This window comes from Lupinus angustifolius, chromosome LG03, assembly GCF_001865875.1.
Source record: "Lupinus angustifolius cultivar Tanjil chromosome LG03, LupAngTanjil_v1.0, whole genome shotgun sequence".
Taxonomy (NCBI): Eukaryota; Viridiplantae; Streptophyta; class Magnoliopsida; order Fabales; family Fabaceae; genus Lupinus; species Lupinus angustifolius.
Genome location: NC_032011.1, coordinates 29,349,312 through 29,477,505, shown reverse-complemented (window position 1 = coordinate 29,477,505; position 128,194 = coordinate 29,349,312). Strand labels below are relative to the sequence as shown.

Here is a 128,194-nt window from a genome sequence, read left to right as displayed (position 1 = left end):
TATATAAGTATGTCTGATTTAATTATATATATATATATAACTATTATACTAGTATCCTAGCCGATTTGATAACCAGTACAGTTTTAATAACACTGCTTTATTCCTCTTATTTATTCAATTCAAATATATTTATATATCGCTTTAGTTTAGTAGTGCAACTGGTGCTAAATCGTAAAAATCAACCATGCAATATCTGATAATGAAAATTATTGGGAGAAACAATCGCACATCACCAAACTATCGGCAGAAAAAAAAGCATTTATCTTCATTCTTCTCTATTTAGATTTCAGTTTTTCAATACTAAAATATGGCAAAAAAAAAGTATTCAACTTTAGTATTAGAGTCTTCATGGTGCTAATATTCAAACTAGTTCTTTAAAACCTTAAGAAAATTAAAGATACTATTTTTAGAAATAAAAGTGTAATAGGTACAAGGAACCTAAAATACGATCATCAATTTAATCAAAGTTTAGAATAAAAAAAAAACTTTAGGCTAATAATAGTGTAAGACTCCATTAAAAATTTAATTTTTGTCACTAACATTTATTAGGAGAGACTCCACATATCTTGAAAAATATTAATTCCTTAATCTAAGGTGATAAGATACCTTTATTTATATCAAAAAAATAAGAATAAGATAAGATAGAAGAAAATAAAAAACAGCACAAGAAGCTTTAATTATACTAATTACTTGATATGTGAATAAATAACTAACAATTGAATTTGGCAGACTTCGGCAACAAATTGTTAATATGTTAAAAAGTAATGTACAATGTGGAAGACTATAAAGATGATAAATACTTGATTTTTGGCTGGAAGATCTGCTACTTAGGAAGAGTCTAACTTGATTTTTATATCTTCTAAATAATATTCAAAGTCGCAATTACGTTTTTTTGTGATTAAAATGTAGGAAACTCTCTATTGTGCCCAAATTGGATAAAAGGGGACTTTAAACAAAGATTCTCAGTTTGAAAGTCAATTATGGATCGAAGAAGGTATTAGCATTCCGTCCACCCGTATTAAAACGGTACATTCGCTAATAACATGGACTCTTATACCCTCACACAGATTTATTTATTAAAAATTCAATTACTAAAAGTGATTGGTATTAAAAATTCAATTACTAATAGTTTATCTTGCTCATACGTATCCCTAAGAGCAATAGCGAAATCAAGACTATTTAGTTGTGGTTATAAAAGTCATTGGTGTTAATTTGTGTGATTTAATTCAATTAAAATTATAGCTCTCTTCGTACAAATATTTTTATAATTTTAAAATATGAATTAATAGCAAAGAGACAATACTAGTCGTAAACTGACTTTTCGCTTTTGGAGCAAAAAGAAAAAAACAACACGAGCCATAGACCAGACTATGAAACTCCATTTAATAACTTTTAAATTATTCTTATTGATAAAACAATAAGGATGCATTCATATTAAATTTAATTTCTATTAAAAGAATGTCAATGTAGGATAAAGTACATGATATTGCTAAGAAGATGAAGTTTATTAATTAATAGTCATCTTAATACAATTAAAACAAATGTCAATGTAATTTACGATAAGGTGTATGATATTGCTAAGAATATGAAGTTTATTAATTAAATAGTCATCTTAATAAAACAAATATAAATATAAGTAAATGGGAATTAAATACAAAAATAAGAAATAAAAAACTAAGTAAAAGGGGTATAACTATACGGTGTTACCCATCTTGATAAACAAAAAAGAAAGGGCATGTTTCTGTTTTGTGTGTATTGCTTTCTTTTTTCTCCTTTGCTTGCTTATGTGATGTGCGTGTATGCTCTTCTTGTAACTAGTGAAGGTTCGGGTAACTGGCCATCCATTTGCCATTACAGCCCATCGCTGAATATTCGGGACATATCGGGCTAATTCTGCTTGGTGGGACGACCTGTGAGATAGTCTGCTTCAACATGTCTTGTCGCGCCATTATATCTTGGATGATCTCCCACAACTTGCGATTATCGTCTCTAGCGGCGGCCATCTCTTGTCTCAACTCAACAATCTCGGCTGAAATTTGTGAGCTACGACTGCAACTCGAATATGCGTTAACCGAGTCTTCTGGTGAATTATTGAAGGTTGAGTTTTTTGATGTACAACCTTCACCAATGAAATTTGAATTTAAAATTGCTTCTAGTTTGTCGATATCCCACCATTCAAATGAATCATTACTCGGAGTACTTGTAGGGATAACTCCTATCTGGGTGTGCATATCTGTATATGAATGAGGACAATGATTAGAAAATAATTATGATTACGATATTCGTATTACTTCAACATCATTTTAATAACCATCTACGAAAGATCGAAAATAAAGTTCACCTTTATCATTTGTATCGTCGTTTTGACCCAACTGTTTCGTTGAAGAAGAAGGCAACTCATGTATATTCCGAACATCAGTAGAACATTGTTGTTGGTGTGACACAGAGCTACCATTTCTTTTAAGATGAAGTTTATATCTCTGTTACAATCAATCGAATAATAAACTATTAAGGATCCCAAAATAATTAAAAAGAGTATAGTTATATTAAAATAATAAAACATATAAATAAAGAATAAGAAAAGAAAATACACACCTGAAGATGACTAGCTATTTGATCATATGTGAGATTTTCATCATTCATCAACTTCAGAATTTTTTTAGGTAAAGCTTCTACAATGACAATAACACTATAATCACTTATATTTAACAAAGAAACACTTCATAGCATGACATAAAAAAAAATTGATGATTACAACATGATTTTTTGCACCATAATATTTATTATGATAAGGAAAAATAATCAAGAAAGTCTTGAATAATAAAAATGCTTTATAATAATATCTTGAACATTAGGGCATTGTTATATAATAAAAGAAAGAAAGAAAGAAACAAGAATGGACTAAGATGAAGAGTGAAGAAAGAAAATGTTACATACTCTCAATGCCTAATTGGTTTACAGCATCAATAAACTTATTGTGAAGTTCTAAAGACCATACAAGTCTACCATTCTTCCTCTTCTTATTCTCATGCATCATCTTTTTTTTTTGCCCGATAACGAAAGTTTCGTAAGGGAACTCGATAACGAAAGTTTCGTAAGGGAACTCGAACAAGAAACCTTTCTCTGAGGGAAAGGAAATAAATAATGGGTTATGGAGTTATATGTGTAGTTGTGAGTGTGGAATGAGAAATAGAAAGAATGTTGTTTAATTTATAAAAGAAGAACATGCTAGAAAAGATAAGGTGATTTAGTAGTGATATGTTCAACTTCATTAATTACTTAAAGATTAGTTTTTACTTAAACTAAATCTATTTATCTTATAGTTACTTGATTCTTGTAATATATAAGATAATCACCAATATATTTCATTCATTTTTTTTTTTCAAATCATTGTTACATGATCATAATAAGTTTCGGTAAAAAAAATTGTATCTTAAAGGTTGTATTTTTTAAAATTATGTATTATTAGTAATTTTATTTGGTATTACTATGAGTATCCTTCACCTTTTCAGGTACGAAAATAATTCTTTACGTTATTTATGATTGCCTTTCCCAACAAGTGTATCCTTCACCTTTTCGGGTACGAAAATAATTCTTTACGTTATTTATGATTGCCTTTCCCAACAAGTGTCGTTCCCAAGAATCGAACCCTCAACCTTGGAGATTCATTAAGACTTTATACCACTAGACCAACACCTTGTTAAATTGTGTATTAGTATGGAAGTAAATATTTCATCCCTATATTATAATTCACTTAAATATTGAAATCTAGTTTATTGAATTTTTGTTATATCTGTTATCATCTATTAGTTAGATGGCTATTATTTATTAAATATAATCTAATTTTTATCAATCAGTTATCCGTTAGTTATAATATTATCTTATTAGTTGTTATATTATGTTTAGTTATTTAATTGTAGCATAATCTTCTACTTTTGATGAGTATTTTCTATCATGTCATTGAATTTTGGGATATATTCACTGTACATTACTATTTCTTTTCACATTATCACTTTTTATACATCAATTAATAAAAAAATAAAAAAAAGATATTTTAATCAAAATACAATAAAATTCTACATTTTGAAATGGAGGGAATAGTTATTATTATGATAAAAATGAATTTGTCATCTCATATCAAAGAGAACAAAATCAAACAAATAAAATCAACAAAAATAAATAAATAGATTCAGTTTGGAGAAAATATAACTAAGTTAAATAATTGTGAGAAACAAAATTTTCTCTAAATATGAGCGTGTTGATTTTACTCTAGTACATTCATTCATCATCATCACATTTATAAATAGGTTGAGTTCAAGATTCAACACATTATTATTATATTATTATATAAGGTCTCTTCTTTATAATTAATACAAGTCCCAGTTATAAATGATTAATAGTAAGGAGCATCAGGATGAAAATAAGAAGAATAAATATCAAGTTGTTTGGTTAAATATGTTCTTCACTCTCTCTAAATCCCCAAATCCTTTTTTTTATATAAATCCACACTTTAATTTTTTCTTCCCTTTTTCTTTCTTTATTGTGTGTTTTTTTATTTAATTAATTTTTTATATTTTGATTTTTGTGTTTATTATTTATTTAAAAATATAATAAAAAGTTTTTTATAATATATATATGAATAAATGAAAAAAAAAATGATTTTTAAAAGTAATATAAGGTAACTCACTACCGACCTAGTGTTTTGTCATGTCACCTATTATAAGCCTAGTGCATTGCCACGTTACCTTATATTGTAATTTCTTTTCAAATATTTTTTTAAAGCACTATGAGGTAACCTACTATAAACATAGTGTCTTTTCAAATAAATTTTTAAAGCAATATGAGATAACTCATTACCCATTATACGCCTAGTGCTTTGTCGCGTTATTTTATGTTGTAATTTCTTTCTAAATAATTTTTTAAAGCATTATGAGGAAACTCACTATAGTACGTGTTTTGTCGCATTACCTTATGTTGTAATTTCTTATTAAATAATTTTTAAAAGCAATAAGAGGTAACTCACTATAGGCCCAGTGTCTTGTCACGTTATCTTATGTTGTAAATTCTTATCGAATAATTTTTCAAAGTAACATGAGTAACCCACTATAGGCATAGTACCTTGTCGCGTTACATTATGTTGTAATATCTTTGAAACTTTTCAATTAATTGTTAAAAGTAATAGGAGGTAACCCACTGTAGGCTTGGTGTCTTATCGCGTTATCTTATGTTATAATTTTTGTTCAAATAATTTTTATAAGCAATATAAGTTAGTCTACTATAGGTCTTGTGTCTTGTCGCGTTATCTTACTTTCCTAACTTTATAATAAAAAATAAATTATGTCCACCAATCAACTATTTTATGAAAGAATTACATAGTCTACTATAGGTCTTGTGTCTTTATGTAGGAGCATATATTTCTATGTGAGACACATAAAGTATAAAAAATGTTTTTTTTTCTCTTTTATTTAACCCTAAACCTAAGGGAAATAATGATATAAGTCAGTTTTTATATGTTAGTATAATGAAGGGTATGCCCTTAACTAATTAAAATATCTAACAAATATTGCTCCTATGAATCAAATCTTTAACTTTTTAGCATATGTGGGGATTCAATAAAACCTTACATCACTAGACCAATGTCTTATTGGTAAATATAAGTAAATTTGATATCACATCTTTATCTAAAACATTTAAGGGATTATGGTTCATGACTATGTCCACGGATATGTTTTTTTGACACATCAACTTCTATACAATGTGAAACTTCTTCGCTATACTAACAAAATACCAAACAATTTGATCATGATACGATAATATGTGTAATTGGCTCCAGGTTGATCCTGACATATCACGCCGTGTGCGGCTAAAAAAATATGAGTCTTAAATTTATTAAAAAAATTATAGACAATTTTTTATTGGTATTGAGAAAATTGTAACTACAAGTTCTCATATTTTATGTGGTCAAAGTTTTACTAACAAAAAATGATTTTTTTGGAGACTACTTAAAACTTAACATCAAAGGTAAGGTTGAACAAAATATTGATTTCTAAATTTCAAATTTTAATGAGCCTTAAATTTTTAACCATCTTACCTTTATTATCATGTGTACCGAATGAAATTAAAGTAGAATCATTATATTTAATAAAAATAAAACAGGAAAATAAAGATATTTATTAAATTTGTAAACATGCCCTTTAAACAGGAAAATAGTGATATATCGTCATAATATATAATTTTAGACATTATATATAATCAAATCTGAATTAATGCCATATATTTTAAAATAAAAAATATTTCAATATATATTTCAAATAAATAATATTAATATAATTATAATACTAAATTGTAGTAGTAAACGAACGATATTTCATATTCTTTAGTAAGGAATTAATTCTTCTTATGCATTGTGCAACTCCTCTTCTTAATAAGTGTCACTCTGATATATAATGTTAACCTTTATTCTTATACGATATTTAGAGATCTAACGGAGTCTTACATTATTTAACAAGGTACATAATATTATTCATCGACTCCTCTCAATAAGTGTCACTCAGAGAATCATAACCTTTCATGTTATATATGAAAAAGATATCAACCCAAGTCCAAAGGAGTAAGCAGAAGATATGGAACACTCTTCTAAAGATATGAAGGTTATGGAAAATGAAAATGGCATCACTTTCTCATCTTCTACACACAAAAAGGATGGCTTAAGAACCATGCCCTTCATCATAGGTACTCTCAAACTTTGTATATGTAACCTTCTTTCAAATCATATATATATATATATATATATATAATCATATTTTAATATTTTGTGACTTGTTTTGAGTTTAGTGAATGAGTGTTTGGAGAAGGTTGCAAGCTATGGAATTATGCCTAACATGATATTGAACTTGAAGAATGATTATAATATGTCTCTTGTGAATGCATCAAACCTTCTCTATACTTGGTCTGCCATGTCCAACATCTTGTCCATCTTTGGAGCCTTCCTTTCTGATGCTTACTTGGGTAGATTCCTTGTCATTTTGATTGGTTCCTTCTCTAGCCTTCTTGTAAGTTCTTCCTTCAACATATTAATAATGTTAAATTTTCTGATTTCGATTCGAGGATGGTGACTTTCGACTAATATGAAACACGATCGGCCAATCTTTATCTCAACTGACCAAATTCGGGTTTAGCTTTTTTGCACTTGGGTTGTGATTGGTCAATTGAGTTCAACGTTGGTCAATCATGTTTTAGACCTGTCGAAGGTCACCAAAGTCATCTATCTCCAAAGAGAATCCAAATCTGTTAAATTGCGATTATGATTGTCATTGTGTTGATTTTACGATAATAACTACCTGAAATGTAATGTTGCAGCTACTTTTCCCCGTCTGTTCTTAAAGACTAGGAAAAGAAGGGGAAAAGTAGTAAATTCAATTGAAGGTAAGTTTATTAACATAAAAGTGCTTATTGATAAAGGTTTCAGTTTTTCTTGTTCCTTTTTCTTTTTGATGCAAAGTAAATGCAATATCAAATATCCATAAATGACCCTTTTTACTCTTTTTCTAATCCTCACACTAGTTTTTCATTAATGATGAGCAAGAGTTATGGAACTTCCACAAATTTTTGGTTCATTACACATGAGCCATTGAACTTGTTGCATATAATTACTCTATATTCTCAAGTTTTTCGATATAGGTTAACTGCTCTACTTTCCATTGTTATTGCCTTAGCCGTCGCGGTTTAGTTTGCAACGACGATTTGGTTTCGTCTACTCTTCCAATCGTTGTAGAATTGTGCTCCATTGTTACCTTCCTAATGCTGCTCTAATGTTTCTTGTAACCAACAGGGTTTAACAATTTTGTGGTTAACTGCCATGACCCCGGAGCTAAGACCTTCCTGTGGAACAACGAACGAACTTTGCAACTCTGCTACGGCTGCCCAACTTGCAATTTTGTTCCTTTCCTTGGGACTAATTTCCATCGGAGCCGGGTGTGTTAGACCTTGTTCCATAGCCTTTGGAGCAGATCAACTGTCAATTAAAGAAAACTCCAACCATGAGAGGCTTTTGGATAGCTATTTCAATTGGTATTATACCTCAATAGGAGCTTCAACCCTTATTGCATTTGGTATAATTGTGTACATTCAAGAAAACCTTGGTTGGAAAATCGGGTTTGCAGTACCTGTGATTCTCATGCTCATATCGGCCTTCACTTTCATTATCGGTTCACCATTCTATGTCAAAGTGAAAGCAAGTAATAGCTTACTTACTAGTTTTGTACAAGTAGTTGTCGTTGCTATGAAAAACAGAAAAATTGATCTTTCAGAATGTAGCCCTGATCAGTATTATCGAGGTCACAATTCGGAGGTCCTAGTCTCTACAAATAACCTAAGGTACTTATAATCATGCATTGCAATTGCATGATTTAGATAGTTCGATATCCTACATTTGTTATTCGGATATTTCGAGTGTGAATTAACATACTGCTATTCCTTTATAGGTTTTTGAACAAAGCTTGCGTAATAAGAAATCCCGTGCGAGACTTAAAGTCGGATGGATCAGTTTCAAATCCGTGGAGCCTATGCACGATAGAAAAGGTAGAGTCACTGAAAGCTTTTCTTAGTGTCCTTCCGATGTGGTCCACGAGCATCTTCATGGGGTCCCAAGGCTCATTCTCATTGCTTCAAGCAAATACCATGGACCGGAGGTTATTCGGTAATTTCAAGATTCCAGCAGGATCATTCAGTTTTATTATGATTGTCACCTTATCAATAGTCATTCCACTATATGACCGTATAATTGTACCTCGGGTCGCAAAATACACCGGCCGACCTAGAGGAATCAGTTCCAGACTTCGAATGGGGATCGGATTATTATTTACAATTGCATCTAGAGTAATATCATCTACAGTCGAAACTATGAGACGAAGCGCAGCCATCGAACAAGGGTTTGAGAACCAGCCTAATGCTAAAATTAACATGTCAGCATTATGGCTGGTTCCACAATTTGTTATGTCTGGATTTGCCGAGGCTTTCAATCCGATAGCCAGATCGAGTTTTTCTACTCTTATTTCCCAAAGAGCATGTCTAGTTTCGCAATGGCGATGTTAACCCTCGGACTCGCTACTGCCGATATAATAGGGAGTGTTATCGTGAACACTGTGGACAAGGTTACTTGTATAGGAAGTAATGAGAGTTGGTTATCAACTAACATTAATAAGGGTCATCTGAATTACTATTATGCACTACTCACTCTCTTAGCTTCAATTAACTTCCTCTACTTTCTTGCTATTTGTTCGGCTTATGGATCGGATCGCGCCGAAAAAGTTGATGCTTCCGCAAGCAATGAAGATGATAAATTTGATTACATGGAGTTACCTTCTTCAAAAGATTAAGTATGCAATGGTTACAGTAAATACAGAACTTATAGTATTCCTAAGCTTTGTTGTAAGAACTAATAAGTTGTACTTAGATATGTGAAATTACACATATCTATAAGTAAATGTAATGATGCAAAAGAAATTACAGCATTTATTTCTAAACTATGGTGTAAGATCTCAACTTACTGAATTATTTAAAGGCTGAGATACCTCACATTTATAATATTTTTTAAACTAGATGCATGGAAAGTTAAAAAGACACTTATGAATGTATCATCATATAAAACAAAATGCTCCACCGGATTCTCAAGGTCGAGAGTTCATTTCTTGGGAACGACATTTGTTGGAAGGGGCAGCCACGAAACCCGAAAGGAATTAATTCCTTATTAAAAAGGTGAGAAGATACCCTTAGTAGTACTAAATGTGTATTAGTAGGGATATCTCTCTATACTAATGGAAATAGCATGATGTCACAAAAGGACTAATATGTCCAACACTTATAATTTTAAAGGGCTAGTTATTAGTTTTATTTTATTTTATGGACAATTTTTAAAAGTTTCTCACATATTTTAATTTTTATATACCATTTGGATATTACATGATTTGTTCTTTGTAAAATTTGGTGTGTACCATTTTGATCCTATAAAGTAAAAAATTTAAATTAGTTCTTTAATATTTAAATATAAATCAAAGTAATATCTATCAAAATTATAAGAAATACTAAAATAACTAATTTTACCCGGTTAATATTTTTATCAACTATTTTGAATTTTCAAGAACAAATTAATACATGCACAAATTTTAAGAGACCCATTTTACTCTAAATTTTAAGAGTGTAATTTGGTGTCATGAGATAAGATAAAGTCTAACCCGTAGTTGAATATTCATCTAATTGTATAAATCTTTACCGAGTTAATATATATACACCCTAGTCTAAGTGTTTTTTACACTGTCAACAAATCATTTATCATTTAATCATATGTTGATCATTATTGACTCTCAAACAAAAATAATACGAGTCAACGGTGAATAATGTAGTGATAGTGTAAGAAACTTTTGTCAAAATGGGTAGATATTAAATTCAAAGTTTATACCATAAGGAAATAAAGAAACATAACATTTCCAAAAAAGCATGCATTTCAGTTTAGACTTGAGTTTGGTTCTGACACGCAATGTAATGAGTTATCTCTGTGTCATGATGTGGAAGCTCCATTTGAAAGTGCATGCAACATAAACTTCACCAAAAGTCTCATCATAATTCCAAGGAATCTTTTCTTCTTCATTGTATCAGTATAGGTACTTAATATTCTTTATTTATATATCTAAATACCCTTTTCTTGTTTTTTATTTATTTATTTCTTGGTTCTTTGTTTTGTTCTTGTTAAAGATTTTCAAGGCTTTTGGAATATAAAAAAAAAGGAAGAAATTGTTGTTTATGTTATTTGGAATTGGTATTTTTTAGTTTTTTTTATTTTTAGTTTTGCATGCTGAGTTTGGTATCATCATTAATTGGTAGAAATGTATATTCTTTTTCTGATTTTGACATTCATGAAGTTGTTATGTAGAATCCACTGAATTTGGCTTAGTTAGTCTTTTTGGGCGCTCCTGTGCATGAGGCTCTAACCTGGTAGGTTTTTCGGAGGATAGATATGTGCAGCGTTATCCTTGTAAAGTTGTAAGCGAAGAGGCTGATTACAGGATTTGAACTTTGACTTCGGGTCACAAAGCAACCAAGCTTACTAGGTTCACCCTCTTTTAGAATTAAGACTAAAGATTGAAAATTTTGTGTAATTTTCTTGAACTCATATAAGAACATTTCTTTTTTTATTTCTTATAGGATCTGTGTTTTTTGGTGTAATAGCAGTGGTTCTATTCTATGGTCATTTCTAGTCAACTTACTTTAGTTGAAGAATTTTAGCACTAATTGGCTGCATTTTGGAAATAAAGACTAACGAAAGAGCGGTCCAGTGCACGCACGAGACTCTCATCTGGTGGAGTTTGGGAGGGTAAATGTACGCAGCCTTATCCTCATAAGCAAAGAAGCTGATTCCAGGATTTGAACTTATGATCTCCAGTTACAAGCCAACCAACATTACTCTTACGCCAAGGTTCACCCCTTTTAGAATTAAAGACTAAAGATCGAAAATTTGTGTAATTTTCTTGAACTCATATAAGAACATTACTATTACGCCGAGGTTTTGTTGAACTTACTTTAGTTGAAGATTTTTAGCAGCAATGGGTCAGAAATTTGTGTCCATATTTACTAAGAGCTTGCTATGGCTTATTGCCATTACAATGGCAGTAATTTTCGCCTTTCGGTATCTTGAGCTTCCATACAGTAATGTTTTACTCTCATTATTCTCTGCATGCAAGTTACCTACATCAGGAACTAGTACATTCCACGCAACAGGTCCATCACCGGACGCCGAAATTTTGAAAAATGTGACAATGTTCAATCAACCAAACTCTGTTGGTGAACATGTATTTGAGGAAGTTAGTAAAACTAGGATGTCGCGCGAAAATGTCACTTACCCAAGAAATGGTTTTGACTTGGAACCAGGAAGCGAATCGAACAAATCTATCGGATTTTATGAGTGCAATAATAGTTCCATAGTGGACAGTGTTAAGAGATCGGGTAATGTATCTGCAACAGAGCAGGTTGGAGATAGTAGTTATAACAATACTATGGGTTTGATTCTTTTGACAAACTGTTCTAGAGGAGAAAACTTTACATCGAAACATGAAGATCGATCGGGAAGACCATATGCTAATTCTCCTGAAAAGGCGCCAACATATATAGATTTTCAACCATATGCTAATTCTCCTGAAAAGGCGCCAACATGTATAACACCGCCTTTGAGTTCTATAACGAAAGTGAGCCGAAATATTACGAATGCAGTGCTGTCTCAGCTAGACAATGAAACTATTTCCATGAAGGAAGAGAGTTTCAGGCCACCTCAAAAGGATGGCAATACATCGGGCAAGAATTCTTCCATCAATAGAGTGCCTAAGGAGAATCAAGATTCTAACATACCAGTTCCAGAAGTGACATCGATATCGGAAATGAACAAGTTATTGCTTCAAAGCCATGCATCATATCGTTCTGTGGTATGTGACTGAAGTGTAAAATTTCAGCTTTATAATATTGGCTTAGGTTTATTTTATTTTCGATATTCTCTTATGTTGCTAATTTGTTTATAGAGGCCGAAGTGGTCTTCAGCTGTTGATCAAGAGCTACTACACGCCAGATCAGAGATTGAAAATGCGCCGATTGTAAAGAATGATCCGAACCTTTACGCTCACATTTATCAAAATGTTTCGATGTTCAAGAGGTATTATTTCAATGTTCCAATGTTTCTTCACTTTGTTCAAAGAGGAAATAGTACTAAGTTTTCTTCACATTGATGTGTCTGAACTTACATTTAACATTCTAACTTAGCTTTCACTGTAATTCTCAGAAGCTATGAATTAATGGAAGAGACTCTCAAAGTGTATATATACAGAGAAGGAGCTAAACCTATATTGCATTCACCGTTTCTCACGGGTATTTATGCTTCGGAGGGTTGGTTCATGAAGCTGATGGAGGCTAACAAAAGATTTGTTACTAATGACCCGAAGAAGGCCCACCTGTTTTACTTACCTTTCAGTTCTCGAAAGCTAGAGGAAGCGTTGTACGTCGAGGGTTCACATAGTCATAAGAACTTGATTCAGTATCTGCATGATTATGTAGACACGATATCCGCGAAACATCCTTTTTGGAACAGAACCGGTGGTGCTGATCATTTTCTTGTTGGTTGCCATGATTGGGTATGATTTTCCTACTTCGGTTAATGTCTTTTTCTGTGTCGATGTTTTGTATCACTAACTGCTTATCATATCACATTCTATTCAAATTCAATGGTATCTTCTTTGCGGTATATAATACAACAAAAACTTCGTATGCTTTCTTTTGCGTTTATTTCATCCATTTTAGCTTTTGATAGAGAGTCAGCTTTGCACAAACGTAAGGTTGTTGCTTAGTGACCATGAGGTTACGGGTTCAAATATTGGAAACAGCCTCTTCGCTTGTCGGGTAAGGCTGCGTACATCTACCCCAGATCCCACTAAGTGGAAGCCTCGTGCATTATGCCACCTATTTTTTAGCTTTTGATACAAGATACTTATGCAGGCACCCTCGGAAACAAAGTTGCACATGGATAAGTGCATAAGAGCCCTATGCAATGCTGATGTAAAGGAAGGATTTGTATTCGGGAAGGATGTATCTCTTCCCGAAACATATGTCCGCAATGCATTAAACCCGACGAGAGAACTCGGTGGAAATTCAGCATCCAAGAGAACAAATCTAGCTTTTTTTGCAGGAAGCATGCATGGTTACCTTAGGCCGATTCTGCTGCATCACTGGGAAAACAAAGATCCTGACATGAAAATCTTCGGTAAACTTCCAAAGTCTAAGGGAAACAGGAACTACATCCATTACATGAAGAGCAGCAAGTACTGCATTTGCGCGAAAGGGTACGAAGTTAACAGCCCGCGAGTGGTGGAGGCGATCTTCTACGAATGTGTTCCGGTTATTATATCGGACAACTTCGTGCCACCCTTTCTTGAAGTCTTGGATTGGGAATCCTTCGCCGTAATCATTATGGAGAAGGATATTCCAAACTTGAAGAGTATACTCCTTTCTATACCAGAAAAGAAGTATCTTAGATTGCAGATGAGGATAAAAAAGGTACAGCATCATTTCCTTTGGCATAATAACCCTATCAAGTATGATATATTTCATATGATTCTTCATTCGATTTGGTACAATAGAGTCTTCTCTGCAATAAGCATAGATACATAGCATAGAGATAGGAGTGATGTATATAAGCGCAACTGAAATTCCGGGTACATTTGTGAATTGAGAAGACGATTCACTATTTCTTAAAGCTCGATCTTCTGGTAGTTGTTAAGATGAGTGTTGTGTTAAGGGAATGTAAATTCTGTGTATTTGTATTGTAGTGTAAGTGTTTCAGGTTATATAGAATAAGGTTAGTGGCTATGATACTTTTGCTCTAGAATATGATGTAAGTGCAAAATTATATAGTGTAAATATATATTTCGCTTCCTTATGTTTTTTCGATCTTACCACTTTGGTCTTTCAAAAATTGGAAATATTCAAATGGACTCCGAAAAATTTAACTGTGGATTAAATTAGTTATTTTTAGCATGTTTTATAACACATGATATAGACTAATTTGACCTTAAGAATGACTAATCTCACCCATATTTGAAATTTTTCGGGAGTTTTTCAATTCTAAGGAATCAAACTGGTAAAGTTGAAAAAAGTCAATTATATATAGCATGTTTTTTCTACAACCACTGAGAAAGTTAATATGTAAAAAGAAACTTTCAAAACCTAGTTGATTTCATATATTATGAGATCTATGATATTATCTCGCTTTTTTAAATAATGGTCGTAGTTTTAGAAACTTTCAAAACCTTGATGTTTTAAATAAGATGTTACCGAAGTTTTAAATAGTGGTTAAGTCATGGTTTAGGAAACTTCCAAAATCTTATGTTACAATTTTGGTTAAAAACTCAGATTTAAAACCTTGAGTATAAGTGTAACTAATCAATCTTCAAAACTAAGAATAAAAAATAAGAGCTTTATACTTGTTTGACATTATTTTAGTACAATTTTGGGCTTAAAGGACATAATCTTGGATTGATTAAATTCTTGTACCCGTTATTTCAATTTGTGGGGTCCTTAATTGATTTTCTTGGTTAAATTTACATTTTGATCTATGAAAATAAGTAGCACTTTGTTTAAATAGAATTATAATTTACATTGTGGAGCCGTGCATAGAAAGTTATCATAAACCTGTAACTATAACTTAACAGCTCTGATGTACGAGACTTCTATATAATTGGATGAATAATGGTAAATATATATAGTCTTACCAATAGTACGGACAAAGTGGAAGCTTTGATGTGAAACACAATTTACATGATGGCTATTGAAATATATTTCCTCTATTACATGACATTTTAGTGCATGAGAAAAAAATGGTGAATTAAATGATCCATCACAACCTTCTATAACTACTTAACTAGTTTCATTGCTTCCCACATTTCACTCTAATTTAAATTATCCACATGATTAATCTAGGTATCATTTTTATAACGGGCAGTATGAGGTGTCTAACACCTTCGTCATCTATAACCGACTCCCAAACTTTAATTTTTACGTGAACAGACCAATCCTTATTTTAAACTGGTTTTTCATGCTTTCCCTCTAAAAAACATCGATAACGATTCCATTACATTTATTCTTGTGGCACCCATGAAAGTGGGATAGCGACAAAGCCTATACCCAAAAGACTTGAAATCCATATTCAACTACATACTTGAGGTTAACACTTTTTTTATTCCAATATCAACTCTAAACTAGTCCTACTTATTTGAGTTTGAACAAATACTAATCAAGAACCGCAACCAACCTTATAAATGTCAGTTACATAGATCAAACGACGTTATAATATGTTATTAATTATGGTCATTGACAAAATACTCGATCATAAATCTTTCCTAATTATTTCGCCTATAGTTTTCATTCATTTCATTCTTTCTATAGGAATTGTTCTATAACCTCCCTTTGATATATTTTTCTTAGTGAGGCTCCTTCCACTCTCTCCCCATGCCCAAATTATATAAGGTACAATTCTATTATATTCTGAATTACTCTAACATTTCTTCTAATACATTCATTTATAGTTTATGCTACATGAAGTTTATTTAATATTTTAGAGTAAATTATACCGATACTTATTGAGTTTTAGTGAAATTATACAAATCACTCCTTTTTTTTTTGTATATACATATATCACCCTTATATATACATATATTACACTAAGTATCTATGCATGATAAATAAATGTGATCTTTTAAAAAAAGGTGATGAGTGTGATTAAGTTAAATAAAATATAGTATATTGTCGATACAAGTCCAAATAGTATAAGAGTCAATATCTCTTCAATATTTTTGGTTCGTTATAAAATGCATCAATAATTTTAAGGAGATATTATTTCAACCACTTTTATACTATGTTATAACGAACCAAAAAATAATGAAGAGATATTGACTCGAATTGGACTTGTCTCCACATTACCCATATTTTGTTTAACTTATTTGCTCTATCACTTTTATTTATTTCAAAAATTACACTTATATTTTCTACAAAGGAAGTCAGTATAATATATGCATATAAATTTAGAGTTTTTATAGGTGTAGAAAATGGAAGAGCGTGATTTATATAATTTTACTAAAACTTCGGGAAAGATAAGTATTGTTCGTAGCAAAATACTAATCAACTTTTTAAGTTTTTACATTCATTTATCTATTATCATAACCTATAAAGTCTAAATACTTATCAGTTGACATATAGACTTTGTTAATGAAAAACATTGTGGAAAGTTTCAAAAGGGTATCTAAGTAGCATTATTATTACACAAACCAATTAATTTTTTTGGTTTCCCACAAGTACTCTTGTACTGGAGACAATCATGTCTGAGCCGGGAATATCCACAGGTACATGGAGCTAACTCTTCTAGCAGATATTTTTTCCATCCACAAGACTCGAACCCGATTCCTTGCTTAAAAGGAATCAAACATGTACCACTTGAACCAACGCCCATTGGTAAACCAATTAATTTAAACATGAATAATTATTATTACATAAAACAAAGTCCTCTTATATTTAGTATTGCTTGTCCCATTCAAACGCAAAACAAACTTAACTTTCTTGTTCTCCTTTTCTATCTCTCCAGTATATACTCAAAACCACACCCTTCTCATTATTCTTTCTCACACATTCATTTTTTCTTCACTACTCTCTTATCAAATAACAACCTTCAAATTTTATACAGCTTCTACTTATATACTACTAATTATTATTCTTAATCACTTCTTCAACATTATTATAATGGAACCACAAAATCACTTTTCTCAACAATTTTCTCCTGAAACCAACAAGGTCAATAGTAACATAGATCAATTCATGGTTGAGGACCTTCTTGACTTTCCCAACGACGATGAAAGTATCATTCTTGATGCTACCTTTGACTCTGTCCCTGAAAACTCTACTCATTCTTCAACTCTATCTTCCTTTTCTGGCTATGGCACCAATTCCATATCCAATAGTGGTTCTCACAATCTTGTTGATGCCCATTTATGTGGTGATCTTTGTGTTCCGGTATATATTTGTTACACCCTTCCATATATAGTTACTAAGTTCGTGCTATCGGTTTCGATAACATTGTAGTTGCACTGCCAAATCGTATCATACCACAATTGTGGTGTAATACAAAATCAGGATGATATGGTCACATTAGGGCAATGCAGCCTCATGCGGTTGTGCTATGGTTTAATGTGGCTATATATAGTTACTAAGTTTGTGGTTCTGGTTCTGATATACACATTGCAGTTACAATATTCTAGTTGCACTGATTGTTGTAATCGTATCACACCACAATTTTGATGTAACATAGAATCACGATAATATGGTCGCGTTAGGTCATAGTGCAGCCGAATCGGAATGCATTTGGGTTGCATCGGACTACATAAGGTTGTTCGAACCACATCAAATCCAATCAAATTTTTTTAGTTACAAAAAATTTCACATCGTAAAGGTTACAATCCCACATTGTTTGCTACAATCACTATGATCACAATAACCACAACCATATGTAGTTGATAGGCTAAATAGGGATTATAATAACAAATGGATATATTAGCGTTAATGGTTTTGTTGCTAAAATTTTAAATTAGGATGACGATGATATAGCGGAGATGGAATGGCTTTCCAATTTCGTGGAGGAATCCTTTTCATGTGAAGACCTGCAAAAGTTGGAGCTAATATCGGGCATGAAGGCACGAAAAGACGACCCGTCAAAGTCCCGCAAATTTCAGCTTGAACCCAACCGGAACAATCCATTGGAAGTATTTGTTCCGGTTAAGGCTCGTAGCAAGAGGTCCCGCATGCCGCCATGCAATTGGACCTCACGCTTACTCGTCTTCACATCAATGATATCATTATCTTCGAATCCTAACATCATCATCCAAACTCCTACCATGTCATCCATCCCAATTTCGATTATCGGGAAAAAGTCAACAAAAGTGGGGTTAAAGAGGAAAGATAGTGGTGATGATGTTAGTAGTGGAGATGGACGCAAGTGTCTGCATTGTGCAACAGATAAAACGCCACAATGGCGGACTGGGCCCATGGGCCCAAAAACTTTATGCAATGCATGTGGTGTGAGATACAAGTCAGGTCGTTTGGTGCCTGAATACAGGCCCGCATCGAGCCCGACATTTGTGCTCGCTAAGCACTCGAATTCGCACCGAAAGGTGTTGGAGCTAAGAAGACAAAAGGAGATGGTAAGGGAGGCCAACAACAACAATTCATGCAACATCATCTTCAATACATGATGTATGATGACAATTACTTGATCTACCAGACCCAATTTCATGCAAATGATTTAGTATATTGATGATAGTGTAGGATGCCAACGGCTCGAGTAATGTTTTTTGTAGCGGAGTAAGTTTTTTGAACATGAGAGTGTAGAGTTTCTTTTTCAATGAGTTTTTTCTTCTATTTTTGTAAGGGGTGAAATTTTGATGGGAAAAGTTCATAAAATCCCTTTAAACTTTATGTGTTTTGCAAGTAGATATCGTAAACTATTTTTTCTTTCTAATTACTCCTTAAACTTTAATTATTGGTGAAATTGGTCCCTACATACATACAATTGTAAATTACTAACAATGTAAGGTTCACTTCTATAAGGAAATGCAAACAACATGGATAAAAAAATGTCAAATGTTATAGAACCAACAATTATTCCAGCTTCCAAGTCCCAAACTTGAATATTCAACATAAAAATAAGTTGCAACACTTCACAATAAAAAGAAACCAAACTTGGTGTGACATTAATTGATAATGACTATGTTGTGGTAAAACATGTTTTCACAAATTAAAGATAGAAAAGTAGATGGAACAAAATACTATACCTTTAACTTCCTTTAGCATTATTACATAAGTGAAGACAATATGTCAACTTTTGTTTCTAGTGATAACTATCTACCTCTAATATGTTAATTCCAATTTTATTGTTAGTAATTTAAAATTTTATGTATATAGGAACTAATTTCACCATTAGTTAAAGTTTAATGAGTAATTATGAAGAAAAAATAGTTTACGGTATATATTTATAAAACATATAAAATTTAATGGGTTTTGTGAACTTTTCCATATTTTATTTATATCTTAGCTTTTTTTTTAGTTTGATGCAATGATAACTATAATTTCGTGAAGTCATAATTATTTAGCCACATTTAACCTACTTGAAAAGTTACTCAAAGTTTTCCATCTTTTTATTATTACAATTTACTCGTTTTATCCGAGTATACCTATATAAATACAAATAAGTGTATTTTATAGCTTTCAAGCCTTCTATTTCTATTCATTCCCCTCTAAAATCTAACTCCCGAAACTAACATTTATGAACTAACATCTCTACTTGTACTTGTTCATGTAAAATGTAAAAACATTGAGATGTTGGTGCATCAACTTTTTATCATTTGATATTAATGAGATAAGTAAGGATGTGAAGTATTGTTTTAGTAATGGAGGAATCTTCAAGCAAATAAATGCTACATTTATTGCTTTGTTCCCAAAAAAAACACTACAGATAGATATGCATATGAGTTCGAGTTCGCTTATCTCCAACTCGTGAACTTAGCCGATACAAAGCTATATGATAGTAATGATCTATTGCTTGTTGCAATTATATGTACAAATGAATTTCAAAAATACTAATTAGTATTTATTGTTATTTCCACATAGAAATAAGCTTCTCTCCTGTATTGACCTCTCCGGTACTAAAATATGTGGATGATATATTTTTATATTTTTATTTAATCAAGAAAATCGGTATTCTTAAATTTTTTTAGGTACCACATATCATAATTTAGATCCAGTATTGAATTCTCTAGTACCGAATTGTACCCCAACCCTTCCACAAAAGTATATGGAATGCATATGACATCTTTAATTTCAATATCTTAATTAATTATGTGGTACATTTTATAGGAACCTCCATTGTTAAACTAATAAACTTACTCAGAAAATAGTTGGCTAAAGAAAGAGAAAGAATTGAAAAAACATAACATGTTTCATGACATAACATGTTTGCTGACATAACAACCTAACCTGTAGTTTTGTTCATGCTCATACATTTGTTAATGGAGTTACAATAAATTAAAGAGACAAAGAAATAAAGAAAAATTAAAATCTAGATGAACCTATGAAATTCATTGTCAGATACACAGGTTAACTCTCAGACAGAAGAAAATTACATGTTGAGTATATGGAAGCTGCAGCTGCATTGACAGTTAACTCTTTCTCCGAGATATCTATCGTCGACGATGACACTCTGCATAACATTTAAATTTATGACTTGAAGCTTTCAAAATATATATAGCAATTAGGTTCTATAGATTTGCAGCAAATATTGTGAAGGTGTAAATGCAAACATAAGAACAAGTTTTAAAACTTGGAATATAAATGCAGATATAGTACACCAAACCAAATATATCATGGCCTAATTTATATAGTCATAGGTTGAAATCGTGGAAACAATCTCTTTGCTTACGAGGGTAATATTGCGTACATCTACCCTCATCATACCCCACTAAGTGGGAGCCTCGTGCGCTGCCGTTTCCATTAGTAACTTAGCAGAGTACTACCTATCCGCAACAAGAAATTTGTGCATCCGAAGCTGTGATTTATATGCCTTAAAGAGAACTATATCCATATGTGCAATGCAAAATATAACCAAACATAAACAAAATGTCTACTACAACATCCAGCTAAATGTACATGTTGTCTTCTCAAATAAGACTTTGTTGTTAAGATCCAAGTTCATAGAATGTAGTCTATACAAATTACAATGTCATGTCATTGACAAATTTACCTGGAGTTGTTTTCGGTTCCCGACTGTTGCAGACCATAAGCCATGCTCCAGTTTGCATGATTCAATCCCTGGTCACATAGGAGTTGCTTTTCTTTTACTTGATTCAACCAACATCCCTGAAATAATGAACCAGGAAAAGTTCAGATTTAGATGAAGAAAAAGGCACAAACTTCATTGACAATGTATCACAAATCAAAGGGAGAAGACAGAGTTGTGTGATATTGTTATCAATGGTGGATGGCAGCAACAACCACACCTTGACCAAAAATTCTGCGGAACCACTTGGTTCTAGCTGAAGCAATCTAATCAACGGAACCAACAAAGGCGTTGGTCTAGTTGTGTAAGGCCCTGCTAGATGACCAAAAGGTCAAGGGTTCGATTCCTGGGAGCGACACTTCTTGGGAGGGGCAGCCACACACACCGAAAGATATTAGCTTCTTACCCTTAGGGTGAAGGAATATGGAATACCCTTAGTAGTACCAAAAAATCTAATCAACAGAAAATAGGAGGAAAAGAGAAAGAAAGAAAAAAGTGAGATTTTGAGCTAAAAAAACAGAGCTAGTCATGCCGGAGTTGGGAGGTTTTCCTTCTCCACCATGTCCGACATTTAACAACATGGGTCATATCTAAAAAATCTAAGCTTCGCAGATACAGAACATATGGATTCTGCATTTCTCCACCTCCAATAAAGTATAACTACCATTCCTATGAAGGCAAATGATAGTTTTCAAAAGCATTGTTATTTTTATACTCTACTGGGACATACCCCTTTATATTTCGTCATATATTAGAGCATCATTTGACATAAGGAAGCACTTACTAGTTGTTTTTCCTCTTCTGAAAGGTCTTCATCCATGCGACTAAACAAAGCTGTCCATCTTGCCCGATGCAAATCAGTAGTTTTCTTCGGGGGGAGTCTATCAAAGATTTTCATAGCATGGGGATCATTTTCTTGGTTATTCTCATATTCCTTGGATATAAGGAAAGGCAACTCAGTAGTGATTACAGAACGAACTCTTCTCCTACTGCGACGCAAAGCTGCATGATATTAAAGAGTACAAAAACGAAATGAAAGCAGTTTCACTCTTGTTAAACCTGGTCAAATGAAATAAATATAGTATTACCCAAAAGTCGCCCTTTGATATCCTGATGTAGTAGCTCCAACCATTGAGAAGCTACGGTAGCAGCTGAAAAACATAAAATCATCCATATCAGCAAAAGGCTCAAGAAGCATATATCAACTAAGACAGTTTTTTTCTTAGTATCCTAGTCTATCTGATACGTATTTAACGAACTGAAACAGTGATACTTGAATTACTTCTTATCATACAAATCGATGATGATCTACACCAGCATAATGTAAAGAATTATAAATCAAAAAAGAAAAAGAAAAAGTAGCATAAGCATGATGTTTACTAGCCTTTCAAGGAAAGAGATGAAACAATCGCTGCAACAGAGCAGGTTGGAGATAGTAGTTATAACAATACTATGGGTTTGATTCTTTTGACAAACTGTTCTAGAGGAGAAAACTTTACATCGAAACATGAAGATCGATCGGGAAGACCATATGCTAATTCTCCTGAAAAGGCGCCAACATATATAGATTTTCAACCATATGCTAATTCTCCTGAAAAGGCGCCAACATGTATAACACCGCCTTTGAGTTCTATAACGAAAGTGAGCCGAAATATTACGAATGCAGTGCTGTCTCAGCTAGACAATGAAACTATTTCCATGAAGGAAGAGAGTTTCAGGCCACCTCAAAAGGATGGCAATACATCGGGCAAGAATTCTTCCATCAATAGAGTGCCTAAGGAGAATCAAGATTCTAACATACCAGTTCCAGAAGTGACATCGATATCGGAAATGAACAAGTTATTGCTTCAAAGCCATGCATCATATCGTTCTGTGGTATGTGACTGAAGTGTAAAATTTCAGCTTTATAATATTGGCTTAGGTTTATTTTATTTTCGATATTCTCTTATGTTGCTAATTTGTTTATAGAGGCCGAAGTGGTCTTCAGCTGTTGATCAAGAGCTACTACACGCCAGATCAGAGATTGAAAATGCGCCGATTGTAAAGAATGATCCGAACCTTTACGCTCACATTTATCAAAATGTTTCGATGTTCAAGAGGTATTATTTCAATGTTCCAATGTTTCTTCACTTTGTTCAAAGAGGAAATAGTACTAAGTTTTCTTCACATTGATGTGTCTGAACTTACATTTAACATTCTAACTTAGCTTTCACTGTAATTCTCAGAAGCTATGAATTAATGGAAGAGACTCTCAAAGTGTATATATACAGAGAAGGAGCTAAACCTATATTGCATTCACCGTTTCTCACGGGTATTTATGCTTCGGAGGGTTGGTTCATGAAGCTGATGGAGGCTAACAAAAGATTTGTTACTAATGACCCGAAGAAGGCCCACCTGTTTTACTTACCTTTCAGTTCTCGAAAGCTAGAGGAAGCGTTGTACGTCGAGGGTTCACATAGTCATAAGAACTTGATTCAGTATCTGCATGATTATGTAGACACGATATCCGCGAAACATCCTTTTTGGAACAGAACCGGTGGTGCTGATCATTTTCTTGTTGGTTGCCATGATTGGGTATGATTTTCCTACTTCGGTTAATGTCTTTTTCTGTGTCGATGTTTTGTATCACTAACTGCTTATCATATCACATTCTATTCAAATTCAATGGTATCTTCTTTGCGGTATATAATACAACAAAAACTTCGTATGCTTTCTTTTGCGTTTATTTCATCCATTTTAGCTTTTGATAGAGAGTCAGCTTTGCACAAACGTAAGGTTGTTGCTTAGTGACCATGAGGTTACGGGTTCAAATATTGGAAACAGCCTCTTCGCTTGTCGGGTAAGGCTGCGTACATCTACCCCAGATCCCACTAAGTGGAAGCCTCGTGCATTATGCCACCTATTTTTTAGCTTTTGATACAAGATACTTATGCAGGCACCCTCGGAAACAAAGTTGCACATGGATAAGTGCATAAGAGCCCTATGCAATGCTGATGTAAAGGAAGGATTTGTATTCGGGAAGGATGTATCTCTTCCCGAAACATATGTCCGCAATGCATTAAACCCGACGAGAGAACTCGGTGGAAATTCAGCATCCAAGAGAACAAATCTAGCTTTTTTTGCAGGAAGCATGCATGGTTACCTTAGGCCGATTCTGCTGCATCACTGGGAAAACAAAGATCCTGACATGAAAATCTTCGGTAAACTTCCAAAGTCTAAGGGAAACAGGAACTACATCCATTACATGAAGAGCAGCAAGTACTGCATTTGCGCGAAAGGGTACGAAGTTAACAGCCCGCGAGTGGTGGAGGCGATCTTCTACGAATGTGTTCCGGTTATTATATCGGACAACTTCGTGCCACCCTTTCTTGAAGTCTTGGATTGGGAATCCTTCGCCGTAATCATTATGGAGAAGGATATTCCAAACTTGAAGAGTATACTCCTTTCTATACCAGAAAAGAAGTATCTTAGATTGCAGATGAGGATAAAAAAGGTACAGCATCATTTCCTTTGGCATAATAACCCTATCAAGTATGATATATTTCATATGATTCTTCATTCGATTTGGTACAATAGAGTCTTCTCTGCAATAAGCATAGATACATAGCATAGAGATAGGAGTGATGTATATAAGCGCAACTGAAATTCCGGGTACATTTGTGAATTGAGAAGACGATTCACTATTTCTTAAAGCTCGATCTTCTGGTAGTTGTTAAGATGAGTGTTGTGTTAAGGGAATGTAAATTCTGTGTATTTGTATTGTAGTGTAAGTGTTTCAGGTTATATAGAATAAGGTTAGTGGCTATGATACTTTTGCTCTAGAATATGATGTAAGTGCAAAATTATATAGTGTAAATATATATTTCGCTTCCTTATGTTTTTTCGATCTTACCACTTTGGTCTTTCAAAAATTGGAAATATTCAAATGGACTCCGAAAAATTTAACTGTGGATTAAATTAGTTATTTTTAGCATGTTTTATAACACATGATATAGACTAATTTGACCTTAAGAATGACTAATCTCACCCATATTTGAAATTTTTCGGGAGTTTTTCAATTCTAAGGAATCAAACTGGTAAAGTTGAAAAAAGTCAATTATATATAGCATGTTTTTTCTACAACCACTGAGAAAGTTAATATGTAAAAAGAAACTTTCAAAACCTAGTTGATTTCATATATTATGAGATCTATGATATTATCTCGCTTTTTTAAATAATGGTCGTAGTTTTAGAAACTTTCAAAACCTTGATGTTTTAAATAAGATGTTACCGAAGTTTTAAATAGTGGTTAAGTCATGGTTTAGGAAACTTCCAAAATCTTATGTTACAATTTTGGTTAAAAACTCAGATTTAAAACCTTGAGTATAAGTGTAACTAATCAATCTTCAAAACTAAGAATAAAAAATAAGAGCTTTATACTTGTTTGACATTATTTTAGTACAATTTTGGGCTTAAAGGACATAATCTTGGATTGATTAAATTCTTGTACCCGTTATTTCAATTTGTGGGGTCCTTAATTGATTTTCTTGGTTAAATTTACATTTTGATCTATGAAAATAAGTAGCACTTTGTTTAAATAGAATTATAATTTACATTGTGGAGCCGTGCATAGAAAGTTATCATAAACCTGTAACTATAACTTAACAGCTCTGATGTACGAGACTTCTATATAATTGGATGAATAATGGTAAATATATATAGTCTTACCAATAGTACGGACAAAGTGGAAGCTTTGATGTGAAACACAATTTACATGATGGCTATTGAAATATATTTCCTCTATTACATGACATTTTAGTGCATGAGAAAAAAATGGTGAATTAAATGATCCATCACAACCTTCTATAACTACTTAACTAGTTTCATTGCTTCCCACATTTCACTCTAATTTAAATTATCCACATGATTAATCTAGGTATCATTTTTATAACGGGCAGTATGAGGTGTCTAACACCTTCGTCATCTATAACCGACTCCCAAACTTTAATTTTTACGTGAACAGACCAATCCTTATTTTAAACTGGTTTTTCATGCTTTCCCTCTAAAAAACATCGATAACGATTCCATTACATTTATTCTTGTGGCACCCATGAAAGTGGGATAGCGACAAAGCCTATACCCAAAAGACTTGAAATCCATATTCAACTACATACTTGAGGTTAACACTTTTTTTATTCCAATATCAACTCTAAACTAGTCCTACTTATTTGAGTTTGAACAAATACTAATCAAGAACCGCAACCAACCTTATAAATGTCAGTTACATAGATCAAACGACGTTATAATATGTTATTAATTATGGTCATTGACAAAATACTCGATCATAAATCTTTCCTAATTATTTCGCCTATAGTTTTCATTCATTTCATTCTTTCTATAGGAATTGTTCTATAACCTCCCTTTGATATATTTTTCTTAGTGAGGCTCCTTCCACTCTCTCCCCATGCCCAAATTATATAAGGTACAATTCTATTATATTCTGAATTACTCTAACATTTCTTCTAATACATTCATTTATAGTTTATGCTACATGAAGTTTATTTAATATTTTAGAGTAAATTATACCGATACTTATTGAGTTTTAGTGAAATTATACAAATCACTCCTTTTTTTTTTGTATATACATATATCACCCTTATATATACATATATTACACTAAGTATCTATGCATGATAAATAAATGTGATCTTTTAAAAAAAGGTGATGAGTGTGATTAAGTTAAATAAAATATAGTATATTGTCGATACAAGTCCAAATAGTATAAGAGTCAATATCTCTTCAATATTTTTGGTTCGTTATAAAATGCATCAATAATTTTAAGGAGATATTATTTCAACCACTTTTATACTATGTTATAACGAACCAAAAAATAATGAAGAGATATTGACTCGAATTGGACTTGTCTCCACATTACCCATATTTTGTTTAACTTATTTGCTCTATCACTTTTATTTATTTCAAAAATTACACTTATATTTTCTACAAAGGAAGTCAGTATAATATATGCATATAAATTTAGAGTTTTTATAGGTGTAGAAAATGGAAGAGCGTGATTTATATAATTTTACTAAAACTTCGGGAAAGATAAGTATTGTTCGTAGCAAAATACTAATCAACTTTTTAAGTTTTTACATTCATTTATCTATTATCATAACCTATAAAGTCTAAATACTTATCAGTTGACATATAGACTTTGTTAATGAAAAACATTGTGGAAAGTTTCAAAAGGGTATCTAAGTAGCATTATTATTACACAAACCAATTAATTTTTTTGGTTTCCCACAAGTACTCTTGTACTGGAGACAATCATGTCTGAGCCGGGAATATCCACAGGTACATGGAGCTAACTCTTCTAGCAGATATTTTTTCCATCCACAAGACTCGAACCCGATTCCTTGCTTAAAAGGAATCAAACATGTACCACTTGAACCAACGCCCATTGGTAAACCAATTAATTTAAACATGAATAATTATTATTACATAAAACAAAGTCCTCTTATATTTAGTATTGCTTGTCCCATTCAAACGCAAAACAAACTTAACTTTCTTGTTCTCCTTTTCTATCTCTCCAGTATATACTCAAAACCACACCCTTCTCATTATTCTTTCTCACACATTCATTTTTTCTTCACTACTCTCTTATCAAATAACAACCTTCAAATTTTATACAGCTTCTACTTATATACTACTAATTATTATTCTTAATCACTTCTTCAACATTATTATAATGGAACCACAAAATCACTTTTCTCAACAATTTTCTCCTGAAACCAACAAGGTCAATAGTAACATAGATCAATTCATGGTTGAGGACCTTCTTGACTTTCCCAACGACGATGAAAGTATCATTCTTGATGCTACCTTTGACTCTGTCCCTGAAAACTCTACTCATTCTTCAACTCTATCTTCCTTTTCTGGCTATGGCACCAATTCCATATCCAATAGTGGTTCTCACAATCTTGTTGATGCCCATTTATGTGGTGATCTTTGTGTTCCGGTATATATTTGTTACACCCTTCCATATATAGTTACTAAGTTCGTGCTATCGGTTTCGATAACATTGTAGTTGCACTGCCAAATCGTATCATACCACAATTGTGGTGTAATACAAAATCAGGATGATATGGTCACATTAGGGCAATGCAGCCTCATGCGGTTGTGCTATGGTTTAATGTGGCTATATATAGTTACTAAGTTTGTGGTTCTGGTTCTGATATACACATTGCAGTTACAATATTCTAGTTGCACTGATTGTTGTAATCGTATCACACCACAATTTTGATGTAACATAGAATCACGATAATATGGTCGCGTTAGGTCATAGTGCAGCCGAATCGGAATGCATTTGGGTTGCATCGGACTACATAAGGTTGTTCGAACCACATCAAATCCAATCAAATTTTTTTAGTTACAAAAAATTTCACATCGTAAAGGTTACAATCCCACATTGTTTGCTACAATCACTATGATCACAATAACCACAACCATATGTAGTTGATAGGCTAAATAGGGATTATAATAACAAATGGATATATTAGCGTTAATGGTTTTGTTGCTAAAATTTTAAATTAGGATGACGATGATATAGCGGAGATGGAATGGCTTTCCAATTTCGTGGAGGAATCCTTTTCATGTGAAGACCTGCAAAAGTTGGAGCTAATATCGGGCATGAAGGCACGAAAAGACGACCCGTCAAAGTCCCGCAAATTTCAGCTTGAACCCAACCGGAACAATCCATTGGAAGTATTTGTTCCGGTTAAGGCTCGTAGCAAGAGGTCCCGCATGCCGCCATGCAATTGGACCTCACGCTTACTCGTCTTCACATCAATGATATCATTATCTTCGAATCCTAACATCATCATCCAAACTCCTACCATGTCATCCATCCCAATTTCGATTATCGGGAAAAAGTCAACAAAAGTGGGGTTAAAGAGGAAAGATAGTGGTGATGATGTTAGTAGTGGAGATGGACGCAAGTGTCTGCATTGTGCAACAGATAAAACGCCACAATGGCGGACTGGGCCCATGGGCCCAAAAACTTTATGCAATGCATGTGGTGTGAGATACAAGTCAGGTCGTTTGGTGCCTGAATACAGGCCCGCATCGAGCCCGACATTTGTGCTCGCTAAGCACTCGAATTCGCACCGAAAGGTGTTGGAGCTAAGAAGACAAAAGGAGATGGTAAGGGAGGCCAACAACAACAATTCATGCAACATCATCTTCAATACATGATGTATGATGACAATTACTTGATCTACCAGACCCAATTTCATGCAAATGATTTAGTATATTGATGATAGTGTAGGATGCCAACGGCTCGAGTAATGTTTTTTGTAGCGGAGTAAGTTTTTTGAACATGAGAGTGTAGAGTTTCTTTTTCAATGAGTTTTTTCTTCTATTTTTGTAAGGGGTGAAATTTTGATGGGAAAAGTTCATAAAATCCCTTTAAACTTTATGTGTTTTGCAAGTAGATATCGTAAACTATTTTTTCTTTCTAATTACTCCTTAAACTTTAATTATTGGTGAAATTGGTCCCTACATACATACAATTGTAAATTACTAACAATGTAAGGTTCACTTCTATAAGGAAATGCAAACAACATGGATAAAAAAATGTCAAATGTTATAGAACCAACAATTATTCCAGCTTCCAAGTCCCAAACTTGAATATTCAACATAAAAATAAGTTGCAACACTTCACAATAAAAAGAAACCAAACTTGGTGTGACATTAATTGATAATGACTATGTTGTGGTAAAACATGTTTTCACAAATTAAAGATAGAAAAGTAGATGGAACAAAATACTATACCTTTAACTTCCTTTAGCATTATTACATAAGTGAAGACAATATGTCAACTTTTGTTTCTAGTGATAACTATCTACCTCTAATATGTTAATTCCAATTTTATTGTTAGTAATTTAAAATTTTATGTATATAGGAACTAATTTCACCATTAGTTAAAGTTTAATGAGTAATTATGAAGAAAAAATAGTTTACGGTATATATTTATAAAACATATAAAATTTAATGGGTTTTGTGAACTTTTCCATATTTTATTTATATCTTAGCTTTTTTTTTAGTTTGATGCAATGATAACTATAATTTCGTGAAGTCATAATTATTTAGCCACATTTAACCTACTTGAAAAGTTACTCAAAGTTTTCCATCTTTTTATTATTACAATTTACTCGTTTTATCCGAGTATACCTATATAAATACAAATAAGTGTATTTTATAGCTTTCAAGCCTTCTATTTCTATTCATTCCCCTCTAAAATCTAACTCCCGAAACTAACATTTATGAACTAACATCTCTACTTGTACTTGTTCATGTAAAATGTAAAAACATTGAGATGTTGGTGCATCAACTTTTTATCATTTGATATTAATGAGATAAGTAAGGATGTGAAGTATTGTTTTAGTAATGGAGGAATCTTCAAGCAAATAAATGCTACATTTATTGCTTTGTTCCCAAAAAAAACACTACAGATAGATATGCATATGAGTTCGAGTTCGCTTATCTCCAACTCGTGAACTTAGCCGATACAAAGCTATATGATAGTAATGATCTATTGCTTGTTGCAATTATATGTACAAATGAATTTCAAAAATACTAATTAGTATTTATTGTTATTTCCACATAGAAATAAGCTTCTCTCCTGTATTGACCTCTCCGGTACTAAAATATGTGGATGATATATTTTTATATTTTTATTTAATCAAGAAAATCGGTATTCTTAAATTTTTTTAGGTACCACATATCATAATTTAGATCCAGTATTGAATTCTCTAGTACCGAATTGTACCCCAACCCTTCCACAAAAGTATATGGAATGCATATGACATCTTTAATTTCAATATCTTAATTAATTATGTGGTACATTTTATAGGAACCTCCATTGTTAAACTAATAAACTTACTCAGAAAATAGTTGGCTAAAGAAAGAGAAAGAATTGAAAAAACATAACATGTTTCATGACATAACATGTTTGCTGACATAACAACCTAACCTGTAGTTTTGTTCATGCTCATACATTTGTTAATGGAGTTACAATAAATTAAAGAGACAAAGAAATAAAGAAAAATTAAAATCTAGATGAACCTATGAAATTCATTGTCAGATACACAGGTTAACTCTCAGACAGAAGAAAATTACATGTTGAGTATATGGAAGCTGCAGCTGCATTGACAGTTAACTCTTTCTCCGAGATATCTATCGTCGACGATGACACTCTGCATAACATTTAAATTTATGACTTGAAGCTTTCAAAATATATATAGCAATTAGGTTCTATAGATTTGCAGCAAATATTGTGAAGGTGTAAATGCAAACATAAGAACAAGTTTTAAAACTTGGAATATAAATGCAGATATAGTACACCAAACCAAATATATCATGGCCTAATTTATATAGTCATAGGTTGAAATCGTGGAAACAATCTCTTTGCTTACGAGGGTAATATTGCGTACATCTACCCTCATCATACCCCACTAAGTGGGAGCCTCGTGCGCTGCCGTTTCCATTAGTAACTTAGCAGAGTACTACCTATCCGCAACAAGAAATTTGTGCATCCGAAGCTGTGATTTATATGCCTTAAAGAGAACTATATCCATATGTGCAATGCAAAATATAACCAAACATAAACAAAATGTCTACTACAACATCCAGCTAAATGTACATGTTGTCTTCTCAAATAAGACTTTGTTGTTAAGATCCAAGTTCATAGAATGTAGTCTATACAAATTACAATGTCATGTCATTGACAAATTTACCTGGAGTTGTTTTCGGTTCCCGACTGTTGCAGACCATAAGCCATGCTCCAGTTTGCATGATTCAATCCCTGGTCACATAGGAGTTGCTTTTCTTTTACTTGATTCAACCAACATCCCTGAAATAATGAACCAGGAAAAGTTCAGATTTAGATGAAGAAAAAGGCACAAACTTCATTGACAATGTATCACAAATCAAAGGGAGAAGACAGAGTTGTGTGATATTGTTATCAATGGTGGATGGCAGCAACAACCACACCTTGACCAAAAATTCTGCGGAACCACTTGGTTCTAGCTGAAGCAATCTAATCAACGGAACCAACAAAGGCGTTGGTCTAGTTGTGTAAGGCCCTGCTAGATGACCAAAAGGTCAAGGGTTCGATTCCTGGGAGCGACACTTCTTGGGAGGGGCAGCCACACACACCGAAAGATATTAGCTTCTTACCCTTAGGGTGAAGGAATATGGAATACCCTTAGTAGTACCAAAAAATCTAATCAACAGAAAATAGGAGGAAAAGAGAAAGAAAGAAAAAAGTGAGATTTTGAGCTAAAAAAACAGAGCTAGTCATGCCGGAGTTGGGAGGTTTTCCTTCTCCACCATGTCCGACATTTAACAACATGGGTCATATCTAAAAAATCTAAGCTTCGCAGATACAGAACATATGGATTCTGCATTTCTCCACCTCCAATAAAGTATAACTACCATTCCTATGAAGGCAAATGATAGTTTTCAAAAGCATTGTTATTTTTATACTCTACTGGGACATACCCCTTTATATTTCGTCATATATTAGAGCATCATTTGACATAAGGAAGCACTTACTAGTTGTTTTTCCTCTTCTGAAAGGTCTTCATCCATGCGACTAAACAAAGCTGTCCATCTTGCCCGATGCAAATCAGTAGTTTTCTTCGGGGGGAGTCTATCAAAGATTTTCATAGCATGGGGATCATTTTCTTGGTTATTCTCATATTCCTTGGATATAAGGAAAGGCAACTCAGTAGTGATTACAGAACGAACTCTTCTCCTACTGCGACGCAAAGCTGCATGATATTAAAGAGTACAAAAACGAAATGAAAGCAGTTTCACTCTTGTTAAACCTGGTCAAATGAAATAAATATAGTATTACCCAAAAGTCGCCCTTTGATATCCTGATGTAGTAGCTCCAACCATTGAGAAGCTACGGTAGCAGCTGAAAAACATAAAATCATCCATATCAGCAAAAGGCTCAAGAAGCATATATCAACTAAGACAGTTTTTTTCTTAGTATCCTAGTCTATCTGATACGTATTTAACGAACTGAAACAGTGATACTTGAATTACTTCTTATCATACAAATCGATGATGATCTACACCAGCATAATGTAAAGAATTATAAATCAAAAAAGAAAAAGAAAAAGTAGCATAAGCATGATGTTTACTAGCCTTTCAAGGAAAGAGATGAAACAATCGTGAAGTTAGAGGGTTCCTCCTTTAACAAATTGGTAGAACTCATTGATGCATTTGTTGAAGATGACAATTTCGGTGCTGAAATGCCGTCTTCTGTGACATGGGTCGAGTGAGATGCACAACTTTCAAGACTAGCTTTCTCTATAGTGCATGTTTCTGTTTTACAATCACTAACTATACCATTCAAAATCCAAGAGGAATTGTTCATTGTCACCGGAAATTGTTCTGTGTCCCTTCTCCCTGAAGAACTATGAAGGTTCCCTTCTTCATGAGGAAAGGTAAGCAGACGTTTGCCTACATCAGTCGTATGTCCCGGGTCCCTTTGGCTAACTTCGGTGCATCCACTTATTCGATGTGATGATTGATTTCTCCCTGTGCTCCTACTTTCATTCTTTTCAGACTTTACAAGAGCCTCAATAATTGAATGAACCTGTTTTCTATTTCTTACATGATTTATAATACCAGGGTTCAAATCATTCAATAGTCCACTTGGAGCTGCAATCTTCGTAAACTTGTTTATTTGTTCTCGCTTTGCAAGTTCCAGATTTTTCTTGAGCATATTATTTGTACTTTTTCTCTCACACGGTTTTGGCATTGGAATGCCTCCATGAGAGGATGAAAGAAAACCATTTTGCTTCATCTCCTTCCATATTCTCATTGGATCCTTTTCTTCGGTAGGTCGTCCAGTACAGCTTGCACTCTCGGATACATCCTTTGACTTAAATTGACGATGTGCTTTTTGAGAATGCGCTGATTTCAGATTTACTGAGCTAATGGCATCATCTGCATTAAGATCTACATTAATTCCTTTTGATTTCACAAAGTTACTATGTTGCTCTCGTTTTCGCTTCTCGGTCAAGGATACTTTAGTCAGAGTCACACATCCACCACCTTTATCCAGGGATGAATATCTTGCACTGCAAGGTTCCTTATTAAGATCCAGAGGACTAGCGGCAAGATTAACCTCGGCTTTAAATGTCTTCCTCCCGGATTTAGCTTCTTTAGAAGCATCCATATCCACAGTTACCGCTAACTTGGTCATTTGTGACATCTGGTGAATAATGTGCTCTTGGTCATTGGTAAACTCTGAATAATTGGTATTAGATTCTGCAAATTATAATTGATGCTAAAATAAAAATCATAAGAACAAGACAAAAAGTACACATGGTTCAAACAAAAATGCTTACATTCACAGTAAAGTCTGATTCGGAAAAAAATTAATTTAGAAACTGAATACCTAAATTTATCAATTCCATGAAAAAAAGTGTGCCCCCAATTTAGTATCTGAGAAATGAAAAATCTCAACTTTTTCCTTAAAAATCTGAAATACTAGAAAATCTCAACTTTTTCCTTAAAATTCTCAAATAGTAATCAAATTGGTCTATGTGGGGACAAATATTTAAGAACACATTAATTTCAAACTCATAAGAAAAGTATACATGGTTCAAAAAAAAAATTGTTTACTTCACAATAAAATCTAACTAGGCATTCCTCAAAGCGACGCTCGGTGGGAGGAATATCACGCACCCCGAAAGGGAGTAGTAAGGGTGAGGGGATACCCTCGGTAGTACCAAAAAAATATAATTAGGCAATGTCACTCCCGAAAAATGTGTCGATTTAGTCTATGAAAAATAAAAATTATGAAAAATCTCAAATACTAATCAAAATAATTCTTTTCAACATAAACTTTAGAGAAAACATTAATTCCTAACATGAACTATTTTAACTGACATTTCATATTCTTAGGACCTCAAATTAGGGGCACATTTTTTTCCTTAGGAACAAACATGGGTATTTTATTTAACTCATGAATGTGATGAAATAAACAGAAACCCAATAATAATTACATAAAAGCTAAAATCTTTGCAAAACAAAATCAATAGTTTTTTCCAAATTGAAAAAGGGGTTAAGAAATTAAAGTACCAGAAGATTGAGTAATAGAATCAAGATCTCTCATTTTGACCCTTTTACGAGGGCTTTCATTCTTCTTTCCAAAATTGATGCTTCCCAACTTCTAAATTTGAGTAATGAAACATTTAATTATAAGTTTGAATAATAATTATAATAATCCAATAACCAAAAAAAGAAAATAGAAAAATGCAACCTTGGAATGGGATCGATGGGTCAACATAGATTGCTCCGAATTGCAATCCTCGTCGTTGTTCATATAATCTGGTAAGAAAGTGAGAGATCCAATTCAAGTGGTTAGGGTTTGTGGGAAATGAAGTGGGTGTGAGAGAGAGGATTAAATTTGAATTTTAAGCGGTTTTAAATTTGAAAAAGACAACGTTGTTAGTTGTCACGTGTTTCATTGTCAATTCATGTATTATTGTTTATGATTTATCAAAAATTAAAAAATTAAAAAATTAAATATTTGTCTGACTAATCAATAAAAATAATGATATATGGAGTAATATTATTGATTTGTATTATTTTTGTTTTGTTTAAGAGTGAAAGATGTTTAATAAATAATGATGCATGATTTACTGATAATGCAAAAACACTTAATGTGTCAGTATATACATATTAAATCATTTTCTGGAAATAGTAGATGTTCACCTCATCTTCATCTTCTTATGGATTTCGAATTTGAATCGCTTAATCACTTTTTCTTACAACGGCTTCTTTTTCCATCATTTTGAGCCATCTTTACTTCTTTGGAAATCATGTTTTCCTCATAAGAAAATAAAATGGTCTAATTTTCCATTTTGGTCCTTTTATGTTATAAATGAATTTTTCAACCTATATTTTTCTAATTTAATTCTTTTGTAATATCTATACTATTAAATTTAACTATACTATTAATAAAGACAAAACAAGTAATAACTACTATAATGACATAATTTTTATATTATAAACTTATTCTTTTGTAATTTCTCTTATTAATAATTATTATAAACTTCTATACATTACTTATATTGTTTTCATTTTTTATATTAATACATCATTAATCTTCTATACATTCTTTTATTTCTATCTTCTAAAATGGAGTCAGGCTCCTCTCCATTATTTGAAAGGTTAATCATAATTTTTACTATATTTTTAAAAGGTAAAAGTTTAATATTAGTGTAAATTAAAGGGATAAAAATGTCATAGTTTTTAGGTTTTCTATATATTCTCAGCTAACTCTGATATCTAGTAATGGATAAGATTTCGATTCAATGAGAATAGAGAGAAAATATTAGTTAAAAGCACATTCACAAAAATATTATTATTAAATATATTGATAGCCTCAAATCAAATACATTGTTAAGAATGTATTTGTTACAAATTATAAAAAGTAATTTTCGAAAATCATATTCACAAAAATATTATGACGGAGAATAATACTTCACAAAATGCCCTAAATAAAAAATATTACTATTTTCATTATAATAACTAGTGTGTACAGACATTTCGTGTGCCAGCGAATATTATGTGATACTACATATTCAATTTTTATATATTTCATTTTTTTGAATTAAAATGTATTTTTGTGTTCGGTGTACTTTATATTATTTTTTTTGTTTGTTTATGATAATGTTTAATTAAAGTAGGATATGTGGTTAATTAATATATTGGTGGTAGTTGCTTAGAATTATATAGTTTTTTTTGTAAAAATTAAATAATTTTAAGGGCAATATAGAAAATGAAAATTACACCATGAAGGAATTTATTTTAAGTTTTGGCTTTATATATAGTATAGATTGTTAATAAAATGAAGTACTTTTTTTAAATATGATTGATCTTTCATTTCATAGATAGATTATTATCATATCCATATTCTTATAGAAGACAAAGATATTTAGCAAAGTGATTATACTAGAGACTTATCACTGTGTTGTTTATTTTAAATGATCTAGAATGTAAAGTACCTACTATATAAAATAAGTTATTATCATTAATAATAATTCCTATCATCACTTTAACAAAACTAATTATATAATTTGGGTTCATCAAAAGTAAGGGCCATCAAATTGTTGGAAATTTAGTATAAATCTCTCTCTACGTGAACCTCTAATTACTCATCTTATAAAATTATAATTCAAGAAAATTTTAATTCCTACAAAATTGGGATTATAATTCCAAACTATAATTTGAAATTCATGCACCATATACTCACTTAGATTAATCTTATTAAGAGTATTAGATGAATAGATATAATGTACAACAAGATATTGATCTAATCATATAAGATTTCTTAGAAAAACCAAAAAGGTTAAGGATTCAATTCTTGAGAGTAATATTTTTTGGAAGAGCAACCATGCAATGAATACATCTTCTATCTCAACCTGTATATCATTTCATGTACCACTTGTTTCTCAAGTATATCATACAAAGTTAAATGTCAATATTCAACTATTTAGAGCAATATTTATTTATAGGGATAATCACTTATTGATTCAGATACTAGTCAAAAAAACATAGGAAACTATAATTGTGTACAAGTTTTTTTCTAATGAATCATGCATCAAGAAAACAAAAGAATTTATCCATACCTCATAACCATTAATGGAGAGAGCGATTTTGTTTTTAGTGTATTTTTAAGGGTAAAATATAATCTCAGTGTAAATTAAAGAATGTAAGTGTTATTGACCTCTAATTTTTCTATGCACTTCTACATAATTGTCATCTCGAGTAATGTGAGATATTCTAATTATACAAAATAAAATATATAAAAATGAATATTTAGTTGTATAATTTTTTGTCATTGTTATAATATTAAATTTAAGGTGATAGATGTGATTAATATGTCGGTCGTGGTTACATATAATTATATGGTTTTTTATAGAAATTAAAAAAGTGTTAAAGGCTAATAAAAAATTATAATATAAAGTACAATTAATAATGCAAAAATATATTCTACTTCTCAAAATGAAATATATAAAACTTGAATATTTGACACCATAAAGTAAAAATGTGGGCCGCAGACACTTAATACACTATACGTTAATAAGCTCTGAGCATTATTATAAATAAATAAAAATATAAAGTTCATAGAACACAAAATGGTACATATAAAAATTGAATATGTAGTATCATACAATGTGAATACATATTAAATATATATATATATATATATATATATATATTTATTTAGGGGCATATATATTGTAACAATAAAGAAAATATAACATATATGAATCAATAAATTTAACATTAATTAAACATTTACTAAGGATATTTTAAACTAACATTAAAAAAGAGTAACACTCACATACCACAGTGTTGTGAAATTGGGATAGACAAAAGGAAAAATCAATTCTATTTTAATCTTTATTCATTAGATAGGATTTTGAAGAAGTATAAGATGAAATCTTATTTCCACATCACCTCTTCTTCAATCTCAACAACTACTTCCATACCCAGCCACATACAAGTCATAGTCACAAAGCACTTACCCTACAACAAATAGTTAGAACTGAGGTGAATCACAAATGATGAAGAACAACATCTACATTTGCAACTCGATTATGAAAAATCATGTAAGACCAATTGAAGAATATTAACAATTTTACGATGTTCAGATTTTCCACAGTGATCCCAGAAGCGACAACAACATCGATTTTTCAGCAAGATCGTGCCTCAAAATCGATAGCAAAGTCATAAAAATGTAGATTGCAATTTTAACTACCATGCATGTATATATGGGCACATGCATATTATATCATTACTTTCTTTGTTTGGGTGAAAACTTTATATTTATTTTTTCTAACATAATACTTTAAAATTTAAAGGAGTCTGTTCAACTTGAGTTTCCATAACAAGAAGAGAGTAGCTTCCATTTCTTCACTCCTCCCCAAACCTAACCACTTTCTCATCTTGCTGCTAAAGAATATGACGAAGACTTTGTTATATTGGTTTATCTTTAGTTTCATGGATCTCATCTTAGATACTTTTCGAAATTGCTTTTAGTTCTTAAAATGTGGTATAGAATTAGGTTAAAAGTGTTTGGGTCAACTTTGTTATTACTTGAAACACTCACTTTTTAGTATACTTTTCAACGCATCAAAGAATAGCATATGAACTACGCATCAAAGAATAGCATATGAACTTCTCACGTTTTGCTTGTTGATAAGAACAATGGTGATGAATATTTCACATCAATTAAAGGAGCCATTGATTCCCTTCCAATAAATAATATTGTAAGAGTGATTATCAAGGTCCATGCAGGAGTTTACACGTGAATACTACTATATAGTAAATTAACAAGCTCTTTCACCTATTTTTTTCTAAATTTTGCATCATTTCACTCTTTTTCTCTCTTGTTTGGGGCATTTCTTCTCCACCCATTTGATAACTACTTATCAATCATAATTAAACTGTATGAAAAGAGTTAATTAAGGTAAACAATGTTTATAAACACTATTAATCGTCTCTATTATACATCTATTTTACTACTATCCATGGATTTTTCAATCTCATACAAGTGGCACCAGTAAGTTGTGAGATCTAATCACTCAAATCATGTCTTTGTATTAAATTTCCTAGTTTATTATAAAAATATATTTCACATATATGTTAATATTAAGAGTGTAACTTCGAGTAAAAAGTTTTTACCGCTAGAATCAATCATATATTACCTCAAGTTTTGAGATAACTATTATAAAAGTCAAAGATTTACAATGATTTTCTCATGATGATTAGTTTTCAAATGCATTCTATTTAAACCCTAATATTAATAACAATTAACAATGAAATCAACCAAGATAAAACTATAAATTGCTACAAATTGATTCAAACCCAATATTTTTATATGTGAATGGACATTTTCCTATAAAAAACGTGAATGCAGAACATTGCTCCTGCTCCTGAACCAGGAGCAGATGAAAAGCAAGGTGTGGCAGTTTTAATTTCAGGAGATGCAACAACATTCTTTGGTTGCAATTTCTTGGGAGCAAATGATATAATTTGTGATTATTCTAGCAGACACTACTACGAGGATTGTTTTTTTGAAGGTTATATTGATTTCATATTCGGAGATGGACGCTATCGTTTTGAGGTTATATTTTCTCTCAATATTTAATACATATATTTTTTTAGTAGCATGAGAGCATAGTAGTACATCATTCCTTGTCTTGTTCGAAGGTCATATTTTGATATGCCTATGAACTGATTTTGTTGCAATCTTCTATCCATATACATTAAGTCAACATCTTCTAATATTCTTTTTTTTTCTATATGTAAGAAAATTTGAGTTTGATATAAAAAATCTAATATATTTAATTAAATTGCGTAGTGATTAATACTAAGTTGGTTAAACTTAATTTAGGGGTGTCACATTCATTCCATAGCACACAATTCAGGGTCAATAACAACTTAAAGAATGTTTCATATGTTAGAGAACGAGAGGTTCTCTTTTGTGAAGTGTAAAATCGCAGGCCTTGGGGACATTTTTCTTTAGTCGTCTTTGCTTACATGTATATGGAGAATATCATCATATCCTAAGGCTAGGGTGATTGGGGTCATCCTAACTATCATTCATATGTTGTTCTTCCTTTCCACTCTTTCACTCTCTCATGCTTATGCAAAATTAACAAGAAGCATGTGCAGATTTATGCATGTATTTGTCAACCAAAAAGGCATGTGCACAATCAATTTCTATTGTATTTGTTGATTTGTCCAATCCAAATTGAACCAAATTTATGCGATTGGATATACATTAACAAAACAAATCGAACCAAATTTATGTGATTGGATATACATAACATGATGTTTTTTAGTATATATGTGTTGTTGATATGTTGGTAACTGTTGTTCTAATAATCATGTGTTGTATTGCTCATGTGTAGCTGTCGTGCAGCTCCTGTGCGGTTGTCGTGTAGCTCATGTGCAGCTATCGTGCAACTTCTGTGCGGTTGTCGTACAGCTCCAATGTGAATCCTCTTCTCCCCTTCAACTTTTTTGTCTCTTTCCACACAGAAAAAAATGTGTTTATTTCCTCTTTTTTCGACTACTCTCATTCTCTCAATGCAATATATTTAATTAAATTGTGTTGTGAATAATACTAAGTTGATTACACTTTTATTTTATGAGTGTCACATTCATTCCATAGTTAACAATTCAAGGTCAATAACAGCTCAAAGAATGGCTCATATGTTAGAAAACAAAGGATTCTCTTTTGTGAAGTGTAAGCTCATGGGACTAGAAAGGATATTCCTTGGGAGGCCTTGCGTACCTTTTTCTTTAGTTGTCCTTGCTTACACCAATATGGATAACATCATCATTCCCTAAGGCTGGGATGATTGGGGTCACCTTAACTATAATTCGTATGTTGATCTTCCTTTCCACTTTTTAACTTTCTCATGCTTAAGCACAATTAACAATATGCATGTGCATGTATTTGTCAACCAAAAAGGCAAGTGTATAATCTATTTCTATTGAATTTTTTGTATTTGTCAAACTAAATCAAACCGAAATTATACAATTGGATATACATTAACAATCCAAATCGAACCGAATTAATGCGACTGAATATACACAAAATGATGTTTTTTAGAATATATTTAATGTTGATATGTTGTTAATATTCTTGTGTCACTCAAGTGCAACTGTTATGCCACTCCTGTGCGACTGTCGTGCCACTATTGTGTGGCTGTCGTGCCACTATTGTGTGGCTGTCGTGCCACTCATGTGCGGCTGTCATGCCACTCCTATGCGGATGTTGTGGAGCTCATTTGCAAATGTCGTGCAACTTTTTTGCAGCTATCGTGCAACACATGTGCAATTGTCGTGCAACACCTATGCGGTTGTTGTGCACTTCCAATGTTAATCCTCTTCTCCCTTTAAATATTTTTATCTCTTTCCACAAAGAAAAATATTTGTCCTCTTTTTTCAGCTACTCTCATTCTCTCTATGCAATGTACTTTATTAAATTGTATTGTGAATAATAATAAATTGGTTATGCTTTTAATTTAGGGTGTCACATTTATTTCGTGCCACACAATTCAGGGTCAATAACAGCTCAAAGAAGGACTCATATGTCAGATAATAAGGGATTCTCTTTTATGAAGTGCAAGGTCAAAAGGTCGAAAATGATATTACTTGGGAGGCCTTGTGGAACTTTTTCTATAGTGGTCTTTGCTTATACTTGTATGGATAATATGATATTTTGTGAATCACCATACAGGAGTTTACATGTGAGTACTACTATGTAGTAATGTATGTTTGGCAAATAATATTTGAATGAGTTATAGATAGTGTTTTATGTATAGGGAGAAAGTTAATGTTCCTCTTTTTAAGTCCTTAATTACCATAGAAGGAGTTGGTGTCGATAACACCATTGTTCAATAGGGTAACACTATAGAAACACATGGGCCAAGCAGCCAAACACTAGGAACTAGTTATTCTGCAACCTTTACTATGAACTAACTGCTAAGAACATTATATTCAACGTAAGTTAACATGACCCTTCACGTGTTCTCTTCTAAATTGTGCATCATTTCACTCTTTTTTTCTCTTGTTTGGGGACATCTCTTTTCCACCCTTTTGATAACTACTTATCAATCGTAATTACATTGTGTAAAAAGATCTAAATAAGGTTAAAAAAAGTTTATAAACATTATTAATCACCTTTATTAAACTACTACTTTACTATTATCCACAAGTTTTTCAATCTCATACCAAATTTTTATGCCTATCAAACAAATTTTTATAAGTGGCACACAATAAGTTGTGAGATCCAATCACTCAAATCATGTCCTTATGCAAAATTTCCTAGTTAATTATAAAAATATATTTCACATATCATATATGTTAATATTAAGCGTTTAACTTCGAGTAGAAAGATTATAGAGCTGGAATCAATCATATAATACCTCAAGTTTTGAGTTAACTATTATAAAAGTCAGAGATTTACAATGATTTTCTCATGATGATTAGTTGTCTAATGCATTCTAATTAAAACCTAATACTAAATATAATTAAAAGTTAAATCAACCAACAAAAAACTATCAATTGCTACAACTTGATTCAAACTCAACATTTTTATACGTGAATGTACATTTTAATATAAAAAATGTGAATGTTGATCATTGCTCTTGCGCCTGCACCGGGAGTAGTTGGAAAGCAAGGTGTGGCAATTCTAATTTCAGTAGATGGATCCACATTCTTTGGTTGCAATTTCTTGGGAGGAAATGATATAATCTATGATTATTTTGCCAAACACAACTACAACATTGTTTTATTGAATGCTCTATTGATTTTATATTCTGAGATGGTCGCTCTCTTTTTGAGGTTATATTTTCTCTCAATAATTAATACATCTATTTTTTAGTAGCATGAGAGCATAATAGTACATTAGTCATTTTCTCGTTAGAATGTCATATGTAGATATGCCCATGAAATCTTCTATCCATATACATTAAGTCAACATTTTCTAATCTTTTTTTTTTATATATAAGAAAATTTGAGTTTGATATAAAAAATACAATGTATTTAATTATATTGTGTTGTGATTAATACTAAGTTGGTTAAACTTTTAATTTAGGGGTGACACATTAGTTTCATAGCACACAATTTAGGGTCGATAACAACTCAAAGAAGGTTTCATATGTCATAGAACAAGGGGTTCTCTTTCGTGAAGTGTAAGGTCACCAGGTCATGAAAGATATACCTTAGGAGGCCTTGTGGACCTTTTTCTTTAGTGGTCTTTGCTTACACCTATATGGATAAGGTCATCATTCTCTAAGGCTGAGATGATTGGTGTCACCCTAACTATCATTTGTATGTGTATCTTCCTTTCTACTCTTTCACTTTCTCATGCTTATGCACAATTAAAAATTGGCATGTATAGATCTGTGCTTGTATTTATCAACAACAAAAAAAAGGCAAGTGCATAAACTATACTATTGTATTTGTCAAATCCAAATCAAACTGAATTTATGTGACTGGATTTATACAAAATGATGTTTTTTTAGCATATATGTGTTACTGATATGCTAGAAAACATTTTGAACAATAATTTTATCGGCGCCAACTCCTTTTGTGTTGATAAATACTTGCACAAAAATTAAAAGCACAATCACAAAAATATTATTCTCAAATATATTGGCCACCTCATATCAAATGCATTGTATAGAGTGTATTTGTCTAATATGAGGAGAGATCCACTTACTCCTCATCCTAGCCATCAATTCTAGGGAAATTCAATGGTTTGAATTGGTGAGTAAATCTAAACCATTAGATTTCCCTAGAATTGATGGCTAGGATGGGGAGTGGGTTTAAAAAAACTTACTCTTGGAGTAATTGGGTCCTCGCTCATCTAATATTATGAAAAGTTATTTATGAAAAAAATATTCATAAAAATAGTATTATTTTACAAAATATTATATTTTGTGAATTACAATGGAAGAGTTTACATGTGAGTACTACTATATAGTCTTGTATGTTTGACAAATAATATTTAAATGAAAATGTGTGATTGTGTTTTATGTATAGAGAGAAAGTTAATGTTCCTATTTCGAATTCCTTCATTACCATGGAAGGAGTTGGTGTCAATAACACCATTGTTCAATGGAGTGACACTTCAGAAACACGTGGTCCAAGCGGCCAAACACTGGGAACTAGTTGTTCTGCAACCTTTAATGTTGGCTCACCCTATTTTATTGCCAAGAACATTGAATAACAAGCCTCATCACATATTCTTTTCTAAATTTTGCATCATTTTACTATTTTCCTCTCTTGTTTGGTAACATCTCTTCTCCATCCATTTGATAACTACTTATCAATCATAATTACATTATATAAAAAGAGTTAAATAAGGTAAAGAAAGTTTATATACACTATTAATCATCATAACTACAATTTGAAAGGTAGAAATCTTATGATCAACATCAACAATTGAACCTTTACCGCCAGGAACATACAAACGGTAATGAAAGGAGATCATATATTCCTTTTTTGTATCTCATTTATGTCTTAGAAAAATCAAAAAAATATAAAGTAATTTTTTATATTATTTGATAGAATTTAATTGACTTCGAACATAGAAACAAAAAAAATTGGAACATGGAATCCTTGTTCAACGATAGCACAACAATGCTCAACTACAACAATGAAGACCAATCAACAATTGTCAGCACTCGAGTGCTCATTCTTCAAAGTCATGTACAATTCTGCACTATTTTCATATTGAACAATTGTGCATATATGTTATCATAATAAAATATTCCCTCGAGTTCTTATTATAAGACGGCTAATAGATAGTTTTGGTGAACCTTTTTATAATACATACATATTTTTATGTAGTATTCATTTTGTCATTATTAAAGTTTTTTATTATCTCTACTATTTTTATTGTCATTCTAATTCTTTATACAACAAGGAAGCCTTAATCTCACTATGTTTATGTTACACTCATCAAATACAACATTCTTATTTTTTTGTTATTAATATTTGTACAATATGTGCTTGAATTATAACTTTTTACCATATATGAAACACGAAACACTCTAGCATTTCATTTAACCCGCTTGAATCTTATGGTATGATTGACATGGGATACATAAATATAGTGACTTGTGATATGATTTCAATATTTACCTCTACCATGGGTTTAATCACTTCTTGCTAAAGTTACTTTCCAAGCTTGTGGCTCATTCTTGGATATGTTCAGTAAGCAAATTCAAGACCGGTGTTAACATATAGAGGATCAATGTTGACTATTAGTATAGTCCTATGGCAATAAGGAAATCTTTACGAACCAACCTTATGTTGTCATGTTGGTCTTCTCCATCATACATATTTTTTATTGTTCGAATGTAGACAATTAAAACATTTTTCATCTCTTCTACAAAACCTCCATAGACATAGTATCATACTTTTGATTGTTCATTTGATATCTCTTCACTAATAATTATAGCAAATATATAGCCTCTATGGTCGATCTCCCTAGCATAAAAACATATTGACTTTCAGTGATACACATCTTGTTTGACCTCAACTCAATTATCATATGTCATAGCTTCATAGTATGGCTCATAAACTTAACTCCTAGTAAATTGCATATTTTTATGGCGTCCTTCTTCTTATAAATAGTGATTAGAATGTTCCCCCAATTCTATTTTTTTATACAATCCAAACATATAATCATAATTTCAAGTAAATTTTAACTCCTTCAAAATTGAAATTACACTTAGATTAATCTTATTCAGAGTAATAGATGTATTAATATAGACTCATAAAACTAAGTATCAAACAAGATCAATTATCCTAAATATCATATAAGGCCAAAGGTCGATATTCAATCAGTAAGAGTAACACTGGTTTATACGGATAATCTATTCGGATACTAGTGAAAAAATTTAGGAAATATAATTGCGTACAAGGATATTTCTAATGAGTAGAAATCACAACCTCATCTACAAATAACAGTACTTATATGATTTTTATACATCGGCTCAAGTCAAACTCATTTCCATTATTGGAGAGAATAGTTCTATTTTTAATGGTAAAAATGTAATCTCAGTATAAACTAAAGGATCCTTCGGTATTTCTATGTATTTCCATTATCTGTCCTCTTCCGTAATGGAGATGAGTCTGAATCCAAATGGCTTATGATGCTCTTTATTAAATCCAATAAGGTACTCTTACATTATAATTTTTGTAATTACCAATACAAAAGGAATGCTTTGAAATTTTGAGAGAAGAAACCCTTGTTAGCTTCAATTTCAGAGGCTCAACTTGCTCAGTTACATGGCTCATTCATATGATTAAAGTATCCCATATAAGATTCACTGTACATTTAATCTCAAATTCTATGAAGTAGATCCAAACAAAAAGTAATAATCAATTAAGTAGAAGAAATCTGGTGCTTTGAAAGTTGTGTTTGGCGACGACCCAAAGAGAATGCTGTTATTATCCATAACAAACAGACCTGGTTTAGAGAAGAGGAAAAGGTTCACAACATTAGTTTTGACCATAAAAAGTAAGGTATTGTTAAGAAAAACAATAAAAGAAAGTTTGAATTTAAAAGCTAAGTTCACTAATTCTAGGAGTATTAAATTCATCATTTTTCAAGAAAAAACGTGAAAAAGACTTGTGTGGAGACGTATCTATGTAAAGATAACCAATAAAATCTTGACAGCATGTTAAAAATTTAATTCTAATTAAAATTTAATCCTAAATGATAGTACCAAAATACATAAATACATTTGTCTCCAAATATGACATATTGGATACGTCTCCACATAAGTTTTTCTCTGCAAAACTTCATTTTTACTATCTTAATTGGTGCCTGAATTGGTTAACATTATCCTAAAATGTAAAACATAAGGGGAAATTTTGTATTTTTTTTGTTTTCCACATGTATCCTCGCACTGGAGGCAATCCTACCCGAGCCGGGAACATCCACAGATATGTGGGGCTAACTCTACCAGCAGGTAGTTTTTCCATCCACAAGACTCGAACCCGAGACCTTGCTTAAGGGGAATCAAGCATGTACCACTTGAACCAACACCCGAGACCTTGCTTAAGGGGAAATTTTGTTTGGATAAGAAGAGGGGGAAATTATAATAACTTCTCTTGAAATTTAACTTAATTACACATGATTGAAACCAACCATAGTGAGATTAAGTCAGTATAACTTCCCCAAATAAGAAAAAGGGAAAGTTTATTAGTCCTTGTTGTGAAGAACCATTCATATACTGAGGAAAACTGTAAAGTAGAATGGGTATAGATAACTATTTTAACATTGCTAATAACCCATAAGTATTATTTTTATGCTTTTCTAATATTTGAGAGAAAGGACAGAGATTTAAGTCACATACAGGAAGGGCATAAAGGGAAACAGTTGATGGCTTCCCATGGAGGGTTCCAAAAAGTATCTTGTACATTCCAGCTGCTGCAGCATCTCCAAGTCTTTGAACCAACACATCTATGCATACCTGCATCAACATGAAATCGGTTTAAAGTGTTGCCTCGACTAACTTCGGCAATCGAATAGTTAGTTCATTTTAGATTTTACTCTGGAATGTTGTAATGTTAGTGTAGTGAACCCAAGATTTTAGCTCGAAAATGAAAATGTGGAAACATGGCCTATAAGACAGTATCAACAATGATCATTTTATTCCAACATCAGAAAGAGAAAGAAAGGCTGGTCATACTTTGGCTTTGTACTTCTCATCCTCTGAAACAACCGTAAATAAAAGTTCTCTTCCGGGCCGGGTCACAACATATGTAACTACCTGCGAAGTGATAGAAAATGAACATAAATTCACATAAAAAAAAGTTCGACAATAGTTAATTTAATCACATTGTTCTTTTCTATAACACAGGAATAACATGCAGTAGTTATGAACATCTCTAAAAGATGAATGCAATGAGTGAAACATGTAAATTACGGAATTCTTATATCAAAGAACAAACATTCACAGGTCGCAGAAGGAAACCTTTCTCAGTGTCTCACAAATAGCAACAACCAGCCAATGTGGCCAAATAGCTAGAGCCACTAAATTTAACATGCCAACAAAAGGCGCTGAGCATATAGCTATAGTCACGCCAGAGATAGTAAGAATACGCCCCTGTACTAGATAAAGAAAAAGATATGCAAAGTGATATTAGTAATATGCATTAGTAATACTTAAATGATTACATCAAACAACAAAAACCATTGCATAAATCTATTTTATTACTATTATCACTAGAAAAAAGTCCCAAACTCAACTCTAAATACGGTATTTTTAATTTTTGACTCTTTCAAACGATAGAAATAGTTTTCTCTTGGATAAATGAATCTGGCAATCTAAAGCTCTCTCTAAGGTTAAAGTTTTTGTCAGGGCTGTTGTTCTTAACAGAATTAACACTAACTACTTGGACTTGCCACAGAAACGCAGATCTCTGACCGCTTTGTTTCCTAACATGTGTATTATGTCTGGCTTTGATTCTGAAACTGGGTCTCACCTTTTCTTCATTGCTGGTGGTGAGATATCTTTGGAACAAATTGTTGAAGAGAGTTGGGTCGTCCCTATGGACGTGCAGTCCATCACATTTTTCTCACTACTAGATTTAGAGGTTTTGGGTCTCATAATGATGCCGAAGATCGGTAGCGGTGTGCAGTTTTTGCTGTTCTTTGGTGTATATGGTTGTAAAGGAAATGTAAGATTTATGATGACTCTTTCTTGTCTTCAGATATTGCTTTGGATAGGGTCATTCTTTTGGCATTACTTTGGTGCTCCGCACATGGGATTTTTATGGGGTTTTTATGGTAGAGGGATTGCCATGCTTTGTTGCATAAAGCTACATCCTAGTTTAGTTTCTTTTTGTTCTTTTTGAACATGTCTTGTCCTCTTCTTTGTACTATTCTATTCTAGTCACGTATACTCTTCTGTTACAAAAATATGAAAGTCCAACATGAAGCAGAAATGAAACAGTCATTCTCAGAGCAACTTACCGTTAAGGACAGCTGTCCAACAAGGATAAAAATAGCAATAAAGCTATTTATCTGGGCAAACAATTTTCTCCTACCAAGAGAGCTAGTAACCGTAGTGGCAATCACACTCACTTTCTGCAAACAGAGAGAAACTTCAGCAGAAAGATGATGTACAAATGTACGTGGGTTCAACAAGTCATCTTAAAACATGTAGCAATAAGCAATAAAGACAACTTTGGAGAGTAAAAGGTAGGGACATCCGAATACATGAGGCTCCCACCTAGTGGTATCTTAGGAGGGTAGATATACACAGTCATACCCCACAAGCCGAGAATCTGTTTCTTGGATTTGAAAGGCAACAATCTTACGGTTGCACCAAGGCTGATCATACAAAAATGAACAACTATTACTGTTTAAGGAAGTGTTTGAAAAAAATTGTATGAATGGATTGCACATTTGTATCTTTATTTAAAATTTATGACTTGACTTCAACGAATAGATATAGCCCAACCATTAGCTAATTGACATATTTAAAGTTTCCTAATTGCTAATATTTGAAACCTACCCCAATCTTTAGCTTACTAAGCTTTAAGCTACTTACTAATCTTTAGCTTAACCAGATCAAACATTGGACAACTCAGTCAATCCTAGCCAAAGTCTAAAACAGAGCAGCCCAGGCACAATTTACCACAGCCCGTGCAGTTTAGGGCTAGGCAAATCCCTGGTCTGTTTAGATGCGAGCCTACATGGGTTGGTCCGCTTCTGCAGGATTTAGTCCCACAGGTTTGTCGACCAACCTGTGAACCCACATCAAAAATTAAGTTAAAGAGACAAGTGAAAAATAGAAGATTGTATCACTGACAGAAGATTACCTTACCTGAAAATAGAAGAAAGAAGAGACAACTGCACTTAGCCAGATGAACAATGATACATGCAACAAGTAAGTCGACGACAACGTAAGCCATAGTCCTTCTAATATGGGCCAAATCTTCCCTACAGAAGTAGATGACTTCGGAGAACCTCTTGGAGTATATTTAGCCTTCTCATCAGCCTCATTTTCATGGTTGGAATCAGACCCTCTAAATTCAAAATAAAAATATTATTATGATCTAATCCATCCTGTTTCCTAGCACTTGACATTTTCTGAAAAATGACTAGTCAGACTTAAAGAAGTAATTTCAATTGAAGATATCAATACTAAACATTTTTCTTTATGCGCATCTGTGTCGTTTAAGTGTGAACATCTATCTATCCATGCTTGTCGGGACTGGGCTCATTCTGCCATATTACGTAAACCACCACATTTTAGCATTTAAAATTACATAACTTGATAGGATCCTCCTATCTAGAAGGTTTATTCTAGAAATAGGTGTGATTCTGAGACAGGTATAGGTCTTTATTGTAGGAATAAGTATAGGTCTTTAGGGATAGATATGTTCGAAGCAGCAATATAGAACCAGTTATGTAGGACTTATTATGTATTTTTTGTTTTATATATATTGCGGCATGTTAGATAAACAGTTATTAGGTGCGTATTTGATGGTTTTTTGGGCAGAGATATTCTCTCTAGTTGTTCTTGGAACTCTGGACAGAAAGTCTATTGTTGTACATTGTGTAATTTATGTGTTCATCAATAAAACTATTAAATTTCATTCTGGTGTTCTATCATAACTAATTAACTATGTTGCACGGATACTGGTACGATAACCACACCCAGTATGGATACGGATATGAAATAGGTAGGTACCCTTATTCACCGACATTACCCAATTTTTTTTGTTTTAAAAAGGGTACATGCCTGGTATGTACCAACACATACCTGGTCAAATGGCAGAAAAGACGACGTACCCATGCTTCATATCTAATTAAAAGTTTTTGGCCTAGAATCTATCCAAAAAGAAGATCAAAACAGAGCATAAGCACCCTAGTAATATACAAAGTGCAGCAACACCACGACATTATTTGCGAGGAAGGATTAGTTCAATTTCAGAATCTTATTGTGAGCATGCTCCGTGAATAAACTATAAAATTTGTACCACGGAATATATTGTCAGTAGTTCAAGGAATTAGGAATGTCTAGTTCTAGAAGGTGTACACTTCTTAAAGGACGATGCTTATGACTTATCCCCCTTAATGAAAATGGGGTATATACCACAATAACCGTGTAACCTGAAATGTATCTCTACTTTCATTAATAAAACAGTGGAAAAGGAAATACAGAATGACCTAATTGGGGACAATTCTTCTTCCACATGAGATGTATCACGATTTATTCCTCTTGATGTTTGTGCCCCAAGTTCCATCAAGAAAGCAGCAAACAATAGCAAGACTGCACTTGACAAAATTTTACATTGAAGCAAAGCAAAACTAAGAGAGAGAGAGAATGGATAGAGTATATGCAAACTTACATGGACCGAGAAAAGCCATTCCTGTAGCGAACAGTGACCCAAAAAGTTGTCCAAGTGTGGCACCGGCACCAATAAACCCGAATAATCTTGAACCTGACTGAACGCAAGGCAAGTTAGATTGGCCCCTAAAAACCAATGTCCCGGACTAATACAAAAATGATGTATCTGTAAACAAACCTCACTATCCATCACGGCAATTATCCTTGCCCAAGTCGAAGAAATTGTAATTAGATTAAGCAAAGCAACCTTTGCAAAAGCAAAAACTAGTATCACAAGAATGTCTTTCGAAGCATGCTAACAGCAGAATGAAGTCAAATTATACAAGAGAACCTAAAAATGGTGAATAATAATTAATTATTATAAACCATACCCATAGAAACAATCCTATTCGGACAGAGATATAGAACCATCCATGGTTATCCCAACTCAACGAAGATGCAAGACTGACTTGGTCACCGGCTTTTCCTTCTTGCTTTGAAGAACAGAAGACCCAGTTAAACAAAATTAAGTACAAATAACACTGAACTGAACAAACAATCCAGATTGTAACAAAGAAGTCTCAGTTATTTTATTACTTACTGTCAATTTTGGTGTTGAATAACCAGATGATGAGGCATGCCACAAAATATAGAACAATATGAGTGATACACCAAAGAACCTGTGTATTGTAAACAAAGCCTGAAATTTCAAAAAGAAGCGTTTAGCCATCGAATATCAAACTGTTCAGAGATGCTAAAGCATCCTGTGTAGCATTGCATACATTAACATACTTAGAGAGAGAGTTGGCTCGCTTCGGCCAACCCTCTTTTATTTAAATCCTAGAAACAGTCTCAACACCATCACGAGGTGACATAACATAACATAATATATGCAACCTAGAGAGAGTTGGCACGTTTCGGCCAACCCTTTTTTATTTAAATCCTGGAAACAGTCTCAACACCATCACCACTATACTATGTGACATAACATAACATAACATAATATATGCAACTTAGAGAGAGTTGGCTCACTTCGGCCAACCCTCTTTTATTTAAATCATGAAAACAGTCTCAACACCATCACCACTATACTATGTGAGGTGACATAACATAATATATGCAACTTAGAGAGAGTTGACTTGCTTCGGCCAACCCTCTTTTATTTAAATCCCAGAAACAGTCTCAACACCGTCACCATTATGCAACATGAGGTGACATAACATAATATATACAACTCAGATAGAGTTGGCCCACTTCATTTAAATCCTGGAAACAGCTTCACTGCTATATTCTTTCGGGTGGGCCCATCTGGGTCCCCCACCCTGTATTATATTTAAATTTAAATCCTGGAAACAGTCTGGCTGCTTTTGTCGGGAAACAATAGAAAAAGATATTACCTTGTTTTTGGAGAGAGAATGAAGAGAGAAAAGGAGAGAAGAAAGAGGAGCAGCAATGAGAGTAAGAAACAAAGAAGCAAGGAATAAAGAAGGAAGATTGGATAAGCCTAAAGAGATAGCACCATCATCACGTAAAGGAAGAACAACGAAATAGGAACTCAATATGAAGAAGAATGTGAAGAATGAATGAATAACAATTGAGATCTCGTGAGGGTGCACTGTAATGAATAACGATATCACCGTATCAAATCGAAACCTCTCCATCGATTTCTCTTCACTTTTCAAATCTCAGGAAATACACAAACTCGCAATGTTTGCTTCCTACGCAAAATATATTCAATTATTTTTTCCCATCGTTTGGAAAATGGTATTAATATGTATCTAAGAGCTTTTATGATTGTATTAATTGATGAGTGATTCACTTATTCCAAAAACTTACTCTCTATTTTAGTTATCAATTATATCAACATTGGATTTCTCTATAATTAATTGTTAGGATTCGGAATAAGTTTAAAAAAGTTCCTCTTTTAATAAATTAATTTTTTCTTGTATTAATTTATTAATTTTAAAATTAATGTATAAATGATGGGTTGAAATGTAAAAGAAAATCAAGCATATTAATCTCTTTGAAAAATAATCTCATTTCTTACCTTTTTATTAAAAACCTTATTCATTACTACTAGTATTGACTAGGGGTGACCATAGATCTGGTTGGATCAAGTAAGGTTTGTCCATTACCTGACGTCAAATGTTGGTTGAGTCATTTTTTGAATTCGAATTTGATATTAAATTCGAAGCTAATTTGACCTTAAATATTGATTGTGTCCACATTTGAACCTGGACTAATTATTGACCCAATTAGATAAATATAATGCATATTTAAAGTCTTTTCAATATTAGTTATTATTATGGATATGTAATTTGACATATAAAAATGATATATATATGTATATTGTTAATAATGTATATATGATAAAAAATTAGAGAATCAATGATACCTTTGACCCAAAATATGTCATTATTCTGTATGGAATTGATAAAGACACATACAAATATGACGAGGGAGTAACTATGACACGGGTCGGTCATGTTTATCCCCTACTCAGTCTTAAATATTGATTGAGACTAAATTTTAAATCGGAACTTGGCCCTAAACTCGATGAGACCTGACTATGTTCGGCCACGATCATGATCAGACCAAATCGGGTGAGCGAATAGGATTGGTCCTGCTCACCTTACTAGTGTTAAGATTTATTTGTTTGGAGATAAATGATTTTTTTCTATTTTCTTTTGTTATTCAAATAATTAATTATTTAGGATTAGGTTTGTAGTTTTGTTTTTAATATTTTATTATTTGCCTCTATATAAATATATTTATCGTCACTGCAAAAAATGTATTTAAACCTTGTTTGTAAATCCAAAAACACAACTTTCTTCTCTCTCACTATTACTACCTCATATTTATGTCTATGTTTTTTGTTCAAGATTGAAACGCATTTTTGGACATTTATGTTACTACGTTAATGTTTACTAATAAATTTTACTCATCAAAAAACACAATTACTACTACATTTTTTATCCAAAATGTGTTTCCAAACATATACATTACTGAGTACAAAAATGAACCAATATATTAAAATGAAAATGTGTGATAAGAGAAGAGAGCGAATTTTGAAAGATAGTATGTGTTGTATATAATGAGGAAGTGATATGTGTAGGAAATGAGGGAAATTATATTATTTTGGATGTATGATTATCTCTTCCCAACAAATGTTGCTCTCAAGAATCGAACTTTAACCTTTTGATATTTCCGGAGATCTGGCAAGGAAGGTCTTACACCACTAAACCAACACCTTATTGGTATTAGAATTTATGTGTATTATAAAATATTCCTTCCACCCTAGTTGAAATTCCTAGAGATGGAATCAAATATAAAGATATGGAAATGTAGAATTACACCAATCTCTTAAAATTTATGAGTTGTTTACATTGTCATTCCTTCAAATACATAAGTATTTCACTCTAGGATAATGTAAGTGTTATTGTAGGCTTGCAATTGCAAACAAAAAGGATATCCATGTAATTTTTTCAAACCATAGGGAACTCTGTATAGTTTTTTTTCTTTCTAAAAACATTGGAAGAACAAGATCTATTTAAGAATTTAGTGAAACTTTACTGAACAAAAAAGATTGACTTAACCTAGTTTTCGGTAGCTCAAAATGCGTAATGGTAGATGGCATCTGCTACACCATCTTCATCATTGCTGGAACCAATTACATTAGCCACAGCTTTGGTCTTCTCTGATCCATTACTAAGTGCAATGCCTAGAGATGCCAGCTCAAGCATCTCAACATCATTTTCACCATCACCAATAGCCATTATCTGCATTTAAGCGATTTCGGGGAGAAATGTTAGTAATGGAAGTCAATGCAGCCACCCACATTGTGGTATATTATTGTAAATATAACATTTACACCTCAAATCATTGATTGTACTATATTTGCATGACTAATAAACATCACAGTTTGACAATCTAAATTTACTGTTTTATACCATTAACTCGAAGTTCAATACATATATGCTATCATGTGAGATGTAATCTCAAATGGGTATTCATGGTTTGGATTGCATGAAAAAGTAAAGCAATCCAAACCAAACAACTAAACAGTGTGATTTTCCAAAACTAAACCAGTTTGATTCTGCAAGACAGTTCCAAGACCGGTTCAGATCCAATATCCAAACATGTTTCCAGACCAGGATTCAAACCATTTTTCCAAACCAATTTTCATATCAGCTTCCAAAAACTTCAGAAACTGCTTCAAAAAACTAATAAAGCAATCATACCCGATTACTTATTTCTTAATAGAAAATGAGAAGGGGTGGTGAATGTGAGAATGGTCAAACCATAGTACGTGGCACCCAACACATCTTGTGATTCTCCTTCCCGTTTTGTTAATCACTCATAAGTCAGAGGAGAATAAATGAGGCACGGGCCTGTGAAAAAGAGTTCAAAGCATTGCGGAAGAAACAACCAAAGAAGCAGCGAAGCGATTGCAATTTGCAACACCTCTGTTTTGGCACGTCCAAAGAGCGACATCATCGCAGAGACCAAGGAAATTGTAGCACATGCTTCCAACCAGTCTGGTTTGGTAATTAGAGAGTGGATCACATTAAAAAATAAACCACAGTATGAAACTAATTTTATAAGGAAAAAAAAAACCAGTTCCAGTTACATAACTGATTCAAAACATGGTTTTTATGTGATCTGCTTTAATTGAAGTATTGATTTGGTTTATTTGGACTTTTGGAACACCGACATGGAAAATTTGGCCAGAATCTAATGGTGAACACTGAAAACAGTGAAATGAGATTAGCAAAAATGTATATTTTCATTCAAATATTCTCACCCCTTTCATATATGGGTGTGTATCAAATTTCGGGAGATACAAACAACAAAATAAATATCACAAGGGAAATTATATTTGTGGTACCTCCTTCGCAGAAACCCCCAAATGATCTAGCAGCAATTTTATTCCATTCCCTTTGCATGTTCCCAAGGGTACAATTTCCAGCATGTCTGGCACAGCTTGAACAACAGTGGCACGACCTTCTGTTGCCTGTGACCAGTGTGGCCGTAAAGTACTAGCCACCCTCTGCTCGGTATCTAAGAAAATCATTTTCTGTAAACCAAAATAACTGTTAGAAAATAAAACTAGAAATGACAAGCATACTAATAAGTTCAGTTAGTCTCTTTACTGCAGTTGTATTTGACAAACAGCATGATGTGATCTTTACTTTTAAACCACGAAGAAAAACAGAGAAAAAATTATATACTTGTAAGGTGACATGTTAAAATACAATGTCCAAATGAGGACTTTTGTTTTGTAACAATTTGGGGAATGGAAGTAGAATTGCCTATTTCTGGTTATACCCGAAATTGGCTTTCAGTTTTTGATCCTTTTTTGAAAGAACTACAAAAAAAAAATAAAAAAAGACGGCTCAGTGCATGAGGCTCCCACCTAGTTGGGTCCAGAGATGATAGATGTACCCAGCCTTACCCTCAAGCGGAGAAACTATTTCCAGGATTTGAACTTGTGATCTCTTGGTCACTAAGCAATAATCTCATTATTGCACTGGGGATTTAATTTAATATTTTTCCTAGAGTCCACACTCCCCTCGTAGCATGGAAGAATTTAATTGGTGTGCTGTGAATAGCGGCCTTAAATTAATTTCAAATTATGCTATCATATCATGATCAACCACACATACAGTAACGAGTAACTGAAATTAGGGAGCATGGATTTCTCCTACTCTAAACTTACCTGTATCTCAGCAGAAGCTAGAAGTTGTTCTACAGAAGGCATGATCTCAGCCTGCAAAGTATTTTTTCCTAAGACACAAAGTAAATTGAAAAATAGAATGCAATGAAGCTCATAAAATTTAGAAAATGAGGTACCTTTGGTTCGTGGTATACTGTATGCAGTGAATCGACAAGTGGGTCATGAAAAAGGGTTAAGCAGCGGCCTTCAGCAAATGCAACGAGCGGAACCTTATGCTCCAAAGAGTAAAGACATACCTGCATTTTAAAGAGTTTACCCCAAAGCAGTGAAATTCCATAATAAATAAATAACTAGATATTTAGATTTGAAAATTGAAACCTTCTATCTTTAAGTAATGCAGAAAAGTGGAATTGTCTAAGGTGCCCGTAAATGTGCTGGATCATAAAAACTCCTCTTATTTTGGTAAAGAAAACAAAACTTCAAAAAAATTATAGTGAGAGAAACATAAAATGGTCACTTAGGGGTTGGAGGGTTTGATTTAAGGATAAGACAACAGCAGTGCCACAATGTTACATAAGTAATTGGGGAACACAGTTACAGCCAGTAAAAAACCACAGGTCATACCACTGCAATGAAGCCCAAGAGGACAAAGGAGTGCAGGACAACATATTCAAATCCAAAAAGTATTTGTCGCTTTCCACCATAGGAAAAGTTATTTTATGAAATGAAGAAGAGAATTAAAGAGGTTACCTCTCTACAGACGTTTGGATCTAAGTTGCTCCTAAATATTTCTTGACCTTGTCTACCATAAACAAGCAATCCCTGAAATCATGTGTTTGGAATTTATGGCACGTGATAATAAAGCTCACAATTCAAGACTAGAGAGAACCTTAAAACAGAAACTATGAAAGAGCAAAATTATGTACAAAATTAAAGTCCAACAGTTCATGTTGGCTGTTCAATTAAACAATATGATGCTAAATTCATCAAATTATTGATTTGGATACAACCAATTACATTATGTAACCATTGTGATTCTATTCTGCTTGTCTGCTTGATAACATCTACAAAGGAATGACAACTTTTGGTGAATGAAGCTTGTGCTTCCATCAAAGGTGCAGTACAATATTATTAAAAATATGATCTGATGTACAATTGCACATATCAATATAAACTTTAATTATTAACATTTTTATTTTATTTCATTTTAGAAATAGTTCTAAATTCTCCTAATTCATCGTACCAGAAATGCTCCCATTTACTAGATGGAAAAAGGTTTAAATATTTTTAATTACTTTTTTCGGTACAATTGTTTTTTAATTACTACAATCAGATTAGTAAAAGAGTTTCATCCAAATCCTAGAAACAGAACTTAGCCTCTTGTAGACATTTAAATGAAAGTGGAATACAAAAATAAAATAAAAGCATGAAGAAGATGATCAGATTTGTGTTGTCAGATTTCTTCAAGATGCCCCTTCTCTTTCATTCCACTCTGAATCCTCGTTTCTCAATCCAAGGTGCCTCACTGGGAGCTCTATCTATAGGTGTCTTCTTGTTGATCTATCACAACTCCTTATGGTGGGTCCCTTTCCCTTTGATTTTATCTTCATATTTATACATCATGTCTAGGTGTCTTATGTACTATTTTATTTGGCCTTCGATTCTTTTTAGAATTCTAACTCCTTTGATTCTAGATAAGGTCTCCAAACCAACTAGAATCTTTTTATTTGATTCTTGACAAGGACTCCAAACACAATTAAAACATGCTTAAATTATTTGAATTAGATTATACTTGAAAATCCACATGGAAGATAAAAATATTAAAAATAAAGATAAAACTAACTCCAATAAAGAGTTTTGCTACATCCTCCCAAAAATTCTCCGAATAGGCTAATACTAAATAAAGCAAGTATTAAATGAAAAAGTAAATGCACCATTGTCTTACAAACACATTGCATGATCACCATAGCCAGGTTAGAAAGGAATTTAGGGCTCACGCTATTAATGTGACCTATGGTTTGCTGAATAGGTCTGCTTTGACTGCAATTGAGTTAAAAAAACCCAAGATTTGAGAGCACAAAAATGCATATTTCTTGGTTATGCATACAAATTTAAAGGTTTCAGATTATGGCGTATTGAAACTAAACCACCAAAGTTCATAATCAGCATAGTTAAATTCAATGAATCACCTGTGCTTCATCCGACGATGGTTTTAGTGAGATCCTAGCCCTAGAATCTTAGTCAATAGTTGATTCCCATTAATTTTATTTTTAGCTATCTTTCTCTCATTTAATTTTTGCTAGTATTTTCATAGGCAAAATAATTGAAATTGCTGAAGTTTGGTAATCACATGATCCTCTTGGGAATGGCACTCTACTCATCACTTATTACTTGTTGACAACCCCTGGAATTGTTGAATCACAAACAAACAAAAAAGACAAAGCATATTATTTGGTAGGGGAAAATCTTTACTGTTTAATATGCATTTATAGGTCAAATTGCCAGGAGAACCCATATATCAATTATTGCTTACACAGGTTAATCTGATGCTAACAGTGCTCTGGTGTTAAAAAGTTAGCATTTTTATGTTTTTTGTTATGTTTCTAGGGTCATCATTTTCATCAAATATCCCATTTAGTGTTTAATGTTAGTTACTTTGTCTTTCTTAAATTATATTGTAGGATATTTTCAATGAAAGGAAGGAAGCAAAACTACTTAAAGTAAATTTTGACAGAATATTGAATAGCGGGTGTGAAATATTAGCAAAATAGTTCCACAACAGACAAATGCATGAATATCTATGACAAGAGATTATAACACTCTATTATGCTTCCAGGCATACAGATGGACGTCCTTTATGAATCAAAGATCATCATCAACATTAAAAGGGAATAAATAATTGACCTGTAAGAAAACCCCAGGAGAAAACTCTGAAACAATGCCATCTTTTCCAGCTAAATCCACCATCTTAAAAATATCTATCACAGCTGGACGCGCCTATTTCCCAATGTTCAAAACCATTTATCAAAACATATTTCAAACCATACATAAGTCTGTATTTATAGAAAAAAATTACTATGGTATATAGCATTAACAGTAGCAAATGATTGATATGTATTGACTGATACAGAATACAATTGTCTAACATGATAGACAAGTAATGAATCTATTTGGTCGTACCTTTCCGGTAGCTATCACAATTTTTACACCTCTTGATGTGGCCTCTCTCAATGCGTTGGCAGTCGCAGGACTAATTTGACTTTTGCTGTTCAGCAATGTTCCTTTATATAGTATAATGCAGGAGTCTATTAAAACCGAGAAAAGGATGAAGGAATATTTGAAGAGTATGTTTTGTTGTGATCTTACCATCCATATCACAGAAGATATGACTGAACTTTGGTTTGTAAAATCTAAGACTGCCTTCTTTTTTCCTGTCTTTTGAAATTCATCTGTAAGTTATTTCCCAACATACTTTCATATATGCAAATAACAGTTACTTGAATTTGAGGAAAGCGTATAAAACAAAAATGTATAAGTTGAAGAATCTAATGCCTACTGGTAAAAAATACAATTACCATCAGAACCATCATGGTGAGAATTTGAATTTATTTCAGTATCATATGCACTCTTTATTAGCCCTTTTCCTTTCCAACCGAGACTCTTTAAAAGGAGTTCCTCCTCTTTCTCCATTTCCACTTCAGCCTCTTCACTTATTTCATGATCAAATCCCAAAAGATGTAACAAGCCATGAACCTGCGAAAAGATGAAATAATTACTATTTTCAAGTCTCAATCTTCATTTCCACAATGTTAGAAGATAAACTACCAATATGCCTGCCTCGTTATCATTTTGAACTACACACCCAGGCCTAGAAGGAAATTAAACAACGGTTCCTTTTCCACGGTAAGTATCTTATGCCTTAGCCAACAATTTCTTTTTGCTCAAATTTCAAACTGAAGTGGAAAGTCAAGCAAGTACTTGACTTTTGCACTTTCAGTATATCAATTCTTGCAATTTCATCCCCCTAACCCTCCCCTTTTTTGTTGTAACTACATGATGAACTTGGTGGATGACAGTATTAATTACTTATTTGCTCTTTTTTGTTATGACTAATGAACTCCTTTGAAGTTGGTGATTAAAGACATGATACTTGAATTTGGAGAGATTAATTAAAATTAAATATTAATTGAAGCAATTGAAGAAATAAACCAATATAAAAGCTAAGCAGTTGCCTCACTCAGCAGAAGACATATACTATTATGTAACATAATAAACTTCGGCCCAATACAGGAAATAATCAAAAAATATCATCAAACCAACCATGAGGATACGGATCTCATCAATAAGACTGAGCCCTCTTTCCTCTGCTTGCCTTGCTGCTGTCTCGACAGAAATTACAATGTCCCCCATCATAAGCTGCAAATAACAGAATTCATCAAGCACTTAGCTTCCTAGACAAGTTCTGATTTTTTATTGACTGGCTGCAAACCTATAACAACCTGCCCTAGTTATAATCAGCTAGACAATGCAATTCTTACAATAGGGAGCTTAAGCCCTGGTATATGTGATGACATTGAGAGAACATCAGTGGCATGATCCTCGTCTCTCCATTCCTTATTAAGTTTTCGAATAAAGTCATCATTGCATAGAAGCACTGATAACTCAATACTTTCAAATCCACCAACATCACTTATAGCAGCATCTCTTGTTTTATACTCCGAACCTTTCAAACCATCAAATGCCAGTTTCATTGCCATGGGAACATTTAGGCGAAGCATCTCTGCAATGTTCTGCATTTGGTGAAAAAAGAAGACCGAGATTAAGGGAAATTAACAATACTCATTCCAGGGAAACCTTTTTTTCACGAAACTTCAATCTAGTCAAAAAAATATAAGGGGGCTTTATCTTAACCACATCCCACATGCCTTTATAAATTAAACTAACCCTCCCTAGAGTTTATAGGTCACAATCCACAAGGCTCCCACCTACTGGGTCTTAGGAGGATAGATGTATGCATACCCATACTCGCAAGCGGAAAGGTTATTTCCAATGTTTGAACCCGTGACCTCTTGGTCACTAGGCAGCAACACCATGGCTGAGCCTCACCCTCTCCATAAAGTTTATAGGTAAAACTACTAAATTCATCATCAAGTTACTTTTTGTTTCAAAGTTGCTACTATAAAATTACATTGATCTCTCTCTCGTGAGGGGATGAGATGATTGTGGTTTCTAAAACAACATAGGTTTCGACTTTCGAGTCTAATTAAGTCAAAGCTCAAACGAGATCAATCAATGTAATTTTTCATGATAATATTGACAATAATAATAACAATAGTGCTACATTACCCTAAGAAGTAAAATTATCAATTGCATGACTAAGAAATATCATCAATCACATTAATCCATAATTTAAACCCGTAACACCATCGTCACTAAGAGGCAACCTTATCGTTACGCCGAAACTCACCCTCTCCATACAGTTTATAGATAAAACTACTAAATTCATCATTTCAAGTTATTTTCATGATAAATACAATGGAATAATGGAGTACCAAAACTTCAGGATCATCAGGCAAATCTTCTTCAATACAAATACCAACAGAGAGTTCCAACTCCTTCGGAGTGATTTTAGAACCTCGCGTTCTTCTCACTTTCCGATACTCTCTCTTCTGTTCCGAACTTGCTCTCACCAACGGTGTCCCCAAACGCTTCGTTTCGTTACGGCACAGAGCATCGTGAAATCCAAGCCATGGTGATTTTGAATGAAAAGAAACGAAAGGAAGGTTTGAGAGATGAACGGAAGCGAAATGAGAAGAGGAGGAAGAAGAAAATGAAGGAATGAAGGTGGCGCGTGTGAAAGTGAAAGCCGCACGCGCCGCCATGGTGGTGTTGGCGGAGTCAATGGGAGTGGAGCGGAGGAGATTAGAGAATCGGGGAAGCATGTAGGAACCAGTGACCTCAACCAATCCAACAACAACAGATAATACCTTCTCTTTTCTATTGGATAGGACTTCGGGTTTATAGTTGAGTTCGGAATCGAAAATTAATGAGCTTAATTAAGAGATGAGTCTTACTTGTCCTACCTTTGTATTTTCGACATTTTATATCTTTTGTATTATTAACGGTATATTTTTACCTTTTTTGGTAAAGACCTAATCACTTCTAGGTTTGTGGTTGTCTCTCCCAATTAAGTGTCCTTCAGAAATTGAACTCTTAACACTTGGTCATCTTGGAGATCAATGGGCCTTACACCTAGGGCTGGAAACGAGCCGAATCGAGTCAAATTAGAGTTCAGTTTGGTTCAGCTCGATAAGGATTGGTTCAACTCGAAACTCAACTCGAGTTCGATACAAGTTATTTTTTAGCTAGAGTTCGGTTCGGCTAAAGTTCGTGACCTATTCAGTTCAGTTTGAATGATTCATTTGAACAACTCAAATAATTAATTAAATTTTAAAAAGTAATGCAAAATATTTTATATATATATATATATAATAAGTATAATCTTGTTTATACATAGAGTAACAATAAATATAAAAAATTAATGTATTAGTCATAATAGACATACAAATTAGTTTATATATATCGAGTCAGGTCATCAAACTAATGAATCGAATTATATTCAACTCAAGTTCAGTTCATTTATTTAACGAGTTCAATTTTCAGTTCAAGTTCAGCTCATTTTGTTCATAAACCAAGTTTATCAAGCTAAATAATGAATTGAGTTTTGAACGAATACCGAGTTGGTTCGGTTCAATACGAGACCTACTTACACTACTAAATCAACATCTTGTTGATCATTTTATATTGTACTTTATAATATTTGTTATAGATTGACATATCTCTTTAGCATATCTAGTCACATTTAGTTGCAACAATATATTTACTCATACATTCTACTTCTACAACGTGTATATCATTTCATACATCATTTTATTGGGTTAAAAAGTTAGTTTCTTGACAACTAAGTCGGGTAAGCATTCGGGTATAGGGTCTACTTCATGTTCAAAAATTAGTAGGTAGAACTTATTAGAACTTATTAGTCTTGGATAAGGGACAAGTCTTATCCGACCAATACTCACTCCTAATTTTTACATATTTATTTTTCCCTAATTTTGGCCTTATAGGATATACAATTAGTTGTATGGAATATTATGTTTTAGTATTATCAATAGTATCTCTTTATATTTTTGAGTAAAAAACTAATTTTTTTCGGGATTCGTAGTTGTCTCTTCAACCCAACAAATATCGCTCTTAGAAATCAAACTCTCGACCTTAAGAATTTAGTGGAACTTATATCACTCGACCAACACATGAAGAAGATAATGGGTCTCAAAAGAAATAAAACACATGAAGAAGCTTTCTATTCGGTTATAGGCAAGTAATATTTTAAGAAGTTCCATAACATAAGCAAATGCTAGAATGGGTAATCACAAATCTTAAGAGTATTAATATTCTACTCTAATAATAATGTGATGCCTCGACCTTGATTAAAAAGATAAAATAAATTCTCATATCAAAACTTCACTAAAATATATGTGTAATAAATATAATAAAACAATCAATTATTTCAAGTAGTATATATATATTAATAAATATAATGAAAATAATTCTCCCTGGAAGAGCTACCACACCAAATTGTGGAACATGATTTTGGAACCGATTTGTCAGAGCACATCTTCTATCCTACAATGGATGTCATTCCACGTATCATGACTTTATGATTTATCAGAAAAATACTTAAAAATTAAATTTTAATTTAAATATATATTTCTCAACCAATCACAAGATCATAACACATGGTATGTCGAGAAGATGTGCTCCCCTTTATAACCGCAAAATAGTTTGGGGTAAAATAAAACTTCATTGCAATTTGGTCTCGGTTAACATCTTAAAATTTATTTACTCCTTCAAGTAATTACTAACCATCTTGATATAATAGCATAGTTAACTTAATAAAATGACAATTATACCATTCTATTTATATTTATAATAACATTTTTATTTGTAGAACTAAGAGTAAAAAACAGAACTTCCCTATCCAGTAACGGAGAGGATCCATACTCGATTTTCACCTATTTAAAAGTTTGCAGGATAGGGAAATAACCAAGTTACAATGTATTTGATAAGGACCATAAATGTAAATGTTCCTGCCTAAAGTTCAATACCCAAATGGGACCTAAATTACACAAAACACTTACTAAGCAAAAATTACATAAAAAATCTATTTTTTCTTTCTATTCATCATATTTTGCTGGTACCCACAGAACACAATAAAATTACATAAATCTCCTCTCTCCTTAATTCAAATACTCATGCATTTGTATCCTAATATTTCTATTTATTTTTGAAGCAGAAAAATGTCAAAAGAAGAAGAGAAAATAAAAATAAAAATGGCTTTATAATCATTATGTAGCATTTCACAATGCTTAAAAAAGACCCTTTGAAAGAAGCATATCATAGACTCTATCAACTTTGCTTGGGTCTACCTTGAAAAGTTTATGTGCATCAGATTTCTTTGTTACATTGCCCTTTGAAATTTCTAATGACATGATCTGAAGCATGTTGAGATAGTGTGATGGTAGAATTCTGATCTCATTACAAAGCTTTTTCTCCTGCACATTAATCAAATAAATATATCCAACACCTCTAAAGAAAAAATAGTGGAGTAAATAAACATTTCAGTCTCTCGTGTTTTTCAATCTTACCAGTTTGGTCCCTCAAAAATTGAAAAAACCCAAAATGGTCATCAAAAATTTCAAATGCAGGTCAAATTAGTCTCTATCGGATGTTGTAAAACATGCTAAAAAAGACTAATTTGACCCGTATTTGAAATTTTTTGGACCATTTTAGGGTTTTTCAATTTTTGAGGGACCAAACTGGTAAGGTCGAAAAACACGAGAGACTGAAATGTTTATTTACTCAAAATATTAACATATAAAGTGATGGAAAACAAGAGGGAGAATTCTCACAGATTCAGATAGTAATTCAGCTCCTGTAAAATCACTTATATCCCATTCTTCTAGGGAATTTGAGATAGCTTGTATAGCAGGTGAATCCTTGACACCGGAAAACGGACCGGTAGTCCCCTTCACAAGTCCCTGTGGGCTGCTATCAATGTCGCCTTTGAGAGAATTTGGTCTCCCTAAAATCTTGGTGGTTGTACCGATCTGACCACTTTCTTTACTGGCACTCTGTTCAGCTACCTTTGTTCTCTTATCTTCAACAAATTGATAGGCTTCGGCAGCAGTTCGACAACCAGCAGTACGAGCTTCCTACAAGATATTTCAAATGGAAATGGCGTCATATCAGAATAATTTAAGATATGTGGCAACGATTAGCATTCTAGACCGGCCCAATAGACCCAATGATTGTTTTACAATGTGACTGTGTTGCATTTACCGCAATTGCAAATAAATGCGGGGAAATACAGCTGCAATTACGGTCGCGATGCAGTTGCGGAAAGCGCCAAAACTGCGATATTGCAACTGCAAATGTGATTGCAGGCCGTAATTTAAAAGCATGCTAGACTAGTAAGGCTGGCCGGGTCATGTCAGACCTAACTACAAGCATTCGGAGCAGGGCCGAATAGGCTTCATACCAGAAAGGCGAACCGGGTCAAATTAATTACATGTGTGACACTATGACTCCAAACTTGATTAATGATTTTACAACCAAACCTCAAATTAACTAATTGTTTACCTATTTGATGCAATTTTTAAAAGATGTCTGATTAGAATAGAAAGTTTGAGTTGCGTAAAGTAAAAAGTAATGGCGTGGCGTGGGAGGGTCAATATAACACAAATCAAGAGTTGCATGGTTGGAGATGTATAGACAGAGTTCATGACTATCAGGTTACAGGTCATTTTTTCAACGACCGATAACTTTTTTTCTAAATGAACAGCTTAAATCGAAGGTTCATGGAAGCACCTTTCTTGGCAAGCAGCATCATAGACGGTACCCCACCCCGCTATCTTTTGTATACTAGAGAAACTAACTACAAGCGTGTAATAGAATGAAATACCTGTAAATCTTTTATTCTTTTGACAAGTCGGTGTTCTTCAATAATATTTTTTAGCAACTCCTTATGCTCTTCTTTTGAATGAAACCGCATGAAGACCTTGTAGTGCTGACATATTTCAAGCTCTTCAGCTGAAAGAGATTTCTCAAAAGGATCCGGAGAAAGAAAATTTCTTTCAAGTACAAAATCCTTTCTGCGCTTTCGCTCATTTAACCTGCCAAGAAGTTTATCATACTCATGTATCAGATATGGAGGAAAATGAATAACAGAACTAAAATTCAAATGTATGCCAAAAAAAAATATGTATACCGGATTTTAGAAATATAAGATAAGTCAAAGATGCTTGCTACAATGGCAGGACTCCTCACATTTTCTTTTACCATTTGAATGTTATAATTCTAAGAATATCTTTACAAAATGTTCAGGATAGTTTCAAGTTACAATAATGCAAAAGAAAAAATTCTTTTTCAAATAATAAATATACAACTAACATGGTAAGAAACTGAAGATTTATGCTTAGAAATTAACAAATCAAAATCAGTACAATGCACTCAGTCTTGTGTTACGAAAAGTATTTTTTTTATACAAATAAAATGATAATCTAGTAATCCAAAGGTAAGGATGAAGATACTAGTTAGGATGCTTAATCTTGAAGATCAATTGAAAATAGTTAATTTATTTTGGGAAGAATAAGGATTATTTTTTTTACGATAAAATATGGCACCAATACCTTTTTAAGTAGATACGGAGCACCTGCAGTTTCACTTCCCGTTCACTGTCAGTATCAGTATCCTTAAATTCCATTTCCGCCAATGTTTGCTCTGCATCGTTGTCATATTCTATATCAAATTCCTCTCTCTTAAAATTATATCCACTCAACTCTGTCATAGAAGGTCTATCTTCCGCGGATAATTTAGGTTTCTTCTCTCCGATGCTCCGATCCACTTGAGGTTCTAGTAAAAGAAATGCAATTCAACATATTAGAACATAGAATACACATTCTACAATTTTCTATTTGGGAAAGCGCATGACAACTCATATTGACTCTTTCAAATCATGAAACATTCAAGTATATATATAACATGAGCACTTGAATAATAAGTGTCGAGAGTTAAGTGTATTACATACATGTTTCACAAGCAAGAGTAAAAAAAATTATCGTGTACTACATTGTACTGCTGACCCAAGTATACGAAGATGCAGTTAGCAAGGAGAATCTAGCTCGCGGGCCAACCCAACCCAGTCCATTTACTTGTGAACCAATGCATGCCGAGATAACATGCTTACTCAACTCTAATTGCAAGATCTCACCGACACAGTGGAAGACATCGTTGAAGTCTTTGTCAAGGAGATCATGAAGCTGCATGGATTTTTTATGTTGGAATCATAGTAATTATCATTATTTATTATATAGACGTCATAGTGCATTTTATCATATCATGTTAAAATGATTGATGTTGTAATTATTACACTAAGCATAAATAAAGAAACCTTCACTGTGTAGTTGAGTTGAGACACATGGATTACATCATATATCTCGCTCCTTTCTCTCTTTCTCTCATTTATCTTAACAAAAAGCAACAATGTTGAATCGAAAGAAATGGCATCTCTAATCACAAAATTGAACTAACAATAACTTTCAGGCATGCTTCATAAAATATACCTTCCACCTTAACTCCGTCATTATTCTGGCTTATGTTGGAAGCCTTCTTAATTGTACTTGAGTAAGTTTTGCTGCATACTGAACCCATATCATGCGAATAAATTATACACAACATAATATGTCAGAACAAACTGATAAAGACGATTTTCTCAAGCTATATGATTGTACCTGAGCTTAATTTAGACATTGTTTGATTAGTGGTTTCTACCATCTTAGATTCTTCAGAGCTGAGATGTTACACCAAAGAATCAGCGAAGTTATAAATGCGCAATTTAAATAATCAGTGTAATTTGGTAAACTTTACTTTATTCCTTCAGAGAAGGGAGGTTCTTCTTTCAGAGTAAGCTCTGCAGACGGAGGAAATTCTGCAGGAATAAAATGAAATGATACTAATATCATTACAATAACTCTCAGAAACTTAATATTACAAAATGCAACTAGCAAATCAGGACCACAACAGAAAAATGCAACTAGTATCTGTATTTTGGTGTTATCAGAAAAAGAATTCGATCAAAATAAATTGACAAGACGTTTTTAAAATCCTCAGACACTAAAAATGAAGTATCACACTTATCTTCTCTTAAACAGCAAGAAAAAGTTTATTTCGGGGCATTTAAAATTATGTATGACTGTCGTATTAATGAGGTTGGAGGGCCTAACTCACCCCAAAAGCTAGTTCATATATGCCATTGCCCAAGTGGATTATTTTTTCATTTCGATTTAGGCACAACTCACTCGAATAGATACATCTTGTTTTGTTGAAGTACACACTTTCCAAAACCACTTTCCTCGAATAGACCTTATTCCAAACATCTAACTTTGTTACTCCAAAACCACTTTCCTCCTTTGTTTTCGGCAAATATTCAACTCACTTTCCTTTTCGGTTCAAGACATCCTAACTTTGTTCCAATTTTGGTGTTTGGGAATCTAGAAAATGCAAGACATATCCAACAAAAAAAAGACAACGGCTACACCTAAAAAGCCTCCTATAGCACAACAATTTCTCTCGCTGATTCCTAGAAGAATAAGTTGGCTACTGGAACAAGTTGAGCAAAAGAGTTACTTACAAAATAATGGATATTAATTTAAAAGATTACTAAAGAATGTTTATTTCATTAGTTGCAATGCTATGTAAGTTCATAGATGAAACACACTAGTGAAATCTTGAATGCAAAAGCTCCAAAAGTTGTTATTTAGATCATTGAAAACAAACCTTTCTTGACTTCACGTCCCTTCGCCGAGGCAAGGAGTTCCTCTCTGCTCTTTCCCATAACATGAGACATATCCTGGGTGTGAATATGAACAATTAAACCATGCATGCAAATAATAGTAGCATGTATACTATCACAGATTTCTCAAATAGTCTTACCGGGAGAGGAAAGCATGGTGAATTCATATATACAGCATTATAGTGGTCAATACATTGAGATTTGCTTTTTGTTCCAACATATTCGGCAACTTCATTCCAATTCCCAGATCCATACATTTCAATGCCCTAAAATGAAACAAGTTTGTCAAGATACACAAAATTTGATAACGAGCAGTAAAGTAGAAATTAGAAAAGCAAACATAAACGAAGATATGTTGTGGGGATCGGGAAAGAGGAAAGAAAACAGACGAGTTCGCCACACTCAAATCATATACCTCTAGAAGTAACATCTCTTCATCTGCATTCCAGTCTGGACATAGAAGTGGAAAAGATAGATTGTCCTGTACAAACAATATTTGTTTCGAAACATTAACTAATACACTTATTTATCTTAACCATGAGCATGGAAGCACTTATACCGGAAACTTAATTCACACTGAAATTGCGAAAAATTATTACTTCTCTTATTGCGATTACCATAAGTGAAGTAGTGCAGAAAAAAGAAAGAAATCCTAGTAGTGTACCAACTAAGTATAGCCCCAGATACCATATGTGCAAAATATTTATAGAAAATTAAAGCAAGTACTCATTATTCTACAAATCGTTAACGATCTGGTTTTCAAGCAACAAATATTGCCATTCAGGGAATACCAATATGGTTAGTACTTAGTACAATCCCTAAATTTAATGGTATTCCGTTGTTCATTCTTTTGTGGAAATAAATATTCATTAGAAAAAGGAGATAAAAGGAAGGATGATAGAAGCTTTATGTTGGGTACTACGTAACAAAAACTATAAATAACAAAGCATAACGGTTAGTAACTGGTAACGACTTGGTCATAGTTAGTTAGATGACCAGGGCAGACTATAAGTGAATCATAGGGAGAGTGGGGAAATTTTTCAATTGAATTGGAAAGACAAGGGGAAGAGGTAGAGTTCCAGGTTTCTCGAATACACGGAAAGCCATTGTAGCATTCTTTCTTCTATTTCAGTATCATTCAAATATTGTTCAAGAAAACGTTCTATCAATAGTAATACACTCTACTCTAATTCTGATCTAGTTCCATCAACTGGTATCAGAGCTCCCGATCTGGGAGTTGTGTGTACTGAGTCTTGAAGATGGTTCCAACATTTGAAGGAATGGAGAATACGGATGCTGGATGGGGTGAGATGAGGTACGGAAATGGTAGTCTGGTGACCTTTGGGGTTGCTGGAGAGTCTGGAGAGGCTGAACATTTTCTACAGCAGGTGAAATCGGGGGTAGGAAGGTGGTGGGGGATGTTCCATCAAGAAACAGAAAGAGCAGGGTCAGTAAAGGGATGAGAAACGGGCCAAACGAGTTGCTGACAAAATTTGGTGGTCCGAGAGTACGACATACTCTCACGTGCAGCAAATGTGGGGCGCATAAGGTCGCCATCAATGATGTACGACATACTCTCTGCGTCGGGTTTTAGGGTCTCCAGGGGTGATGGAGGCCTGTGATTGGCTGTGGCAGCTGGAAAGCACGGATATTTGGAGCACCATTGTTTAGAGCTTCAGCGGAACAAGTGGCTTTTTGATGCCACAAATAAATAATAAAGGGAATGATAGAATTGCATGAGTGGTTTGACACTAAGCATTGTGTATTTATTATGATATAACTGATTCCTACACTAGGCACAGTTAACATGTTTTACATGTGTTTATTCTAACGGTCATAAATCAAATAATCAATCGAGGAAACAAAATATCATATATGCTATCCGATAAGTACAAAATTGAACAATGCAAATTATGTTGCATACCATAACCCTATACGGATGACTGCTTTTGTGAGGTGTCACCTCGGCGCCAACAGAGAAGCATTCTACACAGAGATCAAAATCTTGACACACAACGCACTTAATGCGAATCTTCCCGGAAACATCTTTGTTGCAATAATTGCAGTGGTATAGAGATACTTTCACATCAGCTAGTATTCCTTGGCCTACAAACATATAGAGAATCGGGTTACATTACGGGGTTTTCTGAAAGTATATGAGATTGTTTTGATGAAAAACTAACCTGTAGATGAAATGTCTAAGATATCTACATTCCAACCAGCTCTTTTTCTCTTGGCTAAGTTAGCTCTAAAACCAGAAAACAAAGAAACAAGATGATAATAACAATAACATCAAAAACATAGAAGAAGAATGTGAATGCATCTATTAGCATGTTGCATGAACATAACATCAACAAGATGAGGCCTAAGCTATGAAACAAGTACACACCAAAAAAAGACACTCAATGCAACAGGCTCTCATCCAGTGGAGTCTATGAAACAAGTAAAAAATACGGCTCAGTACAAGAGGCTCCCACCTGATGAGGTCTGAGGTATAAGCTAAAGAAAGAAAACGGGCAACTCAGTACATGAGGCTCCCAACTATTGGAGTCTATGAAACAATTAAAAAATGACAGTTCAATACAAGTAACAAGGGCAGCTAGTACGAAAGGCTCCCATCTGGTGGAGTATATGAAACAAGTAAAAAAGGGTAGCATAGTAGGAGAGACCAGTGTTATTAATACTGTAACGGTCATCAAACGGTTAGGGTACTAGTATAATGGTATAGCAGTTCAACCGGTGGTTCACTGATTAAACCGCATACCAGTGAAATTAAATATATATATAATATATTAACATTAATGTTGTTGAAAAATCAATAAAAAAGCAACAAAAAAATTATTTTCATTAAAAATTTAATTTTAAATAAAAACCGGTCAATGTGACTAGTACGCTTTAATTGAAAATCGGCCGGTATGACCAGTCCGGTATGATTGCATGACCATTATAATTATTATACCACATACTAGTACCAGTATTGGGACCAGTTTACCACTTAAAGTATGAAACGGTTTTAACAACACTGCAAGAGACGGTCACCTATTGGGGTCTAGGGCATAAGCTGCTCAATACATGAGGCTCGCACCTAGTGGGGTAAGCTGTATAAGCTATAAAAACAATTAAAATATGTGACTCGGTACAAGAGGCTCCTACCAAGTGGGGTCCAGGGTAGTAGCTAGGTTACAGTCAGTCTTGTAACTAGCTAGGTGAGAGACTGTTCTCGGGAATTGAACCTGTAACCTCATGATGACTCGAGAATTCAGAAAAAAGAAGAAAGTAATGAGAAAGAAAGGACCTTAGGTTGGGATCATCGTCAGGAGGAGGAGGAGGAGGGCGAGACGTGGCTCGGCAACGACCCATATCACGCAATTCTCTTCACTCTCACTCTCACTTCTTCTTCTTCACTCTCCACCTTTGGAATCAATTTATTAATTCATTATTATTATTATTCTATAACCTACTTTATTCAAATTAATAATAAAATATCATGTGTTTGGTAATTATTATTTTGCAATATATTTCATATGTTTAAAAACAATTCTTTAATACTTAATTATTAATTAGATAAGAATATTATTACTTCCAAATATATTAGTTTTATATATTATCATTGCATTATTCATCATTCGTATTAATCATTATTGACTCTTCAAAAAACGTAATTCAAATTAATAATAAATAATATAGTGATTATATGTAAATTTTTATACTAAAAATCTATAGATGTTGTACTCTATTGTTAAGGTTTTATCTCAAAATCAATCGGTAATAAGAGGAGTAGTCTAGGTATTTAAATATTTCTCAAAATAATGAGGTAGGCGATGAGAGACTTAATTCTCAATATTTCTTATTATTATCATGGCACATTTTCTCAATCTCAACCTAAGTTTTTAAGTTGAATCTATTTAGCACATAATTTTGTATTTTAGCCTTTACTTTTACGTTTTTAAAATATTTAAAAAAAATAGTGTAATATTTATGATAAGTGTGTAAAGATTTATATACAATCATTATATAATTCTAATTAATTACTTTTTGAAGAGTGAAGAGTCGATTAAATATGAATAATGAATAATACAATAACATTGTATAAAATTCATACACAATCAATGTATATATTAACACTCATCATTTACATTAATTTCTTTCATATAAATTTCCAAAACTACCATAAATTATAATTTAATTACTTATAATTCTTCCTCTTCTACTCATAGGCATTTTTTTTTATTTCTTAGTCACTCACTCTTCTTTTTCTTCACCCTTGTATATCATCACACCTAATTTTCTTCATAATTTCATATTTCAATGAAACAAAACAAACTATAGAAATTATTGTATAAGGTGATATCTTCATATTTTTCGATTTCTTTATTTTATTCGCATTTTTTATGTTAAGTTATTCCAATTTTTCGTAGTATTGTTGCAAAATTATGTGTTTATAAAGTTTTACAATGTTGAAGTAATAGAATAATAAGCATGCTAACATGGATAGGATCATAGATACGTGTGCAAGTTGCAACTTTCTTTTATATGGGAGTTGTATACTATAAAATAGTGTTATAAAAATCGGTTCATGTCGGCCAGTTTAACCGGTGACTTGGTCCATATATCAATATAGTACAATAATTATACCAGTCATATAATCATATTGATCAAAACTGGTCAAAATTAGTCATATTGGTCGATTTTCAATTACACTGTACTGGTCATACTGAATGGTTTTTATTTAAAATTAATTTTAATGAAAATAGAAAACATTGGCTTTTTTTATTGATTTTTCAGCATTGATGTTAATATATTACATATGTATATTAAACTTTATCGATATACAGTTTAATTAGTTAATCATCGATTGAACCTCTATCATTATAACAGTACCATAACTGGTTTAATAACCGGTATGATATTAATATCTATACTATAAAAGGATTGTGTGACTTGACTTGTATAATTTCATTATGAAAATGGTATTATGAAAATGGACTCATTATAGAACCTAAATCCTCTCTGGCACTAGAAGGTCCAGTAGTGAGAAGATGATGGCATGTTACATTTAAAAAAATTCAACAATATAGGATAGTAAATTATTTTTAATTAAAAGTTTTTTTTTAAATCAGTAAATTAATTTGTGTCTCACATTCTAGTATCGGAGAGGATCTTAACCCCTCACTATATGAGTCCATAGTAAGAAATATTATCTTATATTTACAAAAGCTCATTTGATTCCTCGAATCTCTCTGACTTGTTTGGTAGAAAAAACTCTAATTGTTACATATTTTAAAAAAGAATGTAATTATCGAAAACAAAAAAGAATTTAGGGTGTGAAATTCCAATCCTTATTTAGTTTTGGAATTTTTATTGAAAGAAATTTATTGTTTTAAGATTAGTTTATGTTTTGCAACTTAATGACTTGTTTCTAGAATCTCTAGGTTGTTTGTTACATGACAACAACTTTAAATGTTGCACCAAGACATTGTATAAAAGAAATTATTTATCAAAAAAAAAATTAAGAATGTGAAATAATTTAGAAATATATAAAGATTAATATTTTATTAATAAACATTATATATGATAGAATATTACAACGTTGTTTGATCTATGTAGTCGATTCTACATATTCTTCCCTTCTTACTTTCATAGAACCTAAAACCAACGCTTATGTCACTTCATCTAGGAGGAGCAATTTTTTTCGAAAATGAACTTTTTTATTAGAAAAGAGCATAAGGGGTCCCACCCAATACAAAATAACACACAAAAACTACTTACAACCAGAATGGATACAAGCCATAGGGTCAGTGCACCAATTTGTAAAAGTAAAATATTCAGAGAAACAAAAGATGGAAACAAAATCCATGATCTAGTTTAGATCAAGTCCATAACTTCCACAAAACTCATATCTTTCAAATAATCGAGATTGACCGCGGTACAACATTCTTCATGGCTTTATCCTATTAGCATTACCAAAGGATTCATGCAAATCAAAGGATTCTAAAATAGAAGAAGTAACTTGGAGATGAATGTGCAACCTAAGAATAGAAGCTCTTTCACACATTTGAAGCAAAGTCACACGAGATAAATAAATGATCAAGAGATTCTACACAGCTCTTGCAATAGATACATATCAAAACATTCATCCTCAAAATGTTCCTCTTGAACAATTCGTCCTTTGCCGGTAACCTTCTCATGATAAGCTTCCAAGCAAAGCAACTAATATTTTAGGGCACACACATAAGAAGTTTTAACCATATAAGATCCTGATGTATCTAAGCCCCAAATCCATTTATCATTTTCTCCTGCTTGCAAGAATAATGTTGAATGAGAGCCTACGAGTTACTAATTAGAGACTCTCATCTACCAAATAAAGGTTTTATCTGCTCGATTTCGGAGGAGCAATTGATTGTATATTTCATTGCATATTAGGTAAAAGCAATTGTACTTTTATTTCATTATTTATTAATAATAATAGGCACTCCTTTTTTAATTGTGTCTATATTAATTATTAATTAAACAAATACCATATAGTTGATGGGGTTATAAGTTAAATACTATATAGATATGGAGGACATGACTTTATACAGAGGTGTTAGTGTATGAGTTTAAAAATATTACCCTTGAATATTTACTCAGATATTATTATTAACAAGGACAAAAATAATAAGTTTAGATTAATATTTGGTATGAATAAATATGATGAATTTATCTCTCCTCTCGTATGGATATAAGTATAAAGTCACAACATAAATGTATATTATGAGTAATAATATACTAAATTGTACTACTATAAGAATAAGAGTTAATATTTATGCCCAATTAGTATAAAAATTTATATATAATCATTATATAATCTATCATTTATTTGTATTATTCACATTTAAAAGTTGATACATCTTTTTTTTTGGAAGAATGATATATGGACTAGTTTGTAAGTGATTCTAATAATACTACAAAGTGGTTATGTACTTTGAATGTTTGATCTACCTCATCTTCCTAAAATAAAAATATGTATTTTAGTTCATACTATAAAATAATTTATCTTTTCCGGCTAATAAAAGTATGATATATGTACGATTTATTTAGTTTTAGAAATATTTATTATAAAAAATGGTTAAATATAATATATATCATGATTTTGGTTTTAAGAGATAATTTATCTCCTTATAGCATGAAATACTTTATTCTCTTTTAGTTATGTAAAAAAATTACATTAATATGTTTAATAATACACTATTAATTAATGCTTAACATTTTCATTAATACTTCTTACCTCAATGTGTCTAATTGTTTACACAAAAGATGAGTTTATTGAGAAAGTTCAATTGATACTTATTTTAGACAATATTTATAGATTGATCTGCATATATTCTAAGGTATAAAATCTATGCACTGGAACTATCAGTGTAAAGATTTATATATATGCATTTCATCATCCATTATTTATTTAGATTATTTTTTTTTGAAAAATCAATAACAATTAAATATCAATGGTAAATGATAAATGATACAGTAACATTGTATAAAATTCATACACTATCAGTGCACACATTTTTTTCTCATTTTCTAATCCTTTTGATTTTATTTCTTGTCTTTGTATGTCAAATCTTTACCAAAATATATTTTTTACAGCATACTTTATAGTAAAGTTTTATTGTAAGAGATTAGTCCAATTCCTAGACGCAAAAAGAGACCAAAAAAAATTATAGGTTAAATAATGAAGAACAATGTCATTATGTAATAATATGATTTTTAGTATAAGTTTAATTTAGGGGAAGAAACTGTCAAAAATGTTAGGCCAAGTATATGTTGGCTTAGCATTTTGCTTGCTCAATCAATCCACTACAAACTTTAATTTTTTTTAGTGTAATATTTATATACTGACAATATAAAAATTTATATTATCTACCATTCATATGTATTACATTGTTGGTATATACATTTTTCTCTCTTAATTTTTCAGATATAACCTTCACATTTTGCCATAGATCATTGATCAATTCTTTTAATTGTGACTATATTACAAAGCTAAAAATATCATAATTGGGTACAATCACATTATGCTATGATTATACTGAGTTAATGTAAGAAAGTATAACTATATCTCTTCATTAAATTAAGAGATTTAAAACCATTAGATTAATATGACATTAATGGTAAGAGCATGGGTTAAAGTGAATACCCTTCCATATGTTGTAAATCAAGACCAGTAACTTCAACTGATGCCAGTGCCATAGATTTCAGAAAACTTCAGTAACATAACAATGGCAACATAGTAATATAGGCCAATCCTTAGTTATCATTTACAATCACCAACCATAGACAACACTTTTTCCTTGAGCTTCTCTATTGTCTGCAGAAAAGGTGAAAAAAGCAAAAACTGATAAGAAATTGCATCATACATCATAAGTATTGATATGGTAGAGAGTTCTATGATGCATACCAAGCTAGAGTTGTTTGCCCATCTTCTGATGGAGCTGGCAGTGTTTCTGAGGTGAGCATAGTGCGGGGAATCGTAACTCAAACAATAGGTCGAGTTTTCGGTAGCATCAGCAACCCAGATATGGTTTGTTTGGTCCTTTTCTCTTTTAATAAGATTACAGAAACCAACCTACATATAATGAAAATATAAGATTCATCCAACTTGTGATGTAATGCAACATTGGACATGTTTCACACACTAGACAACATAAAGAGTTCATAAACTATATATTTGTAGACTTGTAGTAATAACAATGAAACCACGGGTGCAACTATTGACAGTCTCAAAGGCCTGTTCACATTTCTCATTAACCGATCATCACCTTCGTAAAATAAAAAAACTATACGGTGTGATTGGTTTCTAGTGAACATGGATGATAATATTGAGTGTCAATAGCATTTACCTAAAGCCTAATCTGAAATATACACCGATATATGCACGAACTTATGAGGTGACATTTTTATTTTGTATGGAAAGTATGAAGGATAGAGCAGTAAAAGGTATTGATAAAAGATAAACTAAAATCATAACAAGTTTACAGTTACTTGATTGAAATAAATCATAATCCATAGTGGATATACAGGCCAAAAATATCAGTAAAAGAAAATACAACAAATTGTAATTACCGTAGATCCAGCAAGGTTATAGTTAATTGGTGGTAATGAATCATAATCAATTGATGGAGAGCAAAAGCAAATGGCGAGCAAAGAGATTGTTTCTGATTGTAAACCATGCATAACAGATCCATCAGTCACGAAAACCCATTGTTTTTTTTGCTGACTTGATATATAAACCTCTCCCACATGCACAACATGTGCAGCAATATCAAACTCACTGTATAAGAATAACGAAGAGGCAATGTCAAATATTTTCTTCCTATTTGTTTCTAACTGATAGCATAAATATTACATATAAAAGGACCAGAGCGACAAAATACCTGGAAAGAGGGATGTCACTCAAGCTTGACATTGAGATCGATTTTCGATTACTGAAAAAAGGCCTGCAAAGGACAACAATAAGCTGGACTTAAAATTTGGCATAACCAGAATATACCGGTAGAAAATCATTTTTCCCCATCCTATTTTGATTGATTGGTACCTACTTAAACTGTTCTTTTGCATTAGAAGATAAAGGCAACCACTTGGTGGAAGATCCTCTAGTCTGCAAGTGAAGGATGTCTGAATCAACACCTGATGGTATGAGACCTGCAATTGCATATGCTTCTCCCTCTACCAACTCCTGCCGCTGTCGCATTAGTAACACGATTAAGAAATTGTGGGAGAAATGTCATTTATGTTCATGATAAACTTTTATAGTAAGGTAATGGAAGAAAGAAAACGAAGTGTATGATGGTAACTAGGACTGAGGAAATTATTTACATATAAAGCTACAAGCATATAAGTACTGAAAATTATGAACAGAAGGAAATTGGACTAATCTTTGCAACTGGCTTACCAACCTCACCTGCTTCTCTGTTGGGTTCCAAATTGTAACTATGCCCTCTTTAGGCCTGTCTTGTCGAGTTTTGTGAGTTAATCCAACAACCCGCAACCTCATAAATGGTGTGACTTCTCTGTTTCTTAAGCCAGCATCTTTCAAAGCTTTCTCAATTGTTTTTTCCATTTCAGAATGTTTGATTGCCTGAAGATGGATGTGAAATCAGAAATATCATTCAGCATATAGACTTCTATCAAGGTAGGAATATAACCTTACATTTAATTTGGTCTTATATGCAGAAAAAGAACTAAGCTGCTCCGGACTCATATCTGCCATTAGGAACTCAGGTTCTTCTGCTGCTTCCAGCATTTTATAAATCTTAGCCCCTTCACTATCACTTTCATCAATACGTGAACCTCTTCTTTCCTTCTGATAATCTGAAATGATGCCTTCTACAACAGCAGAGCATCTACAGCCACATAAGTGATCAGTCACACCCCAAAAACAATTCACAATTATGGACTGCAAATAGCAATCACGTAGCAAAGCAAGTACCAGTTATTTTTATGACTTTCCTATATGCATATTGTTAGCCTAGGAATTCACAACCCTTTAATTGTGTTGTTGGAATTAGAAGTATTGGAAGCTGTAGCATTTGACATTCAGATTCATGTACACATTTATTCATGTATCCAGGAAAATGCCATTCATGCATTTACGGAGTAGCATTATCATTAATCTATGTTACGGCTTTATCTCAAAACAAATTGGCAATGAGAGTAGTCCAAATGGTATATATAACGCACCCGGAAGATTGAGGCAAGTGATGTAGGACTTTCAACACCCTTCCTCCGCATAAGTCTGCCAAACCAGGCAAAGGGATCTTTCCGGCCTATTACAGAGAATGGGGGAAGTTGGGCTCTGACTCTGATACCATATTAAGGTTTCATCTCAAAACTAATTGATAATGAGATGAATAACTCAACAGGTATATAAACCACACCAAGGATAATGGTGCAGGTGATGTGGGACTTCCAACAATCACCTTGTAAATGTAACTTGTATTTATTCCAACATGTCAATGGCTTCTACTATATTCACGTGTGGGAGACAAAGGATGCTCAAATGATTTCATGGATTAGGTCAACAATTTACGTTCCTTTACAACATTCAAGGCCGTGTGGGACTACCTCATGCACATCAAAATATTGATTGTCATTTTTATCAGTGAAACATGCGACAATCGTGTTATTTTTCTTCCACATGTAATGAGGTCCTATCAATTACCAAACCTAATGAGGTCCTGCTATCATAATCTTAGTTAGATCAAGCATTTTGAGAAGAAATCCGGTAAAAGTCACATGTCAATTGCCTAGGAGCACACACACAGAACTAAATTGCAAGCGCAAAAGCTAGTGAGTCATGATTAACAGAGAATATTCAGATCAGATGACAAAAAAGGAAGACGTAGACACGCAAAAGCTCATGAGTCATGATTAACAAGGAAATATTTAGATCAGATGACAATAAAGGAAGACATAGATGGGTAACTATCTTATAGTAGGCCTCATTGATTTCAATATGGTGAATAGATTAAGTCACCTCTGATTATATAGGTCCATCATTTTATTCTCCGTTCTCTCTGATATGACAACAGACCTTCCACAGCTTAACCTAATAAGGAAAACAGTTATTAACTTTCTTGATAGCATAATTACAAAATATTACTATAAAATGATTTACTATTCATATTTCAAGCAAAAATGTAGAAAATATTCAAGTTACCTTTCCTTGTAAAGAATAGGATATATGCGGGTAACTCCAGCCAAAGTTTGAGGGATTAGACCACCGTTGCTTTTTATGCATCTGAAAGCCACAGGTGGACCAGCTACCTTACCTATGGGTTAGCTCAAGAAGATAAGCTCAAAGAACAAGGTGCTAGAATTCTATAAAAATGAAAAGAATGACATTCACAAACTAAAAGATTCTTACAAAATCCTAATCGATCTGCCCAATGAGCTCTATATGTTCCATTTATGTGCAGCATTAAACTAACTGTTGATGACACCTGAAATCAGAACAGAATATAAGGAAACCTTCTGAAGAAAACAGCAATATCTATGAATACTTTACTCAACCATAATCTTAAGCCATATTAAACCTCAAGGGGTGAAACTGGCCCATTCCAGCCACATAATCCTGCTCCCCAAATCTGCAGAAGGCATAGTAAACAGTGTTCAATATTATCTGTCATAACGAAGGAAGGTAAGATTAAACATAAACAACAAAGACCAATGCATTACCCGAAGCTTCTGTCCCACAAACAATTTTCCAGAAGCTAGTTGCTTTGACAAAGGAACATCTAACATGCCATTCATAGAATACCTGCAAAGGAAACCGTTCTACATGTCAGGGTAAGGAACCTCATATATTTTAAAATCAGACAGCATTAAGTCAAAAATGTTACCATCCATCAGTTAGTTCGACTATTACTGACTCACTGCTCTGAGTCCCGGTCTCTGTCTCAGAAGAAGTCCCATTTTCCAGTCCATGATTAGAGTGAATGCTAGAAATGCATAGAACCATCATTGAAGAAGGTAATGCATCCCCTTCAAGAATTTTCTTTAGGGTAGATCGGTGGCCATGATTCACTTCTCTTTCATATCTATGCACCAAATGTTGTCATTAGTTTTTTATAGACCTAAAATATCTTATCTTACAGCAGTTACATACCTGTACTTCAGTTCCTCAAGTACATTTGATACAGTCAAAAAATTTCCAGCAGACCTAGCTGAACAGCATCTCACATAGCATGCCAGCTTCCAAACAATCCATTTGTAATGATTCAAGACCCACCTAGAGACATGTGCAATAAAAGTGTAAAACTATGTCAATTAAGACTAGTTAAATAGCATTGTTTAACTAAAGTATAATTTGCAATACCATACACATGAAAAATACCCCAAAAAATTGTGTAAGCACCAAACTATGATAAACTATTAAATTAAATCTCACCAGTGTTGATTATAATTGGTTATGATTGGTATTGTGATTGATATTGTAACCATACACCATTATTCTTTGATGTGTTTTCTTATATAGGCATTCATTGTAACTATTTCAAATTCCTAATATCAACGATTCTTGTCTTTGTATCCCTGTATATATCTGGTTGAGGCTGAGAACCTTTCTCAAGTCATATGATAAAATCAGTTGTTTCAAGATGGAGTCAGAATTCTCACATGTAATCTCGCTATTTGGTTCTTCAGTCACTGTCATGGCTGAATAGTTTGGTGTAGTGGTTGTGTATCCAAAGTGACAGTGTGACACCAGTTAGTGTCAGACACAATCATCCGGTTGTCTCCTCCAACCCCAAAGCCGGAGCCACACACCACTACATGCCTCCTCAATTCTTGGTTTTCATCAGCACATGAGGTCCATGCACTGTCTTCCGGTCATCAGTTGATCTCGCCGCCAGTCTCCTTCTGCTTGTCATCTCCTCAAGGTTCTTTTTTGCCCAGGTTTGGCGACTCGGTTCAAGTTTCGCAGTGGTTTCCTACCCTTTTCAGTTTCTTCCCTATTTAGCTTTTGTGACTGTGCTGTCTCACTTTCTTCACAGCTAAATCATAATCTCTCGAGGAGCCTCTGATTTCTATCAATGAGCATATGTAGTATCTTCAGGTTAAGGTAGCCCAACAGCCAACAGGCTTCATCTTCAGCCATTGTAACTTGTATGGATAATTCTATGGCTTGTTTCTCTCATCCCTTGCTTGTTGAATCCTGGATTTTGGATTCCAGTGCTTCTAATCATATAGCTGATAATCCCTCTCTTTTATCAAATTTGACACAACCTAATCACCCTTGCCAATGGTTTGTACCTATGGCTCTTCTCACAGGCAATCCTTCTGATGATGACTTTATCACTAATGGATCACTCCAATGGTTCTCTTTCCAACAACAATCATTACAGTGGTGACTCCTCCTCCACTGTTGAATTATATTACTGATTACTTCTCTATCCCAAGGCTGAATCATATTAGTTGCACTTCTCTTCCCAATGGCAATCATTCAGATGGTGATTTATTTTAGTTATGACTCACACCATCCCAAATCTTTGTCCTAGATGCTTAGCATCTGGGTCTTTGTCCTGGATGCCGATCTTAATTTCAAGTTCAAAGTTTTTGGGTTTTCTGGCATTAGTATTTGAAATTTCCAAGTGTGATATTGAGAAGTTCAAACCTTATTGTACTTGTTGCATGCCAAGAAATTTTGGTTAGGCCTGTGATCATTCCAACTACTTTGTTGAGTTATCTCTCCAACAGTTCTCTGAGGTCTCTCCAGCATCTATGAGTTGCCTTCCCAACCATTGTTCTTGAAGAGATCAACTTTTATATTTTTATATTTTATATTAGTGCTTTAGCTTGAGAGGGTGGTAGAATATCTAAAATATCTCGTAATATCTTATTTTATATTAGGGATAAATGTCTTATCATATCTTATGTTTAGGAGTCTTATCTTAGGATTTCATCTTATCTTCAGAATGTTATTTGTTTCTTATTTAATTAGGATTTGAAGTCCAGTTACTCTAGTATTAGTATAAATAGGAATATTGGGTGTCCTATGTATCACATCATCATCACATCATATCAATATCATTCTCATATTATTCTGAGTAGCTGAATCTATTCTCTCTTTCTTCATTCCAGACCTAATATCCTCTAGTTTAACACCACAGAAACTAGAACCAAGAGTTCAGGAAGAAGCAAATTACTCTTTAGAAGCAAAATGCGTGGAAGCTCCATGCTGGACCAAAAGATTGACAAAAGCCTCTGCTCCTATACCACCTTCACCAGACCCCTCATGGAACATGTACTTTTCTGCATTACCTGATGTCATCTGTCTGACCAGGTTTGGAAAATGCTGGAACAAAATTCAAATTTGGTGCACAAAATTTGTCATTGCAAGGAGAATGAGGTCCAAGGACAGATAACAATTAACATTAAAGACAAAACTCACCACATTTTGATCTAATGAAGGCACTGCAAAAAAATGTTTGATGTGCATCCTTGGATGCCGAAATGGATACAAGGTAGAAACCTTTATGTTACTTACCGAAACACCACCACAAAATTGAGAGAAACCTGAAGATCACAAACCAAAGGAATTAAAATGATTATAATCAGTCTTGCAACTGATAAAAAGGAATGTACTAAAAACTTATCAGATATGCTGACCATTAGAAAAAACTCCAACATTGTTGTCAGAAGGGATGGAGGTATTGGAACCACGAGGCTTTTTAAAGGGAGAAACCATTGCATGTGGTCCTAGTCTTCGTTTTCCACTAGCAGGTTCTTGTTTATTGTTTGTATGCATGGTGTCAATGGTATTGGAAATATCAGTCAATGACCTTCCTGATGACATTCTAAGTGGATCTACTTTTGAAGAAAAACCATTCAACAAAGAATGATATGCAGTTGAGTCTGGTACTTGGTTCATGTCATGTAAGGGTTTCTGTCCACAGGCGATGCTACTTTTCAGGCTCTGATCATTTTCATTCCCAGCAGCATCAAATTTTTTGATTAAGTTATTTGCAGTTCCTTCACAAAGAAACTTGGTGTCGTTTTGTCTATGAGACGAGAAAGGCGTCGTGAAATTTTTTGTCATAACATTGCTCTCTGATGTTACTTGATGGACCAAAGGAGTATCACAATCACTTCTGTCACAAGATGAACTAGTGTTGGTCTGTTTCTGATTTGGTAAAGAGAAGATTGAGTCACCGGCATCCCCTCCATCAAAGAAATCTCCAAGGTCTGGGTCACCAAGAAGGCTTCTAGCACGTTGCAGTGCATCATTAGAAACGGATATAGATCTTCCACCTGCAGTGTGGAATTTAATTGGAGGTTGTTTACCACCAGAAGTACACATATCTGGTTGACCAACTTCTATTTCAATGTCGTTCTTTGATGTATGACTACTACCAAGTGAATGATTTTGACATGATGCAGCATTCATCGCTCTATTACTGTTAACAGATTTATGTAGCTGTAAATGAGGTGAGTTCCGCCATTTTTTTGCATGCTGAAGAGTTTGACTATTACTACCATCAGCATCTTCTTTCAACCCCAGTAAAGTCTTTGCTCTAACTAGACCATTCGGAGATATAGGAACTCTTTTTCCAGAGCCTGTCGTAAAAAGAGAATTGGAGAAGCTGCAACTATTATCTATACTGTGTTCTTCGCCTACATTAGTCCGGATCACATATATTAGTCACAATAAGAAAACTGGACTTTGAAAAATTGGAAGAGAGATTTAAAAACAATTACTAAGTAAATTAGTTCCTCTATTACATCGCTTTTGCAAGAAAACATCACTGAATTCAACTATTCTAATTGTTAGCATTCCCCGACTTTGGTTATATAGGACCAGGGTTTATATATTCAGCATCTCAAAACAACTTTATCTATGATAAAAAAGCCTCACAAAAAAATTAATAGACGTTTTTGCAATGCCAGCACTTGTCTTTTTACAAAAAAAATCCAAAACAAGGTAATGAAATATACCTTTCACCTTAGATTTGTTCATGTAAAACCAAGAAATTAGGAAAATATCACATCTATCAAATAACTTTTTGAAAAATGTTTTAAAAGAAAATATGATTTTTTTTTAAAATAGCAGTGTCCTTCAACTTCAAGCCACTTAGGGGCATCCAAGCCATCTCCCAAAGATGTCAGACATGTTGTTCAAGCCAAGAAAAGAATTGTTGTCGATGTCGGAAGCAAGTCTAACAGTCCAGCACATTAACAAGAAAAGGGTATCCTTGCTTCATAGGATGCAAGCACCTAGGTACATTGTCCAGTAGAGACCAACAAAGTCTATGGCCCATTTACAAGTTATGTTTTTCGGAGAGAATTGAAAGGCTTGGAAACCACAAATTACTATATTGAGCAGTTTCCAACCCTTCCTTTTCCCTCAAAAAAAAATCAACTCGAAACGGTAAGGCCGGGAACTACGGTGATATACACTTGTGAGAAGACTTTCACGACTTTTCTTTCAGTTAAAAGAAAACAAACTAGTTAAATAATTGAAGAGTTTAATATCTATCTATCGACAAATCTAACCTTTTTACATCATAATCCATAAATATTAAACTCATAATTTAATCAGCGAACAAATAATTGAAATAGTTAAAAAAGAGAATAAAGTTCTTCTCACTTAGAGTAGTTGCATTAGCATTAGCATCTTCACCAAGTAGAAGTAAAGCCTTGGCGAGTGAAGACTGAGTCGGTTGAACCGGTTTTCCGAGAGCGGTTCGAAACATGACAATAGGTTGTTGTTGTTGTTGTTGTTGTTGTTGTTGTTGTTGTTGAATTGAAGAAGAACACGCTTGAAGAAGAAGATCAGCCATTGAAGGAAGAAGATGAATAGAATCAGTAGAAGCGGAATTCAATGGTAATTGTTGTTCATCGTCGTGAGTTATATGCCAGTGGTAATTGTTGTTGTTATCGGCGTCGGAGATTATCTTCCATTTCCTCATTCTTCTCTTCTCTTTTCTTCACTCTCAGATCAACAAATTAGGGTTTTACTATTTCTTTCTTTTCCGCCATAGCCATGTTTCGATTTTGGAAAATAAGCTTTTTTTTATTTCAACGTTTTTAAATTATTCCCTCCAAAATTTTGTATTTGCTAATTTAGTTTTTGTAACTTTTTGGAATCTAATAACATTTTGTATTAGACTAACTTCCAATAAGTAACCAAGTAGCGTTGATTCAAATTGTACATGTTTGATTCCCCTTAAACAAAGTCTCAGGTTCGAGCTTGTGAACGGAAAAAATGCATGCAGGGAGAGTTAGCCTCACGTACTTGTGGATGTTCCCGGCTATACAGGATTACCTCCAGTGCGATGATATCTGTAGGAAACCAAAAAACTTACAATAAGTAGTGAAATGTTGGTTTTAGTGTCATAAGGCCTCATTCGATTTCAAGTTTGATGGTTCGATTCCTATAACTAACACTTGTTGAAACATGTAGTTACGAATTCTGAAAGGGATCAGTTCTTATCCAAAATGTTAGAGATATCCTTGATAGTACTAAAAAATGTTAAATGTTTGATTTTTGTGACTGATATTTGTTAATACGACAATCACACACCAAATTAGATTAATTCATTATACATGAGAAATTATTTTTATTTTTTTGTACTGTCAAGAGTATCCTTCACTTTTTGGTTATTGGAAAAAAAAAGAATTAGGATGAATTAAAACTATAAAAACTTAGACTATTCCTTCATTATTACTTTTTTCACAAAATTGGAATAAATGATAGTATATTTGTTTTTTTATGATGATTCACTCAATCTAGTTTCTTAACTAGGACATGTTTCTATAATAATCAATCTATTATTATGTATCAAATATTATTTATGCACATATCTAACAATTTGGGCTCAATATAAGCCAGTATTATATACATAATACTAGTATCTACATGATCAAATACTAAATGAAAGTGTTATGTTTATAAATATTTACATGTGAATCTTTCGATTAGATTTATATATAGAGGAATTAATATGAAAGCAAAAGTTTACATATTAAATAATAAATATTCAATTTAGCTTACTACTATTAAATGATATAATAAGGGGATATTCAAATTAAATACAAATAGCTTATAATACATTTCATAAACTTCTAATAGGTGTCGTATTGTGTTAATTCTTCATAATTATGATGATAATGAAAACTGAACCTGTGAGTATCCGTCTGAACTGAATCTATAGGTACCCGTCAGAACCGAACCCAAAATTAACGAGGAAAACCCAATGTGATTGGATTAAGGTTCGGCTTCAGGTTCGGCTTTTACCCGGATTTAATTTACAGGTTCGTGTTTGGTAGAGCAAAAACCATAACCCGAACCCGCCCCGAAATAATGTAATTCAATTTAAAATTAAATTTTTTATCATGTGTCCATTGTTTTTAATTTCTAAATTTACTTTACATACTATTGAATCTTCAAACATAAAAGAAATGAAATAATACAAGAGAAAATAAAAATGCTAGAGAAGAATGAAATGAAAACAATATCATACTTTCCTTAATACATATATAATTTTCAGGTTTTTTTGGGTTCGGGAATGATATCTTTATTTTCAACTCTGTTGAGTTTGGGTTCAGGTTTTGAATTTCGAATTCGGTTTGGATATGTGCAAACCCACCCCCGACTCGCCCCTTGCCATTCCTATTCATAATTCATACTATTTCTATTGTTTATCTATAATATTTGAGTTTGATGTTTGTTGAGACACATATCTTCACTAATGGAGTTATTTTTCTTCTAGTTGTTCATGAAGTCCCAATACTATATGTTATTAATAATGATGATATTGTATGTTACTTTTTATCATAAGTTGAAAAGATAAAGTATTAAAAAAATTATAACGACAAATAAAAAGATGAGACATACAAAATGTATGATTTAAATGTATGTTTGTTTCAATTATATATTTTTCCCCTTAGTCATGTTTTGATATTATATATTAATTAACTAGCATACTGAGAGACATTTTTGTGTCTGTCAATTCGTTTTCATATTTTTTATAATGTGTAGTCTGTATATTATAAATGTCAAATATGGTAAATTGTGTTATATATTGTAATTTTTAGTTGAATATATTCGATTGAGGTAATTGTTCAATCTTTTTTTTTAAATTGAACATTCAAATAATTGAGTCACTCACAATTGTCTTTGTTGGTGAAGTATATAATTAGGACGTAATCGTTGGAATAAATGTATCATGTTTAAAATGTAATATATAAAATCATCCTAAATTTATAAAACTATGAACCAAAATGAACATGAATGGTTCCTTAAAAAATAGTCGAATCGAACCACGAAACTGAATCAAACTATATTTTGTGATTTGGTTCAGTTCCACCAGTTTCACTGTTTAAATTGTCACCACTTACCCCTCTAATTTTTAGGTTAAATTAACCGTTTTGTTTTTATATTTTCCTTTAATTTCTAATTTTAAGATTTTAAATCGGTAAGAAAGTCCCAATATGCATTCCAAACAATATGTTTTTAAAATAAAAAAACTTGTGGAATAGTGAAACTGATTTTCACTCAAAAAAATATAAAGTCATGTTGGTTGTAATTATTTATTATGATGTATAATGAGACATAATGAAATTATATATGTTCAGTTATCTCAATGTCATTTATATATATTTGACATATATTCAATAGAAATTATATTTATTCAATTACTTAAATACTCTTTAGACATGTTTTACCTTTATATAGTAGTATAAATATATATAAGATTGTATGAAATATGTTCACAATCTCATAAGTTACTCTCAATTATTTTTATTATTTTTAAAATTTATTTATACTCGTGGATCTAGAAAGATACACAAAAACTTCGTGCAATAGACTCATCATATATTCATGTCGATCCGGGTCAGAAACGAGTTCACATATGAATAAACATGGCAAGACAAGATAGTACCATCTAGTGTGATTATCATATCTAATAATAGTCTCAAATATTATAATTTAACTTTAATATGGAAACACTATTAATTTATGTGGTTATGGAGAGAGAATAAGGTTTAGAATTTTTAATTAGAGCAAAATGAAAATGAATACGCATTGCATATAAAAAACTTAACAGTAAATTATAGTGATACCCGAGTTTTAGTGATATTATATAAACCACTCAAATTACTTAAAACCTACATAAGTTACTTATAATTAGATTTATACATTACACTGACTACGCCGTAAGATATATAAATAAGTATAACTTCTTAAATAAAAATGTAGAGGAATATAATTAAATCAAACAAAATATGATATATTGGGAATACAAGTACAAATAGTGTAATAGTCGATGTTATTTTTTTTATTATGGTTAGTTATAATATAGTATAAGAGTAATTTAAACTTCTCTTTAGAATTAATAATGTAGTTTGTAACTAATAAAAGAAATAATGAATTGACGTCAAATCTCATACTATTTGGATTTGTATTCGCATTATATCCTACTTTGTTTAACTTAATTACATTCGTTATTATTTTTTATTTAAGAAATTACATTTATCTCTCTTACAGAAGTAATCAGTGTAATGTATATAGATCATTAGGGATAGTTTGTGTAGATTTTAAAAATATTTGAATGATTTGTATAATTTTACTAAAACTCATGAGTATTAATGTAATTTACTCAAAACTTAATTATGTAATATTTTTATAATAAATCTTTAAATAAAAAAGGAGAAAAAAAATAAATAAGATGACAAAGATATATTAAACCAATATATAAATCTTTACAATAATATTAATAATATATACTATATAGATATCACATTTTAAAAAAAATATCACTATCCAAATATTATAATACTATAAAAAAAATGACTTATCAATTTAATATTTTAGATTTACCCGCTAATTCATACAATTAAATTTATTTGGAATTTATTGATAAAGTGTGGAGTATGTTTAAAAAACTTACTAGTAAGTGAATCATTCCGTATAAACAATATTATTAAGAGTAAATTACACTGACACTCCCTGAGTTTTAATGAAATTACACAAATCACCCCTCCCTGATTCCGTATATATTGTAAAGATAAGTCCAAATAATATATAAATTAATGTATTTTTATTATTTTTTGTTACATAATGCATCAACATTTCCAAAAAAATATTGTTTAAGTCGCTCTTATAGTATAGCGTAACGAACCAAAAATAATAAAGAAATATTGACTCATATATTATTTGGACTTGTCTACGCAATATATATATTTTGCTTAACTTAATTGCATTTATCACATTTTTTTTGTTTAAATGACTACAATTATGTCTTATGCAATGCAAGAGTGATCAATATAAAATATAAAGATTATGAGAAATTTGTGTAAGTATAATAAAGTAAAGAATACTTTGTATAATTTCGCTAAAACTCAAATATATCAGTATAATTTACTCTATTATTAATTATTAATGATTGATTTATAAAAAACGAGATATGTAACTTTATAATCTATTGAACGTTGGGTGGAGGAAAGTAAATAGCATTAGGGCAGTGAGAAGAAAGAGCAGGGAAGTGAGAATGGCGAAGAAAGAGAGTATGAGTTTGAGTTTAGAAGGAGAGAAAGTAATATTAGTTCCATATTTTGATTCTCATGTTCCCAATTATCATCTTTGGATGCAAAACCCTTTTCTTCTTCAATCCACTGCTTCTGAACCACTCACCCTTCTTCAAGAGTATCACATGCAACTTTCTTGGTCTCAAGACCCCAACAGTTTAGTCCCCACATACCCATTTATCCATTTGTTTATCGATATACCGATAAGATATTGGTCTAGTGATTTAAGGTCTCGCTGGATACCCAGATGGGCGAAAAAAGTTAAAAGTTCGATTTTTTTTTTTATAGGAATGCTTGTTGTGAGTTATAGCGACTCAGTAGAATTAATGATTATAGGTCCTCTTGATGTCATGGTCTCAAGACCCTAACAATTTAGTCCACACATACCCTTTTATCCATTTGTTTATCTATATACCGATAAGACGTTGGTCCAGTAGTTTAAGGTCGTGATGGATACCCAGATGGACGAAAAAGTTAAAAGTTCGATTTTTTTTATAGGAATGCTTGTTGTGAGTTATAGCGACTCAATAGAATTAATGATTACTAGTCCTCTTGATGTCATGGTCTCAAGACCCCAACAGTTTAGTCACACAATACCATATATCCATTTATTTATATACGCTAACAAGACATTAGTCTAGTTGTATAAGATCACTTGATACCCACCCAGATAGAGGGAAAAGTTAAAAGTTTGATTTTTATAGCAATAATTGTTGGGAGTGATAACGACCCAATAGAATCAAGGATTATAAGTCGCGGTTATGAGTTCGGGTCACAGAGCATCCTTTCAGGAGGAATAAAATACTGCAGGGTATTTAAATTTAAAAGGGTGGTGGTGGCACACTTAGTAAAATCATGGACCCACATGACTGTTGTGTTACATTCTATGCATCCAAAAGAGATTAGTTCTTTTATCTGTAGAATGAAGGAATATCGTTGATTATATCAACAAAAATATATCTATGTTTTTTTCAGAGTTATTGAGTTTTGGGTTCATATTTTTTTGCAGAGGAGACTTTTATTGTGTTGGATAAGGATTTGGTTGTTGGAAATTTCTTACATGGACAACCCCATATTGAAGGTTACTTAAATTTATGATCTTTTCTACTATGTGAAAAATGGGTATGATTGGTTACTAATAATATATGTTATTTTGCAGCCATGGTTGGTGATGTAAATATATTCATGAATGATTTGGATGATCCTCATTTAGCAGAGATTGAAATTATGATTGCTGAACCAAATAGGTACTTTTACTTTTAATTTTTATGTCATAAACTTGTTGCTTAGTTCATAGATACCCAAAGAAAAGTTAGGTGGGAAGAATAAGAAATTACATATGACGCAATGGTAACGTTGTTGCTTACTACTTAGTGATCATGAGGTTACGGATTCAATTCTTGGAAACAGTCTCTTTGCTTAATGCGACGGTAAGGTTGTTGCTTAGTGACCATGAAATTATAGATTCAATTTCTGTTTGATGCAACAGTAAGGTTGTTGCTTAGTGACCATGAAATTACAGATTCAATTTATGTTTGATGCAACACTAAGGTTGTTGCTTAGTGACCATAAAATTACAGATTCAATTTCTGTTTGATGCAACGGTAAGGTTGTTGCTTAGTGACCATGAAATTATAGATTCAATTTCTGGAAACAATCTTTCTGCTTGATGCAACAGTAAGGTTGTTGCTTAGTGACCATAAAATTACAGATTCAATTTCCGGAAACAGTCTCTCTACTTAATACAACGATAAGGTTGATGCGTAGTGAACCATGAGATTACATATTCAATTCCTGGAAATAGTCTTTCCGCTAATAGGGGTAAGGCCATGTACATCTACCCTCCCCAAACTTAACTAAGTGGGAGCCTCATGCATTGTCAATTGTGTTATCTGCCATCTTTGCTCTAAATTTGCGTTCACATGATTATGCAATTTGTCGATACGATAGCCATTCGGCCATTCCCGGGCCTGCATCGAATAGCCTAAGGTTTTGGTTGATTTGGTCTTTGACAGGAAGTATCATATCCCCTCATTCTAACATTTTATGACTCTGTTCGTTGCTAGCATAGCCGTGGAAAAGGACTTGGAAAGGAATCTGTTATGATGATGATGGCATTTGCTATCGAGAAACTCGGGATCAATGTCTTTCAGGTTAAAATCGGAGAATCAAATGAAGCATCCATTAACTTGTTCAAAAAATTGGTTTGTCTTCTGAATCTAGATCTCTCTTTTACTAAAGGCATGTATATGTTCCGTATTTGGAAATTCATAACAATAATTATATGTTTATTATGTTTTATGGATTTTATGTACTTATTTTATATGCATACCCCAAACTTATCGTATTCTGTGTTTTCAAGAACATGAGTATCGATGTATCAGATTTGATACTCGTATCAGTATCTATGCTTCATAGTATATATATATATATATATGTTGTGTCTCTCTCATTTTAGCTTCAAATGGTTGTTAAATTCTGAAGTTTGACTTAGCTTATGGATTTGGTATAGGGGTTTGTGCAAACTTCAGAGAGCAACATCTTCAAAGAGGTAAGCATATTTAATTTTGGCTAAAGTAGATAGATATACTTTGTACCAGTGTTTTATATTGCGGTCGCGGTTACTGTGATTGTGGTCGTTGCGATGCGGATTGCGGCCTTTGCGGTGTGAATTATTTTGTGAGTAAAAACATATTTTTGACATTATGCGATCTGATGCGGTTGCATTGCGGCCTGATATAGTTATGTTGTGACCTGTTGCGATTGCATCACTGTGATTCAATAGTACACTGCAATTGCGACGGTCACCGCAACCGCAATATTGCGGCCGCATCACATGATGTTGTCCGCAATTTGAAAGACTGCTTTGTACTCATTTAGTAGGAAGTATGTGCTAACTGATACTTTAACTTTCTTGTTTTCAAATGAACCTTATTCTATAGTATTAGTGGTCATCAATTATCTGCCATCAAACTTAATCTATTAGGTGATGAAGGCATATGAATGGTTATCTATACCTAACATGCCGCCTCCTGAGTGTCGTCAAATGGCGGCCATGGTGGAAAGCGATGGCGGTTCTAGGTAGAATGCCATTCGCCATTTGGAAAAATCCACTAAATGGCGACATCCGTCATTTGGTGATTTCGGGCTGCCATGGCAGTATGGCAATGGCGGCACATGGTGGACATGGCACTGCCAGGGTTAAAATTCGGGGTTTTAAGGGCAGTTTCTGGCTTTGCCCAAAAAATGTAAACCCTGAATTAAACTGTTCATCGCCTGCTTCGAAGGATCTTACCTCATTTTCCCTCTTTGCTTAAAGCATGGACAACACATAAGTTCGGTTATTTCGTGCTGAAATTCATCTTTTTAACAATGGACATATAACTAGACAGATTTTTGAGTTCATGTATTGCTTGTATGTTCTGAACCTCTGAAGCACAGATACATCGAACACCTTCGTGTGTCGATGTTCGGCACGTATCCGATATGGACATGCTCGGATTCATGAAGGATACGTATACGTAGAGTATCCAAAAATTAAAAAAAATATAATAAATATACATCAAGACATATATCAGATTCGTTCTTAATAAACACTAACTTATTTAAAGGCCACAAAGACTCGTACCAGCATGCCGTCGCACCACATTGACCCTCTGATGGTCCACCATACTTATTTAAAGGCTACAAACACCAACTTATTTTATGTCTTTTCTACTATTTTATACACGTATCCTTGAACGTAATGTATCTTATATTTTAGAAAAAATATGTGTCGACGTATCGTATCCGACACACGTATCTGTATCCGTGCTTCATAGTTCTGTGATCAAACAAAGGGATTGAAAAGTTTTGACATTAATGCTTTGTTCCTTAATGTTTTCTGATAGGTGACTTTAGAGTTCCAAGTAAAAGAGCCCAAGAATGAAGAACTGGTTAATTTGATGGGTACTGTGATCAAACATACACACACCTAAGTAAAATCTCAGTTATTGTTATTTATCTCTAGTTTTAGAGCGTTATTGATTTTGACATTGTTCATCTAAATAATTCTGCATGTTAAGTACAAGAAGAATTTAGAGTCGCACCCTCATTTTCGGCTACACGACTCTCGACTCTCGATATGCATATTTAGTACTCACTGTTATTATTGGTTTGATGGTTACAAAACTTTGGGTAGGTGGCTGATTAAAGTTCGGATCTTTTCCAATACTGGAGAGATAAGTACATAAAAAACAACGTGAAAATATAACATAATAAGATATTTTTATCCTTTTGATATAATGAAATGATTTTTTATCTTTCAATATAAATTTAAAAACAATATCTTGTCTCTCCAATATTATTAAGAGAAGATTCACTCTACAAATCTGAGTCCTAATCATGTGTGATTTAGCAGTAATAATGTTGTCATTATTAAAATAATTTCTTATTTATTTACTCAATTTAATATTTAAGTAGTGCAATTTATCTATTCAAATGTATTAGTTTCATGCAAGAATCAATAATTATCAACACATGAATGTGTTGAGATAATAAAATGTAGACTTATAGTATAAGGAGATAAATTATCTTCTCCAACTACTAAAATTATAACATGTGTTCTATTTGATCATTTTTATTAAAATATTTTTAAAACTAAACAAAATAGTACACATGTCATACTTTTACTGATTGAAAGTAATAAATTATATGTTGATATGAGGAAACACTTTACTTTCTAAAATGTATGTGCACAAGTTATGATAAAAGATGGTGATGAAATATTATAATAGATAAAATATATAATATCATTTAATGTTTATAATTTAAAATCATATATTTATTCATTAATCATATTATTAATTGTATTATTTTTAGTTATCCCAAAATTCATTCTTTTATATAAATAAACAAGGTAATATAATGCAAAGGTAAATGGTTTAGGATAACATTTATAACATGAAATATAGAAGAGTGACAATAATTATTTTCTAATTAAATATATTTATTTATATGAAAAAAATATTAGTTTCTTATCAAATATAATAAAGAAATATAATTGATTAACATAAAAATATATTCACATAAAGTAAGATAAAACATAAAGACAAGTTCATCAAATACAACGAGATAACTAATTTATTATAATGAAACATAAAAAATCATTGATATTTCAATAAAAATATTCACAAGGAAATTCAAATAATTATCATTCATTCACAATAATATTGTTTTTCAGCATACATGATCACACACCCCAAAAAAATCCATTAGGTGAAAGTGTATTATGACTTAAATACACTAATAGCTTACTTTTTAAATTCAATGCTTCACTCCTAACATTATCATACCCTTTAAAAGGCGATATTCACGGAATTTTTCACTATATCAACACTAACTTGATATTATCTATTTCTCACCTATTAGTATTTAATAACATATTTGTTCCAGACTAACAACTTATTGGTAAAGCATTACATAATAGTAAAAGCTAAATGTTTCACATTCAAGCATATTTGCATCACATTATTAAAAATAAAAGCATAGCCAAAGGAAATGGCTTCAAAACAAGCTATATATGCATAAAAGCTAGAAGGGTAATGTGAAACAAATTCAAATTGACCATAATTCATGTCCCACAAAGGAATAGTAAATCATATCAGTAACATGCACAAAGTCTAGACCCATGCCCACTAATCCTTTCCACATCAAAAAGACAAAATTTGGGTTAATCTGAATACATGTATAGTATCTATACATCCCTGATATTTACGGTTTTCATCGGCCAATCGAAATGCATTTACGACAGCCCCCGACGCCTCAACAGAAGAACATGGTACTTTTGACATTACTATGCAACCTTGGAAGCTCTGGGATGGGGACATTTCCCTCTGAAGTAACACTTGAGGCTTCTGATAAATCATCAAAATTCAAAAATCTACCCATCTGAGCTGCAGCATGGTGGGCATAGTGTATAGGCGCCACTAAAGAAGAAAAATGAAAGAAGAAAAATGAAAGGGGAAATTATTATACAACAAAAGTTAACCATGTTTCTCTTGCAAAAGACAATGCTGAAATAGTTATTTTGTTAACGGAATAGAGGAAAAAAACGGGAGTACATCTTTTGTCCCAAAAGTTTGCCACTTGATGTGATTGGTGAGAAAAATACTTAATTGTTAAACTTTTAACTTCAATATATTTTTTCAACCAATCACGTCAAGTGGTACATGGAGTGACACACTTCGTGGGACAGAATTCGTGCACCCGAAAAAAACACTACTAAAGGGTGAAATTAGTAACTACCAACTGAGGTTGCATTTGTGCTCCTTTGGTTCCTGGAATAAGTAAAATAAAAGCTATTATGGTGGACAATTGGAGGGTAGGTTAAATATGCTATAAACAAAAGGGGGGTAGAGTGCATACACATAAGACAGCGAATGGATCAAATTTTGCAAGCTATCGGCCGAGAAACCAATTTCATCGAGCAACACATGATAATGCACAGGCCTAGTTGTTCCCTATTATTTAGTCAGGATAAGGAAAATGAAAAGGATGAAGCATCAGCATTTCAAGAGGTATAGAAATATTTCACTGGTGACAGGTCTAGAATGCTAAAAATCGGGCGAGGAAGACATGTAGGTAAACTTACAAACATCCCAGCATGAGCAGACATGTAAAAATCATAATTTCTCGGATGCGTGACTTTTGTATCGACAACTGTCCCTGAGGAAGAAAATTTATATTACAGTAATGCTACTATTATCTGTGTTTGTATGAACAGGATAAGAGGAGTAACGTACCAGGAGGAACATTTTCCAGACCATTAGCTTGAAACAGCTTTGTATGGTGATTTTTCTGTGCCACGATTACAGTGAACTTGGGAACATCGACTTCCCCTAAATGTTGATAGGCCTGTAATCGAAAAACTCCACCATAAGATATGATTAGGAACCATCAACAGAGCAGTATAGATAGGATTAGCATACTTTGTTTTAAGAAAAACTTGTGATAAAAAATGTTCCATTGGAGCTTTTAGCACTTTTTAAAGAACAAAATCAGTAAATCAAATCATGCATTAAGAACGTGTAACTAAATATCAAGCAACCAATCACAAAATCAAATTGAACAATGAAAAGGTTGCAGAATAACCTTTATTATCTGGTTAAGCTCAATATTCAAAACCTGATTAAATTGTGATTCACTGACTCCATCCCTGAACACAAAATATAGTACAGAAAGTAAATTTTAAAAATCTGAAAAAGGAAATGGAGACAACCAAAAGTGAGCCCATATAAGTTTTATACTTGATAATCACGCATCAAATACAGGCATAATATACTAATACCGAGACACACTAGGAACTGAAAATATACAAAATTGAGAAAGTAATTACATAGCAAATTTTGTTGTCAGGAAAAATATTCCAGTTAAATCGATCATAAGTTTTCTCATAGTACCAACTTAAAAACCAAACCCAGCTTCTCCCTCTTTCTAATATCACCCACCACCTCATCAGCAATAAGAATTGGTTAAAGTCTGGCTACTTTGGACGGGCAAATGCAATTCGATTCTTCAAAATGGTTCTCCTAGATACAATCAATTATGGTGTGGTTCCCCCAAGGTTCATTTAAGTTTGTGTACCTGGTATGGTGTGGCTACTAAGGAGCAGTGCGACTGTGCGAATGATGTTAGGACAAAATTGCAAGGTATAGGACTTAAGTTTCACATCAAAAGCATGAGACTTTGGTGTGAGTTTATATGACCATGAGCTCTCAAACTACAACAGATAGCTTTTGTCATGAGGCTCTCCGAAGATTCATAACTTCATATCAAGAACAATCTACCTTTAATCTGTTAGGACCTAGGAGCATAAAGGCCCAATACTCCAACTCAGTCCGGGGGCTTAGATTTCAAAGACATAAGCCCTTTTACATCATTTTCTACTTATCAACTAGTAGATCAGCTAACTCTACCAAACACTTCCAATTCAGTCAGCTAGCTTATCAGTCATACGCTTCAGCTCTTGACTTTTCAACTTTCAGCTGGCCTTTCAGCCTTCGACTAGCTTTTCAGCAAGTTGTGGCAAACACCCAAAGCAAAAGAAATAAGAAAAGGGCAGAATAGGAATTGAGAGTGAGAATTAGATATTAGGGGGCATATATGTGGGATCCCTTATATAGGCATGGTAGCCGAGGGAGGAGATTGGTCTGTTTTGCATTCTTCTATTAGTAGTAGGCAAGGTGTGAAACTTGTAGGAGCTGAGCTTTATGTGTATTGCAGGATTTATCCTTCTTTAACACAGGTTCCTCCAACATATGCAGGATTCTCACCCTCCCAATGTTCCTAAATTAAAATACGTGGAGAGTGGACAACATTTAAAGTATCCTTCTAATTTTATGAATATTGAATAATGCATATACAATAATGATTTCAATTAGCATCTTCTAGCTAAGTTCACATGAAGAACATATATACTATTTGATGTGAATCAAATGTAGCAGTGATAGAATGACACCTGAAGACAATGATTTGAGTTGGTTTGCGACGTTGACTTGATTCATAGAAATCTAGAAACAACTCTCTGCAAGGTATTCAGATAATCAGTATGATGAATGTAACAGACCTATATATGTGCAAACCACAATAAATAAAGAAAAATAATAATGCCGTCTTATAACATCTCGTAATTTGGGTAGTCAATTGCATGCTATAGCGTTGCGATAATGGAAGAGTGGCAGGTTTCAACCGGATGGTCATCGCGCCTGTCACAGGTAAAGTCGCGGATCAATACCCACTCTGTGTTATGCTGCAAGTGGAACCCTGATTTTAAATGGGAAAGTCTTTTTTTGCTCTTTTTTAAAAATGTGCCATGTTTTTTAGGGTTTTTGGTAATTTAACCTCCCCTTCTTTCCTTGTATTTAACACATTGAACAGCAGCATCAAAACACTCTAAAGTGTTGAACAGCAGCAGAAAAACACGTTGAAGTGTTTAAAAGAAGCGGAAAAACAAGTTGAAGTGTTGAACAGCAGCAGGCGAAGCAAGTTCTGCTTCTGCACATTCCGGCGAAGGCCTTTCCAGTCACTCTCCCATTCCCTCTTTCAGGCAAAGGTTCTCCCCCTCACTTTGCAGTTGCACAATCATGGCTCATCTCAACCTCCCACTGCCACTCCCAATTATTTGTTGCTGAAACCTTAGATCTTGGTCTGTAATACACTTGTATTGAAGCCTTAGAGGTTCACACTTCTTTTTTTTTATGCTTGGTCTGTTTCTGTTATATTGAAGTCTTAGTAGCTTACACTTATTTTTGTTATATTATATGTTATGAATGCTTACGTATATGAAAGCCTTAGAGTCTTAAACTTATTTTGATCATTAATTATGAATGTGTTTCTTATTTGATGCATTTTAGTAGCCGACAATTGACAACCTAGCTTGTACTTCGCTACACATGCAAAGAGATTGGCATGCCTTGTTTCATGAATCATGACTAAATCTCTTAGGTTTTAGGTGTTTTATTTTCTTCTTTCACACGACCAATAGTCTTCATTTACCTAATGTATGGAAAGGTTTGTTTTCATGTTTAAGAAAGTTTATGGCCTTTTATTTAGCATTGAAACATCATGTACCTCAAAGTGAGATGAAGTTCCGGGAATTTTTATGACACTTTTCCCTAATAAATGCAAAACAATAGCAGTCCAATAAAAATTTATACTCGAACCTGACAATACCATCATCATTCCCATTATCCAAAGGCTTGTACAGAGAATCAATAATCTCCACCTTAGATGACTGTGTTCTTGCAGATGCTCTATACCTTGAAATAAGTGGCCAACATCGAGATCCAACAACCTGCAATTATAAACCAGAAAAATATGGTGCGGAGACGATGGAAAACATAAACAGATTGGCGTACACAGCGAATATAGCTTTTCGGTTTTTATTAGGTAAAAGAGCTTAAACAAAGATAGCCTTACTGCTGCTATTGATGGTATATCTGACCGACCAGGGGAACCATGAGAGACATCCATCCCCAAAATCATTGTCGGGGTATCTTTAACCAGAGGAAGATGCCCAGAATGCTCAATTGCCAGCAAAGAATTTATTCCTCCAAGCTATATAGAGGACAGTTATATGAAACTAATAATATGCATGATGCTATAAGGTAAACCATGTTTCCTACATATTTCAGTTATAAACTAGTGATTTGTTTTTTATTGAAAAATAAATAATAAATAAATAATCATTTACCTTAGAATTGATTTTGAGAAGTACATTATTAAGGTATTGGTCAGTGATCTTAACAGGGCAAATGCACTGTGTGACAACACCAAATTCACTGAGACACTTCTTCTTCCATGGCCCTAAAAATTGACATAACATGTGATTAAAAAATCAAAAAGGAAACCATGGAAATTTTTGCTAAAAGACATACCATAAATGTCACAATTTTTCCTTTCTGGCAACACACACAGAATTAGCTTTGGTTCTTTTGTAAGTTTTGATATAAGAAGCTCAAACATATTTTCAACCCTTGTAACAGGGTCAGATCTTCTCAACTGTGGATCTTCCTCAATTAAAGTATACGGTCGTTCGATGTTCTGTGTAAAAACATTCAGGTACGGGTGAGACACATGTAATCAAATAAAGAATAAATGTCAGATCAATATAGTATGACACATTAGAATAACGTATGGCGACATACAATGCCCTTGCTCATTCCACATCGGATCAGCTCCCTTGATATGTAACTAGTATCACATTTTGCAGAGAAGTTGACAACAGCCCAGTAATCAATTTGAGACGGTTGTAGAAGTGCCTACAGAAAAGGAAACACAACATCGCCATTTATAAAATTAGAGAATCAAATTTGAGATAACTGTGAAAAAGAGGCAGCCTTAAACACTTTTTTTCTGAATGTCAAAGAATGAAGCAATACCTTTTTAGTAAAGCTCCACCTTCCATTTTGGGGAACGCACTCACCATTATTACCGACCTTCAACTGTGTCAAAAATAGAATAGTATTATATCAGATAGTGCATTTAATTCGCAATTAATTTATGGAAACTAATAGGAACTGGACCAAAGAAGAAGTAAATGGATTTTTTATAGAGTGTCCTCTATGTGAATCTCAATCAGTACAATACAGAATCACAGAGGGAGTGTACACTGTACAAGAACAACAAAGACAATCATTAGCAGAGACACTGCAGTATATTCAATCTTCCGGAACATTTGTGAGACGCATGGCTCTCCTCTCCTAAAACTGACCTAAGTCCTAAACCTTCTTTAACTCTTCTTCCTCTTTATATTCAATTGTATTGCTCAATTACAGCACACACTCAGTTAGCTGTTGGTTAGACAGTAATGTTGAATTTTAACCGCTACACTCAGTTTTTCTCAAGAATAAAGAAATTTCATCATAAGAGAAAAGAACGGTACAAAAGAAGGGGATGAGGGAATACTCACACAAACAAAAAGAAAGAGGAATGACTATACTGAGAGGTAGAGCGATGCATCAAAGCTTGTCAATCCCTTTGCAAGTCTACCATAAAAAACCCCACAAAGCCCATTGGCAGAGCACCAAAGGGATGCCAAAAAAATAACCCTTTCCGAAACAAAATCTAAAGAGGAGAAAGGATCTTTGACAATTATATGATTCCTTTCTAGCCAAATACACCACATGATAGCAAAGGATGCACACTGCCAGAAAATATTGGAATCTTTCTGACAGATATTCCACCTAACATGAACCTAATCGGGGGCCTACTAACAAAAACCAACTCCTTTAACCACTTTTCTCTTTTATCTTCCTCCACAATCTCTCCTATGTCCACAAAAATATGAATTACACATAGATTTATACCTTTGGTGTCTCAAGAACTCGAAATTCTTACCTTTGGTGTCTCAAGAACTCGACCTTCAACCTCGGTCATTTTCCTCTCGATAGAAATGCCACAAGCAGCAAGAACAGGGTCATCATCATAGCAATAATCTCCTACAGCCTACAAGTATTTGTTAAAAAGCTTTAAATATGTTTTTTAAGAACAAACACAACATATAAGGCAACTATAAACTTACATTTGTTACAATTTTAACTCTCTCTTGAGGCTTCTGGCGCGATTTTTCTACTAATGATGCTCTCTGCATTGGAGATAATTCCTTTGTATACCGTTGGAGGGAAACAAGTGAGCATAACTACACCAGAAGGAAAGGCAAAGGAAGAAAATAATAATCAGATACAGTTGTTTAGAAGAGTTAAACTGTTAAAACAAACTAATATTCAATAAGAACCAAAAAAGGTTCAGTAAAGCACAAAAGTCAGCAAACCTCCAGAGGCAGATAGATAGGCCGGTTTGGTTTCCCAACATCAAGACAGGGAAGATAAGCAGATGAGGTAAGCTGTATGCCACAGTGTTTAGCAAAATACTCAAATACAGTAATATCCACTGTCTGAACTCCATTACTGTTATCAACGTTTCTCAACTTCATACTAAAACTGGGAAGAAATCAGACCCATAAGTTTCCCCCTGTTTTTGAGCTTTCAAGAAAAAAATAGGCAGTTGAGTTTCAAAAAACAAGCACTTACAGTTGCTGAATGCAGGGTTTCCCACTCAAGCCAGAGATTTTAAATTCCTGGTGACTATGTGTTGCACGCACTCTTAAATTTTTAAGCATTTTTTTGGCCTATAAATTAACCATTTATCAAAAAAAATAAGTTAAAAGAAATGACTAAGGCTGAATCATGAACCTTGTGTACATGGATTAGCAGTTTGTCACCTTTGCCCAGTCAATATTACGGGGTTCCCTCACATTCTGGTTTGATAGGAGAAAATCAATTACAGGTCCAGGCTTTAAGATCATCGTTGTGGACGTATCTAAAAATAAATAAATGAAGAATGTAAAGAGGAAAAGCATACAGCTTTATGTTGATGAGAATTCAAGACATGTATAAGAGCATCCTACCCATATTGAGAGCCAATCCAGCCTGTGTGAGATGAAAACTGGAATGAAAACCGCGAACTCCTGTTACTCCACCTCCAACATCATTGAAATTCCTTGAGTCGTCATGAAAAAATGATTGACGTACCAAGAGACACCCTCTTCACATTCATAAGAAATTATTTAACTAAGTTAAACTAAACAGTCTATGTTTAAATCTAATTCAAGAAAGTTTTAATATATACCGTTGAAGTTTAGAGGATGCATCGGTACCTGTTAGCTGCTTGCTGCCTCAGTACAATATTAAGCACTCTCAAAGCATCCTGAGAATTAGTATCTGACTCAACCCCATCGAGGGCAAGAGCAATGGACTGAAGGGGTATTTTGGCAGCAAAACTTATCTCCACAATGAATGTCTTTGATTGAAAAGAGCGTTTTGATCTTTTAGTTTCCTCGTGCGGCTTTCCATTAGCACCAGGATTCTCAGTACTACTGCTAGATTTTGAAGACAGTATAAGCTTTAAGACAAAAACATGGCAAATCTAAGAGATTCATACAAAGGACTTACTGCTTTGCATATGACTCCTCAAGCAATACTTTGAACTCAAACTTATCAAGTGGCAGAGAACCCACTGTACACAAAGTCCTCTCTCCATCGTATGCAAAACTTTTGCCACCAAGTTCAGAAGAGTATGTTTGGGACAGCCTATTTATCAGTTTTCTCCTGATGCCCTTGCTTTCAATACTTATTTTATCTTCCGAAGTAACAGTAACCTGGAAATCCTTCATTAACCCAAAGACTGAGATATAAGGGAAATTGCAGAGACAGAAAAACTTAACATACATTATACTGGAAAAATGTTGCATCCGGAACATTAACAGCAACTTTGAAGTGATTGGCAAGCAGTGGTATGCGTTTTCCTACGGTCCCAACCCCTTGCCGACTGATAACAGAATACACAGTAGGAGCCACTTGTTCTGTATCAAATTTGGGTGGCACATCAGGAGGTAGTGGAAGTAAAGGTGGTAGCTCAGCAGCTTTTTCAATACCAGGTAGCGGAGGTAAATCTGTTACTTCAGCAGCTTCTTCAATAACAACTACGCTCTCCATCATTTTTCCTTTGACAACGAATGACACATATAACACCAATCAGGAAAAGAACAGACTATATTTAAAATCCAAAACAGAGATACAATCCGTTAATTTAAGTTATGGAAAGATGTGATCCAGTAATGCAAATATCAATAAAATGCTTGCACCTTTGACCTTTCAACCGAAAAGTAAGTCAAAGGCCATATTGACCCATATAAAACATAGCAAGCACTCTAAGGCAACTAATTAATGAAGATCATGCCAACCAAACACCATTATTTGACCTAGAGTATTAGCATAAGATGTAATTTTGTGATCAGAAGTTAGTATCATATACTCATTATAATAATTTGATGGAGTATTAAAGGAAGAAAAGAATAAATGTTTCCACAAAGCACTTCATGTGCCTGCAACTACAAAAAAGAAAAAGAGGCTGGTCAAAATTGCTTTGCCGGTTTTGCCTACTCTTTTTATACTGTTGAGCAGGTATTCATGTGAAAAAAAGGACTTAATATAGGTCATTGACAGTTTGTCCTTTTGAATTTAAATTAAAAGCATACAAGAAGCTAGAACATAATTCACACCCACATGAACAAATTGCGTAAAGGAGGGAAATAATCATTCCCCGTGAGAAAACATTTAGGAAAGATTGCACAATAAAACAATTCTTTCAGAAACAAAACAGTACTTATTTTCTCAAATATTATAATATAAACACAAGAACCAAGATTTTTGAAGTAAATTCCCACTAAAATATTGCGACAAGGAGTTGGTCTAGTAGTTGGGAAAACCTATACCTCGAGGTATAGTACAAGGCCAGAGTTCGAGGTTTAGTTCATAGGGATGACACTTATTGTGAGGGGCAATCACACTACCGAAGGGGATTAGACTTTTGTCCAAAGGGCGAAGGAATACCCTAGCAAGGACCAGAAAAAGAAGAAAAAAACCACTCAAATATGCTTGAGGGGCTAATAAAAGGTAAGCGTAAAAGTACTAATATGGAAATATTCTTAATCAAATTTATGGACTAAAATCACAACTTTCATAAATACATGTTCTGCTCACAATTTCTACGCAATAAATCAGCAAGAAATAGAAAATCAGAAACCATAATCTTAGAAAACCTAAATCCCCGAATCAAAAAATCACTGAACCATAATGGATCTCACTTTAAACTGAAAAATAACTCTTTCCGTTGACTCCACTCAACTTATTCTTGCTGCGACATGGCTAAACGCTGCTGCACTGCACTTGTTGGTTCGAAGCTTCAAACTTCCACTGTGGTTCAAGGTTTTGATACGGCGATTGCGTTTAAGAATTCGTATTGCTTCAATTTTTCTGGGTTATCTTAATTGAGCAAATGGATACAAGCCATTTAAAACTCAATAAAAGCCCAGAAAATTAAGCCCATTTACCCGTTAACATTTATCCGTTAACAAATAGAAGGATAGATATGAAATGTAATGCTTTGAAGTGTAAAGCAAACAAAATTTCAAATTTTACCTAACCTCGAAGGCCTTTTCAGGTTCTGGGTGCATAAAAGTGTCATGACTTGTGAGAAAGACCAAAAATTTCTAAAAAGATTGCCGTTCAAAATGGCAATGTATAAGTCGACAATATAAGGTAAATTAAATGATCCTTCCAAAACCAAAATCAATTAAAAAGGAATCCCTCTTCGGATAAAAAAACAATGCACACATAGTCACCCAAAGTAGGAATACAAGCTAGTGAAGCTACAAACTAAGTAACCAAATTTACATATTAACAGCTTCGGCAACTAAACATTGTATTGAAAGCCATTAACAGAACACATAAGGAAGCAACTAAGAGTAAATGGATACTAAATGATGTGAAAACACACACACTTATCTGGGCTTGTTTAATTTAAGAAAACATTTTTTATTTCATTCACTTTTTTATTAAGAATATGCCACCTTATTTTTATATTGTTTCACATTTTCAAGATATGTACACTAAATACCAAAAACAAACAAAAATGATTCCACTGATAGAAAACAGAATCAAGGCAATTGGTAACTATTAATGAAAAAACGCATTCTTAAACAAAACAATCTCTTAATTATTCAACATGCAGTAGCTCAACTCAAACAAATGCCTCTATGAGTGAAAACATAGAGATAAAACTCATCACTCCCACCTAGTGCGATATGGGGAGGGTAAATATACACAATCTTACTATCACATTATTTCCGGGATTTGAACATATAGTGTCGAGATTACAAGACAAATGCATGTATGAGTGGAATTGTATATCAAAGAAACTCATTACTCCCCCCTAGTGCGGTACGGCAAGGGTAAATATACACAATCTTATGATCACATAAGAAAGACCTATTTCCGTGATTTGAACATATGACATCGAGATTACAAGACAACATATAGATAAAACTCATTACTCCCACCTAGTGTGCTATGAGTATATATACAAAATCTCATCCTCACATAAGAAAAACCTATTTCCGAGATTTGAACATATGACTTCGAGGTTAAAGACAAATGCATGTATGAGTAGAAATGTATATAGACGAAACTCATTACTCCCACCTAGTGCAGTATGGCGAGAGTAGATATACACAATCTTATGATCACATAAGAAAACCCTATTTCCAAGATTTAAACATATCGACGAAACTCATTACTCCAACCTAACAGTTCGGGGAATGATAGATATACACAATCTTATCCTCACAGACAAAGAGACTATTTCCAATATTTGAAACCATCACCTTCTTCTAAGTCATAGGACAAATGTCTGTACAACTAGAAATGTACACTATCTCGCTCCCAGTGGGTTATGGGAGGGTAAATGTACGCAGCCTTAACCTGACAAACGAAGAGACTGTTTCCGGTATTTGAACACATCACCTTCTTCTAGGTCATAGGACAAATGTCTGTATAACTAGAAATGTACACTATCACTAGCTCCCACCTAGTGGGTTATGGAAGGGTAAATGTACGCAGCCTTAACCTGACAAAGGAAGAGACTATTTCCGACATTTTGAACATGTGACTTCCCGTTCACAACACAAATGTGAAATGAATAATAAGTTAATAGTGAAATGGAAACATTGAATGTTAAGAATGAATGAAAATAGGAGAGAAGTGAAGTATGAGAGAGAAAAGGAACCTGTTGATGGAAATAGGGTTTTGGAGAATCACATTCACGATTCCATTTCTAACTATGATCACTGAGAAACACTCTTTTTCTATTTCGTTAATACAATGAGTCAAAGAGCCACTTTTTTTGGATGAGGATCTTTCGTCCCCGACATGTACTCAACCACGTCTCTAACCAATCACACTGAAACAAAATTGATAAATTTATGAATATTTAATTTTTTTAACTGACGTGATATAATATGATTGGTCTAGGACAGAGTTTGGGACAGCAGATCCTTATCCATTTTTTTTTAGAGAAAGGACTTTTGGCTCATCTTAAGGGCATAAGTGTCCTTTCCTTGGAAAATAAGTCCATCAATGTTTATAAATCGAAAAAAATGTATATACTCTTAATATATAAGTTTTATGTATTTTCAACATGTTATATATTATTCATTTATATATATTATATGTAAAGACAAAAAACTATTCATAGAACGTAAGAAGCAGATAAATAATTATATGCTTCTAGAAAAAATCGAAGAATTTTTTGGGAATCCTATAAAAGTGAATCATTCTTTTTTCTCTGATAGATGGTCAGAACTTCATATGAATTTGAACCCTACTGAGAGATCACTAGATGTAACTTTCATCTTATTGTTTTGCCCTTGATATTATTTTATTTTTACAAAAATTCAATATAATTTTAAGAAACCACCGTCAATACATTAATTAAGCACATCTGAAATAAATTGAACATTATAATAAAAACAAATAAAAATTATAATATAAATTACACCAATCACAATAGATGCATTATCTAAAAATTGAATATGTAATACTATGCAATATTGACCGGCATGCACAAAATGCATATTGACACACTGGTATCTATAACAGAGATAAATAGTGTATTGAATATATATAAATTTTTACACTAACAATATCTACATATTATACTCATATTTTTTATGCACTTATGTAAGGTGTTATTTATATTATGTTGATCATTATCAAATTAGTCAAGATATTGGTATAATTCGTTAATGGTTTAATCCATGATTTACTAAATAATATGATAAGTATTTTTATTTAAATCATTTATTAAAATAAAATGTGTGACATTCTAGTATATCATGTTTTAGAAATATAAAAAATATAATGGTTGTGTTTGATTTTCGCAATAATATTATCGTAAAGAATAAGTCACTTTCGTACAAGGTTTGTAACTTTGAATGGAAATCAATTAATATGAATGATACGATGTAAATGAAAATTGGCTCGTATGGCCGAGCTTAGTTAATTTTGACTAATATTATTGTGTGATCGATATAATTATTGTATTATACATGGAAATCAGCTCACCAATTTTATGATTGAAGTGGCTAGTACAACAAGGGTAGAAGCATTGTGAACTGTGTAGCATGGAACTTTCGAAAATTATGCTCTCTAAAACGACGTTGTTTATGCGTTTTTTTTAAATATATGTATAAATCGGTCGGTTTAGTCAAATTTCAATTGGTTCACTGGTTTTACCAAATTCGACCAGTTTTTATCAATTTTGATATTTGGTCGGTACAACAACCATGTCGTACCAGTTAGGGATCCGGTTGACAGACCAATACGACCCAATTTTTACATCATGGCCTATTTGTCAACTATTATCAGTTTGAGTAGGACTGACAATGAACCGAACTAACTCAATATTCGTTTCAAAACTCAACTCGTTATTTAGCTCGATAAATTTGGTTCATGAACCAAATGAGTTGAACTTGAATTATTTTTTATAGTGATGTATACAATATTGTGCAATATTTTTTTAAAAATAAATAAATTATTTGAGTTGTCTAGATGAACCAATTCAAGCTGATTCGAATTGTTCGTGAACTTTATTCGAGACGAACTCGGGCTAAAAAAATAACTCTTATCGAACACGAGTCGAATTTTGAGTTGAGCAAATCCTTATCGAACTGAGCTGAGCTCCGATTCGACTCGGTTCGATTCATTTTCAGCCCTAATTTTGAGTATCAACTTGCTTGTTGTGGTTGTAAACCCTATCCAAGTGAACGAATTGCAAATGAATTCTTAAAAAATTAACCAAACCATAATTTTCAGGTTAGTATAATTCAATTCCACTGGTTTCCCATTTCAATGCAGAATCACTTAATTTTAATTTTTTATATCGCATAATGTCATGACCATACCTGAAATAAGGATGATTAACATATTATATATCACTGTTATTAATACTGTACCAATTATTAATCCGGTTAGAATATTGAATCGAACTTTTAATCATGGGGATTTAGTGGACCTTACATTAGTAAAGCAACGCCTTCTTGATAATGAGTTTAACACAAAAAAAATGTTCTATTATGCTTCTAGTATATGAAATAAATTTAATGTTTAATTGCTGCTATCCATTAAGTTTTTTATATGCCAATATATATACACACTATCTCTTTAAAGCTTCATTAGAAAATATTTTTATTTTATTTTTTACTCTTCATTATTAAATTTACTTTCCAATATTTTTTATTTTCTACTTTCCATTTTTGATTTTTTGGTACTACCAATAATATTCTTTCACTATATGAGTAAGAAATTAACCCTTTTTGAGTGAATGATTGACCATCCAATAAGTGTCATTAGTAAGAATTGAACCTTTGAGCTTTTAGTCATCACAGAGATCTAGTAGACCTTATACCACTAAATCAACGTCTTACTATTTGCAATATTAATTAGAGTAAATTATACTAATACCACCTGAGTTTTAGTAAAATTAAAAACACAATTTTTTTCAAAACATATACAAATCACCCATAATTGTATATATTACTTTTACTACCCCTGTAAGAGAGATAATTGTAATTTCTTAAATAAAAAGTAATCATACGTGTAATTAAGTCAAATTATATTGTGAAGGCAATTCTAAATAATATAATAGTTGATGTCTATTTCTCTATTCATTATTTTTATCTATTACAAACTACATCAATAATTTTAAGGAGATGTTTAAATTACTATTATATTATATTACAACTAACCAAAATAATAATAGATATTCACTCTTGTACTATTTAGATTTTTCTTCACAATAAACCATATTTTATTTGACTTAATTACACTTGTCACAATTTTTTATTTAAGAAATTATACTTATCTTTCTCCTAAAGATAATTAGTATAATGTATATATATTAAGGGTGATTTTGTAGGTTTTAAAAATGTATACGTAATTTATATAAGTGTAATTTACTCTATTAATTATATCACATATTAATAATACCATTTACCATACTAATCTACTTTAAAAATAAAACCAAAATTAGAAATATCCAGCAATAAAAAATCTAAAAAATGTTTTCACCTCTAAAAGAAAAACTCAACAGGCTAAATAAATAAGAACAAATAAACAAAAAATGTAATATTTATGTAGTAAAATTTATATACATTTAGTACATTTCTCTCATTTATTTGTATTAATTATTTAAATATAAAATTTGTATACTGATAGTGTAAATTTTTTTATATTGCCGATACATCATCTGTCATTGATTTATAATAGTTTTATTTGAAAGTCAATGATAGTCAACTTTTGAATGATGGATATTTGCCGATAATGTAAAAAACACTTACACTGTTAGTGTAAAAAACACTTATATTATGAGTGTATAGATATTAAATCCTAATTATTTTTATGTAAGAGTCTATCATAATTAAAAATATATGATTTATAGTATAACGACAATATAAAAACTATTACACTGTCAGTCTCTTTCTCGATAAATAAAGAAAACATTGATGGTAGGGGTGTTCGCAGTCCATTTGGATCCGCTTTTGGCAAAAAATCATCCGATCCAAACACATAATTAATATGTGGTCCGGTCCGGTCTGGTCTGTTTGTATTAAGATATCCAATCCAATCCGGTCAAAGTATTATATGCAGTTTCAGTTCGGTTCGGATTGGTTTTTTTATAAAAAATTAAAATTGCACATACACTCAAAACTCATAAAAATTACTAAACATTTAGAATAAAACATCAAAAAATAATGTTCAACAACATCAAAACAACATTTAAAAAGTGTCCAATAATATTAAAAGTAAACAACATCAATAAACAACAAGACAATAACAATAAAGTAAACAACGACAACATCACTATTAACAACAACCGCAAAACTGTATTTAACCAATTTAGACATCAAAGAACAATTTAGGAGTTGAACATAGGTTAAATGTAGAAGATACTTAAAAAAGTTACATACTTAAATAATTTCAGTCCCGTGTGAATCGACTTGGATCCAAGAGGTGAATTCGAAAACCAGACCAGACCAATCAATCTTTAATAAAAATATCCAATACAATCCAAACATATTCGGTTTGTGCAGTTTCAATCTATTTTGATTTGGTTTTCAGTTTTATGTTTGGACCGGAGGAGGACCAATCCATGTGTCTTTACAGAGAAGAGAGAGAGGCCACATGATCTAATAGTGAATGAGAATTGACTTAAAATAAAAAAATCGATTCTCATCAGAATCAACTTTCTTCAACAAACACAACACTCTTTATTACCATTATTTGGTAACTCATCTTCTTCCAAAACACACAAAAGTGCTTAAAATAAAATCAGATTATTATTATTATTATTATTATTAACTCAATTTCGTAAGAATGAGTCATGAACGAAGCTTTTCTGTTAACCGCTCCGATTATGAGCTTCTTGAAGAAGTTGGTTACGGCGCCACCGCCACCGTTTATAGAGCTAACTTTCTTCCTCTCAATCAACTCGTTGCTATTAAGTCCTTGGATCTCGAACGATGCACTCTTAATCTGGTTTGTAATTAAGTTACACTGGTTGTTGTTATTAGTTGTTTTGTTTTTTTATGATTGTTTGGTGGATTTGAAGAAGGTGATTGATTAATTAAGTGATTATGATTTGTTGATTTGAAGAAGCTGTTAGATTAATTAACTGATTGCTATTAGTAGATTTGTTTTGTATGATTTATTGATGGATTTGGAGAAGCTGATTGATTAATTAACTGATTATGATTAATTGATTTGTTGAGTTGAAGAAGCTTATAGCTTAATTAACTGATTATTATTAACAGATTTGTTTTGTATGATTGATGGATTTGATGAAGATGATGGATTTAAAGAAGCTGATTGATTAATTAACTGATTATGATTTATAGATTTGTTTTTTTATAATTGGTTGATTTGTAGAAGCTGATAGATTAATTAACTGATTACTATTAATTGATTTGTTTTTTGTGATTGATTTGAAGAAGCTGATTGATTAATTAAGTGATTATTGTTAATAGATTTGTTTTTTATGATTGATTGATTTCATGAAGCTGATAGATTAATTAAGTGATTATTGTTAATAGATTTGCTTTTTTTATGATTGGTTGATGGATTTGAAGAAGCTGATTGATTAATTAACTGATTATTATTAATAGATTTGTTTTTGTATGATTGATTGATTTCATGAAGCTGATAGATTTATTAATGAACTAACAGGATGATATACGAAGAGAGACTCAAACGATGAGTTTGATTGACCATCCTAATGTTGTGAGAGCATTTTGTTCTTTCACGGTGGATCATAGCCTTTGGGTGGTGATGCCATTCATGAATGAGGGTTCTTGTTTGCACCTCATGAAGTCAGCCTATCCTGATGGATTTGAAGAGGACGCGATTGGATCTATACTCAAAGAGACTCTCAAGGCTTTGGAGTATCTTCACCAACAAGGCCATATACATCGAGATGTTAAGGTAGGTAACCTCCTTTTTGATGTAAGGTAATGTTCGACACAATTAGATTATAAGCTTATAAGTTAGGAGCTAATTGGATGAGAAATGTATGGTACAAATAGTTGATAAGATAATTGATAGCTGTAAAATGACTTAGGCTTTGTTTGACACAACTATTTGATAAGCTAGCTGAAGGCTTATTATAGTAACTTAGTAAGAATAGTTGATAAGCTAACTGATAGTTGTAAAATGACTCACACATTGTTTGGCACAACTCGCTGATATGCTACCTAAAAGCTTATTATAAGCTAGGAATAAGCCTCTTTACTGAACACCAACATGTAGCTTATTTTTTGTTCAAAACTTCAGATAAGTTAGTTAACTAGCTTATAAGGTATTTGGTGGTGTTACCAAATTGACTCTAAAGCTAGCAAAAAACTCTTTATGAGTAAGTGGAGTTCATCTTGGGCCCACTAAATAGAAAGTGAACCTCACATGAAAATTACATTGTTTTGAGGAGACTGTTAAAAAGAGCTGTGTTTCTAGTATTTTTCTTCCCACTTTACTCTTTTTTTTGTTTCTCATGTATTTGAATCTTGATTCATGTTCCTTATTTCTTATTGTGGTTATAGGCTGGGAACATTTTACTTGATAGCAGTGGCACTGTAAAGCTTGGTGACTTCGGTGTTTCCACTTGCATGTTTGATAGTGGTGATAGACAGCGATCGAGAAATACGTTTGTGGGGACTCCTTGCTGGTATCACATGTTATCAAAATTTATACTTTCTCAAAGCTCTTTTTTTTGGTAAATATGTGATGATGCCTCTTTGTCTTTCTGTTACAGGATGGCTCCAGAGGTACTGCAACCAGGAAGTGGTTATAATTCCAAGTGAGCCATTTAACTTATTCATAGCATAACTAGAATCCAGACCATAATTTTGACCTCAGTATAATGTTTAAGTGTTGAAATTATAGGGTTTGAGTATAGCGGGAGAAAAAAGAATGCTTAAAGTAGTAAATTTATATTGATACTATTGTGAATGATTATGTAATACAAAGACATAATACTAACCCCCTATTATATAAATACTACTCTCTCAATTAAACAAGGAAAAAAATCATAAAAGATAAAATAAAGTAATATCATAAACCCTAAGAAATCTTCTAAGATATTATCATGATAATATGAGATTTATCTCGATCCAAATATATTCTAGAAACATGCATGCATATATGTTCCTCTCCTTCTAGAGTTTAGTTTGATATGATTGTGTGTGTATTTCTTGTGATTTTTTGCCTCTACAAAACCATTGTGCCATTTATGTCACAAGTTACAACTAACTCAACATTTGATTACAGCTAATTTGCTTTATTATTTTGGGCATGAGTGAAGTCCTATATTAATTTAGATACGAGATACATGATATTTGCTTTTAGATCCATTAAACATATTTATTCATGCCTGATAAAAGGGAGGAATAATGATCCACATCAGCATGAGAGATGGGGTAGAAGGTAATATGTATGGGGTAGACATGTGACAGGAAGGGAGAGTGAGAAAGCTAGTTGAGTTCAGTTAGAATGGAAGGGGGGTTAATGTAAAGGGTAGCAATGAGAGAGAGGTAAGTGTTGAAATTTAATGGTTTATATTAGGAAGGGGGAAAGTTTAAAAAGAGACTTCGAACCTCTGTAGTTATTTGGGTGGAGGATGTCATATCCTACTATCTTGCAATTCTCTTCCTTTTTAAGGGATTTATGTTTCTATGAATAAAAATGAGACTTTGAATAATAGAATATTATATTGATATAATGTAGGGCTGTAAACAAGTAAAATAGAAGTTCAGCTCAACTCAATAAGAAATGATTCACAATTCAAAACTCGACTCGAGTTTTGATATAAACCACTTTTTTGTAACTCAATCTCACTTCAAACCAAGATCTCGATTTGTTTGGTTAGTTTCACGGGCTCAAGTTGTATGTACTAAATGACTAAATGAGACAATTTGGACTAATGAACTAGACTAGCTTGTCAACATTCATTATAACTTGGTTCATAACTCAGTTTGACTAATCAATTTTCTCATAATTATTCTATTTTCTAGTCCAGGAACCGAACAAGTAGAGAACAATACTTACCTCAAGTTATTACTCGTTTAGATAATGAATTAAGTTCGCTAAGCTACTTAACAACTTATGTCTAAAACTGATCTCAAATTAGCTAGTTCGTTGCTAGCCCTATATAATGTATGATTACATGATGGTAAACTGCAGAGCACTGACCTCTTTATATACTAGTATTAGACTCCTAATTGTAATTAAACCATGTAAGGAAACAAATCATTGAATATAATGAAATTTGAAAACCACTTGGAAGAGATTGCCTAAGACTAACATACTCCAGAGTAACCTCAAAATAGTCTGATACAGTGAAGATATTGTGAAATATTTTCTAAATACTCCGACTTCCTTTTTCCCGCTAAAGCATACTATGTTTTATGCTTGTCACAATGAAGGCTATATAAAGAAAATAACACAAAAATGAAGTTGGCTCCATAAAGCATGGTTGATAAACAAAGTCATGGATGCACATAGGTTGAGGAGATGAGTATTGCTGAAAAGATAACTCAACCTTGCTAGAATCATCATTATAATCATTATCGTCATCAACAAATCTTTTTAAATGGTTCACCTATAATTGTTTTGGTCTCCCTATATCTTTAGCCATTGGGATATCCTCCACTTGATCTACTCTTCTTACTCTTACCGAGGCCACTAATGGTCTTCTTACGTGGCCAAACTGCCTAGCGTAGGGTATTGTAAAGTTCAATGAAGGTATTATGAAATATTTTCTAGATATTCAAACAGTATGGAAGATTTGAGTGTGAAAAGTGTGGGAGGAGAGTGGTCCCTTGAAGAACCTCTGGTTTGCTATTTTTTCTTTTGTTTGGTAACTGTCATTTTGGTATTGGAGCTCCCAATTTGGGAGCTTTGCTTGGTCTTTGTTGCTCTCTGTTATTTTATGAATTTGTTGCTCTCTGTGTACCTCCATTGGAAAAGGAGGTACAAAGCACGGAGCTCTGATACCATGCAGTTTTTTCGGAAGAGATATTTTTTGTTGTTGTATTATTTACAACTGATACACTTGTATTTATAATCAGAATTGGTAATAACCAATTTGCTATGTAAGTTAGGAAATAGACAATACATGATATCTATCAAATCAAGCATTAACTTCGATACTAGCTCTAGTCCATTTTCAAGCTTTACTTTTTTAAATCTTGGAAATAGCCTCTCCGCTTGCGGAGGTAAGGCTGTGTACATCTACCCTCCCCAAACCCACTAAGTGGTAGTCTCGTGCATTGTGTCGCCCTTACTTTCTCAAGCCCAGTGCCTCAGTCCTATTGATTCATAAGATGGAGGGTGAAAGTTTTTGTAGGTTAAAGGCCTTTAATCACATCACTGTGTTTTGACAAGTTCCTTATAATCGCTATTGATTAATTGCTCTAGGAGCAAGGCAGGACAGTCATCTTCTCTAAATTCGTTTGAAGTTAAAATATCATCAAATCTGGGTGCTCAAGGAGCATCTAGCATGTTCCTAAAATGACTGCGTCACATGTGTAGGAGGTAATGCCATTTGTGTTGTCTAATGCCCCTTCCACTTTTCAAGCTACTATCAATAACTTTACACCATATCTATGGAAGTTTGTATGTTTGTTTTACGACACAATGGTTAAAGAAGTTGTCAATGCAACAGTAACATCTAAGTCAAAAGATTGTGTGGCCCCTTATGCAATAGTTGAAGAGGGAAGGATTTGGATGATCCATAAAATCAGTCAACCTTTGAAGCGCTCAAGGCTGCTGTGGCCTCCATTCTGGTTGGCCGTCCCTAACTTTAGGCAGACAACTACAGTAGAAACTGATGCACTGGCAATGGTCTTATGGTTGTTTTAATGCAAGGACGGATGCCTATGGCTTATAATAGTCCAGGTTTGTCTGAGAGGGAACCTTCCAAGTTACTGGGATGTGATTTTGGGGGAACCAGAGGGGTAATAATAGTGACATTGGTGGGTAATGGAGCTACTCATAACTTCATATCTATGAGGCTGGCAACGGTTTTGGGGTTAGAAGTCAGTAGGACTGGAACATGGGAAATCCAACTTGGTGATGGTCGTAAGAGGTTAGCACAGGGAAAATCTTCTACTTGGTGGTGGAATTGGAGAGTTTGTGTATTTCAATTTTCCGATATCCTTGAGTTGGGGAACTTGATTTGATATTAGGAATAGCTTGGCTGGAGATATTGGGAGAGGTCATGACAGACTTTTCTATTTTCTTACCTCTGGTCTCCATCAGTATATGCATGGGAAGTCTCTTGTAACTGCCTAGTCACATGGCAGGAAGGGAGTGAGAGAGCTAGTGGAATTGGTTTAAATGGAGTGTGGGTAAGTGTAAGGGATAACTGGGAGAGGTATGGAAGAATTGTGTGTGAAAACTCTAGAAGGGTGGTCCCTCGGAAAACCTTTACTGTTTTCTTTCTTCTTTTATGTTTCAGGTACTTATCAATGTCTATTTAGAAGGTTGTAACTTACTTCAGAAAGCACATTTTAGATAGCTTCCATTGGCTGAAATTCTTTGTTTCTTGTACATTTTGTTTAATCTAAACCGCAAAGCATATTTTGTTGTGCGACGTGCCAAGTTTATTCTTATTGCTGTTGTACACATGTCTGACAGGGCTGATATTTGGTCTTTTGGAATTACTGCTCTGGAGTTGGCTCATGGTCATGCACCATTTTCAAAATATCCTCCAATGAAGGTATTTATATCCAGTGGTTTTTCAGAAAGACTGTCTAGAGAGATGTTGAACATTGTTTATTGAAGTTCATGTGATATAATACAGGAGAAATACTTACTTTTTGCTTGATGTATAGGTTCTTCTAATGACCATACAGAACGCCCCTCCTGGACTTGATTACGACCGTGATAAAAAGTTCTCTAAGGTATCAGTGTTCTTTCTGGCTAGAATTCAGGAGTCATAATCATGAATATGATATTTACGATTTTATTTTCCTGGTATATATGGTTGGCTCAGGATTCTGTTATAGTTGCTCTACTGTGATGTGTTTCTTATATAATAGTACTCTAATTAAAGTATATCCAGTTGTGATCAGTCTTTTAAGGAAATGGTTGCAATGTGCCTGGTGAAAGATCAAACAAAGAGACCATCAGCAGAGAAGTTACTGAAACATTCCTTCTTCAAGAATGCGAAACCTCCCGAGCTTTCTGTGAAGAAATTGTTCGCTGACTTACCACCTCTTTGGAATCGTGTAAAATCCCTCCAGGTTGCTTTCTTACACGATTTGGTTTAGGTTTTAGAATTCTCTTTTCCTGGTAATTTTGCTTGACCATCACAAAACCTTGCAGCTTAACGACTTAGCTCAATTAGCACTGAAGAGAATGCCTTCTTCAGAACAAGAAGCAATATCTCAGGTAAAAGCTGCTAATCAAATTTGAGTGTCAAATAATGTGATATTCATTGATTTTTAGGAGCACTTTCATGAATTGGTTACATGATCAAGTTAACAATTTTTTTAACTGAGTTCATACATAAATAGATACTTTGAAACTATAAGTCAACTGACAAAACAAAAACTGTACATTAAAGTATGGATTCGTTCCAAATAGATTTTGGTACCTACTAGTTCCTATTATGTTTACTTCTTTTGTTTTAAATATTTAGTACCCTATATAATTTTACTCCTCATTTGAATGTAGTGAATAAAATCATAACTGTTAAATATTATTGCACAATTTTAATAAAAAATAGTAATTAAAAAGTTAATAATGGTGACTAGATTTTGTAATGATGTCATATGCTTTCTCTTCATTAAAATTCAAATCAAATATTATCTTCATCAAAATTAGATAACATAAATAGTGTAATATATTTTATTAAAGAGAAAAATGTATAGACTCACAATGTAAGAGATTTATACATTGTCATTGCATCATCCGTCGTTTATATTTAATTATCATTGACTTTAAATACAAGTGATACAAATGAATGGTTGGTGATGTAGTGACTGTGTTATGTGTATAAATAATGTATAGTTATTATTACATTCTTTATTAAAATAGATGTGTTGCTTTTTGTATTAAAAAAGTAAAATTTGATGGAAAATCTTATACTCTCCTTCTCAATTAAATGAAGCACCTCTCTTTTCATTAAGACAAGACCGTGTTACACTTTATTAAAAATTAAACTTTGAAAATTAAGAGTACTATAATATCTAACATACCTTTAATTAAATTAATGTTTTAAATTGAGAGGATATGGTTTTTTTGGTCAAAATTAAAAGGTGGGGTTTACTTACTCCTACACAAATTGGAGTAATAGTTGGTTAGTTCTCAGTGTAATGTGCATTTATCTTTGAATGTTGATCAAAATAAGATTCAAAGGTGAGGATTCATTGATTTCATTTCTTACAATAACAAGTTCTCTAATCTCAGTAGTTCTGACACATACACACTCTCTTTCTCCCTCTCACAAAAGATGTATTATATATTTATGAAGAAGAAATTCATGGAGATGGATGTATTACATGACAGATTTTTGCTTGGTTTTTAGTACATGGATAATCACTTGTAGAATCATTAAAATCTAATCCACTTCTGTAATTTACATTAGAGTGAATACCACCGAGGAGTTAGTGCGTGGAACTTTGATGTTGATGATTTGAAAGCTCAAGCTTCGTTGGTATGAATTATTGTGTTGTGATCCTTTTTACTTGACTAGTTTGTCTTTTTGTTTGTTCTGAAATAGTTTCTTCAATTTTGCTAGTTGCGGGATGAGGATGATATTGTAGACATAAGGGAAGAAGAATACAAGGTTGTAAGGAATACCTTACCTTGTTGGTTACTTGGTTCAATGTTCTAAGCTTTCTACACCTACAAGTAATCCATTTTCATTTTTACAGGATGTAACTGATTCCCAGTCTAGTGCTGGCAAAGAGAACACCAAGAACTCACCAAAGGATGATATCACTTCATATGTAGATGGTAGTGACACAAAACATATTGAGCAGAGTGAATATGCGAACAAAAAGAAGATTCTTGAAAGTGATCTGAGAGAACCTGGATTGCCCAATAATTTTATTTGGAATAGAAATGGTTCAATAGCAGAGGCAACATCTACTATAGAGAAGGATGCTAGTTTGAGCAAGATTAAAACTCAATCTGCGAAAAATCGTGAAACCCAAAGCGGGCCATTGGTGCCAGGCGCAGTCCTCAGTCGTTCTTCAACAGACAGAGGACGTACATTTGAAAGGTACATTGTATTTTTGTATTATATCCTTTTTCTTGGTTCTTATTTTAGGCTATCATTGGAAGTTTTAGAGACTCAAATGGAAGAGTCTGAATAGTTATAAAATTGGGGTTTGGATTTAAAGAGAAAAGAGGAGAATAAGAATAACTAACATGGCAGTTGCTTCAACGCATCGGGTTGAGTTTCAGTTATAAAGCATTTGGTAAATCGGGCAAGTTACAACCATTGTTTCAATTATTTCCATTGTTTTACCTTTAAGGGTGCCTATATTCCATTTTTCAACTGGTATCCTAGACCAGTGAACTATCTTCTTTACCTGCAACTGTCAATGCACGTACATAAACTCTTGCGTATTTTTCACTACATCTAAGTGGTGATGCAATGACCCTTGCTCTTTTGACACTGTACTTAAGCAATATAGTGCGTTGCTTCTGGGCAACGACCTAGCATTAACATTATCACATTGTTGATCCATATCATAGAGACTCGACAAAGTTTACGTTGGTTGTCGACTATCTAACACAACCTTTACCTTTTATCTGGGCATAGGACCAACTATGTATAATATCAAGCGCACGTCAATAAGTTTCTATTTCGAACTAAAGATGGATATTCTAGCATTTCCTTACAACCAAATGTACCAAAGTAACCCTAAAGATAGCACCTTGCAAATCTTTTTAGCATATATTGTAGAGCCAAACCCCCTAAAATTAATACTCAAACTGTAGTAAATCCGTGTTAAACCCATTGTTCACCAGAGACACCAAACATGTTATTCCAGAGAAAGGAAACCCTTGACAAACGCAAAAACAAATGAGTACCATGTTAACAACTAGATCTTAGAGAGAGAAATTGATTTCCAGATAGGCTTATCCAGTATGAAAGAGACAATATTGGGAGTTGAAGTGAATCTGGAAATATTATTTGCAGGAAAATAAACCCGCAGTGTCAAAAGAGTAGATCCACAAAGATGAATCGAATCCAGCGATAATAAATGAGTATGAAACTCAGATTTCCTTGTAATGCAAATTCCTAAAGAAGTGAAAATTCCCGGAAATAGGAATGCGAAGACAAATGGAACTGAAGTCCACGAGCATTATGCAAAGTAGAGAGATTATCAAGCCTAGGATATGCACTTTGGATGGGTAGTGCTACCCACCCAAAAATCCTCCTAAAAGTTAATATGAGAGCCATCTCCAGAACCCAAGGAAATAAGAGATCTAAAAGAAGCATAATAATGCTATATAAATTTCGAAGGGCTATCATTCGTAGCAATAGCCACTGAACTAGCATCCACTGATTTGAGTGCAAATCGTAGGTATACTTCAACTTACTTGATTACGAAAGGGAGTGGACTATAAAGCAAAATGCCAGAGCCATTAGCTACTAAAGCAATGTTTTTCAGAAAACAAATTTCCACAACCCAATCCTCCTTTTTTAGGTCTACTGCAATGTCCTAACTAACCAGACGACCTAAAGTAATCCCATTAAATCCATCTTCTCTATTCTTTATGAATGGCCATAGGAATATGAAAAAGAGAGATAGTACAGTGGGATACTGGACAAAGAAGATTAAATGAGACACACGACCTCTGCAAGAAAAAGAAAGCACCTTTTCATCTTTTAACCAGTTGGAAAATTTTCTGACAGAATCTTTGGGTAAGAGCAAGTGATAAGGGCATGAGGAAGAAGAAAGATCAGGGGAGAGGGGAGAATGTGAGGGAGTCATGTGGATATATTTTATTACTTCTAAAAGAAATTAGGGAAGAAGTTTAGAACTAAGTAAAGTTGCAGCATTCTGATTTATATGGTGACATCTGTTATAATAAGTCAGTCATGTGAAAACGATGAAGAATATGGAAGAATGAGAATGCGCATAAAAAATAATATGCTTGGGATATGTTCTCCATTTGAAATTGCAGTTGGTAATTCATTGATTATGCTGTTTACTTTTTGTGGATAAAGGTGATTATTATATTTATTAAATCAGAAAATATTCATTGTCACGTGCAATGAACTATATTTTTTATTATGTTTTAAGAAATATTTTTTTCTTCTTAGAGTTACATTTGAAATCTGTTGTGATAAATGTGTAGGCATGAATACCCCATTTTTCCTTATCGTTCATGAGCTCTATAACTGTCCTATATTGAAAGTTTCTACTTTTCGTGTGCCTCATTCCATTTCTTAATGCATTCTTCAAGGTCATTGTGGTTTTCTTGTCAATGTCATGATGTTTTGCTTGATAATATGTAATGCTGCAGTACTTCCAGGCTTGAGAATGGGAATCAATTACCAAGTGAGAAAAATATTCATCAAGTGCGACGAGCTCCAAGTTTTAGTGGCCCATTGATGCTCCCAACACGAGCTTCAGCAAATAGTTTATCGGCTCCAATAAAGCCCTCTGGAGGTATTTAAATTATGCTCTGTGAACTGTTAGGCTATGCGTTGAATCTATAGTAGTTTTTAGCCAAATGATTTATTCCTTTGTTTTGATTTGGTCACACCACTCTTGAAGGTTTCAGAGATTCCATGGATGACAAGTTTAAGGCTAATCTAGTGCAAATTAAAGGGAGATTCTCCGTGACATCAGAAAATTTAGATCTTGTGAAGGTATGCATTATTCTTATAATTGGGCTATCCTATCATGCAACTTTAACTGACTGAATGTTGTGTCATAGGATATTCCTTTATGTTCAGTGTCACACCGATCTTCACAGGTTGGTTGTCAGTCTAATTGATTATCATTTTATAGTTATGTTTTTATTCTCTTTAATATGATACTATGTTCCTGTCACATTTTATACAGGGATCGACAATTCGTAAATCTGCTAGTGTTTGTGATTGGATGTCAGATTCTAAACAAATGGTTTGTTAGCTGTTTGCATCAAACCTAATTGTCTTGTTTATCTGCATTTCTACTATGTTTATTCCATGTTTGGTTAACAGTCCTAAAACATTTCATACACTACACAAAGTTAAAAAAAGAGTTCTTCAATTTTGTGAAACTTTTGCTTCCCGGGTTGATTGCAGAGCATCTAGGATGTATCATTTCCATATTATTTTATTTGATATATAAGTTATAAAATTTAAGTTCAGTGTTATGGAAGAAGGAAAAGAGAGAATAGAAATTCAAAATAATGAGGCTGATTAAATGATATGATGATCATGTGTTACAAAAGACAAACTGATTGGTCGGGTAGACCCATAGAAGTCAGGAATAACTAAAGACAATAAGAAACAAAGACAAAATGAAAAGATTAACATTAAAAAAAGGAATAAGTGATTGTGGTATCACCACTAGAAGGTGGATAACAGATATTATTGTGTTGGGTCAGTTGGGAACTGATTGGAAGAGTAACTGCGGAATTTGTAGCAGTTGTTGGGAGAAGAGAGATCATGGACTAATTAGTATGTTAATGAGCTGGGGCAATTATATAGCAATTAGAAGGACTAAATACGGGAGTTGGGAGCGGGGAAGAAGGTATCGAAAAAGGCATCCAGTCATTGAGTGAAGAATTGGGGCCTTAGAGTTAAAAAGCGATCATTATCTTAAGCAATGTTTTCCAGATAAAAAGCGATCATTATGCAATGTTTTCCAGATCATTATCTTAGAGTTAAAAAGATACTCTAAAATATTCTAAGATACTCTAAAATATTAGATATCTTAGAGTTAAAAAGCGATCATTATCTTAGAGTTAAAAAGATACTCTAAAATATTCTAAGATAAAAAGCGATCATTATGCAATGTTTTCCAGATATTAAGGTTTGGCTGTCTTAAATTGAATCCAATTATCTTAAGCAGATTGGTCAGGCCCCCACAAGTACTGCCACTACCAACATCTCTGGATCACTTCTTGTGCCTCACCTTCAAAATCTTTTCCAGCAGACATCTATTCAACAGGTTCGGCAAGTAGCATGCTTGTTAAAAGTTTGGCCATCATAAATGTAAATTTGACTAATTATTTTCTAAATGGAATGTTCTATTACATTCCAGGACCTTATAATGAATTTGTTGAATAGCTTGCAACAAGATGAAGCAAATGATGGTGAGTTAAGAATTTTCCATTTGTTATGTTTGGAGTGATTGTGTATGGTATGGAATGACAATGAGTTCATCAATGTTTTCAGTTTCACAGAATGGAAGGTTGCCACCATTACCTAATGGTTCAGAGGACAATGGAAGTGTGAGTATTTTTTCAGTTGATTTATCCTCTTATCTTGTATGCTATTAAAATATATGAAAATACCTTAGAATATCTTAAATTGTATTATAGAGAATATCTAGATAATAATTAGATATAGAGAGAATCTATTAGATTTGTTTAGAGTATCTTAAAAGATCTTTTAAGGATTGTCGTTGCCTCTACTATTTTATCATGAAATTGTTTTGGTTATTTTCTTTTCTAAGGATTATTTGTAAAAAGCTTAAAACTTAGTAAGCTTTAGCTTGAGGGAAAAATATTAGAATATATTAAAGTATCTTAGACTATCTTAAATTATATTATAGAGAATATTTGGATGATACTTAGATAGAGAGTGTTGTAATATTAGGAGGTTCACTTTATTATTAGAAAGTATGCTTCTATTACTATTGTGATTTCATAGTATCATGAGGAGATTTTATAGCAATTAGGGGATTTTGTACATCTTTACTTATTTCCTTAATTAGGTCATTCTTAGCCTATAAATTGCAGTCATTCCTTATAGTTTTATTCAAGCAAATAGATTATTATTCACCTCCTTTCAAGTATGAAAATATCAATATTATGATGATTACATCTTAGATTTGTTTAAATTATCTTACAAGATGTCTATTGAGATTTGTTTTTATCATTTGTTTCCTTACTTGATTAGGAGTCTAGCATTATTATAAATAGGGGTTAATATTATGTTTTTGAATCACAATATTATCAATACAACTTATTATTTTGGTCATTCTTTTTTTCTCCTTCCATATCTAAACCGTA

General features: G+C 32.9%; 9 protein-coding genes and 3 pseudogenes across 31 annotated transcripts in view; 6 read left to right on the top strand and 6 right to left on the bottom strand.

Moving 5' to 3' along the window:
- On the top strand, positions 6,624–9,393 carry LOC109344414 (annotated as a pseudogene).
- On the top strand, positions 10,474–25,211 carry LOC109344410 (probable glycosyltransferase At5g25310). Of its 11 annotated transcripts, XM_019583209.1 has the most exons (8): positions 10,809–11,080; positions 11,200–12,020; positions 22,832–22,957; positions 23,006–23,114; positions 23,157–23,281; positions 23,375–23,505; positions 23,632–23,980; positions 24,342–25,211. In XM_019583209.1, the coding sequence occupies exons 2-8, from the start codon at positions 11,598–11,600 to the stop codon at positions 25,011–25,013; spliced, it is 1,935 nt and encodes a 644-aa protein (XP_019438754.1). In that variant the 5' UTR covers positions 10,809–11,080; positions 11,200–11,597; the 3' UTR covers positions 25,014–25,211. The 11 variants fall into 11 exon arrangements, with proteins under 11 accessions (XP_019438744.1, XP_019438748.1, XP_019438754.1 ...); XM_019583207.1 differs by having other exon boundaries at positions 23,006–23,281; XM_019583205.1 differs by having other exon boundaries at positions 22,832–23,114.
- Positions 17,154–19,009, top strand: LOC109344412 (annotated as a pseudogene).
- Positions 27,965–29,820, top strand: LOC109344413 (annotated as a pseudogene).
- LOC109344411 lies at positions 31,393–35,901 on the bottom strand. 2 transcript variants are annotated; one of them, XM_019583210.1, is made up of 7 exons: positions 35,730–35,901; positions 35,549–35,639; positions 33,602–34,732; positions 33,306–33,368; positions 33,002–33,219; positions 32,182–32,297; positions 31,393–31,641 (listed from the first exon to the last, which is right to left on the bottom strand). In XM_019583210.1, the coding sequence occupies exons 1-7, from the start codon at positions 35,790–35,792 to the stop codon at positions 31,539–31,541; spliced, it is 1,785 nt and encodes a 594-aa protein (XP_019438755.1). In that variant the 5' UTR covers positions 35,793–35,901; the 3' UTR covers positions 31,393–31,538. The 2 variants fall into 2 exon arrangements, with proteins under 2 accessions (XP_019438755.1, XP_019438756.1); XM_019583211.1 differs by having other exon boundaries at positions 35,549–35,636.
- Positions 47,145–54,052, bottom strand: LOC109344409. The gene is made up of 12 exons (XM_019583197.1): positions 53,757–54,052; positions 52,961–53,059; positions 52,752–52,853; positions 52,559–52,627; positions 52,382–52,478; positions 52,200–52,302; positions 50,851–51,052; positions 49,995–50,108; positions 48,994–49,125; positions 48,709–48,789; positions 48,373–48,489; positions 47,145–47,480 (listed from the first exon to the last, which is right to left on the bottom strand). Exons 1-12 carry the CDS (start codon positions 54,018–54,020, stop codon positions 47,397–47,399), a joined length of 1,464 nt encoding a protein of 487 aa, XP_019438742.1. The 5' UTR covers positions 54,021–54,052; the 3' UTR covers positions 47,145–47,396.
- On the bottom strand, positions 55,805–64,064 carry LOC109344407. The gene is made up of 12 exons (XM_019583196.1): positions 63,589–64,064; positions 62,575–62,826; positions 62,357–62,452; positions 61,612–61,789; positions 61,403–61,471; positions 61,217–61,317; positions 60,941–61,033; positions 58,787–58,858; positions 58,213–58,332; positions 58,079–58,129; positions 57,248–57,436; positions 55,805–56,138 (listed from the first exon to the last, which is right to left on the bottom strand). The coding sequence occupies exons 1-12, from the start codon at positions 63,976–63,978 to the stop codon at positions 55,971–55,973; spliced, it is 1,779 nt and encodes a 592-aa protein (XP_019438741.1). The 5' UTR covers positions 63,979–64,064; the 3' UTR covers positions 55,805–55,970.
- On the bottom strand, positions 66,214–82,840 carry LOC109344406 (transcriptional adapter ADA2b-like). Of its 2 annotated transcripts, none has more exons than XM_019583194.1 (14): positions 82,828–82,840; positions 74,242–74,330; positions 73,130–73,194; positions 72,871–73,052; positions 71,362–71,427; positions 71,087–71,212; positions 70,931–71,003; positions 70,022–70,082; positions 69,886–69,944; positions 69,718–69,795; positions 68,785–69,010; positions 68,058–68,268; positions 67,006–67,308; positions 66,214–66,648 (listed from the first exon to the last, which is right to left on the bottom strand). In XM_019583194.1, the coding sequence occupies exons 2-14, from the start codon at positions 74,304–74,306 to the stop codon at positions 66,463–66,465; spliced, it is 1,701 nt and encodes a 566-aa protein (XP_019438739.1). In that variant the 5' UTR covers positions 74,307–74,330; positions 82,828–82,840; the 3' UTR covers positions 66,214–66,462. The 2 variants fall into 2 exon arrangements, with proteins under 2 accessions (XP_019438739.1, XP_019438740.1); XM_019583195.1 differs by having other exon boundaries at positions 66,221–66,648; positions 68,785–69,007.
- On the bottom strand, positions 68,952–88,481 carry LOC109344405 (protein BREAST CANCER SUSCEPTIBILITY 2 homolog B-like). Of its 7 annotated transcripts, none has more exons than XM_019583189.1 (19): positions 88,072–88,479; positions 86,094–87,098; positions 85,876–86,000; positions 85,631–85,779; positions 83,593–83,715; positions 83,327–83,524; positions 83,163–83,244; positions 83,021–83,071; positions 82,852–82,927; positions 82,645–82,756; positions 82,462–82,533; positions 81,136–81,328; positions 80,887–81,063; positions 80,525–80,667; positions 80,360–80,422; positions 80,049–80,256; positions 79,384–79,551; positions 79,237–79,293; positions 68,952–68,987 (listed from the first exon to the last, which is right to left on the bottom strand). In XM_019583189.1, the coding sequence occupies exons 1-18, from the start codon at positions 88,391–88,393 to the stop codon at positions 79,240–79,242; spliced, it is 3,321 nt and encodes a 1,106-aa protein (XP_019438734.1). In that variant the 5' UTR covers positions 88,394–88,479; the 3' UTR covers positions 68,952–68,987; positions 79,237–79,239. The 7 variants fall into 7 exon arrangements, 5 of the variants coding, with proteins under 5 accessions (XP_019438734.1, XP_019438736.1, XP_019438735.1 ...); XM_019583191.1 differs by lacking the exon at positions 68,952–68,987 and having other exon boundaries at positions 79,024–79,293; positions 86,094–86,786; positions 86,838–87,098; positions 88,072–88,478; XM_019583190.1 differs by lacking the exon at positions 68,952–68,987 and having other exon boundaries at positions 79,024–79,293; positions 80,525–80,661.
- On the top strand, positions 92,934–101,506 carry LOC109344404 (N-acetyltransferase 9-like protein). The gene is made up of 8 exons (XM_019583186.1): positions 92,934–93,170; positions 94,024–94,095; positions 94,174–94,261; positions 95,086–95,218; positions 95,527–95,565; positions 96,905–97,014; positions 98,624–98,629; positions 101,495–101,506. The coding sequence occupies exons 1-6, from the start codon at positions 92,978–92,980 to the stop codon at positions 96,989–96,991; spliced, it is 612 nt and encodes a 203-aa protein (XP_019438731.1). The 5' UTR covers positions 92,934–92,977; the 3' UTR covers positions 96,992–97,014; positions 98,624–98,629; positions 101,495–101,506.
- Positions 98,595–110,278, bottom strand: LOC109344401 (protein argonaute 16). 3 transcript variants are annotated; one of them, XM_019583177.1, is made up of 23 exons: positions 110,178–110,278; positions 106,781–107,055; positions 106,505–106,710; positions 106,210–106,431; positions 105,961–106,097; positions 105,775–105,872; positions 105,584–105,681; positions 105,325–105,493; positions 105,076–105,192; positions 104,892–104,999; positions 103,934–103,996; positions 103,700–103,813; positions 103,430–103,595; positions 103,246–103,358; positions 102,972–103,109; positions 102,716–102,846; positions 101,512–101,577; positions 100,146–100,209; positions 99,797–99,908; positions 99,646–99,719; positions 99,420–99,514; positions 99,300–99,331; positions 98,595–98,980 (listed from the first exon to the last, which is right to left on the bottom strand). In XM_019583177.1, exons 2-23 carry the CDS (start codon positions 107,048–107,050, stop codon positions 98,817–98,819), a joined length of 2,757 nt encoding a protein of 918 aa, XP_019438722.1. In that variant the 5' UTR covers positions 107,051–107,055; positions 110,178–110,278; the 3' UTR covers positions 98,595–98,816. The 3 variants fall into 3 exon arrangements, with proteins under 3 accessions (XP_019438722.1, XP_019438724.1, XP_019438725.1); XM_019583179.1 differs by having other exon boundaries at positions 106,210–106,428; XM_019583180.1 differs by lacking the exon at positions 110,178–110,278 and adding an exon at positions 107,827–108,017.
- The window catches only part of LOC109344402 (serine/threonine-protein kinase BLUS1-like), a 15,529-nt gene continuing 2,013 nt past the window's right edge, over positions 114,679–128,194 (top strand). Inside the window, exons 1-18 of one of the 3 annotated variants that reach the window (XM_019583182.1) lie at positions 114,679–114,985; positions 115,673–115,927; positions 116,539–116,663; positions 116,751–116,795; positions 120,635–120,716; positions 120,832–120,900; positions 121,072–121,242; positions 121,325–121,390; positions 122,589–122,657; positions 122,742–122,789; positions 122,878–123,227; positions 125,489–125,634; positions 125,743–125,837; positions 125,906–125,944; positions 126,034–126,093; positions 127,030–127,128; positions 127,222–127,273; positions 127,356–127,411. In XM_019583182.1, the coding sequence (XP_019438727.1) occupies positions 114,824–114,985; positions 115,673–115,927; positions 116,539–116,663; positions 116,751–116,795; positions 120,635–120,716; positions 120,832–120,900; positions 121,072–121,242; positions 121,325–121,390; positions 122,589–122,657; positions 122,742–122,789; positions 122,878–123,227; positions 125,489–125,634; positions 125,743–125,837; positions 125,906–125,944; positions 126,034–126,093; positions 127,030–127,128; positions 127,222–127,273; positions 127,356–127,411 (1,989 nt within the window). In that variant the 5' untranslated portion in view covers positions 114,679–114,823. Of the gene's footprint in view, positions 114,986–115,672; positions 115,928–116,538; positions 116,664–116,750; positions 116,796–120,634; positions 120,717–120,831; positions 120,901–121,071; positions 121,243–121,324; positions 121,391–122,588; positions 122,658–122,741; positions 122,793–122,877; positions 123,228–125,488; positions 125,635–125,742; positions 125,838–125,905; positions 125,945–126,033; positions 126,094–127,029; positions 127,129–127,221; positions 127,274–127,355; positions 127,412–128,194 lie in introns of all 3 variants that reach the window. The other 2 variants (XM_019583181.1, XM_019583183.1) reach the window with 2 other exon arrangements.

Excerpts from the sequence above, each read along its gene's own strand:
- LOC109344401 (XM_019583177.1), bottom strand. The coding sequence starts at position 107,050 with ATGATGGAGAGCGTAGTTGTTATTGAAGAAGCTGCTGAAGTAACAGAT. Across the intron at positions 103,814-103,933 it reads GGTGGAGCTTTACTAAAAAG|GCACTTCTACAACCGTCTCA; the intron begins GTATTGCTTCAT and ends CCTTTTCTGTAG. Across the intron at positions 99,332-99,419 it reads ATCCATTCGCTGTCTTATGT|GAACCAAAGGAGCACAAATG; the intron begins GTATGCACTCTA and ends TACTTATTCCAG.
- LOC109344406 (XM_019583194.1), bottom strand. The coding sequence starts at position 74,306 with ATGGGTCGTTGCCGAGCCACGTCTCGCCCTCCTCCTCCTCCTCCTGAC. Across the intron at positions 70,083-70,930 it reads GGGACGTGAAGTCAAGAAAG|AATTTCCTCCGTCTGCAGAG; the intron begins GTTTGTTTTCAA and ends TTATTCCTGCAG. Across the intron at positions 68,269-68,784 it reads CTCCGTATCTACTTAAAAAG|GTTAAATGAGCGAAAGCGCA; the intron begins GTATTGGTGCCA and ends ACTTCTTGGCAG.
- LOC109344407 (XM_019583196.1), bottom strand. The coding sequence starts at position 63,978 with ATGCTTCCCCGATTCTCTAATCTCCTCCGCTCCACTCCCATTGACTCC. Across the intron at positions 61,472-61,611 it reads TCACCATGATGGTTCTGATG|ACAGGAAAAAAGAAGGCAGT; the intron begins GTAATTGTATTT and ends GAATTTCAAAAG. Across the intron at positions 57,437-58,078 it reads TAGCTTCTGCTGAGATACAG|AAAATGATTTTCTTAGATAC; the intron begins GTAAGTTTAGAG and ends TTTGGTTTACAG.
- LOC109344405 (XM_019583189.1), bottom strand. The coding sequence starts at position 88,393 with ATGAGGAAATGGAAGATAATCTCCGACGCCGATAACAACAACAATTAC. Across the intron at positions 87,099-88,071 it reads TGCTAATGCAACTACTCTAA|GCGAAGAACACAGTATAGAT; the intron begins GTGAGAAGAACT and ends GGACTAATGTAG. Across the intron at positions 86,001-86,093 it reads TGTTGGAGTTTTTTCTAATG|GTTTCTCTCAATTTTGTGGT; the intron begins GTCAGCATATCT and ends TGTGATCTTCAG.
- LOC109344411 (XM_019583210.1), bottom strand. The coding sequence starts at position 35,792 with ATGAACAACGACGAGGATTGCAATTCGGAGCAATCTATGTTGACCCAT. Across the intron at positions 35,640-35,729 it reads CCCATCGATCCCATTCCAAG|AAGTTGGGAAGCATCAATTT; the intron begins GTTGCATTTTTC and ends ACTCAAATTTAG. Across the intron at positions 33,220-33,305 it reads TATCAAAGGGCGACTTTTGG|CTTTGCGTCGCAGTAGGAGA; the intron begins GTAATACTATAT and ends AATATCATGCAG.
- LOC109344410 (XM_019583202.1), top strand. The coding sequence starts at position 11,598 with ATGGGTCAGAAATTTGTGTCCATATTTACTAAGAGCTTGCTATGGCTT. Across the intron at positions 23,282-23,374 it reads ATGCATCATATCGTTCTGTG|AGGCCGAAGTGGTCTTCAGC; the intron begins GTATGTGACTGA and ends ATTTGTTTATAG. Across the intron at positions 23,506-23,631 it reads AATGTTTCGATGTTCAAGAG|AAGCTATGAATTAATGGAAG; the intron begins GTATTATTTCAA and ends TGTAATTCTCAG.
- LOC109344409 (XM_019583197.1), bottom strand. The coding sequence starts at position 54,020 with ATGGAGAGGTTTCGATTTGATACGGTGATATCGTTATTCATTACAGTG. Across the intron at positions 52,479-52,558 it reads TTGCCGTGATGGATAGTGAG|TCAGGTTCAAGATTATTCGG; the intron begins GTTTGTTTACAG and ends CCTTGCGTTCAG. Across the intron at positions 49,126-49,994 it reads TTGGACAGCTGTCCTTAACG|GGGCGTATTCTTACTATCTC; the intron begins GTAAGTTGCTCT and ends TATCTAGTACAG.
- LOC109344404 (XM_019583186.1), top strand. The coding sequence starts at position 92,978 with ATGGCGAAGAAAGAGAGTATGAGTTTGAGTTTAGAAGGAGAGAAAGTA. Across the intron at positions 93,171-94,023 it reads TTGGTCTCAAGACCCCAACA|AGGAGACTTTTATTGTGTTG; the intron begins GTTTAGTCCCCA and ends ATTTTTTTGCAG. Across the intron at positions 95,219-95,526 it reads TTAACTTGTTCAAAAAATTG|GGGTTTGTGCAAACTTCAGA; the intron begins GTTTGTCTTCTG and ends GATTTGGTATAG.